General features: G+C 40.1%; 9 protein-coding genes across 17 annotated transcripts; 2 read left to right on the top strand and 7 right to left on the bottom strand.

The window, feature by feature from the left end:
• Window positions 1-25,234: 25,234 nt before the first annotated feature.
• On the top strand, window positions 25,235-29,482 carry LOC125014342 (relaxin-3 receptor 1-like). The gene has a single exon (XM_047595328.1). It carries the CDS (start codon window positions 26,510-26,512, stop codon window positions 27,674-27,676), a length of 1,167 nt encoding a protein of 388 aa, XP_047451284.1. The 5' UTR covers window positions 25,235-26,509; the 3' UTR covers window positions 27,677-29,482.
• Window positions 29,483-33,708: 4,226 nt separating this feature from the next.
• Window positions 33,709-42,574, bottom strand: calml4b (calmodulin-like 4b). Its single transcript, XM_047595329.1, has 5 exons — window positions 42,336-42,574; window positions 42,191-42,221; window positions 37,475-37,615; window positions 34,989-35,171; window positions 33,709-34,102 (listed from the first exon to the last, which is right to left on the bottom strand). The coding sequence occupies exons 1-5, from the start codon at window positions 42,336-42,338 to the stop codon at window positions 34,005-34,007; spliced, it is 456 nt and encodes a 151-aa protein (XP_047451285.1). The 5' UTR covers window positions 42,339-42,574; the 3' UTR covers window positions 33,709-34,004.
• A 4,895-nt stretch (window positions 42,575-47,469) lies between these two features.
• LOC125014650 (transmembrane emp24 domain-containing protein 6-like) lies at window positions 47,470-51,131 on the bottom strand. Its single transcript, XM_047595898.1, has 4 exons — window positions 50,931-51,131; window positions 49,095-49,221; window positions 48,846-48,997; window positions 47,470-47,854 (listed from the first exon to the last, which is right to left on the bottom strand). The coding sequence occupies exons 1-4, from the start codon at window positions 51,129-51,131 to the stop codon at window positions 47,633-47,635; spliced, it is 702 nt and encodes a 233-aa protein (XP_047451854.1). The 3' UTR covers window positions 47,470-47,632.
• Window positions 51,132-52,799: 1,668 nt separating this feature from the next.
• Window positions 52,800-56,756, bottom strand: LOC125014905 (transmembrane emp24 domain-containing protein 6-like). Its single transcript, XM_047596440.1, has 4 exons — window positions 55,828-56,756; window positions 55,118-55,244; window positions 53,851-54,029; window positions 52,800-53,632 (listed from the first exon to the last, which is right to left on the bottom strand). The coding sequence occupies exons 1-4, from the start codon at window positions 56,035-56,037 to the stop codon at window positions 53,399-53,401; spliced, it is 750 nt and encodes a 249-aa protein (XP_047452396.1). The 5' UTR covers window positions 56,038-56,756; the 3' UTR covers window positions 52,800-53,398.
• A 1,121-nt stretch (window positions 56,757-57,877) lies between these two features.
• LOC125015498 (palmitoyltransferase ZDHHC7-like) lies at window positions 57,878-64,047 on the bottom strand. Of its 3 annotated transcripts, none has more exons than XM_047597439.1 (8): window positions 63,927-64,047; window positions 63,069-63,161; window positions 62,177-62,485; window positions 61,659-61,783; window positions 61,457-61,553; window positions 60,258-60,339; window positions 60,026-60,156; window positions 57,878-58,354 (listed from the first exon to the last, which is right to left on the bottom strand). In XM_047597439.1, the coding sequence occupies exons 3-8, from the start codon at window positions 62,477-62,479 to the stop codon at window positions 58,175-58,177; spliced, it is 918 nt and encodes a 305-aa protein (XP_047453395.1). In that variant the 5' UTR covers window positions 62,480-62,485; window positions 63,069-63,161; window positions 63,927-64,047; the 3' UTR covers window positions 57,878-58,174. The 3 variants fall into 3 exon arrangements, with proteins under 3 accessions (XP_047453395.1, XP_047453393.1, XP_047453394.1); XM_047597437.1 differs by lacking the exon at window positions 63,927-64,047 and adding an exon at window positions 63,749-63,910; XM_047597438.1 differs by lacking the exon at window positions 63,927-64,047 and adding an exon at window positions 63,749-63,890 and having other exon boundaries at window positions 63,069-63,201.
• A 719-nt stretch (window positions 64,048-64,766) lies between these two features.
• Window positions 64,767-92,968, bottom strand: ankrd27 (ankyrin repeat domain 27 (VPS9 domain)). 4 transcript variants are annotated; one of them, XM_047596655.1, is made up of 28 exons: window positions 92,862-92,968; window positions 87,805-87,927; window positions 84,293-84,403; window positions 83,669-83,977; window positions 83,530-83,589; window positions 81,176-81,229; window positions 80,817-80,882; window positions 80,433-80,509; window positions 80,219-80,340; window positions 79,157-79,274; window positions 78,489-78,621; window positions 78,292-78,384; window positions 77,942-78,063; window positions 76,068-76,150; window positions 75,839-75,954; window positions 74,834-74,926; window positions 74,521-74,718; window positions 73,112-73,171; window positions 72,485-72,601; window positions 72,222-72,266; window positions 72,020-72,136; window positions 71,728-71,922; window positions 70,202-70,321; window positions 69,931-70,104; window positions 69,360-69,453; window positions 69,024-69,102; window positions 68,879-68,942; window positions 64,767-68,330 (listed from the first exon to the last, which is right to left on the bottom strand). In XM_047596655.1, exons 2-28 carry the CDS (start codon window positions 87,904-87,906, stop codon window positions 67,650-67,652), a joined length of 3,603 nt encoding a protein of 1,200 aa, XP_047452611.1. In that variant the 5' UTR covers window positions 87,907-87,927; window positions 92,862-92,968; the 3' UTR covers window positions 64,767-67,649. The 4 variants fall into 4 exon arrangements, with proteins under 4 accessions (XP_047452611.1, XP_047452608.1, XP_047452609.1 ...); XM_047596652.1 differs by lacking the exon at window positions 92,862-92,968 and adding an exon at window positions 90,792-90,895; XM_047596653.1 differs by lacking the exon at window positions 92,862-92,968 and adding an exon at window positions 90,792-90,895 and having other exon boundaries at window positions 79,157-79,235.
• A 7,561-nt stretch (window positions 92,969-100,529) lies between these two features.
• tdrd12 (tudor domain containing 12) lies at window positions 100,530-123,869 on the bottom strand. Of its 4 annotated transcripts, none has more exons than XM_047595430.1 (36): window positions 123,766-123,869; window positions 123,466-123,513; window positions 121,789-121,953; window positions 121,570-121,706; window positions 120,509-120,628; window positions 120,281-120,336; window positions 119,618-119,703; window positions 119,336-119,495; window positions 119,018-119,118; window positions 118,823-118,935; window positions 118,536-118,587; window positions 118,279-118,361; window positions 118,023-118,088; window positions 117,298-117,378; window positions 116,725-116,785; window positions 116,386-116,493; window positions 115,178-115,363; window positions 114,935-115,088; window positions 114,176-114,303; window positions 113,881-114,072; window positions 113,507-113,635; window positions 112,780-112,897; window positions 112,518-112,657; window positions 110,180-110,409; window positions 109,685-109,766; window positions 108,211-108,392; window positions 107,451-107,658; window positions 106,878-106,970; window positions 106,287-106,459; window positions 105,872-106,171; window positions 105,525-105,580; window positions 104,777-104,855; window positions 104,465-104,578; window positions 101,262-101,415; window positions 101,100-101,160; window positions 100,530-100,997 (listed from the first exon to the last, which is right to left on the bottom strand). In XM_047595430.1, the coding sequence occupies exons 2-36, from the start codon at window positions 123,487-123,489 to the stop codon at window positions 100,924-100,926; spliced, it is 4,266 nt and encodes a 1,421-aa protein (XP_047451386.1). In that variant the 5' UTR covers window positions 123,490-123,513; window positions 123,766-123,869; the 3' UTR covers window positions 100,530-100,923. The 4 variants fall into 4 exon arrangements, with proteins under 4 accessions (XP_047451386.1, XP_047451384.1, XP_047451383.1 ...); XM_047595428.1 differs by having other exon boundaries at window positions 123,466-123,549; window positions 123,766-123,839; XM_047595427.1 differs by lacking the exon at window positions 123,766-123,869 and having other exon boundaries at window positions 123,466-123,721.
• A 6,999-nt stretch (window positions 123,870-130,868) lies between these two features.
• Window positions 130,869-137,291, bottom strand: LOC125014302 (serine/threonine-protein kinase pim-3-like). Its single transcript, XM_047595266.1, has 6 exons — window positions 136,902-137,291; window positions 135,999-136,090; window positions 135,258-135,308; window positions 134,236-134,599; window positions 133,903-134,079; window positions 130,869-132,677 (listed from the first exon to the last, which is right to left on the bottom strand). Exons 1-6 carry the CDS (start codon window positions 136,972-136,974, stop codon window positions 132,484-132,486), a joined length of 951 nt encoding a protein of 316 aa, XP_047451222.1. The 5' UTR covers window positions 136,975-137,291; the 3' UTR covers window positions 130,869-132,483.
• Window positions 137,292-140,391: 3,100 nt separating this feature from the next.
• kbtbd13b (kelch repeat and BTB domain containing 13b) lies at window positions 140,392-142,531 on the top strand. Its single transcript, XM_047596839.1, has one exon. The coding sequence runs from the start codon at window positions 140,392-140,394 to the stop codon at window positions 141,832-141,834; it is 1,443 nt and encodes a 480-aa protein (XP_047452795.1). The 3' UTR covers window positions 141,835-142,531.
• Window positions 142,532-143,133: the final 602 nt, after the last annotated feature.

Genomic DNA, 143,133 nt, shown 5'->3' with positions numbered 1-143,133 from the left:
AACAATGAGTCAAACTAACTGTACTCACAGTGGGGTATGCTAGGTTTTCATATCCTGAAGAGTATTGCCAGTGCCATTTGGATAGCTTTCATTTACATTCTTGTGCAATAGCATATTTGTATTATAGTTTTATTTAATGACTCTCAATGATGCGGTAGCTTCAGTTATGATATTGGAGGTAAACATTGCACTGAAAAGGAAGGAAGAGATACTTTATTGCACCATCATTAATAACTAACCAAAAGGTGTAGCAGCAATTTTCCTGTTAAGGATAAGCCTTTTGTTTTAAGGAGCAGGTTGTTCACCTCACCATAGATATGTTCTCTCATTACTCTTGCCTAGGATTATTGTATCATCTACAAACTTTAATTGCGCTGTGGTCCAGGGCAGATTTGCGGTCATATGTGAATAATTACAACAATTCTGGGTTTAGATAGCTGCCTAGAGGACTTTCACAGTGTCTTAGCAGACATCCTGTTATCCAGCCTCACCACATGCTATCTATCAGTTTGAGAATCCACAGAAGACAGTTTGATTATACTGTCGCACATTCTTTTCCTTGCCCCATGCACTGATCACAGCTTCTGATCCTGAGCAATTCTAAAATTCAAAACAGGGCCATTTGCAGCCTTTCAAGTGTAAAAGCCTGTTTGTGTGCCAAGGCTCACGATTGGCTGCGGGGCTGATCTGCTGGAATCCTCTGGATTTAAAGCACAAAGTCGAGGAGCTCAACTTAGTAGTCACAAATGGAGGGCACGCACAGGAGCAAACACTGAAGGACTCCAAGCAAAATACTTGATTAAACGTGAAATTAAATTAAATTAAATTATAACCAAAAAAAATTAATTAAAAGCTGAGAGGTATGAAGTATACAGTCAGTCACCCTGATGACATTGACTATGAATCAGATTAAGGATATTTTCACGGCTGAATTCTTGCCCTAGGACACTCGAGCGTACATTTTTTCCCTTGATCTCGCAGGTTTCTAAAACTTAAACGAATAAATCGACAATACCACGGCATTAGCACAAAAAGCTTTATTATTGTACCTCTAACATTTTTATCCTTTTGCTAGTCTTAAAGTATGTGTTCTAAAAGACAAATAATCATCCAAAAAATATAAAAATGGTCAATTAACCTCTGCTCAGAAAACAGGAAAGTGGACCACTGCAGTAAATCAGAAGGTTTGCTCATGTACCTCCTACTATTGAGCTTCTCCCTGTTATCTCAATCACATTTTCATTTCATTATGACACTTAAGTAAACTACAAGTACCATTGTTTACTAAGGGCACACTTAAAGCCTCATATCACCAAGAGTAAACAGAAAACACTGCAAAACACAGCTGTAACCCGGGAGTTCCCCAGTAACCACTAGAACTGTTGTCATCTAATTGCCTGTAACAGGATGCAACAATTTATTAAACAATCTGCAAACTATTATTGGTGTGGTTTATTTCAACCCTAAAAAAATTATGTGTATACGGCACACAGTTCTTACCTGCGTTGTCAGTGAGGCAGTCAGAGTAGTGTTGTCAAAGTTAGGGTCTGCTGTGTGTGTATATATATATATATATATATACATATATATATATATATTAATATATATATATATATATATATATCATATATATATATAATATATATATATATATATATATACATATATATATAGATACTGTGATGATGATTGCAGCACTGGACTTGGCTTCCTGTCCCACTTTGCTAAAATGCTAGACTAAAATATATAAACAGTTAGGGTTAGATGGGTGCCCCTTCTGAATCTTTCTTCATCTAAAATTTATTTAAAAAAAAAAGACATACTGTATATATATATTGTATATACTTAACATATGTATGTAATTTTCCTGAAGTTGAGTACATTTGCAAGAAAATTAGAAATTAAGGGTTATATTGTTTTTTCTTTGTCTGTTGACAGGTGCTGACTTGGGTACTAATGGGACCCAAAATCTCTGACTGGTTCATGCCTCTCTTTGAATCACTACAGTCGTCGTGCAGTCTTGCTTCCCACAGATTAGACTGATGTGCAAGGTCAGACACTTTCTTTAACTCAGAAACAATTTCAGCATGCATTCATCAAATTCAGACTTGACACTTAAGATCTATGGGCTTCAGTTAATTGAATATGCTGCTGCTTGTCTTTTAGCTTGCTCCAGTGAAAGAGACCACAGTACTCTGACCTTCTCTGTTAGTTGTAAAACCAGTTAGCTTTAGAATTAGTTTTCAGACATAATTTCTTGTCTTTGAAGCTTTAAATGGCCTGGTGTGAGACTCTCATTTTATGCCATACCCTACCGTACCATACCAATGTATTTATACAGCACATTTAAAACAACAGAGTTGAGACCAATGTGCTTTAAAAGGAAGTACAATACAGATAACAACTCACAATCACAAGTTATAAAATTAAAAGCATATACAGTGTCACAGGAAAAACACCAATCATTCAGGCTGTGCCTCAACAAGAATGAAAATGTGATTTAAACACCTGCAGAGTCGGGGCTTGCCTAACATGCAGAGGGAGCAGTGAAAGCCCGGTTTCCCCTGTGCTTCAGCCTGGATTTAGAAACAGCTAGGAGGGTTCCAGCAGGTCGGAGAGATAGATGGGAAAGCAAACTTTTGTGATATTTCTTCTGTGAACCGGTTAGTAGATGAGCAGCTGCATTCTAGACTAAATGTAATCGAGAGATGGAGACTAATGGCTAACACCAGCATACAAGGTGTTACAGTAGTCAAAAAACACAACATGATAGAAAAGATTTAACTTTGGACAGCCTCCTGAGCTAATCGCTCTTCCCCAATCACTTCCCCATTCCCCATTTATCCGTCAATTTTCAGCCCTAGATTGGTAGAAGTTGGCTTCATAGAAGGCTCAAAGGGTCCTAGATCACCAGGAGGAAACACGTGTTGCTGGGACTAACTTCAGTTTTGCTGTTGTTAAAATTTTAGTTAAAATTTTCAAGTTTAAAGCGAGCCATGCTCTGACATCTTCCATGCATGTAAACAAGGGTCAGGATGGTTTGGTTTTAGAGGCAGGTAGATTTGTCTGTCAGCCAGGTAACAGTGGAAGGAAACACCATGTTTCCTAAAGAAAAAAAAAGAAAAAATTGTTTCTAACGCATGAACAAAACCAGCCCAAGGATTGAGCCCTGTGGCACTCCGTAGTGAATAATATTAATTGGTGCATTGTTTTAATGTGGTTACTGTGTACTTTATTATTTTAGTGTACTATAAGTCGGTCTATTTGATCTCTACATGACTGCCAACCTTTTAATGTATCATACTGTGTATGAGAATAAGTCTAAGGAGAATACCAAAAATAGTTAAAAATAACACATTTCTAGTTCAAAGGTTTGGTCAGATTACATGAAGGAGCTTAAAGACACATTATCTGCGTTACAGACTGTTTTAACTCATGTTATACTACTCGTTATATGATACACAAGTATAAAGGAAACCAAATGGAGTGCTTTCTCAGCTGTGAACTTAACTGAAACCACCTGGCTTTAACTGAGTGCACCTCAGAGACTGCTTGCATCCTCCAAAAATCTCTGGAAAATAACTTTCGAGCTGAGATCACCATCCTCTTGTTTTTCTGTCTCTCCCTGGGCCTTCAACACCGCCATCCTACACTCTTCAGAGCTCTTTCAGCTCCTTATTCTCCAGTTTTTGAGCTTTTATGTCCTGGTCTTTCAGAGGTGGATGGTTGGCATGCGGGTCCACTCTCTGTCACTAAAATGCTGAACCAGTCAAAATCTCAATACAAGTGAAATCTATATATCTATCAGTCTATTAGGGGTGGAGCCGAACCCGAATACAGTGGAAAGGCACAAATAACATGTTTTTTTTTACAAATCCTTCCAATAAATATATATGCAATATTTGTTCAATATTTGTTAATAATAATAACAGAGGAGACTGGACCAAACACGACTTTACTGCATCACTATCATGTCTGCAGTCAGGTTCTCTCATGTTAGCATTCGTCTTAGTTAGCATTCGTTAGCTCGGTAATTCAAACTATTTTCTATTGATAATGGTAAATGGTCGTGCTTTTATATAGCGCTTTTCTACTTATTGGTACTCATAGCCCTTTAGTCACAGAGGTTCAGTGTTTTGCGCAAGGACCCTTGAGTGGCACATTCTGGCGATCGGACCGCTAACTGCTTTACCTACTGAGCCACAGTCACCCATACTGTCTCCCACAAGTACCTCATTATCATCACAGTCATGTTGTGCCCCTTCAAGTAGAAGGGACAGAAGAGTATAGGGTTAGAAGGGTATGAAAGTGACTATTAGTCTAGAATAATAGACATAAGGTTGTTTTCTTTTCGTTTTATTTATTTATTTATTTACCAAATCATGTTGTTTCCTCATAGCAAATGCCTTATTTGTCTGTGTTCAGACAGTAAACTGAATTTCCTCTGAGGTTGACTGGAACAAATGACACAACATGACACACACATGACACATCACACATCACACACACTAAGGTATGTTGTGGTATATGTGTTGACAGCAGCGCTGCACAGACAAAAGCAAATCAGTTGGCAGTTTTTATACTTCTACTGTCTGTGTGTGCAATTAGTGCATCATGAACGATCATTAAAGATCATTAAAGTCTGTCTTAGTCTAATCAAAAGGTACAGCCTATTACTGTGGGGTGATTAACAGAATCACTTTAAGTAAATGTTAAAGGACAGGGAGTGCATTTTACAAGCTGAAGTTGTTATTTGAGGCTTTTCTTTAGATGATCCTCAACTGTTAATTGTGGAATTAAAGTTATGACGAAAACACAAGACAGGTCCAGTCACATTCACAATGTCACTCTGTCGTATTGTGCTTTTCCATGCATGCTATCCTCTGGAGTAGAGTGACAACAGTAAATGGAACTATATTCAGACACTTGCTTTGTCTGTCTGAGCTCCCTGCAGGATTTCCAAGGTCTGCTAAACCTGTTAGGTCACATCCATTTGAAATTCTTCAGGGAATAAAACCATCCATCTGCAACTTATGAAATCCCTCCCTAGTCAGTCTTGTTTGTCCTTACGACAGTATTGAGGGAGACAAGAAACAAGGGAGGAGATGCAGAAAAGAGATTAAACACAGAAAGTGAACCATCCTTTGGTCAATGTGGCCAATCTGGAAACGTTTGGAGTGTTTTTTTGGAGTTCAGAAACCCTGATCGGCTTTGCGTTGGTAACACATTAAGTAGTCATACAGAAACGTCCCAAAGCAAAAAGAATTTGCCTCTTATGTTCATTTTGGCCAAATACCTATTTGCCTGTGATTAAATACACAGAGTGACTTATTGGTGAGTATCTTAGCCTCATATTTCTTTTCCTGTCTGCAGCGTTTAGTTTGAGTTCCGGATTTTAATAATGCCAGCACAGTAAATCAGAAGATTATTTCTTCATCAAACATCTTTGATGCTGAGGCAGCACATAAAGGATACAGCTGTAGACTTAACATCTGCTTTGGCACACTTTTTCTGCCGATAAACACGAAGAAACTCAGCTGCTTTCTGAGTCTACAACCATCCTGGGTGTGATAACCAATGACATGTGAGGACTTCTTTGTAAATGTGACCAGTTTTAATGTGTTAATATGTGTATGTGTATGTGTTTCCACATCCAACGAAGGATAGGCGACCGCATAGGGATGCTGGGCTGAGTGAGCAAGTGTGAAATATAGAGAAGCAGCTATAGTGAATGTGGAGAGGAGAAACAGCTGGCTGCTGATGAACTGGGTCAAATTGACAAGTCAGTGGGTGTGGTGCCAGGAATGGACCAGTCTCTGTCCATAAAAGTTAGACTTCGACTTAGACAGACTTTAATGATCCACGAGGGAAATTACTTTGTCATAGTAGTTTAATTGCACTTAAAAGTAAACACTATTAAAAACCACAAGAAAGATAAAATAGAATAAGATTAGATATAATACAAATAAGTATTATCTAGTAAAACAGAATAAACAGTGTAATAAAAATTTTACAGAATTAGCATTATGAACAAATATACAAAAGTAGTTGGCAAAACAGTGTCCATGGTGATGTGGTTGTTTGGCCAGTTGCATAACAACAGCAGGATGGATCATGTCGCATGGTGTTTCCTTGTCTGTGTGCCGACAGAGTGTGTTATCCCTCAGAGTCCCAAAGCCAGGCACAGACGTACTGTGGTCCTAAATGTCCATTAAAATGCAGATGTAGCTAGAATGATCTGTGAGGTTAGATTAAACAGTTAGTCAAAAGCATATCATACCTCCTGCTCTAGCTGGACAAGCAGCACTCAGGACTTTTGAGTTAGAGCTTTCTGATTGAAATGAAAGTGCCATCTGGTGAAATAGTCTACATATTCTTTATGAAAATCATTTGAACTTTGCCCCCATGAACATGTTAAAGGATTGAGAGAACCTTTTAGCTGATAATGATAATGATGATGCCGTCCATGTTCTCTTGTGGCATAGCTCTATATATTGTAAAACAGGCAATGTACATCTTTCAACAGATCTTTCTGTGAATGAATAAATGTAATCATGTTGAATGAACGACTGGCTTAAGATTCTAGTTTTGGAAATCATGGATAAGAATACAAGCAGTGTCACTTGCTGATTCATGTTCTTATTCATAATTTATCAGCATTATGTAGCCCACAACTACCTGCTGTTGCATAGTTTGTTACACTCTATAATAGCTCATCAAAAACTCAAAGTTGTAGAAAGTCCAGACACAGGTAAGGTAAAATAACACTCCCACTGCTACTTGGAAATTGCTTTAATTTCTCCTATTATCTCTAGAGGACACACTGAAGAAAAATGGGTCTCTCACCTCCTCTCTCTCCTCATTCCCTGTAATAGCATTCCCTCCCTGTAATAACCAAGCTGACAAAGCTAGTTTGAAATTAACACTTCTTCTAGGAAACAAAGATAACATGAATAAAAAAAAATGTGTGTACAATAGAATGGTTAGAATGTTTGTAAAGTTTGTTTGTATTGGATTATGTATGTAACTCTGTGGAGGATTTTCTTCAGATAAAGTGTATGTGTGCTGCCTGTGTGCATACAATAAGGAAACCAATCTCACAACAGCTCATACAGAAATACTTAGGTGATTTGCACAGATGAGAAAACAAGGCTAGAGAAACAGAATTAGGTGTATCTGGATGTCTAGCAAAGTGATGTAGTGTCATGTGATCAGTTGTGATGCAGTACATCCAAACTAGGATTACATCACATTGTAATGTCTGACTCCAGCACAAATTTTAAGTGTTTTAAACCTGCACCACCTATATGCAAATATCTGTTTAACATGTGAAGTATAAGTCTTTTTTATCTGTGCTTTGTATGTCACTCATTTAACATTCATATAATGCACTGGTAAAAATGATGTAGCAATTCAACAAAAAGAATAACATTTATATGGAATGAACATCTGTAATGGTATCTATTATTTACATGTGGTATTAAAATAGATTAGTTTTTATTTAATTATAATATTAAAATCTTTTATATTTTAATACAGAATGTTTTATTCCAAGAAAATTCCAACCTAGAAAGAAAATACACTGTAATATACTTTACAGTGCTGCTAGTGGGACAGTCAGGACAACACCAAGTGAGAATTTATTTCCTTGGAGAATAAATAAACAAGATAGAAGACAAATAACAATGGATGCCTGTACAAACTTTCACTTGCTCTCATGTCTTAATATATTACCACATAATGTTTCTATGTGTAGCGGAGAGAAATTTATATGAAGGTATATGATAAGATAATCCTTTAATTTATCCCACAGTGAACTTGATCACTAGATTGAATCATTGGAACTATGTTTTCTCAATTATTGCAGTTATACACAATTATGCTGCACTTATTAGAAACACAGATCGATGCTTGTCTTATCTCAGAAGATAAAAGGACAAAGTGAAGAGTTTAAATCTTTTATCACTGCTGTCACTCCTTAGAAACAACAAGTATTGTCTGTATTGTAGGTGAGCTGGTGCATCCCGTCTTTGTTATTTGTAGGACAGACTGCTTTCTTTAACCAGCATGTTAACATTTTATAACATTTCTTAGATTCACACTTTTGAAGACAGGATGAAAGTGTTTTTGAACAGACAAACTTCTGAATTACAAATTCTGCTACCAAGCACATTCTAACATCAAAGCTGCTCTACATGAATAAAAGAACGTTCCCTTATGACTTGCCTTTGACCACAATGATGCGATATTATCCATAAGATTAGATCTCTAAAGTAGCATTGAGTGGCCTATATTTAAAAAAAGCAAACTTTTGGCAAACTGCCAAATGAAATGTGACATTCCACAGTCATTTCTTAATTTGTTTTTTTTTTCCACAGTGTTTTTACTTGGAATTTCTTTCTTCGATAGTACCATTAAGTGAAAAAGTGGCACGATCTGTGTATCTGTGTATCATCATGCTAATTGCAAATTACTTGACATGTGCATCCTGAAGCTCAAATATTGCCCTCAACATGCTCAGTTTGGAATGAAAATATTTTGCTACCAGTTCATATTTCCCTTACTTGTGTGAGTCCCATATAGAATATTCTTATTTAATTCTTATTATTTTATGTATTTTACTGTGCAACAACAAAAGAAAGGGAATTTTGAAATTTGAAACCATTTTGGATGTTGCTCAATGTTCAGGGGAACCACAAGGTTAAAAATTTTTCTTATATGTTTTTTAATTGTGACATCTTTTAAGTGTGAAAAGGTGAGTAAAGCAAAAAGCCAAAAGTTCAGTACTCTCACTTCTTTTGGACTTTGAGTAATGCTCAGTTGTCGGCTTAGTCTTTTGTTCCGTCTACCTCACTTTGTAACACATTTACATAATGCCAACAAACAACAAAGTAGGAGACGAGAGCGCCAGATTCATTTCATCTGGGGGTTAGAGAGAAGGAGGAAGAAAGTTTAAAACATATCATAGTAGCATATCGGTGCATAGATGCTAAAAGAGGGAAGAGTAGAGGTTAGGATAGATGAGATAGGGATAGGATAGGGAGGTCTCCTATCAGCCTAAACTTTAGCAACCATTGCCCTGGCCACTGAAACCGGATCATAGTGGTTACAATTAAACAAAAGTCACAACATACATACTACAGACTAGGGGTCCTAAAGGCAGGCGACAGCTTATATATTGTACCCAGGAACTGCTTCAGAATCAGAATCAGAAAAGACTTTTTGCCAAATTTGTACGTACAAGGAATTTGCCATGATGTTTGTTGCATAAAAAATATAAAATAAGACAAAATAAAATAAATTGCAAACATTTACACACTAAAATAAACAAAATATACAAAAAACATATTCACTGTACAATACAACAAAAGGATAATTTACAGTGGATGGTGGGATGTGTTCATGACGGGGGCCCTGGTATGGTTCAACAGGGGCACTGTGGATGGATAAAAACTGTTAGCCATGTAAGTGTCCTGCACTCGATAGATCGCACCCATCTGTCAGAGGGGAGTCAGTTAAAGTCTGTTTCCAGAGTGAGAGGGATCAGCCACTCGTTGAGAGACTTCAGACTGCAGAGCGTATGACACACTGCAGTCTGCTCTTATCTTTAACAGAGGCTGCAGCTTACCAGGTGGTGATGGAGTTGGTGAGGATGGACTCATTGATGGCAGTGTAGAAGGGAACCATCATTGTCTTGATGACCTGATGAGGGTACTGATGTTCAGCTCCCTTTTGAGGAACCAAACCCAGAAGGACTCCACAGTGTTGACTGTAGAGTCACATAGGATGATGGAGTGGGGCTGTGTTTCTGTAGTCCATGATCATCTCCATTCAACTCCAGGTTGTTACAGCTACACCAAGTCACCAGCCAGTCTATCTCTGTCCTGTAGACGGTCTCATCCCCATCAGAGATGAGACGATAAGCGTGGTGTCATCTGGAAACTTCAGGAGCTTGACAGACTAGTGACTGGTGGTGCAGCAATCTGTGTGTAGAGAGAAGAGCAGAGGTAAAAGTACACAGCCTTGAGGGGAACCTGTACTGCTGGTACAGCAGTCTGACATGTGTTTTCCCAGCCTCACACGCTGCCTCCTGTCCGAGACGAAGTCTGTGACCCACCTGTAGGTGGAGTCAGGCCAGGCACGGTCAGCTGGGAGAGTTTGTCCTGTAGTAGTGACGGAACGACTGTGTTTAAGGCTGAGCTGAAGTTCACAAACAGGATCCTGGCATAAGTTCTGGAGTGGGAGGATGAGGTTGAGGCGTTATCCACAGATCAGTTTGACCTGAAGGCGAAGTGCATGGGTTTCAGAAGTGGGCCTGTTAAGTCCTTCAAGATCGTCCTTTAAAATTGCTTACAGGCTACTCCACAGTAGTCAAGAACCTGGATTCACAAGAGGCAGCCTTCTAGATTGAGCTGGAAACCCTAAACAGCCTCCTTCACATGGAGCCCTCTCTGAGACCTATCTCCTGTAAAGCGCACAAAGGCCAGTTGAAGTTGCCCTCAAGGACAGAGGCTCCTGGTCTACTTTTTGAGACAACAAAGAAATGCGCAAACTAGTTTCAGCATTCATTTATACAGGATGATCCTAATTTTTAATTTGATTTAATTTTTTTTTCATTATTGATCAAATATAAACCCAAGGTTCTGTACAGTTAGGGATGGGCTTTGATAACATTTTATAGATACCAATGCCATTATTAGTTCTGCTTATCAATCAGATTCTTTATTGACTACTTTATCAGTTACTAACAAAAGAATCTGAATTAGAATTACTTTATTGATCCCAGGGGGAAATTACTTTTCATTACAGCAGCTCCAACCCAAAGTGTACCAGTGTTAAGAACAAAGAGCAATCAGAGTAAGTAAGAGACAATAAAAATAAGTAAGAGAATGTAAAAAAATATATTGAAGGAAATATATAATCTGTGTTCCTAGTTATTGCTCTACAGTAAAAAAAATAATGCACATGGTGAGAATATATAAGGAAGAAAATAATGTTATGCATGTGTTATTGCACATGTCTCAGGGTCATCTCAGGGTCAGTATAGTTATAAACATGAATTATAGTCATAAACATTATTGCACATTGTAAGACCAGAGTCCATTAGTATACAGGGAATGTGAACTGGTATATGAGATGAGGTGAACATGGATTATTGCATTATCAGTATCAATATGTTTATAAATAATATGGGTTCTGCACCCTCAGAGTGAGGAATTGTACACGTTAATGACCACTGGCAGGAATGATTTCCTGTGACGCTCTGTGGTGCATTGTGGTGTGATAAGTCTGGTGCTGAAAGAACTCCTGTGTCTGGCCAGCATGTCATGGAGTGGCTTTGACTCATTGTCCAGGATAGCTTTCACCTTGTGAAGCATTGAAGTCTCTGACTGAAGTCAGAGGGTCCAGCTTCACTCCCACTGGTGTTGCCGCCCTTGCTTGAAATTACAGTGCTGCATAAATTTCACGTTGACCTTACCTTACACTACCTTGAAGCCACACTTTCAACCGTTTCAGTCTCTCTGCCATTGTGCCTTTCTTGTCATCACGTAAGTATGACGTGACGTGAGTGACATGCTTCGACATAAAGATTCAGCACGAAAGGAATCGATAGGGGGAATCGTTAAGCATGAAGGCTAATGATATTGATGAATTTAACCAGTTGGAACCAGTTGTTTTCAAGACCCAGTTCTTGATGCCCATCCCTACTTACATTGGTACTGGAAGTAAATGTATTGTCATCGAGAATAGCTATATTATTATAGAATGAATCACTTATTTTTTTGTTTGAGTTTGGAAGGTTTAAGTTCAGAAGACTTCAAGGCATGCTTTGACTTTGCTGGTTGGTTGCTTCATTTGGATTCATACATAAATAAAGATGGGGTTATCTGCATAGGTAATTATTACCTATATAGTGTCTAGCACGGTACCTTGTGGAACTCCATGACTAATGTTTGTATAAGTGGAAGAATCACAGTTGATGTGGGCAAATTGGAACCTGTATGACAATCAAAATTCCAACCAATTTAATGTGGTTCCTTTGATTTCATTGACGCTTTCCATGGGAGTAAGTAAACAGAGAAACAGTCCAAATATAAATTCTAAAGACAATGTACCCATTGAAAGGTCTTTGACAATTGTAGAAAGGATGTCCTGAATTCTCTCTCTAATAGCTGTAATTTATTTATTGAAGACACTAATGAAGTCATTCTGATAGGAGATAAAGGAGTAGATGACTCACCAAAGATGTAACTCAGCCTGGAAGCAGTGCTGAAATGTTAGTGATGAATAATATGCAACTCTGGCATTAATTCTTTTGTTTGTTTGTTTGTTTGTTTTTTTGTCATTTGTCATCTAACTATTTTTCTAGGCAATTTGGGCTTCTTCTAAGTTAGTGGAATGACTGTTTTGCTCCAGCACCAATGCTGTTTGCTTCAAAGAGCGCACTTGAGAAATGTATTCAGATGTCAGACATTTCTTCTGCTCTCCCAAAGCCTTTATGAAAAATTATTGTTATGATTATTATTTTAGTGTTGTTGGTATGTTTAGCATGCAAGCTACACTACACATTAGGTGTGAAGGCTCTCAGTCATCCAGGTCATGGTTCATCCAAAAAACAAATACAATTGGACTTGTGTTTCTTGAAGATAATTTACCACTCACCAATAAGCCGTAGAGTGCACTCTTTAAGAAACTAATCATGTCAACAGCTTTTCTTCTAGTGGAGGGCGTGGGAGGGCTGGGGCCTATCCCAGCTGTCATTGAGCAAGAGGCGGGGTACATCCTGGACAAGTTGCCAGTCTATTGCAGTCTAACAGAGAGACAGACAACCGTTCACACTCATAATTACAACCAATTTAGAATCACCAATTAACCTGATGCGCATGTCTTTGGATGGTGGCAGAAAACTGGAGTACCCGAAGAGAACCCACACAGATATAGGGAGAACATACAAACTCCACACAGAAAGTCAGATTCAAAACCAGACTTTATTGCTGTGAGGCATTAGTGCCATGGCAGTGTGCCGCCCTCTTTAATATCACTTTCACATCAAAAGTAATGGGTTGACACAGGATTTTCCATATTAGCTGGGTTCTGCTCAAGGTTTCTTCCTGTTAAAAGGAAGGAGATTTGGAAATGCAACAACAGTCTAACTTCAAAATGGAAAACAGTGAGATTGTTTTGGGATTTGGGTTTCCATAGCACAGAACCCTGAGCCTCACTCAGGAATATACTCATGACCCTTAGAGTGCTCGATAATTACAACCTCCATACCCATAATGTTGATGGGCTTGTTCAATTGATCAGTCACCATGAACCATCGTGGTCTTGTTAATATTTAGGTTTAGAGGCCTCCGTTTGCCCCCTCAATACTGTCACCCAACGTTGCCTTGCCCATCTGTAATACCCCTTTCACATTGGAAATACAGTGTTGGCATTGTGGGTTGACCTGTCTTTGGTGCACTTTCACATAGCCAGCAGTCCTCCTGACCTCCTGAGGTCTGACCTCCTGCTGTGAGAGCTCATCATTATGTTGACACATCTTCATTACACATTTAAGTGTGCCGAATCTCCTCTTCTCCATGAATGCAGGGCAGCTCACAGATCTCACGGTCTTTCTAGTGTGTTGCCATGATCAATAAAAAAGCCACGCATGTGCAGTTCACATCAAGATTCCCCGGTACGATTTCCTGAGCATGACATAGGGCTAATTCACCTACGCACTTCCATTAACGATCGTGTAACAACAACAACAACAACAATGATTTGTCTGATTGAAAAAATGGACAAAAATCTCTGCTCTTCAGAAATCGGTCTCTTACGGGAGTAGACCAAAACTTTGCTCTGTTTTTGAGCTGCTTATGTCCCTGGAGCTTCTACAATAACACAGTCTGTCAGGCCATCCACCAACAAAATTAGAATGTGACAGGCAGGTACATCAACGTAATCGCGTAAATTAGCAGGTCGACATGGCATTCCTGTCCACATCGAAGCCGAGCCGATAAAATCCTGGGGCAATTGCCAGGTTGTTTTTATATCCAATATGAAAGGGGCTTAAGAAATTTAAGAACAAAGGAACACCATATCCAGAGTAAAGCGTAGAGGTCACAGCATTTTGTTTTGAAGCTGCTTTTCTTCAGGGGGAATTGGGGCTTAAGTAAAAGTGGAGGGGTTGATTAGCAAGTTGAACTATCACACTGTTTGGGTACAAAACCTTCAAGTGTGTGCTAGAAAACTTTAAATGAGAGTCGAATAGAAAATGCATTCTCATGTCACTATCTGACAGATCTGAGATGTTGCCACAAAGCTGATTAACTGGTACTCAAACAGATGGAGGTTGGTAATACAATTAAAGACTGTCGGTTGTACAGTTCAGGCATGTGCACACTGATGCAGCTAAGCTGTTCTAACTTTCTCTCTGAACTGTGTCACATTGGTTTTCAGTGGCACTGCAGGGGTTGCAATTCTCTGAGATTAGTTACACCATTAAAAAGAAACGATATGGGGTAAAAAAGACTTTTTATTCTTCTATATAAGTAAGTATTTTTTGGTTTTGATGTGTTATGTCATGATTCTCTCCACCTTCACTCAAGCCCTAGTTCCAGCTGAACAAAGAGCTGAAAGATAAAAACAGCTTTTATCTGTGCCATGTTTCAGACTCAGTTTGAACACTGGATAAAAACAGTAGTATCCGATGCAATGTTAATAACTGTATTACAAAAGAATCAATTTCTGAGAGGGAGAGGGAAATAATTAAACATTTGATTGTGTCACTCAACTTATACATTCTTCTGTTCTCTTGTTCACTGTACTTCACTTCATTTAGAAGTAGAGTATTTGGAAGGGGGATATTGTAGCTTTTACTGTAGTATATTATTATTTACAGAGAGTTTGTTGTAAATTGCAAATTAAGGGCTGTGCACCCAGCAGAGAGCAGCTCCACGGTGTCTTAGCCTCACAGCTGGTATGCCCTCAGCACCAATTACAAACACCTTTTAATTAGGCACAGACAGCTCACACCCAGCAAGGAAGCTGTACATGAAAAAGCTCCCCTGAGTGTGCTGTTGAATAGGGAAATTATGATTGAATAAAATAACAGTCGTGGTTGTTAAAATAAAATGATGCTCCACGCTTCACTCACCTGCACTTGTGTGTGTGTGTGTGTGTGTGTGTGTGTGTGTGTTGATTTATGAAAAACTATTTAATGGGTAGTTAGAAGAGGTTTCAGTTACTGTTGTAAATCATTTTGTGATTGTTAGTGACGTCTGATTTCTTTAAAACATTCTGCTGGTGCATGTCCTCTGGTAATTTGTAATAAATGCAAACTTTCTCTGTTATCTTAACTCTGTGCCACTTTTTCATACATGTGTACATGTGTAAATGTTAACATACCTGCCTAATACTAGTCCCATTCGGATTTGCATCTCATCTGTTGTATACTACTCAAAACTCTGGAAAAGGACCCGGACGCAGGACCCAGGTGTTCAGACATTATAGCAAAAAGGAGGAGGCAGGCCGTGAGTAATTGTACATCCAAAGTAGCTACCACAGAGAATGGCTCAAGTGGGTGGATGAGTGGGAGAGCTGAAAGTCCTTAAATATTGTTCCAACCATGATGGGATGATGAGAAGCACGGGAGTTAGTAGTCTAGACTGAGCGTACGCCCAGCAGTAACACTAATCAGCACATCTGAAGCAGCAAGCAAAACACAAAAACACAGCAACTCAGACCCACAGAAGACCACAAGCCCCCTCCTAACACAGTGACATGAGTGTGTTTATATTTTTCCACTTTCTTCTGTCTCATTCAATAGTTATGGAGGCAGAGCAGAAAAGGAAAGTTCAGACAGCAGTTTGGGTACAAAATCAGGAGGGTGTCACTGCGCATGGGGACCCAGTCAGAGAAAAGTCAAACTCAAAGCAATCAGAAGAGGAGAATCTCAAAGGATGATAAGATGGATGACATGCACAGCAACACATTCGGATGTATTACAATTGATTCACCAACGGAATCAATAGTCTTTTCAAATGGTCACAAATGATATGGTAACGTCATATCCAAGGATAATGTATTTGAGTAAACCACAGTGCTAAAGGCTATCTAGCCTTTAGATAGTTGAACATTTAAACTAAATACAGTTAAAATAAAGATATTGTAAACTTGATTTTAACATCATAACTAATATGAAAACAAAAATAAATTAAATGAAACTAGTGACGTGGTTGAAAGGGAGGCTCTGGCTCCCCTTCGACTTTAAGAGCGACATGTGAGGAAAACATGGTATTATGAGGTCTTTAAGATCAGACGGCGCTGGATCATTAAGGGCCTTGAATAGGTGAAGGATTAAATTTAAATGTGGATCGCATAGAATGCTAATGAGCTAAAAATCAGAGTGTATATGATCTCTCTTGCTAATTGCTGTAAATAATCTTACTGCACCATTTTGGATGAGTTGGAGTCTAGCTCTAGGTCATAGTATATCCAAAAAAAAAAAAAAAAAGCTGAAACACAGGCAGTTAGACAATTACTTTGTTTATGTCTGAGTAAAATATTACGAGTCATACTTGCCTTGGATGTCATAAAAACATAACCAGAGTTTGTGTAACATATTTGATTTACCTGGCTTCAAAGATCAAACTAGATGTCAGGTTTCTGACATATGTGATCATATTAAGATATTATCATCTAACGTAAGCAGACTGCCATTTGGTGCAGTCAGGCCAGATTTTCCAAATGTCACTTGTATCCTTTACAAGTGAGTTAATGATTCTATATAACCTCACTCGTGGCACTGTTTTGCTTTTTTCGTTTTTCCAAAACTGTGAAGACAGCTTTCAAATGTCACCATGTCAGCTTATAGACCAAGGGTCCTTTTGCTGGTTGACAGTGATCCTTGTACTTTCATACTTGTACATGGAGTGTAAGCATCCTCATCTACTATATTTTTCACCAGTAACATTGTGTAAAGCACTCTGAAATGCAGTTGTAGTCTATAATTTTATGCTGCATTGGGCAGAATTAGATCCTGTAACTCAAAATTACAACAAATCCCAAAAAAGAAAGCAATCGGAAAATATATTTTTCTGCTTACTTTTAAACAGAACGTTCAACTCCAAAGCCCTGTTAGATGGTTCCCTCAATAAGAACCAAGTTGAGTTGCCTTTTGGATTACCATGACCTGGAAGACTGAGAACCTTCACAGGTTATTTGCATAAACTGTAGATGTGAACTGACTTATGAACTGAGCAGGTAGTGCCTAAGTTGTTGATAAGAGAAATAGAAATTTGAAAAGTCTCCCTTCCAGCTATATTTAAAATAGATATTAAGATTAAATATGTTAATCTATTGACAGCCCTAGTTTATGTGCTTCAGGCTATCAGCATCATCTTCCTTCTCCAAATCAGTATACACTCCTCACGCTCACTTCGGCTAAAGCTTGCCACAGATTATCAGCATTTCGTCAGTCCTGCTTTTAAACTGCCTCAAGACGGCTTATTAGATGTAGGCAACATTCAGATTCAGAATCAACTTGTGGTCAGTAACAGCTACAATATATTTACATTCTTTAATTCAGGAATCTGAAATCTTAGATATATGATTATAGCCAATACTTCATGCAGTCATTGTTTTTTTCATTCCTACAGCTACAATTAGACTGTGAACTTCTTCAGAACCAATACATATTTTGTACTGTCAAGGTAATCTAACTCATTACCACAACCTCCATTCCTCCATTTCTGCTTTCTGTCCTTTCAGTGAGATATGCTCCTAAGACCCGGTCAATGTCAGGGCTGGGTTGTACATTGTCAGCAGTACTATGTGTCTAGTTAGGCTGGAAAATGATAAAACCCCAACCACAGTATAACTACAAAGTCACTTGTCATACTAGGAAAGTTTTGCATTATGTCCTTACCAAGTTCTATTCATAGTAGCGAGTTACAAAATTTAGTTGTACCAGTTAACAATAACAGATGTTTCACATAGCCTTTATGGTACTGTGGGTTATTTGCACACACGACATTAAAGGCACTAAAATATTAGCTAAGCATACAACCACATAGATCTAGCTGTCTATAAATTGTTCTACATAGCCCTCAGTGACCTTGCCACACGACAATTTTGTTAAAGTGCAAAAATCGATAAGCATTTTCATCCATCAGGACCTACTAAGTACTGTCTTTATGTTCCTCCTGAACCTTTCAAGTCTTATTGCAAATTTGATCTTCAAACTTTGGCAACATTCACCTGAATACAGATGATGTATCATGATAAAGCATGTTTGTCTTAATGTCATAAACAAAAACATCTTTAACCATAAAGTTATCATTGCAACTCAATTTGTTTTACCCAGGGAGCACAGAGAGACAGCCTGAAGCCCTCAGCAGACAGAAATGAGAGTAAATCTCTCAACGGATGGCTTTAGTATTATCAAGGGAGCTCAGTGAGATGATTTCCCCCTGTACATGGGTAATTTCAGTCAGTCAACCGGAAGAAGAAGTAATTTCCAGAGGGATTGGGATAAACCACCAACCCGACACTTTCTGCCTCCCTCCATGCAGCACAGCTCCACATGCAAGACAACCAATTTGCTCAAAGGCTCAACGCCTGTCTTTCTTCAGTCTCTTCACCTTATTTCGTCACATCTCTATCCTTGTCTCTTTTTCCTTTGCTTTTTAATCTGTCTTTTCTTTTGTCTTTTTTTAATTTACATGCATTGGTTTTGAATATTACAACACCTCTGACCTCTGTTAAATTACAAACAACAAAGTTGCAGAAGAGTAAGACTCTTATAAAATATAACTTTGCACTGTGACTGCCAAAATAAATTATAATATGAATTTATAAGAAAAAATAAACAAAAATAATAATTTCTAAGCCTGCACATGGATATCCTATTGCTTCACTATAGCCAAGCATCAACAGAGCTGCCATACTGGTACAGACAACCAACAGCCCATCCTGTATGTAGCCTATAACTATTTTCTAGCAGTTTGACTTGCCAGAACTTAGCTTACTAACTTAGGACACAAACAAATTATCTGGATTTTCAGGACAAAATACCTTGGTAGATAGGGATAGTAATGCACTCTATGAGAATTGTGATAAAACACCATAGAAGTTCAAATTATAACATATGAGTATACAAATATTCAAATGATATCATCTGACTGTTGGGTCAAGTTTACCAGTTTGCGATATCATCGTCTTCCTTTAACAAAAAGAAGCAAACTGATTAAGCAATTCCTGTACATGTCAACATTGGAGGTTAGCCGCTCTCCATGTGCCAGCAAGAGGCCAGTCAGGGGAATTCAGCATTGTTTTTGGATTTGTACAGTGTGAGATTTCTCCTGAGTTTCCAAATATTTTAATGCTATGTTCAGTGGAGAGCACTGTTCCCTATCTTCATTTCTGATGTGAACGTTTCAGCCTCTTGTGACCTTTTTATACTCAAGCCTGTCACTGACCTGTAGCTAATAATCCTAATTAGCGAATTTAGCCCTCGTTGTTGTTTTCCTGAAAGTAGTTAATTAAATCCATAGCGAGAATAAAATATTCCGATCCTGTGGCCCCGTGTGTGCTTTCTAATAACTATGGAGAGAAGATGGAAATTAGTAACAATAATCACTGTATTGTATTCTATGTTACACAGGATGATGATCTGTCTGTCAGATGTCATAAATACCATCACGATCACGTCAAGGCCCAACAGTGGCAGTTCTAGCTTGAATGGAGCCCTGGGTGAAATTACCCTCTGGCCTTTATGGACGGGCGTTGCAGAGATCTACTGGGATATTTACACAAATTGTACAGATTACTATGTACTTTCAGTTTGTGTTAACATGTGTTTGATGATGTAAAACATTTAACTTTGACAAACTTCCCAAAAAAAAAATAAATAAATTCAGGAGGGGTGCAAACACTTTTTCACACCACCACATTACTCCAGTCAGAGGGTTTCTCCTTGAATATGGAAGGACGCTTTACAAATTTCTCTGTGAGGGATTAATAAGAGTGAAAAACATTTTTTTATTATTTATTCACACCATAAATCTTATTCTGACATCCGCATTGGCATTTGCTAGTATTGCCATAACACCATTTCTAAATAATCTTGAATTTACACATAGACTGCACGGCAAAGATAGTCATGGTGGTAAATACCAACCTGAATATGGAGGAACTAATTTAATGAGGTAATTTCTTTATCAGTTATTTAAGTGCCATGAGGCTGGAATAGAAAATGGCTGACAAAAAGTTTCTTGTATAAATGATTTTGAAACAGAATCTGAATCAGAAAAAACTTTATTTATCTCCAAAGGGCAATTAGGAGGGCGCAGAGCGGTACATAAAATAAGAGCAGGAGAATAAAATAACAAAAGAAAAGTGTTGATAACACTACAACATTGCAGACCACTCTCGATACAATTTGCCCCTGAAAAAGAATGCCCCGAATCAGAGACTAGCTTCTTGGCATAAATCACAAGTGTGCTCTCGAGAGCAGACGACATGAAAGCTGGCCATTAATTTAGATTAAGACGACGTAGCCTGGAAAAACAGCTTAACAACAAACAAAAAAGTCCAGCCTAGTGCTAGGACAGCATATTATTCATCATTAATAGAAGAAAGCAAGAACAACCGCAGATTCCTTTTCAGTACTGTAACCAGACTGACAAAGAGTAACATCTCTGTTGAGGCATTTTTACACCTCTCAGTACTGCTGCAAATAGATGAGTCTATGATTTTGATTCGGGAAGTTGTCTGAATAAAATACTTTTTTCTTTCTTTTTTTTAAATGTATTTTTATTTATATTTTCATATTTGTGTTTTTTTTTCAGCTGGAGATTTTGTGTTTTGAGATAGGTATCTTATTTTATACATCTTTGATTTTTTCTTTTTTTAACATAAAGATTGTATTTTTTTAGTTTCAATCTTTTGGCCTTTATTTGACTGTAGTAAGAACTCGGAGGCCAGTGGAATCATGAATGACAGCATGACAAAGACAGATGTGGTGTTACCTCAGTCAAAGGCCTAAGTGTTCTCAGATATTACAGATATGAATCTTTTCTAAACATATATTGTGTAGTGTTGCTAGTATTTGGGTAAACCTATCTTCAACACTGAATTTCAATATCACACTGTGATATGACTTTTGTGTTTTTATTACATGTATAGGTCACAAACTACAGCAGGTACAGTATTAAGGGTTATTGTCATTCGCTGTTAATGACAGAACTGGCTGCACTGCCATGGTCATCACACTCACATTAGGCCCCCCGGGGAATATCTGACTGTTTTCTATGGAAACACGTTTTATTTAATATTTATTCCTTCACTCTGACCTCCAAGGTCTAGAGACACGATGGGGTGTCAGTGCTATTTCTTTTTAAATGCAGCCACAGAAAGAGGAAATTACAATAATAGGATGGGTTATGCTTATAAATGGCCAATTAACTATATTTAAGGTGTGGTTACATATGGCAAAGGTTAAGACTAAAAATAATTGGAGATCTACTGTTCAGGTCCAAGTCTGGTTTTTGAGAATAATTATCTAGTGATGTCTCACTTACTGATAAAGAGTGAAAACCATGACAAAGAAAGACATCCAATGAGTCTAGGTCATGAAAAGCTAAACATAGTCCTTACTACTGGCTGTAGAAGCTAGCAGTTCTTGATAATAGCCTGGCAGCATGAATAAGTGTGCTCCTAAAGACAAGCACTCACTCACCTAGACTGGCTAATGCAAACAATACTAAACATAAAGATTGCCTACAAGAGCACTACATATTTGAACTCTGACCAGTTTATTTAACAAAAGGGAATCATTTATGTGAAATGTTTGATGCTCATATTGGACAGGATCAGGTAGAAGAAACCCCTAAGAGTAAAGTGCTCAGATGTCAGACTGCTCTGAAGATTTCCTACATTTTTGTCTAGTATGCTGAGATGATGTCCCTGGAAATAATAAAACATGATCTAAATCATTTAATATGTTAGTGCATTCAAAACTGACGTAAGTTCATGCATTCTTATATGCTAATTAAATACGGCAGTAACGCAAAATATTATTACGCAAATAGTCATTGCATGAACGATAATGGGTTGATGTTTCTTACACATACACTATTCCATGTTTTCTCAGTGAGCCAGCCAACAAATAAAGATATACCCCACAAAAAATAGATCAATCAACATTGTGAAAATATCTGTGCAATTGCCAGGGTTCCAGGGCGTCACAGAGATGTGAACATTAGCCTCACAGCAAGAGGCTTCAGGCTTTTCTGTGTAGTTTGTATGTTCTCTCTGTGTTTGCATGGGTTCCCTGGGTACCTCAGTTTCCTCCCACTGTCCAAACATATGCTCATTAAGTTAACTGGTGATTCTAAATTGGCCTTAGGTGCGAGTGTGAGTATGGTTGTCTGTCTCTCTGTGTTAGCCCTGTGACAGACCTCAAATAAAAGACCAGGTCTGTGAGTCCAGCTTTGCCAGGTTGTTCCGTCATGTTCAGTGGCGATTGTGTACCTTTGAGATTTGTTTGAGTTTTTCTAGTTCTTGCCTGCTGACCCTTGTCTTTTCTTTTCCACATTTTGATTGGGTGAGCTTTAATCTTCCTCTGCATTCAGTCCAGCTCTCTCCAGACTACAATTCCAAAACCACGTGGCCTCTGCTACCAGGGGATTACACCGTCTGCAGCTATTTTACGCCTCTTTTCTTTCTTTGTCGGTAATGGTAAATGGTCTTTCCACATTCCAGGATCAAACCTGTCCGTGGACAACCTGCTCTACTTCACAGAGCCTTCGAAGACTTCAACTCATTCCTCTTCAATATCATTGTAAGATACTATTTCTGTTCTGCCCATGATCACAAAAAAAGGGGGAAGAACCAAAGTCAGACACTGCTGGGTAAGCAGGTAAATCCAACAATTGTCCATATAAGACATTCAATAAAAGCCAACAATGAGGGAAGACCAAAAATACAAGGAATTGGGGAACTCATCAATAAACAGCCAAGCTTTATTGACTATGGACATAAGTGACAAAGAAAGGACTAGGAAGTCGTCCCCCCCCCCCCCCCCCCCCCCCCAGAGCAACTGGACATTTATACTTTTGAATGACACTGAATGACACTGAATGACACCCTGGACTAAGATGCATGTGACAAAAGAAAGAATACATAGGGTTTTAGCTGATTTCTTAATTAATTTATTAACAAGTAGTTTAAAACCAAAATATGCATGGCTTAAGGTAGAAAACCCCCACTGTAGGAGAAGGAGGAGACAGAGAGCTAGTTTATTTACTTAGGAGATTTGTGTTGGGCCGAGGCATTCAATTCAATTCCGTTTATAAAGTGACATTAACAATACAAATTGTCTCAAGATTCTTTTCAAATTCCGACCTGAACCTGCAGAGCAAGTCTCAAGGCGACAGTGACAAGGAAAACTCCCTTTTAACTGGAAGAAACATTGAGCAGAACCCAGCTCATATGGACGGACAAATCTGCCTAAGGCTGAAACAGAAAAGATAGAGAACAGCAGGAGAAATGAGATACAGTACATCTGTCATAGATATATACATCTGACTAAAGCAAACATGTAGAATTTGTTGATACGGATACAAGATACGTTACAATTTAGTTTGAGAATATAAGAGGCAGGCAGGTTGGAAAATTGTTTATTCACATAGGAGTGTATAACTGTAGGCTATGAAGACTGTGCAGATTGATGAGACAAGGTTTGTGCTGGTAGCTGGGAATCCCAGGCAGAGCAGGTGGTTGGGTTGAGCAGAGCAGGAGTAAAGAGCTGGGGAGAACCAGGCAGTTCCAAGGACAACTGACAAGGGTTGAGATCCATAAACACAGTACTAAGGCACAGAAAAATTACAAAAACTAAAAAGCTTTTTATGACTGCAGTACTGTGCAACTGGTGACATTCCTTAATGACATAATCAGGGAAGTTTTAACTAGAGCACGAATGGTGTGCTCTACTGGACCAACACGACCTGTTTACACATGAAAATCATAAATATATTGTATTAAGTTAAGTTTCTACCGCTCCGGAGATATTGCTTATTTTCTTTTTGGGACTTCCACTTAAATTTCTTGCTTCTTCTGTCTGAGTTTACTAGTACCTGTCACACAGTGACTTGGCAACATAAGTCCGCTGCCCTTTTATGAGTTTATCCAGGAGTTTCACAGAGCTTGTAAAGTGCTGGGCAACAATAAAAAACTACTCTCTATCCAAGCACGCGATGGTCTCTTCTGAACTATTTTACTTGCCTTGTGCTTCTGCAAAAGACCTGTAAAAACAGCACCGAGTTTTCTCCCCTCAATTTCTTTCCCATGCATGCAAGTAACTATTATGAAGACTGTCATGTCAAAGATTCATTCAGTCAATACCAGTATCATTGTCACGTATTGTATCATCACCATACAGAGTGGTGAGGGACGGGAGAATATAGAATATAATGAAAATAAAACTACAGGCCATAACCCATTCAGTTCAGCACCAGTTCACTGTTTGTGAGTTATTTGCTGATTATTTTAAATTTACAATGGAATGTGTTGGAAGTATTTTACAATAGAAAGCGTATACTTTTAATTTGTATTGGGGTGTTGTAATTGTCCAACACAGCTAGTTGTTTTACATGGATAATTTTACTTTGGATTTTTTAAGAATTTGAAGAAGCTTTTCTTTCTATGTATTAATTCATTTGAAAGTTAAATAAATATAAATGTACTTCCTTTTCAAGTTTGCATTGTAATTCTAGAAGAATGGTCAATCTCTCTCTCTCTCTCTCTCTCTTTCTATATATATATATGCCTCTTCTTCATGTGTTTACTCTTTATTGAAGGTCTTTTATGGTAACAATTCAGGAAAAGTATGTCAAATAACAGTGTTTTTCTGTTATCATTCTGCAGAAATCTGTTAGAGTAGGATAACTTCTCCCACAGAACTTTAAATGCCATCCATTTACCAAAAGGCTTTGTTTGTAATAATTGGGGGAAACAATGTAAAATTTGTTTTTCTCTGCATAACCTTTAATAACAATTTCCACAGATGTATTGATATTTTGTCTGCTTTCACTTTATGGTATTTGTATTCATCTGTATTTAATTTTGTTTTCATATATATACTGTATATATATATATATATATATATATATATATATATAATAATATATATATATATATATATATATATATATATATATATATATGTCTTTTTATAGTAAAAGAAACGGTTGAAGAGCCACCTGTGGTTGTCATCCAAACAGGAGTCTTGTCCTCCTGTTTCCCTCGGTAAGATTGTTTTCCCTCCAACTAGTTTTAAATGAAGTCACGCACTGTTTGTTGGGCCCTTGAGTCCCACCTTCGATATTTCTTAAACAGCATTAGAATATGTTGATGAAATTCAAATAAATGGACATTTTATTTTATGTATTTACTAGCAATGTGCTTATACAGACTGAAGTATGTAAAAATAAAGAAATAAATAAAAATGCCAGCACTTATGTTCTTAAATAGTTTCTATTTTCTCATCCTGGCGACTAATTGTTTGCCTAAACTTTAGATAAATTCAATTCACGTCCACTTTGTTCAAAAAAAAGTACAAAGGGACACAGCTGGGATGAGCTCCAGCAACCCCCGCGACCCTAGTGAGGATAAGCGATATGGAAGATGCGATGCGATGAGATGAGATGAGATGAGATGAGATGAGATGAGATGAGATGAGATGAGATGAGACATAAGGGAGGACATCTGATCGACCAAAAACGCGGTTTCTAAGATCCACCCATCCATTACGATTATGTGCCAATACTTAAGCTATTTTATTCTGATACAGTGTTTAATCCTCTCTTGAGGAGCCTTGTTTCAAAAGTATCGTTTTTTTTTTTAATAGCAGGCAATAGTTCTGTGTCATTATAAAATGTTTATATGGCGTCAGCCTCTATACAAGACATGACTTAAATGAGCATTGGCCACACAGACAAAACTCACAAGAAGAGCTTAAGCTTGGAAAACTCATACAATTTAGTTAAATATCAAAAACTTTGACTATAGGACTATGGGACTTAAAAAGAAGAAAATGTTCAGATTACTTAATGGGGCTGTAATATTTTACAGCGTGAAGGGTTGCTGGGATGAAGGTGAGGCGTGAGAGTGTCTAAAATGCTCCCCGGACCCTTCCAGCTCTGGGACTTGACTTGCTCTCTGTCGCTGAGTTGTCGCCTGTCTTCGGGTTTCGTCTGTAGGGCACGCGCCTCCTCGGGCACCAGCAGACCATAAAGTGAGCCGCGTGCGCCCGGGACTCAGCAGTCGACCAGTGAGCAGTGGTGAGAGCACCTCCGGTTCCAGATCTCACGCTGAAAGCAGAAGAGCAACACACACATTAACAGTATCAACATGAGCAGCGGGAGCTCCGTGCGCCTGACCGAGCTGGAAGACTCCTCTCTAAAAGAGCGCAGGAGGTGATGCGCCCAGCGAGACACGGGTCGGCTCTGTTACCGGAGAGATGACGGAGCTGTGGAACCACAACACCACTTCGTCCTCGTGGAACCGGTCCGCTACGGATTTGAACCGATTCAGTAGCCTGGATGACATTGACATACCGGCGGACGGCTCACCAACCCTGCGCATCCTCATCTCCATCGTGTACTCAGTTGTGTGCGCAGCTGGGCTGGTGGGGAACTTGTTGGTATTCTTCCTGATGAAAGCACGCCGAGGCAGGAAAAAGCGCTCCAGCATTAACCTGTTCATCCTTAACTTGGCCGTGACGGACTTCCAGTTCGTGCTGACCCTGCCGTTCTGGGCAGTGGACACAGCTCTGGACTTTAGCTGGCCGTTTGGAAACGCCATGTGCAAAATCGTCCTCTCTGTGACAGTGATGAACATGTACGCCAGTGTGTTTTTCCTCACTGCTATGAGCGTCACCCGGTACTGGTCGGTGGCCTCGGCGCTTAAAGACCGCACCCGGCGGCGGGTGTGCCCGGTGCGCTGGGTGATCGCCGGGCTCTGGGTCTCTGCCATAGTGGTTTCTTTGCCAACCGCAATCTTCTCCACTGTGAAGGACGTGGCCGGAGAGAGGCTTTGCTTGCTGGGCTTCCCAGACAGTCAATCATGGCTAGCCCTGCACCACCTTCAGAAGATTCTGGTTGCCTTCGTTTTCCCAATGTTGATCGTCACCATGTGCTACCTGCTCTTGCTCCGCTTCGTCCGCCTGCGCAGCATGAACAACAACCAGGTAAAACGCAGGTCCAGGGTGACCCGCTCGGTCACCATCGTTGTCCTCTCTTTCTTCATCTGTTGGATGCCCAACCACGCCATAACATTCTGGGGGGTTCTGGTCAAGTTCAACGTAGTCAACTGGGATAAGACATATTACATGGTGCACACGTACGTCCACCCTGTGACCGTGTGTCTAGCGCACACCAACAGCTGCCTGAACCCGGTGTTGTACTGCCTCATGCGCCGAGAGTTCAGGAAGAAGATGAAGGATCTGTTCTGGAGAATTTCCTCACCTACCGGAGCGAACAGCTGCCACCTGCGTCCGTTCTCCGGGACTGTCAGAGCGGAGCCGGACGACACGCAGGTAGCCATCCCGCTGAACAACGTGGAGACGGAAAACTACAGACTGTCTGTTCTGACGGACCAATGCGACACGGACGGGCTGCAAACGTAAACTGAGATTTACACAGAAAAATCATTGTCACAGAAAATAGTGAATAATGACATTTTTTTTCAGTTTAGCCATGAACCACAAAGAAATCATGACTAATAATTGCTTGGTAAATATTGGTTACTTTTAACCACTCTTTTTCACAACAATATTTTAGACATATTGCGTTTAACGACACAACACTATGATTACATGTGGAATTATTGTGTTTGGAGCGCACCATGCAGACTGTGCCAAATTCAGCGCCCGAGTAAAATATAGGACGGTTGCAATTACAGGTAGAATTGTATTAGAATTATTTGTCTTTGCCTCAGAGGGATTCATAAAATGTATCTCTACTGAGCGAGCGAAACATACTGTGAACAACAGCTCTGGGTAAATTACACGCAAATACTCAACGCCTCTCCCCTTCATCAGTGTTAATGCGATCTCACAACACTGCTTTTGATTGTGGAAAACTAATTTTATTCTTTTGACTTACGCAAATGAGGCTCAGTGTCTCTCAGTGCTGCTTTGTTCTCTAAGGGCTCTCTGTGTGCAGACAATATGATAGGAGCAGAGAGCTCCCACGGGGAGGATTTCTGCTGCTGCTGCTGCTGCTGCTGCTTGAAACATAATTCTGTGATGTGTGGAGTGGTTAACGTAGAAATAAGTGCATGTAAAGAAAAAAAAATAAAACGCACCCTTAACTATTCTTGTATAACTATAAGTATTTATTTCAATTTCAGTGTCAGTGCTATCAGAGGGTTTGGGGCTATGTAATCAACCGACTCTGATGCTTCCAAGGGTTCAGTCTGGCTGTTCGGTTGTGGACTAACTTTTAATGGATTTTTATTTAATCTTATACCCAACTGTTGCTGCACAGTCTATTTTGGACAGCCACTATAAAAAACCCTAACATGGCTGGCTTTTATTTGGAAAGTTGAAGGCAATTGTTTATTTTAAATGTTATAGACAAACTTCTTAGTGCAGAGCACTTAAGGGGAGCTATTTGGGGACCATAAAAGTCATCTTTGTGTTCAAGATCACAGCTGTTTTAGAGGTCAAAGGAAGTGAGCGTTTCAGAAATTCAAAAAAAGATACATTTTAAGAAACTCAGAAACATCTACTCTCCTTCAGAAATAGTTTAAAGAAATTTACCTCAGCTGAGCTCCAATCCAACACTGTCCAAACCATCCAGCAAGGCCAGTGTGAAGCATACCTCATTAAATCTGCAGGCAAACAAGTTGCAACCAATTATAACTCAGCACTATAATTATACTTCACTAATAATTAATTTCATTAAATGTCAGAATAATAATGAAAAAATCATGTTATATTATTCTTAAGCTCAACTTTATGTCTTCATGCAGCTCGTTTGGTCTGAGCAACAGCACAAAACCTAAAGACATGTGCTCAATATCAAATAGCATCGGCTCAAAATCAAACAAGGGAATGTCTCTTTGCATTTTTGGCTGTTTGTGAGTTTGAAAAATAGCTTACATGCTGAACCAACTATCTGAAATGTTGATTATTATTTTGTGAAGAGGTCAAAAGCAATGAAAACTCAGAAACAAGCTAATGAACCGTTGCATCTATTTTTGTGGTTTTCTATATTCGTAAAATAAAATAGTGTGAAACTCCGAACTTGTAAACATTCTTTCCTTACATGTTGTATTCTGTTTATAGAACTGGTTTAGGGGTTTAAGGAACAAATAAGTGCAATTTATCTTTCAAGTCCATGCTAAATGCAGGAATGTATAAGAAATGTATGTAAAAAGGTCATTTTCTCTAGGTTTGTTGAAAATAAAGAAAAATTAACTATCGTGACTGTTACATTCAGGACTTTCCTGTTAATTTAGAACACCAATTATCATCTGTTGCCCAAAATGAGTGCTCTAACTGCTACTAATTGTGTCCTAAATGGCTATCATACTGCTTTAAGCTTGACGTCATTGACATAGAAAGAGGTCATTATTTTGTTTTTTTTTATTCAAAAAGTGCTAAAATACATGTTAAAGTATTTTTTAAGTGAGTGATCTGTTGAATCACTCACTACTCATATTACTGTGCTGCACAGTGTAAAGAATTGTGAGTGGATATATTGATGTACTTGTATCTTGCCACATTCAGGTGAAAACCTGAATGAGCATTTGGAAAAACTCTCAGATACATATCATTAGGATGCAGTGGTGTAAGGGACACATACAAATGACAAACCAGAAAGAGACGTATAAAACCAAGGCAGAACAAAGTACGTACGGCACTCCATGTAACGACAGTCCAGCCTATAAATACTAAGTTGGACTTTGCTCCTCCTCATGCCAGCTTGCAGAGGGAGCTCAGTGAATCTTTCATCACATAAAGCTGCAAACAGCCTAGAAACAAGGAAACTAGTGGTGTGTGAAAATACAATTGCCCATTAAAATGGAGGGTGAAGAAGATGAGCACACACACTCACACACGAACACACACACAAAGTACATTACTGTGAGTTTATTGAGGTCAACAGTGCTTCCCTAGCAGCCTGTCTTGGTTCTAAAGTAAATGTATTTAGACTCGAATCGCTAGTCAGGACGTGTCAGATACAGAAGTTACAGAAGCACACTATTTAGTTTGTTTTTAAAACCACTACTATCACAAGAAAATGAAGAAAATGACTAAAATAGACTAATTAAATTTTACTTTTTAAAATAAATGACTTGTGCTGGTCCTTGTCAAACTGAAGGTCTGAACACTGCAGCTAGAAAACTAGGACATGGGAAGGCTGACATTCCCAAAAGAAAAAAATAACAAGCAAAAAAATGCTACTCTTCTGCTCTAATCGAGTGACACTGGAAAAACCATGTCACATGGCTTAACTTTGCCAAAAAGCTTGATTCCATTTATACTACAAATAAAATGGAAATACAAGCCGTGCATTTCTGCCCTGCATCATGGACTGCACAAGAGACATCAACACTTAACATTGTAATGGTACCAGGGTAACACGTCAGTCAGTGTTTATATCCCCTGCTGGTGCAGTTGAGGCGGTCATTCCCTGTTGTCTGTCAGATCAGACTAAAAGTGAAAAATAAAGCCTACAGCAGGTCAGATTCTAAAGGCATCATCACAGAATTTCCCTCCTCTAACAAGTTTTCTTACAGCGAGGAATGACTTTATTTGTCATGCTGGGTGGCTTTGATTACTACTGCCCAGACTGGTTGTGTTGATTTAATAACTGTTTGACATGAAGCGCTGCGGGCAAAGTAGCAGTCTTGTTAACACTATTCGTAAACATATCCAACCTCCTAACTGGACACTCATAATGCAGTTTTACATTCCCGACTTAGAAAGCGCCTGGAGTGGCTCATCCATCACTTACTCACAAACACTATCGCGCAGCCGCACTAAAGCCGTGATGTATGTGACTCTTGCACTTGAGCTTGTTTTTCGTTCTCAGATGTTTTCAGTCAAGCTTCAGATATAAGTAATAAAATAGGATGGATTGAAATTCCACTGACCTGTTTTCATGCACATTTCCATGCTGTAACAAATTCTGTTATCGCTATAAACTGATCAATGCGGAATGCTAAACCGTTGTCAGGTCGCTGCCAATCTTAACCAAATATTTCTTATTGCTGCAACTGCAAATTAGATATGAGATTCAGGGTTCTTTGATGAGAGTTGGATCTTGCGGATCTGTTACTTTTCAAGAGCCGTTCAAAAGACTGTCTCTTTTTGATATTTATTAGTTTTTAAGAAGCCAGCTTCCGAAATAATCACTGAGAGGAATGATTTGGATCACAATAAATCAAACTTAGACATCCCACCAACAGATATTCTATTGGGGGGGGGGGGGGGTCTAGCAATAGATATTCTATGGGTGGGATGTCTGAGTTTAAATTATTGACTCTAGGTAGAGACTTTATTCATCCTTTGGGAAATTCGGTCAAAACCTTCCCCTCCAAGAGGCCGATGTGTACTGAGAATATCTCACAAGTGTGATGTAGTTTGTTCATTTTAAAGAGACAATACACAAATTCTACTTTAAATTGTACTGAACTGGCACAAAAAATAAATGGACTTCATCTTTTCATCAAGACTAGTCTGCAAACTAGTCTCCAGATCTAGACAGTCACTGTTGACATTTTCTGACAGTGGATCAGTTTGAAAGCTGCAACTGAACAAGTCGCAGTGGGCTGTTAGACGAGGGCTGCAGGTGACAGGGTTAGGGTTACATAAGGAAACATCACTGCAGATCCATCACACCCTGGACATTCAACTCTTCCCCTCTGGTAGGTGCTGCAGAGTACTGTATGCCAAAATAAGGAGGCACAGAAACAGTTTCTTCTCTCAGGCCATCACTCTGATGAACGGCTTACTGTCGGACACAGACAATCCCCCTCCAACAAAAAGTCACCTACTTCTTATTATTTACATTCCGGTGTAAGTGCACTGTCTGGCTCTTCTTAACTTAAGATAAAAGCAATGTTTAACCAGAGTCAAATTCCTCAGTGTGCGTTGGCTAACTGGCTTATGTCAGTTGCTCACTGGAAGATGGGTAAAGGCCAAAGGCTTGACAATGGTTTGTTTCAATATCCTCAGAATTCTAAATGATTAAATGATGTATATATATTGAAATATTGGTCCCTTGGCTGTCAAAGTTTACATTACCAGATGACTTCAATAGGCAACTCCATCTCAACATATAACCTATTTCAACATCTGGGCTAATGTCATCTCTTGAACCATGAGGCAGTGTGACCATAAAGCCCCTTTGACAGTTCAGTGTGGAAGGGTCTGACCGGGCAATCGACTTTTATTGGCTTGGCTCGGCTTAATACGGAATCGTAGCTGCACACAAGCCTGCTTGAACCAAGCTTGCCATTAACATTTCTTTGCTCACATGGCAAAAGAAGTGACGTTAAGAAAACACGTTAGCTAAATTAAGTGATGGATTTATATTTTTCAAACTTACACTTAAAAATTTCCAAAAGGGACCAAAACCACAAACACAACGTAAAGGTCCTGATTAGTGCAGGTGGAGACTGGCTAACAGGCGGCGTGTGACCTTTGCCCATGCGTCACCTGTCACTCAAGGCCCTTAATTAAAGGTTGCCACTTACGAGAGGTGGAGTGAATAAGCAGTGCTTCCCTCTTGGCATCAGTGGCTTCAGTGCCCTTGAAGAAGGCGCCTAACCCCCTGAGCTGAGCTGAGGCTTTAGATGTGGCTGACGTGGCTGCCCACTGCTCCAAGCATGTACAAACAGATGGGTGGGGATGATACATTTCATTTCCATATATAGGACAATAAAGTACTGTATTATTTTCCTTTGTTCTATTCTTATCAGTGCTCCATGTATTTATGATCAGTCAGCGACCCAGTCCAAGGAAAACCTGTCTGTCTTGTCTCCTGGTTCGCAGACCTCCGTTTGTTTAAAGTCTAGTCTGTCTCCTGCCACAGTTTCTCATTTTTTTATTTTATTGCCTTTTTTGTGTGGGATTCTTCCTTTGTGAGTTACTTCAAGTGCGGGAAGTGTCCTATCAGTTTATATTTGCAACATCTGCAGTCTTGTAGCTACAGGCTTAGATATGCACTCTAATCTGAGCAAGACATTAACTTTGGTCCTCTTATTATCAGTTCATGTATAGTTTATGCTCTCTATGCCTATTGCTGCTGGTCCAGGTTTCCCCTTGTTGCACTTAATATAGACATAATACATCAACTAGCTGTCTCTGCAAACCCTACATGTCTATCTTAGATCGTAGAAACCAAGCACATGAAGAAAAAATGCTGAACTGTGTAACATAAATAGCTGACGGGAGTATGGTGATGGATGATCTCAGCATCCTTTCCATGGTTAAAAAATAAAGATTTTACAATTGAACAGAACAACTTCTCCAGGAGGAAGACCAAACATTAGCATGAGAGAAGTAAAAAAATAAATAAATAAATTACAAAGTCATTGACATGAAAGAAGACACATAACACAACATTACATGCATATACTGTCTGGTTAAATGTTGTTTTTGCACAAACAAAACCAAACAAAGAAAGTCTTTAGGAATCAGGTTATTTTATCACAGTTCAGTCAAGTACAGTTGCATTGTGTCATGATCGGAGACCAGATGAGTCAGCAAAGGAACGACTCCAGATTTAACAATTGCTCAATATATAGGGAATTGCCGTGCTCTGTGCTGAAAAGTGCCGCTGCTTTTGCTGCTCAGGCCATTTAAGCCAAGTGCACACAATTTCAGCACGCACAGAAATGCAAACAAGCCTGTTGAGCACATAGACATTTTTACAAAGCTCTAACTTTACAGTCGTGTTCCAAAGAAGGGTGTTACTGATCAGACAAGTCAGGAACTGTTAGTGTTGCGCAGTGGAACGTGTCACCGCTTTAGCAAACTGCTCACAGTACACCCTCCCATCAGCTCCAACACCCGCCACCTTCAGCAAATCATCCACTGTAAAAAGAAGGACACTGTCAAACAGACTTAGCTTTAAGGGAACGGAAAACTCTTTCAATTATACACTTTTTTTTCATGACTCATGGAGTGGCAGGGGGCATTCATTTTAGGGAAATATGTTACAATGACAATCCTTGAGACTTTCATTTAAATCTTTCAACAAATGAGGTAACACACTGAATCTATAGCCCGCTGGTGAAAGTATTGTAGTAATTTTATATTTTCATTATTTTAAACTTTATTTTATATTTTCATGAAAACTACTGCTAATGTAATCACTATAAACACATTCAGGGATTTTAGGAGGTAACCAGAAGACGTGGCCACTCCTTTCATGAAAAAACATTTATGAGTTTGAATGTTCAGATGAGAGGAAGACAAAAATTGAGGAGAACAGTTTGTGTGTCCTCTCTTAAATTCATTATTTGCTTTGTGTCACATCTGTTTCTTTTCTCAGGGAACAGGTTTGTTAAGTTGAACAGCCAATCAAAGTGATCTCTGCCTATTCAACATGCTGAATGGCCGAAAAAGCTGGCGTCAGAAGTCCAGCTGGTGGCAACAGTGAAGGACACGCTGCCTACTGGTGCATATCGACGGACTGACACTGGTAAAAAGCTTCTCAGCAAGGAACCGTTCTGTTCACAGGCTCATGCTGTGTGCAGCATAAAATCTGATTGTAGTTGGGAAAAGGTCAATGTGGTTTGTTTTACTGATATCACTTCAGAGATTAACTTTAACTTTCAATAGCAAATAAAACTTTCATGAAATAAATATTTTTTGTTCTCTATCATGTGTGTAGACTGAAACTAGACTGCTCCCCAATTAGTAATTGCTACATTTAACATTTCAGGGAAGCTAATATAAACCAGTGTTCTTCTCTCACCCTCCTTGTCGGTCAGTTTCTCCCCCAGCCCTGTCAGTTTGGCTCTCAGCTCAGAGGCCAGGATAAAGCCTTTCTGCTCCTTGTCAGCCATCCTCATGGCCTCCAGGATCTCCACCTCTGGTGCCTCTTGCTGGAGTTGCCAGTGCATGATGCTCAGGAAGGTGGAGAAGTCCAGGTCTCCACCTTGATCCGAGCAAAATACTTTATTTTAATATAAACTCTTAGTGGCAGAATCCGAATATTGGCCGAAGGAATCATGTCATGTAATGTGTCAGAAGTTTTACTTTCTCTTGATTGGCTCCTTTTATAATCTAGAATAGAATTTAAAATCCTTCTCCTTCGCACAAGGTCCTCAAAGGCTTAGCTTGTAAAGTGTCTTGAGATCCTTTGTATTGTTATTGAAGCTATATAAATAAAACTGAATTGAATTGAATTGAATTTAGCAGTTAATTCGGGTTGGTATTAAACATGGGGTTGTTTCTTTTAATGATTAAAATGACTCTAATACAGTAGAAAAGATCCAGGGCAACGAGGCTTGGTAAAATGTTTGCAAAATTTAAGAGATTACAATACAAATGACATGAAAGTGTCTATGAAAAAATCTGAGAGTCTATACATTGCTTGACATTGACTGGACTATACTGTAAAAAAAAAAATTCATCATTCATCATGCACTTTGAGAAAAAAGTCAAATTTTGGGAAAAAAGTTGAAATACAAGCTTGAGAAAAAAGTCAAAAATTAGTGATCTGTGGTCTGGGAAGTCACAACAAGCCCACACAGTTTATACAAACCACCTGTACTCATGGTGAACGTGAGGTCTTTGGCAGGATGGATAAACTGTGTGCGCTTATTGGGACCCACAGGGAGTGTGCCATGAGCAGTGTTTGTGTTTTGCGGAGACCTGGCTGCATGCGACTTCCTGGACTACAGTGTGTCTGTGCCCGGCGTCGGGACTCTATGGGCAGATAGAGACACACTGCTGAGCCTTGGAGTTTATGTCCCTCCCTCAGCAAACAAGGCAACAGTGTGTGACAATATCCAGGCCACTGATGACATGCAACAGTCCAATATAATATATCAGCAATCTACCGCTTATCCTCACTAGGGTCGCAGGGGTTGCTGGAGCCTATCCCAGCTGTCAGTAGGCGGGGTACTCTGGACAGGTCGCCACTCTGTCGCAGGACTAACACATAGACAAACAACCATTCGCACTCACACTCACATTTAGGGTCACCAATCAGCCTAACGAGCATGTCTCTGGAGGTGGGAGGAAACCCAGGCAGACACAGAGAGAACATGAAAACTCCTCCAGGAAATAATCACAATACAAATTTTTATTCTTAATATTAATTATTAATTAAGCCCCAGTACTCTTCTGTGGAGTATCAGCTGTGACAGACACATACGGTACTGCTGGATTTGAAGGTTTACTTTATGACAATGTATTTTGACTTTTGTCTGAAAATTTCAACTTTCTTTTCAAAAAAATATTAGGTGGCCCTAATATTCTTCTGTAATGTTAAGAGACACACTGACATTCTATGCTACAAACAGGCAGCTGAATGACTAGGGGTGCTGTACTTTGAGATCACATCGTGGTTGTGCTGGGTTTTATGGGTGGGTTCCAGGACCACAAACCAAACTGGGGCTGACAATGCTCAGAGCTCTGTTTTTTTTTATATAACAGTAACTTTTTGGACACCCTGTATACCCGTAGTAGAGCCACTGATGCTTTTAATGCTAACCCCTCCATTTTGTTTAAATCAATCTTGTATTACTATTATTACTATACCAGTATCATGTAGTTGTGCTGGTATCATGAACAATGTATATGTTGTGCACTATTTTAGAGTCTCTCATTCTGATCTCCTGGCTTTAAGCACATGGGCCTCCTCTTGTGTGAGTTGAACTGAACTGATTATCACAATTTCCTGAAATTATGAGTGGAAAACTCTGGATTCCTCATAGTGATGAAATGTAAAACTTTGCACCTGATACTGCTTAAAATCTAAGAAATACTCAGTGCTTGATGTAATTAAACCTGATATATTTATTTGCTATTGCAAAATTATATATAATTGTGTTTTTAGCCTAATAACCATCTGGAAATAAACACCTACCTTGCTGATATGGACATCGGCCCTATTTCTATCATCTGTCCCATATTTATGTGAATGTTGCACAGAGTCTATTCAATTAGCAGCCCATCTAGGTAATTTGGACTGATGTGATAACCATGGTAACATGTCTTATTCATACTCCATGTCTGTTCTTCGGGGCAACCTGGCCATAAAAATGATTCCTCACAAACAGTTTTGGCATCATTCATACGATAAATGAACAGTATGCCTATATGTCCGGCAAAGTCCAAAGAGTTTGTTTAGCAATACACTGAACTGAATTGAACTGAACTGAGTTTACCCATGTAAACATATGTGCTGCAGGTGAGACAGGTGAGACAGGTGAGACAGTCAGACTAGAGTACCTATGCTGTGGCTCAGTAGGTGCCGCTGTACCTCCGATGGGGTGGGGTTTGACCCAAGGCATCGCATCACTGTTATCAGGTCCTGGGCTTCAATTTTGCCGTTTCTCTTGCGGTCGTACAGAGAGAAGCATTCCTTAAATTCTGTAATGACATGAGCACATGACACCCAGTCAGATTTGTTCAGTCATACAGTATAAATATATTTATAAAAATAATAACCGGTGTGCACATTTATGCAGTTAGGTAAAGGGATGTATTGATGAACCCATTTTATTATGAATCATTACCTTGAATCTGTTCATCAGATTATCAGTACTGTTGTATTTCAGAGGCAAAGACTTGATGAACCTCTCTCTCCAGCACTAGTGATACCTGAAGCTTCAGTCATGTGGTTCTGGCGTTTTGAACGAACTTCATGACAAACTAGCCTCAGTGTCATATGTTCTTATGGTAAACGTTCCAACCAAAAAACCACTCCTGATATTTAATTATCTGTAATCAGAGATCAACTCATTGTTGCATAGATTTTAGTGTTGATAACAAATGTAATGTTTTTAGTTGTTTTAATTAATAGTATACTGTTGGAGTACAGATAAAACTTTTATTAAATTTACTGAAATGTAACAAGGTACTGTTCTAACACTAGGGTACTGTATTATAGAAAAGAAATAATCTAAATTGTTTAACTGCAGTGACTGTCATAGATTAAGAGGGAGACCTGAGGTTTGACTTTTAATAAATTAAGTCTGATTAGACCACATTAGCGTGCTACAATTAATAAGATACAGAAAATATCTCAGATATCCTAAAAATAGTAAAAGGCTACAGGAAACATCCTGACCTTGAACTGCTTGACGTATTCAGAAACTGTTACAATAGTGCAACCATGTGGCCATTAACAAAAGTACAACGCTGTAAAACTTTTTACACTCTCCTCCTCTATAACATGCTTTCAGACACAGCGAGTGAGTGAAGTGAATGTTGTAAAAGAGGATTTTGAAGTCTCTCAAAAGAGCAAAACTTTCAAGATCAGGTGTTGATGACTTTGCTTCAGCTGCAGCAGCTCTAGCTGTCACAGTATGAAGCCAGCTTTCCCTGATAAACACACAACTTCATTAAAACAACAACAACAACAACAACAACAACCATGAATGGAGGATTTTAACTGTCCATCCAGGCATTTTGGTGTTGATGGTGGAAATGGCTTCTTTATTAACATACTGCAGAGGAGTTTGTTGAGTGGGGCTACATGTTTCGTTGTTTTAAGCCTGGCTCTCATTTGCTGCAGGACTCTAACCTGGCTGGTTTATCGTGGGACGGTGGCTGCTGTCTGTCAGTAAAGGATCTTAATTCTTACGAAGTCCTAAAAGACCAATAAGAATAATTAACTATGGGTACAGACGGTTGTTAACTGTTCTGCCAGGGTCTGATGTTAGCCTCATCTATCTGGGGGCAGGCCTGACTACTGCAGAGTACCAGCTCCTCATCCTGAGAGTAGTCTTGTTTGGCAAGGCTCTCCTCATTTTTTTTTCTTTCACCGCCACCAACACTAAATCCTTTCTCTCATTTATAATATATTTCCCTACTTCACAAACTGAAGGACTGAGCTGCCAAGTCAGATCATGTCCAGCTGAATAGACGCTGTTTACTTTGGTTAAGTTATTGAATTGTTTGGCCTTGGAAAAAAAACACACACCTTTATATTCACACCTTGGTCAAACTGGGTTGTTTAAGCCAGTTAAAACAGATATCCTAGGACACCCACACAGCACATCCTGTCTCTTTCAGCCATCACCTCCTGTCTCTCCACTACCACCTACCAATAAATAACAGTAAATAATAATAAACGAACAGGATCCTGGGTAGGGGTGGGTACTGATACTTGGTAGCATAATGGCACAGGTGCTGATGCAAACGGTAGTAACCAGACCGAAAAGCAATGTTTACTTACTGCCCCTCAGCTCCCTTTTCCTCAAACAACTTTAATGAAAATTTATGAAGTACAAATAACAAATAATAAAAAAAAAGCTTGAGGGTATGCATGTGACGTCACAGCAAGCGGACATCTCCCTGGTTACAGCCACTGAGTGGCAAAAAGTGACAGCTGAACATGGAGATTAGCATTAGTTTGAATCGTAGGCTTTAATACTGTCTAAATTAAATCTAATAAAATTAATCTAAAAATGGGGAAGAGCTGTTGTGCGATTGACTGTACCAACAGATCTGAAAAGCAGTCAGATATATTTTTTATAGATATCTGTGATAGCCGAAGAGAAGTAAATGGATTGCTGCACTATGAAAAAACAACAGGAACCAGGCACAGAAACCTGGTGTTGACACATTTAGTGTCAGGTAATATTAATTCTTATTAGAAGTAACGTATACGTTCTAGAGGGCTGTCAGATAAGTTTGTGGATCTTGTTGTCTTGGTGTAGTTACGGCTAACAGTAACTATTTCAGTTCCAACAATAAATAACAATAAAACAATAAACTGGGTATCTGCAATCACTCCTGGTCATCCTTTTAACGCTTCAGTATTGTATGGCTAACGTTACTTCTCAGTAAAACTCTTAGCGTTAGCATTTTCTATTAAGCTACATTCACTGAAATGACCTAAAACTACTTTAAACTAACTGAAACTGAGGCTAATCCACTTTTCCAAATGCATACTTGAATCATTGTTGAGTTCAGTTGTCCTTAATTTGATCTGACAATCCATATTTTCCTAGTCTCTCTGTATTAACTGCTACATGTCATAGACAAATATACACTCCTGATCAAAATCTTAAGACTGGGTACAAAATAGCAAGAATTCACTTTTTGCATCGTTGGATCATAAGTAGGTTCTAAGTCGATCTTCAAAATGCATAAAGAAGAAATGCAAGCAAGAGACCAAAAATTTTGAGCGGGCAATTTATTAAAAACAACTATTTAAGTGAAATAGGCTGTTCATCAGCTGATCAAAAGTTTAAGACCACAGCCTATAAAAGCCCAAATCTGCGCAAGAATTTGGATTCCATCTCATTTTCTGTCGAGCAATCACATTGTCAAGACCTCCTGATGGCAAAAGCAAAAAAGCTCACTGTCTTTGAATGTGGCAGGATTGTTGAGCTGCATAAGCAAGGCCTCTCACAACATGCCATTGTTACTGAAGTTGGACACAGTAAGACAGTAATATAGAATTTCTTAAAAGATCCTGACGGTTATGGAACAAAAAAGTCAAGTGGTAGACCCAAGAAAAATCTCACTAACAGTGAGCCAGAGGATCTGATTGGCTGTTTATCAAGACACAGGACTATCCTCAACTCATTAAGTTCATTACTGGTGCTGACTGCAGCCCAATAAGCATCAGATGGCATCGGCGAGGGGCTTCAAAAACATAAATGTCTTCAAAGGCCACGCCTCATTCAGAGCCACAAAACTGCCTGTTTGGACTTTGCGAGGGAGCATCAAACATGGCATATTCAGAGGTGGAAGAAAGTTTTATTCTCTGATGAGTAAAAATTTAACCTTGACACTCCTGATGGCTTCCAACCTTACTGGCATGACAAGGAGATGCCACCTGAGATGTTTTCCACACAGCACAGTGGAGGGGGCACCATCATTATCTGGGGTGGCTTTTCCTTCAGTGGAACAATGGAGCTTCGGGTTGTGCAGGGGCGTCAAACAGCAGCTGGATATGTAGAGATGTTGCAGCAGGCATCCTTGATGACTGAGGGCCTTCGTCTGTGTGGTAAGGACTAGGTTTTTCAACAGGACAATGCTGCAGTTCACAATGCCCGCCAGACAAAAGACTTCTTCCAGGAGAATAACATCAATCTTTTGGTTCATCCTGCATGTTCCCTTGATTTAAATTCAATTGAGAACATTAGGGGATGGATGGCAAGGGAAGTTTGCAAATATGGCCATCAGTTCCAAACAGTGGATGCCCTTCATAAATTATTTTCAATAAATCGCATGCTCAAAATATTTGGTCTCTTCCTCCCATTTCTTCATTTTTGCATTTTGAAGCTTCACTTATAACCTTTTTAAGATCCAACAGTGCAAAATGCAAATTCTTGCAGTTGTGTATCTGGAGTTTGATCAGGAGTGTATGTATATATATGTGTATATGTCTATGCTGCGTGTCACCATGTTTTTGCCACTCAGGGGGGCGTGGCCCCAGGCCATGGAAGTGACCCTTCAAAATGGCCAAACGGTTAAATGTACTTCACCTCATAAGATGCAGACTAGGCAACCACAACAAGAAATATGATTAAACATCTGACAACTTAAAAAAAAAAAAAAAAAAAAAAAACTGAGAATTTAGTGTAATTAGACGGCCGGTCAGATGTAGACTTATTCATGAGAAGCTGCCCTGTCTCCTCAGTCTGTATTCTTGATTTGCTTTTGGGTCTGAAGAGACAGGACATGTCATATCATAATATCTTGATTTAAACATATGAATATATTTAATTTAAAATAAATTCAAATTCAAATTTAAATCTTCTCTTCAATGCATCCAAATTAAGTTTAAAATTCACACGTAAGTAATGCTATCCCTACCTTTACTACTTACTTACTTCAGTGTAAAAATACAGCATGACCATACACATGTATTATTGTTCGATTATTTACTACTATCCACTACAGTCCAACATAAGCTGTTTTTCACTATAAGAGTAGTGTCATGGCTAATTTCTCTGTGTCTCAGGTGTAAGGTGAGTGGAGTCTTACCATTGATCTGATCCTGTGTCAGGAACTTCGCCTGGAATGAAGGCAGAAGACAGTGTGAGTGAACAATAAAAAAGCAGAGAGAAGTTTGCATATAAAATCTGGATAGCAGCGTGAAGCTGCAGACAGGCCTTTGTTATTATCTCACCATTGTGACGGTCTGAGAGAGTGTCAGGAATGAAGCAGCTGGTTGTTACCCATCTCAGGAAAACTGATCCAGGTCGGTGTAAGATGAGGAACGTAATGGAAGTGGATGCAGGATCCTTGCTAGGAGTTGGATGACCCACCCCTCCACCATCAAAGCTCAATGGTGTGTGACATTGGAACGCTATTGCAAGATATTACATTTAAAAAAGGATGCAGTCAGGCCATCCTTTACCTATGCATCTCTGGCCCTAATGGCTCTGCTGGACCTCCCAGCAGATGTAATTATTAACTTGTCCCAGAGATAAGATCCCATGTGTGACCACCTATGAAACATGTAACTCTATATTAAAAAATGTGGTTCTATTGTAACTGGTAGCATGTCAATATGGAAACTATTATTACCTTTTCCAGGTTAATAACTGAAGATAAAACAATGGCAAAGTGAGAGGAAAACTGGTCCAGGAGACCAGCTGAATTAAGATACAATATGAACATATGCTGAGGTGGTCTTGACTGAATGGATTTAATTGATTGTGTTCCCTTCCATGTGAGCCTACACCTGTGAGGAATCCCACACAGAGTACAACATTTGAGCGTCTTTCTTTATTAATCCCACGGTGTTTTGTCAGTATAATCTTTGCAAGTTTGTAGTCAGTTTGTCCCTGATAAAACTTGAGAACTTTATCATCTGGTATCACATGCATCACTGTGAACTTTCAGTTGTTGCTGTTGTTCCATAGGCAGGCCACCCGGATTGTTACCAGGAACAGAGCTGCAGAGAAATTACAAAACATGCAAATTCAACAAATCTGGACAAAAATTAAAGTCGTTGTAATCAGGTTTCCGTATCTATGACAGATGGATCTCCTGCAGTTCTTTTCTCTCTTTTCTGTCTCCTTAGTCAGATGGGTTCCTCCATATAAGCTGGGTTCTGCTCAAGATTTCTTCCTGTTAAAAGGAAGATTGTTTTCGCCACTGTTGCCTTCAGGCTGGGTTCTGCCTTCTGGAGGGTTCAGGTCAGATTTTGTAAAGGGTCTTGAGACAATTTGTATTGTTATTGATGCACAGATACAAATAAAATTGAATTGAACATTACAATTAAAATATTTTGTACATTTCTTCACACTTTCCATACAGCAGATGATGCTATGGGTTTCAAATCAACCTAAAAACTTTGCTACAAAAGTTGGTCAAAACATCCTGTCGTGTCCTCTTCTCCAATCATGTCTTTCAACAACAGTTGATAATATAATGGGCAATAAATAAATAAACAATAATTAACTTGTGTGGACACTATTAAGCATGCAAGGGAATTCTGGTAAAATCTGGTAGTTCAGAAATGTCTTCTACGATGTTCTATTGCTCCAGAAATGTTTAAGGCAAAGACTCAGTTTTCAAATGTAATAATACAAGGTTAAGTTTATGGTTCATTATTGGCCTGAAACACACAAACACTCTTGATGTGGTTCTTGAATTGTGCTTTAAGTGCAGTCTTCTCTCAGTAAAGTGATAAGTCAGCAACACCTGAGAACCATCTAATCAATTATTACTAACACTTGGAGGCACACACAGCCTCAGGTGATGGCAGGCTGTTCTTCAGAAAGCCTTGAAAGCTGAACTCAGAATTTATGTTATATTACTTATCTTATCTTCGGAAACTGGTCTGTAATTAATAAGTCATAGGGTATTCAGAGTTTATCTGTAACAGTTTTGACAGCATGTTTAAACAAGTGGGTAAAATGCCAGACACTGCTAATGCTAATGGTTTAAAGAATACATGACTAACAGACAAGAGTGTCCCTTTAAAAGTTGGGATTTTACCCCCTTTTATACCTGAGAGCTTGTTTGAAACTGAAATAAAGGAAAGTTATGTTTGAAGGTGTGAAGATTTAAATAAATAATAAATCAATGACGCAGACAATAAACAATCAAATAATCAGCAGATTGTTGGGTTAACATCTGTACTGGATATAGAACTGAGAAAAGAATGTATTACACTGATTAACCTTTGGCATATAATTTAACTTTGGTTATTATATTATATGTATACTTATAAGTGCATAAGCAGCTATCATGGAGCTTCAGTAAATAAATAAATAAATATATATAATTGACATTCCCGTGGGGAAATAATGTCCCTGCAGTTTGACCCATCCTTTCAAATATTTTTTGTATTTTTGAAATTAATTAAACCGTTTTTCTTTTATATTTTACAGGTTTTAGTGCTTCATGTTTTATAGAGTATGTACTGTATACACTGTTTTAAATATTTATTGTCTTTTATTTTGTTGAATCCAGAGTATGGAGTTTTATTTACCTAGTTTGTTTTTTTTGTTTTGCTAATAGGTAGCAGATGAAGAGACGTCCACAGCAGCAGCACAGATAATGCAGGGAATCGATCCCTCACCCTCTAGATGTCAGGTGGTGCTGGTGTCCATCGAGATGATGAAATGAGCTCATGAACTCAAATCCTGACCTGTTTGTAGGCATGCTCCTGCTCCACTGGTCTCCACCTAATGGATTCCAGCAGAGGAAAAGTTGAACCAACAGTAGGACTGTAGGTTGACTGTAGACTTGTGGAAAGCTCTGCCTATTGTTGCAAAGAACTTTCTCATGTTCCTGTGGTTCCTCTGATTGTCTCTGCAGGTGCTTCTTAAAAGAAGACACGATGATATCTTCAGTTGGTGGATACCCTGAGACCATACAAATCCACGAGATGATTTGGAGCAGAGCAACGTTTCGCAGGTGTCCTTGAAAATGGCCTTGTTCACCTTCTTCATTTTATCTGGGTTCATGTTAAGACCGATGCTCTCGACTTCATCCTAGACTTTGGCGAACAGCCACTGGTGCATCCATCAGGATGTAAATCTAGGATGTAGGGAATCTGTAGTGCAGGAGGTCGTCTTGGACTTTTGAAGGGCCCATGAAAATATCTTCTCTGCAACACTGCTTGCAAATATGTTTTCCTTCGCTCTCGGATCCTGTTTGTCATGAAAGGCAAAGGCGGACACCGAAGCTGTGTCTGGAGGCACAGAGACGTCCACAGGGGTTACGTCTGTAACGTCGGGTGTCTGGCTCAGGTCTGACTCAGGTCTCACTTCCAAACTCACTGGGACGTCACTTTGAAGAAAAAATTTGAAGTTCTTTTCAAATATGAAGACTAAAAATGTATAATATAAGACAAAACATTTAGGCATAAAATATACTGTATAATACATATTTGAAAAGGAGTGGGAAGAAGTATAACTTATAAACTCCCATGCCTTCTCCCAGTGTAAAAATGTCTACACCCAATGCCTGATACTTACAGATAAATAGAATTTGTTTTATACGATGAATTGAATAAAGATACATCTAATTCACATATTCATATAATACATATTATAATTATTATAATAATATAATATAGTATAATATTATTATATTATTGTAATATATAATATTAAATATATATTTGTATACACACACATTTAACAACACAAATATAAATAATGTATATACATACACACATATACTCATAATATAATCGTGATATAAACATACACCTTCACATCCGTACAGTACCTTCACCCATACACATACACATACAAAAAACTTACGAAAAACAAAAAAAGAAGAAGAGCCATTAGAAATAAAAACTAATGCAATATCCTCATAACACCTACCTGCTACCCAACACTCCCTCATCCCTGTAACTCAAAATAATTTCTTTGTACCTCATTTTAAACTGTTTCAGGTTTGGACATTGCTTTAACTCTGAACCTGCTCCATATTCTCACACTGCTGACTGAAACACAAAAACTTGTCCTGGTTGTACAAATTTATTGAATGTTAAAGTTTTTTTTTTCATCTTTAATTACAACTTCCCTTATAAATACTGAATAATAAGTTATTTTTAACTTTGAACATTAATTGAGCTATTTGATATTCCACAATGTCTGTAAATTTAAGTCAATTTGACTGTAGAAATGATCAGTTTGTGTGCTCCTGATAGGCAACATTGTGAATTATCCCTATCGCTCTTTTTTGAACGGTGATTGAGGAAATGTTTGAAGTAGTGCCTCCCCCAAACTGGACGACAGGTGCTCTCAAAGCTTAACTCCTCTCCTCCTCTGCCAGCGTTTGTTGGGTATCAAGTCCATCAAGTTCATTAGCAGCTCCTCCAGATTGTACCTAAATAAATAGATAGATACTTTATACTTTATAGATACTTTATTAATCCCAAATTGAGAAAGTTGCAGTAGCAATGTAACAGTTACAGGCACTCAACACCATACATATTACATAACAGGAAAACACAATATGCTATATACACAATATTTAGAAGAATCATAAAAATAAGTGAAGTACCTGGTCTTGTTGTTAGGGTTTCCTGTGAGCAAAAAGGCCCACTGCTTGGGTTCAATCATCCTACAGTAAGAATTCACAACACAGTGGATCACGTCCACTGTAGTTGGAGGAGTCTCCTCTTCCTGTGGACTGCTTGTTTGGTCCATAGCGGTGGTTGTTTTCATTGCCATCACTCAAATGTGGATTGTGGTTTAAAAATATATCTTCAGAACAAGGTTTATTAATCACAAACTGTCTTCTCTGTGTGATGAATACGAACTGAATGTAAAAGGATCATCATCAGGGACTCACTAATGGAATGTGACATCATCAGTCACTCAATTCTATCCTGAGACCTACCTATCTACAGTGTCACACCTAGGATCAATTTAGAGTCACCAATCAGCCTAAAGAGCATGTCTTTGGAGGTGGGAGGAAGCCGGGGTACCTGGAGAGAACCCATGCGAACACAGGGAGAACATGCAAACTCCACCCAGAAAGGCAGCTGCACCCTAAAGGAAGAATCTTGATTTGGACTTTGCATTTTGGACTGTTGGATCTTAACTAGATTCTAAGTAGAACTTCAAAATGCAAAAAGGAGAAATGGTAGCAAGAGACCAAAAAATTGAGCAGGCAATTTATTGAAAACAAAAACAGATAGGTTGTTCATTCATTAGCTGATGAAAAGGTTATATTATTCGCACGGACTACTTTTACCTGGGGACATCCGGTAATTTGTAAAACAAAAAAAAAATCACAGTCTATGATCATTTTTGAGACTTTTATTTGATTTGCTCCTGTTTTTTAAATTTAATTTAATTATAAAGGATGTGCTATAATTCAAAGTTGTACAGATGTTAGAGCGCAAAGTCCAGATGTCGCTGAACTATTAACTTTAGTCAGATGAAATCATTAAATCAACTTTCTGTAAATCCTGCCAGGACAAAGCAGAATTCTGACGAACTGAAGTCAGCATCTCGGCCGGGCGTGGTCTGTGCAGAAGAACCTTTTGAGGACAAGCAGCTGCAGGTATCCACACAAGAGGATAACAAGGCTTTGGGTCGCTGACCACCAGTTGACGTAGTCGAGGTTGGACTGGAGGAGATAGTGATCCTTCCCTTTCCTCATGCGGGCAATGTTGTAGTATCTCCAGATGTGGAAGATCTGATTCTGGAGCTTCTGTACACTGTCCTAAAGCAGACATGATACATTTATTAGTTAGTTTATTATTATTAGTTTATTGTATGGGCATGTCACTTGGGAAGTATTTGTTTCTCTGGCTTTACACAAATACTAGATACAACACTAAAATCCCAAGTTAACATTATTGCAAAGGATTAAAATAAAAAGACTGCAATTTCCAGTTCTTCTGTGTGTTGTTTCAAAAGTTAGTTTGGAAGAACAGGTTACCAAGACCAAGTGAAGTACCCTCTGATAGCCTACTAGAGAGGTGAATGCAGAATTACATTATCCCTATATGAAGACCAACAAGCTGATAAATATCACAGAGACCTTGATTCTTGAGATGACTGGCTACACACCACTCATGAAGAGCAGTATCCTCCATTCAGAGAGAGGTTGGAGGCCAAGACAAAGGGAAGATAGAAATTAGCCAAATATCAGAAATGCAGGAGGGTAAGCTATCCTGAGGCCAGACTCAGAGACCTGAAGAGTTACAGCAGACTGGTAGAATCCTGGAGAATAAACAGGATGTTCTCCACTGAATCATCTAAAGTCTACTCTAGATGGGAGAGTAATAACATGAGAACAGACCCACCGAGGCTGGAGTTATACAATACTGGAAAAACCTATGGGAGAAGGAAGCCAGCTGCTGTGAGCTGGATCCAGTAACCATCACAATGGCAGACAAGTGTATCAGGTAAGAAGAATTGGATAGCACCAGACCCTGATATGATCCACACCTAAAGGCTAAAGAAGCTAAGTGCACTCCATGAGCCCTGTTAGCATAAATGAACCAGACCACCCACTCTGAATGGTTAACTGAAGACAATCAAATGCAAACATTTCATTGCTTCTATAGTAATCAAAAAGCACAACTACAGAAGTGATCCTGGTTCCACTATATTCTCAAAAACACCTTTAATTCACCTCATATTCATTAAATGTAGAAGGGTAAATTCCTAAATTCCATATCGTCTGAGACTCAAAGTGAAACAAATACCTCAATATCAGCCACAGTTCTGTTGAGGACGTTCTCTTTCTCCTCCATTTCTCCCTTTGACTCCAAACCTTCATAGATGACGCCAAAGTTCAGAAAGACCCTGATGCCTCCAAACTGGTTGTTGTGGTTCCCAAAACACATCCTGTAAAAACCTATGAGAGGAGAGTGATACTGTAGTTATCTGACTCAGATTTTATTTTAATTTTTTTTACCTTTCCCTTGACTCAGTAGTGTTTTTGATGATCCTACCTGTCACCTCGGTCTGGAAATTCATTTGACCAGTAACTTCGTTTTTTGAAGCTAGAAGGACGCCTTGTGGCGAATTAATGGTTACAAACAGCCGGTGGTCGCTGGCCATCCCTTTTATCCACTGCACCTGTGTTCATGTACACAACACTTTAATGACCAAATGTTAAAAATAAACTGAAGTCCTGCTAAAAAGAGCTCATGTTTGGGATTAAGGCTAAAACCAGCATCAATTTATTCAATGAACAGGTTTTTGTGTCAAACCCTGACTTGCCTTAATCTTCTCATTACACATAAAACTACCAGTCAAAAGTTTGAACACATCTTCTCATTCTCATTTTTAAGAGAATCCTTTATTTATCCAACAGTGACGGAAATATGCATTACATTTAAATGCAATGCAAATAGTACAGATCACAGACTGTACATAAATATGGACAAGGCATTACCACTTGCTGCATTGGCCAAACTGATGCTATTTTCCTGGGGATATGGGAGGCACCGTTCTCTAAGTTTGGAACCAGAGTCTGTGCGGTACGGTCTGAGTGGAGCCATGCACAGCCACGTCATATGATCCACCCACACTTCCAACAGACTCACTTGAAACTGTGCTCTGCCCTACCTCCACCAGTTTACAAAGATTGTAACATCATATCATGATGTCACATCTTTTTCTATAGCATCAAATGGACACTTGAACATGCATCATCATTATATTACTCTAACCAAAATCACAGAAACCACCCTTGAAAAAAAATCTTTGATGTGCTTTTAATGTTTTAGTTTGGCCCAAATCTATTTCACTTACATGGAGGGGGTGGAGCTTATGACCTACACTGCAGCCACCAGGGGGAGCTCTACTTGCTTTGGCTTTACTTTTGAGGAGCTGTTCCATTGTCCATCTTTATTTACAGTCTTTGGTGCAGACATCAGGCTGTGCTTAAAACATAACTATTCAGCTGTTAATTTAAAACTACTTATACAGTTCCAATCAAAGTTGAACTCAGTGGTTATTCTTTATTTCTAATAGGAAAAACAAAACCGAAGACAACAAACTAGGATATACAACACACAGAATGATCTGGTGAGAGGAATCAGCAATCAGAAATCATCAGATTACAGCAGAGTGATTATGCTGTGTATGGACAGGGTTCATTTCTAAGCAGAGCTTTGGCCAGGTTTCTAAAATAAAGGGAAAGGGTAAATAAATAAAAATAGATTCAATGAGTGAGATGGACTGCACAGCTAGTTCCAAAATATGGAACAACACATCCTCTGTTCCACTCCTACTTCTCGCTCAGGGCTTTGCACATTATTTCTTATTTTGATGAAAACACAAAACACATGAGCAGAGGATTCATTTTGCACTCATTTACCTCAAACCCACTGTAGTTAATTAAGACATTACAAGTACAACTGTGTGACAAATTACTACTTAAACATCGACAAAACAAACAAACACAATTATACACCAAAATCTTACACTGTCTGTCTGGCACCTTCATCCTTGCTACTGACATCTCAAACAACATTTGGACTGGAATTTTATTTTACTGTATATCATTTCTGAACAACAAACAGAACATATTAACATATTGGTATTCTGGACATATTAATAAAGTAAGCACATATTATACATGATAGGGCACAGGTAACAGTCACATGTTTAGAAGTCAGACTGGATCACCTTGAAGGTCAGTGTGATAAGCCCCAGGACGGGAAGGGACAGACAGACATTTCCTAAGGTTCATTTCATAACCGCACACTAATTTATGAGCATATCTATTAAAGCAGACAGGATGAAACCCAACCAGACAAAATTATATGAAGACTTCTCACCATGTACGTCAAGTAGAAGCTTCCACCCTGGTGGGCAAAGTGCCAGAAACACTCCATATATGCAGCAGGAATCTCAATGGCAAAGTCATATTTGTCTGATCCCCTGAACAAACCTGCTTCCCCCTCACTGAGGAAAGGCTCAGACTTTCTGGACCAGACCATCTGAGAGCTCAGCAGTATGAGCAGGGTGCTCAGCAGCATGGTTACAGGGGAAGCCTTCTGCTTCTTTCTGTTGATTCATAGATATCATGCTGAAGAGAATTATTAACCACAGGGGAGTACAATTCATAGTAATGCAAACAGAAATTCTCAGCGGGTTTCATTACAGCACACACAACCCCTATTTAGCATTTAAAAGCTGTAAAGGAACTATTATATCACAGTCTGTAATTTTACAGGGGGTTATAAACCATGCATTTACTTTAGGTGCACATGTGCAGCAGGTTCTAAAGAGCTGATAGATTTTCATTGACTGTTTATACTGTAGTTATGTAGGCGTCAGGAGGAGGTTTTCATTCTCGTTAGCTTTCGTTTGGACTGAGATTCTTCTCGGTCACTCTCCTCACTCTTGGATGAACAATGAAATGTTTATCCATCATTACTGTCGTTATGTTTTGATGGTTTCTTCAATGATTAGAAGTAGCAGTCTGTCTCTATGGGAAGCACTCATGTGCATAATAAGCATATGATTTATATAATTTGAGTGTCTGGGATGGAGAAAAGTCCACATTAATTTAGCATTAACTGATGTGAGAACTGAACAGTAGAGTGAACAGCTGTAGGTTGGGAGCTAGTCTCCGGTAATTCATTCAATGAATCTGCACCATATCAAAGACTGCAAGGAGATGATGTCAACTCACTTGTCTGGAACACTGGAAGTGGATCTTTCAGCACGATTATGATCCTCAGCAAACTAGGAAATCCACCACAGAGCGGAAAAGAAATAATGGAATAGAGTAGCTCAGCTTGCAATCATGGGAGTTTGGAGATTTCTAGCAGCACTGTTAGAGTTAGGCCTTTATTTGCAGGTACAGTTCCAAAGAGGATTTTAGAAAGCAGGAATAAATGCCAAAAAGCTTGTTTTTGGTAGATCAAGTTGAATCTGTGTGACTTGCCATCAGTCACCAAGATGAGAAATCTCAGGAGATTATTTATAAACAATAATGTTCCCTACATCAAACGGTATGTTAGTTACAATGATCTTAACTTGGAAATGTGAGTTGAACTAGTGAGGAATTGTTCATTTGTCAAGAAAAAAAATAAATTATTAGCACTATTCACTGGATAATGTAACCTAGTTGTTTTAACTCATAGAATCAGGTTGAAATAAGAATTGATCATTAGATACAACTTCGCTTTTTGAGTCTTCAAGTTGACTTTACACACATTTTTAAGTCAGAACTTTTATTTCGAGTTTTGCAGATCTGGAATGTTTTACAGTGTAGTGAATCTTCAAGCGACTCCTACAAGCCACACTCACACACATCTATCATTTGGCAGTGACATAAACAGTGTCGGTGATGATTTGGTTCAAAACGAAGGCGTTTTTCAACAGCTGATGAATGTACTGATCATACAACTCAGTTTCTAAAACTGCAAAGATACATATCAGATTGTGACATCCATTGTTCTCTGATAAATATTTTATCATTTTGCATTTATACCAGCAAGATATTTCACCTTCGCTTATGAGAACAGAGACAAAGTAAAGCGTTCTCCCAGTTTTTCTTTATAGCGTATTCCTTTTTGGTGTGTTTTTTTCTTCTTTATAGGCCAAATGTATTTAGTCGGTGAATCAACTACTGGACTTTTATTAATGACCCATGCTGTTGTAATACACGCAGAATGGACTTTGGCATTGTCTTGCTGAAAAAAAACAAAAAAACACATTGCTCCAACGATGTAATGACAAATGTGTTCGTGGGCAATGTTTTTTAGAATCATGTTTGTTTTTATTGCAGTAGCATGAAGACTACAACCATTCTGTCTCGGTTTTCTGCCTGACCCGTGCTCCTAGACATGTCTGCGGGTTCTCGTCTCATATTTCAATCTTGTGACGTACCATAACTAATGAAATACACACATTGTGAACTTTCTTCTGGAAGACTCGGCCTCTCCTCCATTGTACAGTTCACTCTAAATTAGCATATAGTGTATATAAAAAACAATAAAAGTACAATGACAACAATATGTTATAATTGGAATATTTTCGATTAATTACATGGTTTAATTAACTTACAACACACTGTATTCTGATTTGTTTGAGGTGTTGAGCAAAGGAACAGTACATATTCTTTGTAAATGTGTACTGACTACGTGTATCTTCGTGTTAATATGATAGCTGGTGATGTGGTTGAGGAGCTGTGTGTTGTTGAATAAAATTTTGGAAAGGATAGTAAAGATCTGGATGTGTAAACTGTTTTTCTGTTGGTTTCAGCTTTGATTCTGGCCTGTTTCTAAGAGTCCCATCAGCATCGGGGCTTCTCATCCTCGGTGCAGGTCTTGCTGACAAAAAGGCTTTTGAGGAAGCGGAGCTGCAGGTACCCAGAGGTGACAATGAGGAGGCTGAGGGCTGTCGACCACCAGGTGATGTACTGTGAGTTGGATGCCAGGAGGTAGAAGTCGGCGCTCTTGCTCATCCGGCTGAAGCTGTAGTAGCGGAACATGTGGAAGACGTATTTCTCCACTGTAAGGGTAGAGTCCTGCCATAGCAGACCACACAGACAATTTAAATACAATCACATCTTCAACAACGACTACTAATAACCACTACAGCAAGCAGTACTTCCTTTACTAGATGAACTGCTGTTATTAAAGGTGGAACCACTCTAATGATGAACTTTAACAACAGCTGCAGCCTCAACTAGTAGCACTGCCACCTCCTTCAACTGCCACAACATTAGCAGGAAACCATGTGTACCTCTATGATGCTCAGTGTGTTGTTCAGTTCTTTGCTGACTTCCTCCTTCTTCTTCTTCTCCTCCTCCTCCTTGCTCTTAGACGGGTCCCGGTTATCGTCATAGTAGACCCCAAAGCTGAGGAAGACCTGCATGTTGCTGAAGCGGTTGTGGAAGTTGTTGAAACACATCTGATAGAAGCCTGGAAGGGTGTAACACAGAAAATCAGGACACACCGCACCAGTCAAGTTTGGACACACCTACTCGTCCAAGCTTTTGTCCTCGTTATGTAGAAGAAAACTGAAAGCTATAGAATAATGTGTGATTTATGCAGTAAGAATACCAAAGCTTTGAAGGAACTTCCTTCTGCTTTGTGCGTCTACATGAAGACATCAGTGAAGCCTTTGCAACACGCTTAAAGAGTTCCCACATATGTTGAGGACTTGTGGGCTGCTTTTTCTTCAGTCTGCAGTCCAGCTCCTCCCAAATCATCTCGGCAGGGTTTAGGTTGGTGGTGGTGGAGGTCCAGCCTTCTGCTGCAGCTATTTGTTAAATGATGGGGTTGAGCTGTTAATTACTGATTTCTGATGCTTCAGCTGTGTTCAGTTAAAGTATTCATAGCAGCAGAAACCAACTTGTGTTTGGTTTTCAGTTCACGATCGACCTCCAACAGTTCACAAATTATTACTGGTGTGAAAGGCCCCTGGTCAGACCTTGCATTAACATCCATTTTGGGGAGCCCAGTCACAAGTTCATTCATTTATTTCCACAGAGTGGTGGTGGCAACAAGTAAGGAACTCCAGCAGTCCCCTCTCCCAGCAACACATTCCAAGTGAGCAGCGTACTGGACAGGCATGAGCACCGCTCTATACAGCAGCAGACATCCATAAGAGACAGACGCTGTTAAAACGCATCCAGAGCTCAAAACGGAGATCGGATCTGGAGAGCTGGCTGTGTCGATGTATTTTAATGTCAGGTATGAACATAGGCACTGAAAACTGGCCACTTTGTTTTTTTTTTTTATTAATTATATAGTGGTCAAACAGTTGATTAAAAAAGACCCTTCCAGATTTAAATTAAATTAGAGCTAAAGACATCTTAAGAAAGAAGGCTTTTCAAAAACACCATTGTCCAGTCTGGATCTTATTTATATTTTTAAACAGTAGCAATGTATTCTTCTTTCTGTAAGCACAGTTTTAATAAGTGGTAGATTTAAGCAAAAAAAGAAAAAAAAAAGAAAACAAAAAATGGTATCAGCTGATGATGGTAGAACGCACATTAGACAGCTACCTGTTTCCGTGGCCTCAAAGTTGATCTGTCCCTTCACATCATCGACACTGGACAGCAGCAGACCACTGGGAGCGTTGATGGTGACACTCAGGTGTCTGTCTTGGCCCACTCCGGTCACCCACTGGACCTATAAACCATGTTTAGAACTTTTTTAGACAAGACGACAGATTGTCATTACAAACCTGAGCTCTCTCACAGCTCAGTGCCCAAGATACAAAACCTCCACTACCACAGGATATATGCTCACAAATCAGTCTAAATAATGAATCTTCTCTGCTCGGTTTTGTGAGATTTCAGTTTCATCTTTACTGTTTAAAGTATTCACTTAACTGATGGAATTGTGTTGCTATTTATTTATTTATTTTTTTCTGGAAACTTGGTTCAAATTTGCATAGTTTTAATGGAACCTTGGCAACTGATCACTGTGATCCTGGCTGTTGATCTACTAATTTTGGATAAAATTTCTATACCAAAATAAATAAATAAGTAAAATAAATTAATTAAAAAAAAAAAAAACAGTCCTGAAATATAGACAGAACACTCACATTTGTAAGAAAATATTTGATAGATTTGACATTAAGTGAACACCTCTGTGCCACACTGAATGCTTTCTTAGAATTTTTATTTATTTAGTTTTGTACAGACAATGTGTTGAACTTTGAAAGAAGAGTCAAAGGAAGGAGAAAAAAAGAGTCTTTCTTTCTTCTTACCATGAAGTTCAGGTAAAATGTCTCTCCACGGTGAGCGAAGTGCCAGAAACATTCCATTGCAGAAGAAGTAAGAACCACGGCGAAGTCGTACTGGTCGGCGCCCCAGAACAGCTCCTGGTCTGTTACGTCAGGGTGGGGCTTTGTCTGGGGTCCACCATGAACTGAGCCCCAAAACACAAAAGCAAAAAACAAGCAGGGAAACCTGTACATGATGTAAAGAAAGTAGAAAAAGGGTCTCTCTAAATGAAATGTGAAGATAGAGTCTGTGTGGCAGCTTGGGTGGATCAGAAATGATTAACGTGTCCATCAGTGGGAAAACTAGCACCTGTGGAGTCAGCACTGATAGAGAGAAAGAGAACTGTCCACCTTGCAAAAGGACCGAATGAAGGAATACCAGAAAAGTCCCATCAGTCTGAGGAACAAGAGAAGCTCTGTGTCAGCAAACGTAACCAGTAATCAGAACTAAAAGAACCTGGATTTATTCTGATGACAGTCTGTGGTTGTTTTAGTTAAATAAAGATATTGGATTCTGTCTGAGATGTGTTGTGTCTTACTGGTAGCAGACCGAAAAAAGACAGTTTGTTACTGGGGTGGTATAGTCCATGAAACAGAAGCTGAGACATTTCTCAGGAGGTAGAGATAAACCTGATTTATTAAATGTCTGAAGCATAGGAAAAAAAATACATATATGAAAATTCACTGAAACTGAAATACATTCACTGACAAGTCTGTTCCTCAGAACTCTTTCTAGTGTCAAAAGCTTTTTAGTGTACAAGGTGACACAACCCTACTTCACTCATTTCAGTTATGATAGAAAAACAAGATCCCACAAATAAATATAAACCGATCAGGCATAACATTATGACCTCTGACGGGAGAAGTGAATAACACTGATCATCATTCGTGTAGATGTTACTTAGACATGTAGCACCCACCTAGACCAGACCAGACACCCCCACCCCATAGCAATGACACTCCTTGATGACAGCAGACATCCCCAGCAGAATGCAGCCTGACACAGGCACACACACAAAAACTGTTTAGGAACAACTCATAACATGAAGAACAGCACTAGGTGTTGACCTGGCCTCCAAATTCACTATATCCCAAACTAATCAAGTATCTGTGGGATGATTCATGGAGCCCCCTCCCCTCAACCCAAAGGACCCAAAGACCCCCACTAACAACATCCTGTTGACAGACACCACAGGACACCCTCAGAAGACCCATGTCCATTCTCTGATGACACAACTGTTTTGGAGGCACAAGGGAGACCTACACAATATTAGGAAGGTGGTCATAATGTTATGGCTGATTGGTGTATATAGCATGCTAACATCTCAGTGAAGCATGTGCAGTGGTGCTTTGAAGTCAGTGCTAATGCAGGATGCAAATAGTCACAATGCCAGTATAGCTACTATAGAGTCTACTTTAGTAGCACTTCAGTACTTCAGCCATAGTAGGCACTCAAACATTTGCACAGAGCTCAAAGTACATTAGATCTGCATGGATTTGGTCATGGAGGTCCGGGTACATTAAAATTGAACGAATCAGCAAAGTTATTATTGTGCATCCTGATTTTTTGGCAATCCACCCAAAGCTGGTAGAGCCATGTCAGTCCAGAACAAAGTAGTGGACAAGATGCAGGAATGTTGAATTCTAGACTATTTTGCATGACACCATACAGAGTCCTCCAACTGCTAATGTGAATACACAGCTTCACACAGTTTTTATGTGATTGTGGCACTGAGTTAAAACACTAAAACAACACAGAAACACTCTCCACAGGAACACATAAGCGTGAAGAACTTAGATAAACGTCCCAATGTGTTTCGTGTTGTGAGCACAACAGAGAAGAAGGGAAAAAGGTCTGATTTCAAGGAACATGTGAAATAGTGGAACGGTGCTGTATATGAGGAAGGTGTACACTTTCTTACACAGACAGTGGTTATGGCATTTACACTCCACAGAATCTATTTTTATAAAGCACCACTTTGCCATTCAAAATGATCTCCCTTGCAGAGTAGTTTCCAACAATTTGACACGTTTATTTGTCAAATAAGAATCTCATTTATTAGTAACTGCTCTAAGAAGATCCAGCATCTTAATGAGCAATTTACAACACATTCAGACTTCAAGTCTGACCGTCAAATCACTATGGACGAAATACCTCCACCCACTACACAAGCATCAGCGGAGTTGTTTTCCTCCCAGTATAGGCAGCGCTCTCCTGTGGAAGATCAGGATTTGACTGACTCCAGCTAAAAACAAACAGTAGAAGAGACGATGGCTCCAATAACTCAGCGTGGTTTGGTTTCCATCCGACAGCAGGGCTTTGTGGACAGTGTCAGACTGAGAACTCCGCCCCGCCCTTCCAATTGCGTTTGGGGAACAAGGTTGGTAGCTTGAGTCCAGCAAAGGGGCTGATCCACAGCAGTGAGGGCTGACCTCCAAACACGGCCCTCAGCCCCACCCAGCGAGTCCGACGCTCCCACGTCGGCTTCTCGTTTTTCAGGCGCTCGATCTCCTAACAGACACACACACAACCTCTTTAGAATTTTTGCATCTCAGAGGCAGACAACCTTACTGCACTAAAGGTCTATAGATGTTTGCTGAGGTGCTTCTGCCTTGTTTTGGCTCAGTGGTTTTGGTCCAGTTACAGAACTGAGACATGCAGCTATGAAGGCCACGCTGGCTACAAGGGAAGAGTGAGGCGGAAAAACTAGTTCACGCATTTGTGTCTTCCAGGCTGGATTATTGTAACTCATTACTGTCTGGCTCCAAATAGCTCTTTAAAAAGACTCCAAGTGATTCAAAACACTGCAGTAACAGCACTGACAGGAATTAGCAAGAGAGATCATATTACTCCAGTATTAGCTTCTCTTCATTGGCTCCCTATAAAATCTAGAATTGAATTTAAAATCCTCCTCCTTACACACAAGGCCCTGAAAGGCCTAGCTCCATCATATCTGAAAGACCTCATAGAACCATATTGTCCCAACAGATCACTACGATCTCAAAATGCAGGTCTGCTTGTGGTTCCTACAGTTTCTAAAAGTAGAATGGGAGGTAGAGCCTTCAGCTATCAGGCTCCTCTCCTGTGGAACCAGCTCTCAGTTTGGGTTCGGGAGGCAGACACAGTCTCTACGTTTAAGGTCAGGCTTAAGACTTTCCTTTTTGACAAAGCTTATAGTTAGAGCTGGACTTAACCATCCCTTAGTTATGCTGCTATAGGCCTAGGCTGCAGGGGGACGATGCACTGAGGACATGTCCTCTCCTCTTTCTTCTCTGGCTCCTGTCCTCTAATATCTTATCATTTTATTTTCCATCTCTTATAATTTACTAACCACTGTGGCTTACTCTCTCCCCTCCCCTCCCCCCTCCATCTTCTTGTGAGGGTCTCTGGTCTGGAGTGCTGAATATCTGACCTGTGGAGTTCTAAGCTACATCTGCTGCCGTGGCCTCATCAACCAGCCCATTCTTCATGGTCTGGAGTGCTGTGTATCAGACCTGTGGAGCTCCATAAACTACATCTGCCCCAGTCCACTCCTACCTGGATGAACAATTCACCAACCTGCCCATGATTCCTGTCATACTCACAAACTGTCACAGATCATCAGATATGTGTTATATTACTAGACCCTACATGTTTCCTTCAGTTCAATATATGTATCTATGACAGAAGTTTGTTTATCTTGTTTCTCTTGCTCTTCCTTTCTCTCTATCTTCTCTGTTTCTAACCAGCTGGCCTTCGGCAGATGGGTCCCTCCATATGAGCTGGGTTCTGCTCAAGGTTTCTTCCTGTTAAAAGGGAGTTTTTCTTGCCACCTTCGCCCTCAGGCTGCTCTGGAGGTTTCAGGCCAGTTTTTGTAAAGCGTCTTGAGACAATTTGTATTGTTATTGGCGCTAAAATAAATAAAACTGAATTGAACTGAATTGAAGTATGAGTTATTTGTATTTTTGAGGTTGTGCTGAAAAGCTGAAAAAAAGCCATCACCTTCACTGTAAATCCTCTGCTCACTGAGAAGTCACTCTCTACGTTGACTATAATGAAAAAGGGAAAATCTGATGCTGAACAATAAAAGACGTCTGTTTGTAGCATTAGATGCTTTCACTCCAACCTCTAGACAAAACACATCTCTGTGTATACATATTCATAATCCAAAAGGACACACAGAGCACAGGCCTCTGTCCTCACCGTCTCATCGCTGCAGATGGAGTGAAGCTGAGTGCTGAACATAACAGCTGTGAACGTGAGGAAGAGGAGACTTTCCATGCAGAGGAAGATCATCAGCATCATTGTCACTGGAGGAGAGAAATCACTGCACTCTGGACAAAGACAAACATTTACCGTCAGGAAACACGAGCATTATCAGAGAAGAACAAGAGCAGATCAGTGGAAAAACAGAGTAGAATACTGAAACTCTCACCTCTCCACTGGACTCTGATGCAGGTGACAAACTGGTAACCACAGAGAGCCAGAGCATGACCAGAGATTATAGCGATATACATCTGTGGAAAGAAGAAAATGTACTGGAGCTAATTACTGCTGGTATTTTAGCATGTCAGGGTCTAACAGGATTTTCAAATAAACTACTGGTCCATATGAGACAGGATTTACTGAAAATTAGCTCTTAACTGTCTGAGGTTACTGTCATTAATAAATGTGCCAATGTGCTAATGTTGTGTAGCTAAAACAATCAACAGCTAGAGGATTACTACACTGACACTCACTAGATGAAGCAACACTAGGATCCTCCTGGAGGGCTAGCCATCTAACCAAGCATTTCTAACGGAAAGGGAAAAGCTGTGAATCAAATCACCACAATTAGTGGATTCTCTCACAGCGTTAAATAAAATTCATGCCTGTTGAGTGTAACTTAGCCAAAAGCAAATCGTATAATATACTCCTGTACTTCCTCTGAGGAACCAATGCCACACTATTCAAATTACTTTCATACTTCACTTCTCCTCTGTTTCTCAGCCCAAAGATCATTTTAGAGGAGGGCTTATTTTTAAAGAGCAGCTTGGAAAGGAAGGAGACAGAAGATAATGTAGGATCACTTCATTGATGCTGAGGATATTTATAGATTTTAAAACAATTCTTCGTATTACTCATCCACTGATTGGGGCATTGGTATGCATAAAAGGATATCTCTTTGGCAAACATTGTGAATCTGTCAAAAGTAGATCATGTTGCAACATCTAAGCTCTTAGCGCCACAACAGTCTATTCTGTACACACACACATTTGTCACCTCTTGTTGCTTCCTCAATCAGCAGACTGGTTGGCTCCCAGAGGTCAGGGGAGAACAATAAATCAAATGAAAATGGCACAAAGAATTACTTGATTCAAATGAAGATGTTCACAGTCTCTCCAAACTCTCCACATTTACTTTCATTTTAATTCACATCCTTCACGTCTTAGTGTCCGTTCTTAGTTCAGAATTTCTCTGTTGTTTGACCTTTAGTACAAATACATCAACCTTCAATCAAGTCCACTTGCCCTGACCTGCACGACTGTCTCCCCAGCTGAGAGAGACCCCTAGTCCCTAATTTTCTAAAATATGTAATATCTAATATTTGTTACACTGTTTAAGATTGACAGTGGACTCTGTAAACAGACTTACTGTGAAGAGGACAAAGAAGCGCTGGTTTTTCTCCCCGACACAGTTGTTGACCCATGGACAGTGGTGGTCCATCTTACGGATGCAGCGCTTACAGATACTGTAGCAGCAGAGGATTAAGAAAATGGCAGAATGACTTACTCTATGAACCCCTGAGGGAATGGTGACGTCACATTACAATCCAGGTAGCGTGTACTCTTCTGACCTGCAGTGATGAGCCCTCTCAGGTTTGATGCTGCAGCATTTTGGACATTTGTAGACGACCTCGCCCGGTTTCAGCTGCAGACTCTGCACATGCTTTTTAGTGGCGTTTCCTTTAGGGACGGCTCCCTGAGCAGAGGAGCAAAGAAGCCCAGAGTATAGAGAGAGAATGCATGCCATCAGATGGCTTAAGGAGAAGCTAAACCAGTTAAACCAAAATGAACTGAGTCCTTGGACATTATTCTGTGATACTCATGGACAATTTGAATCCATCTACATTAACTACATTGCTATTTCAGTACTATCAAATACAAATTTAACCCACATTTAGGAAAAAAAGTCAGATGAGAGACACCAAATGTAATCAAAACACCTCACCTTCATCTTGCAAAGCTGATTATTATGTCTCCAGATTAATCTGAACTACAAAACTGTCTGGTTCAGTTAACATAACAACACCTTTGTGAAACTATCTTTGCACAAATCCTACAGTTCTCCCACGCATACTCTCAGCCCCCTCACCGGATCAGTCAGCATGGTGCGCACGTGGGAGGTCAGTGCCAGCACAGCCAGGCTGTTGAAGACCACCCCGTTGACCACAGCGTACCAGAAGCTCCTGGAAGGCAGCAACATGACGAAGGTGACCACAAAGTCAGCGTAGAATACAAGGAACCAGGTGATGAAGGCACACACTATTCCACAGCAGTCCTGAATGAACCAGAGCTGCTCGGCCTCGCCGCGGGATCTGTCCTCCACCGCCTCCTCCGTCCCGTCCAGCAGGGGACGTTGCTGCTCCACATCCCTCAGACGGTGGCTTGAGGACATTCTGCCCTAATGAAGGGACAGAGGAGGAGGGGCAGGTTAAAGTGAGGATTCACTAACAGGCCTTTGAAAAACCGAAGGTTTTGGTTTGAATGACAACGTCCTATAACGAGTAGATTTTTAGTGAGAAGCTGGTTGTCTTAGATATTTAATGAATGATTATTAACTAATGTGATGATGAATGGTTATTAACGAATGTAACATTGTCTTCAAGATCTTTAAAACTCAAGATTCTTTTGCGACAGGACTAACAGAGAGTTTTTTGAGTTGTTCCTAAAGTGTTTTTGTGTGTGTGTCTGTGTCAGGCTGCATCCTGGTGGGTACGACTGCTGCCATCAAGGAGTGTCATTGCTATGCACATATGTTGTTAATAACATTACTCACCTTTGCATGACAGGACAATAATACTGTACACAGATTCTGGAGCTACATGCAGGGAACAAGTATAGACATAAACATAAACATAATAAAAAACACTTAATGTAATACCAGATGCATCTTGGCATTGTGTCATAGCACGTCAGTAGAGATAGATCTCAGACACATCCAGTTTGAATGGAGTTAGTCAGGATAATGCATGCTGCATACTTACTTGAAAGAGACTCTATTTCACAACATTAGCTCCTCTCTTCCAGCTGCTCCATGAACAGTCACAAAGATCCTCTTTCTTCCCTTGGTCACATTGCTGCAGACAGCACAGATGAAGGACCAACTCACTAACAGCCCTATAGTCGAGCCATTATTAGATCAGGATGAGGAATATATATTTTATCATATAGTTATTATATATACGCAAATAAACAAGCAAAGTGTGTTTGTGCTTAAGTAACTCCACCTGCTGCAGTGTATACAGATGGAGTCTATACAATAAAGATTTCCTGACGTACTGTGGACTAAAACGCCGTGTCAAATATGGCAGTTTTACACAATGAAATACGGTTGGGGTTCAGCGGGGTTCAAAACAACAACAAAAAAGCCCCTTTCCTGAACTTCCCTCAGACCCTCGGCAGCTAAATGAGAGGGAGCTAACGTTAGCCAACAGCTAACTCGTTTAGCTGGTACATCTTTAGCTTTTGTACTCATTTATTTTCTCGTTGTTCTAAACATCCACGGCTTGGTAGACAAACCGAGACAAGCCCGTTAATTAATGCTAAGAGACGACTCGGTCCGTGCTTTAATTATTCGAACCGGCACAATAAAATAAGAAATAATAAAAATAGTAACAACCGTTATTATTGCTATAGCAGCTTCTCAGTAAATAAAACGACTCACCGTTAGAAAACAGCTGTAAATCAGTTGTTTGGTGAGATGCTGTCATGTCAAATCATGTGCTACAATCAGCTAGCTGGTCAGATAACTTCCTTGTTCCTTGTTTTGGAAGGAAGTCCCCCCGGGTTCAGCCCACCATCAACCCCATGAGAAGCTGTTAGTATTTGGATTTATTTATTACCGTCAGACAGGGTTTGTGTCCACGTAAAAAGACACCGACAGCCTGAGGTCTGTATATTCGAATGTACCACAAAATCTCAACAGTTCATTTTAAAATGTATACATTCATGTCAACGATGCGTCCGAGACGCCCCCGATTTCTGGAGACAGTCCCGTCTTGAATGACCCTTCCCCGGCTAAAGCTGTCCCCGAAAATGTCCCGTAATTTAGGGTTATATGAATGAGAAAAAAAAAAAAAAAAAAAAAAAAACAATGTTGCGTGCAGACTACAAGAATTACGGTAGCCGGTCGCGCTGCCATTGGCATTACAGATAACGCAGTTTAAATAATGTGAATAATGTGTCAAAATAAATTAAACCATAGTTGTCCTTGTTGAATGATTTTATCTTGATAATATTTAAGTCTTCATTTTAATCTGTCTGCTCCGATGTGACTTTATTATATACTTTACAGAGTCCAACTGTTCTGTTGACCAATTAGTATATACTGTCATTTAAAAAGTTTTTACCACTGTATAAAAATTTACTCCAAAACATCAGCAGATGTGTTTGTTAAACAAATGCAACAGAAATATTATACCTGGTATTGGTTTATCCACAAAAATTAGACAATATTGTGAGTTGCAGAAGATAATTTCAAGGGAAAATTAGACTTGGGTATGGGACACATTTTTTTGTAAAAAAACAAAACAAAACAAATTCCGGGCTGTTATATAGTCGGATGTTCATATGATGGAATGGACAAAAGAGCTTTCTGAATACTTGAGTAGTGACTCTGTGATCTGAATGCTTAATGTCAATTAAAATTAATACCTGTGACAAAAAACAAACAAAAAAAAACATAATTTGTCAGAATCAAATGTTTATTATTGGTTACGTGGGTGTAATTTAAATAAGGCACATTCGCATCGTTTTTAAACACTCAAACATGAAAATAAAAACAGTGGTAAAAAAAAAAAAAAAAAAAAAAAAATCATCGATACGTGGCTTCTGGTATAGATTGACATCGATGCAGCTTAAATTAGACACAATGAAACAGAAAGAGGCTGATTCTGCGTTATGTACCAAAGACAGCAGAGTACAGAGGACACAAAAACGGTAAACGGTATTAAGATCAGTTTCAGCTTCACCCTCACTAAAGCCGACTGTCATCTAATACACATACACACGCATACATACACTAACAAGTGAACTAGGTGAAACTACCATGTGGCGACACTGGGAACAGTAACACTGATTGTGAGGGTTATACAGTACAGCAGCTGTTATTTTGTTGGCATGTAGCTCTGTCAGCATCTCATAATGTTGAAAGTCAAATCTACTAGTTCCGCATGTTTAACACATACCATTGTATGTTTACATTACATCTATGCGGTTTTCAAATCATATCACCAGTTTGTAGATTGGTATACTCACAAGCAGCCATCTGCTTTATACATTTTCAGTACACTGCAAAAAAGAAAATCCTGTTACAGAGACTTGACACAGGGATAAAGTTGGTCAAACCATTAATATCAAATGATTTTAATAATTCCCAACCTTTATTGAGTAATCTAAATCAGGATATGACACATTTGTGCAAAAACATGTGGAATAATCATACTTTTATACAACTGTCTAATGTCCTCATGGTGTGTCCTGGAACAAACTCATTTTCTAACACTTTTTATCTCACGCTGTAACCAAACAAACACGAATGGTTTGCTTTCTTGCTTTATCAGTTCATTATTCAGTTCATAAAATGTCCCAAAAAATAAAATAAATAAAACAGTAAAGCCCATTCTATCCACACTCTGCCAACTGTGAAATTTTCCAATGACTAAAAGCCACATATGAATAATAGTAAAAAAAGAAAAGCATTCCTAGTACAAAAACCTCTGTAGCTGGTGATCAGTGGTTGCATTTGGGCTAATTCATCTCTGTTTGGTGGAATCAGTTACATGGACAATAGAAATTTATAAAAACCTGATATGGCTATGTCAATAACATCATACTGTATAGGAATACATACAACTGAACCAGATGGCTCAGTCCAGCCACATGCATGTTTCTATGGAATTATTGGTCTTCTAGGTTTCATTTCTGATATACAGTATTTTTTATTTTTTTTTCCTGGCATGTTCCTTTCTGTGTTATTGAATGCACCACAAATTACTTTTTGGGGGACTGTATTTTGATTTTATGTTCCCTAACCTGTGAGCTGCTGCATACAGTCCCAAATAAAGGTGATGTAACATGTTGCAAGTGAGTCTCTACGATCTGTGGCTGAATGGAAGGAAATCCATCTGATATCCTTTGGTATGATTTGAGAAACTGTCAAGTAAAACACAAAACTAACTGACAAACCTAAGCATGCAGAGCCATCTGTGTAATTCTTTAAACTGCTCTGTGTGTGTGTGCAGAACATGCACTAACATCCAGGAGAAGCTGAACCTCTCTGAACTCACAGCACACTGCCATCATAAATAAAATCCCATTTTTCTAATAAAACAATAACAGGAAGTGACATGGTGTTAAACAGGAGATAAGAGAAAACCAACCAAAGCGTGAATCAATTTTAACAAATAAGCCAAGGTAATATTGAGTATTCAAGTAAAACAAACAAACAGAAAAATGTGTTTTCAAATGAAGTTTGGTGCTCTAGTCAGACCTACAGTCTAGAGGCAGAATACGAGACTAAAGCAATGAAATCAACGCATAACAAAGTCCATTTGCATCCCTTTTCTTTAAGTGAAGGCTAGAAGAAGAAAGTGCTTCAAAGTCAGATGAGAGGAGATGATGACTGAGCGGCTGAGACCAAAGTCATCCTCAGAGGTCAGAATCTATTTTTCCCACATATTTGCTTGAGGAACCCCCGGAGCTGAGACAGGACATATTAACTCAACCTAGTGACTCAACCATATTCACTTGTTTGTATAAGATAGACAGGGAACTACCATGTGTGAGTGTTCTCTCACATTACATTAATAACGGTGTTGCCATCAGATTCCTGCCTCCACTGAAGTGACATTCAGCAAATCTTTTGAGAAACTAGGTTTTGGTTGTTTCATGCCAGTACCCACTGACCAGTGTTTTTTTTTTTTTTAAACTACTTTCTACAAAAGAACAAGTGAAGAGACACACTTGAAAAAAGTATCGTCGGTGACGTTTGTGAAAAAAATGCAACTTCTGATTTATGTCAGTGATTAAGCAGGGCTGCAAAGTAAGTCGCCAATTAGACCTATTTTGTAAAATGAACCATGTAATTCTACTGTTTACATACTAGTTATCACCATTATCACCGTCTGTGAGTTGAATTATCCTGTCACCCTCTCTGTAGTGTTTTGGTGCCTCACAGATCTTGAAACTGCTCGATCTGCCACTCAAACTGAATTTCATTGCTCACTGACAACACAAACACAAAAAGTCCCTTCACCTCTACTGTACTGGAATGAAGGCAGAAATCTAGGAGACTTTATCCCAAAACCTGGTCTAATAAAACCAGCACAGCCCCGAGTGAGAAAACATTATTTTGTAAGTTGGGTGAATCAACCCCACAAATTACACTTTATTATTACAGTATGAATTAGCTGATGGTTAGAGCCAGTAACATATAATCACAAATCTCAACCTCCCTTTTTTTTCCTTTGGGCAAACATTTAGTTTCTGTTTCATGTTCGAATGAGTCTGCATTATCCTTTTTCCTAATAATTCTTAATCGTTCTAGGACTCACCACGTCTTCATTTCAGTCACAGCCTCCCTGATTAAACTCTGTGCTCATTTCTGGTATTTGCTTGTTTTTTCCTGGACTGCCTCCATCAGTCTGGATCAGTGGGTGTGGGCCAGACTGACAGGTGGTGCAGGAGTCTTCGTCCCTACCCTCAGACTGCTCGGATTCCGCTTCAGTCTGAGTCCGGCTTTCAGATGATTCGTCTAAATTTAGGTTTACAGGCAGGACAATCTGGCTGTGGGTGTCAGACTGTTCGTTTTCATGATCCAGAGCAGAGATACTGTCCGGGGAGGGTGTGGGAGGGTAGACAGCTGAGGTGTCAGCTTGTGACAACACATTAGAAGGTGGAGACGGTGAGGTCTCGCTACCTGTGCTGCAGTAGGAAACATCAGTGGAATGTGGTTCACTGGTGTCAGGTTGTGTATCATCAGCTTCGCCGCACATCTGCAGGCCTGCAGGCAGAGTGTCGACAGTTGCTGTGGGAGCGGGTGTGTCATCCACCGGATCACACTCTTTCGAAATGTATTTAGACGTGTTGGAAGTGTGTGAAGACTCTGGCGTGGGAACTCCACAGTCCAGGGTGTGACAGCGAACGAGGGGCCGCTCCTTTAGCCTAGACACGGCATCGAGGCTTCCTGAGGGGCTGCTGACCTCCAGCGTCTCCACACGCCTCAACCTACGCCTTTCTGGATTCACCTGCAGAGAAAAATCAGTATTAAGTCAGAGGACTAAAATTAAGTTTGGAAAGTGAGGTTGACATGTTACTCAATAAGCTAGCTTCACCTAGTCAGGTTAAAAAAATTAAATAAAATAGGAGTGTGTGTGATGCCAGAGAAAGGATTATGTTGTATATTGAGATACTAACAAAGGCTATACATTGATCGCCCCCTGGTGGCTGTTTGTAATACAGGATATAAACCCTGATCCAAACCAAACAAGTTTAGCTAAATATTTCCACATAATATATTACTGTCACAATACACCCCTCTTACTGTTTGTCTTTATGTCCATATTTATTTTTTTGTCCCTGCTTCACGTAATAATACATAATACAATACATTATTATTAACAAATAAAAATAGTGTGTTTAACAAGTCCATAATTGAAAATTAATCAATTAATACAATTTACAGAAATAACAGTAATAGAAGTTAGATCAGAGTCAAATGTTTTCCTCTAGGGACTGTCAGTCTACAACTAAATAAGTGATCTGATTTACCAGAGTGAAGTAAGGATGTATGTACCTGGTTGAGGGTTGGTGAACTCCTGGGAGGAGGACCAGAGGAACCTTTCTTCCTCTGCTGCATCCTGAATCAATGCACATCCAGATTACATCACCTTTTTTCATGAACTGTTTATCTAAGGGGGGAGATATTATTCACAGTCTACCTGCTGATGGACTGGGCCGCCTTCTGTCTCCTGCCGTTGGAATGGTCCTGTAGTCTCAAACGCTGCACAAACGAATGAGCTGCAGTGGCCACAAGACACAGGCAATCCCAGTTACAGACGGGCAGAAGATTGCTGATGTCATACATGATCTTAATTTAATCGGCTTTACTAACAAGTCAAGTGGCCGTCACAGGGCTCTCACAAAACATCTCATAATTCACATATTCAAATAGTTTGGTTCCAAAGCTTGAAATAAATGACACTTTATCTTAGAGATTGAACATTAACAGACCAATTTGTGGTGTGGAAATGAATTCATAATAATGTATTACATACCCAGGGCTCCTTTGGGGACAGAGAGGAGTTTGATTGGTTCAGCATCAGGAGAAAGTCCAGATGCTTTCTGTAGAGCTCTCAGGATTTCAGTGTTCTGTAGAAGAAAAAATAAATAACAAATGGAAAAGTCCATTATTGTTCAAATTCTTTCTAAGATTTTATCTGTGCTTTCTTCTACATTGCCCGATAGCTTATTTAATTTAGTGTGGGGCTTACCCTTGACATACAGCATTGTACAAAGATTTTAAGCATATATTAAGATGTTTTTTTCAGATCAGATTTGCAGCAAGACAATGAGACCCAGCATGCAGCCACAGTCTATCTTTAGTGATCCGACCTCCATAGAGCACCAGTCTCAACATGATGGAGCCACATGGAGACCAGGTGAATCCACCTGAATCTAAAATCCACCAAGAAATCTCATCAACCTACCTGCAAGTGGACTGAGGAGCAAGTGTATTTTTACATAAGTTGACTAATTCTGTACACAAATAACATTCACAATCTAAATAACTGCATCAATCCAACGTCACACCCAGCATCTGTCCCTGTGGTGTGTGTATAGTATCACCTTGCCACCCAGTTCATAGGCACAGTCCAGCGGCGTCCTCTGCCTCTTGTTCCTGAGGCCGACCGAGGCCCCGCCCCTAAGCAGCAGCTCCACCAGTCCCTGGTGTCCACTCCGCACTGCCTCATGGAGAGCCGTGTTTCCCTGAAGGTTCGCCGTGTTCACCAACGCATGGCTCTGCGCACAGACATTCATGTTTTCAGGAATAATGTCGGCGACCTGATCACAGGTGCACAGGTATCTGCTTCCCCTGAGAGAGAGAGTGTGTGCGTACCTGTAATAGGATGGTCGCTGTTTCCAGGTTTCCACAGAGACAGGCATGGATCAGTGGTGTGTTGCCATAGTGATCCTTCTTATTCAGTTTGGCGTTGCATTCCAGCAGAAACCTTACCACCTAAACATGCAGGACCACACACACAGAGTCAGCTCATCATGTAATAGTAAATAGTCTTGTATTATATAGCACTTTTCTATCCGTACCTAGTACTCAAAGCACTGGTGTCACTGTGATACAACCATAGCTCACACAACTTTCAAACACCACTACTCCATGTCCCAGTGATCAAACCACCAATAATTATTATTTTCAGGATTAATTCAGGATGTACAGTAGCTCAGGTAGTAGAAAAAATATAATAAAACATATCAGTCTTGAAACACAGTGATTCTTATTGAAGGTGTTGGTTTTAATAAAAAAAAAAAAAGTTGACAAAAAGAAATGTGGTGAGGATATATAACGTATGATCCTTTAAGTCCTTGTACTGCAGAGCTGATTTCTGACCACAGGGTGGTGCAAACAAACCTAACAAAAGCAGCATGCAGACTTCCTCTCTGCAGAGGTATCAGGATTGTGGTTGACCCACTTCTGCTTAAGGCATCACTGTGAGCAGTTTGTTGTTGGCACTAGTGTGACACAGCACTGTGACACAGCACTGTCACTTTAACCAAGAACTGAGCTGGCAGGGAGGGAGGGGTAGTCCAAAAATAAACAGGATAAGCCTGTTTTGGTCGTTTCAAATATAATTTTATTGTAGTCAGGTAAACAGTATGGTGATGTCTAAACATCTGTAACAATGATTAACAGAACAGCTTTACTAATCAGAACAAAGCTAACAAGTATTTAACAAGGTCTGCATCTAAAATCTCCCCGTGTGCTGCCCAGCATACGACATTTACCGTCCTTCGTTCTTATGTGACTGTGTGTAAAGCAGATACACTCTTAAGATCCTTCAAAAAGAAAAACCATAACGTTTGTCTATTTATGATGTGTGTAATTAACAGTAATTAACAGTTAAATAAAACTACCATTGTCAGTAGTTGCACAAAAACCAAAGTCTGAATTTACCGAAAGTAATAAATGAAGAGGATCTTTTTATTCTTGTGTAAAAGTCATTTTGGGCACAGACCAGTCAACGATCATCTCCAACTATACCTCTAAAGTTATATAGTTACCTGTATATACGTAGGCTTTTAACTTCAGGCAGACGCTTTTAAAGTAGGATAGTGTAAAAATTTATTGTGGTTTATGTATTCATACACCTTTTACTTTCATTGTATGAATTTTAAAGATTTTACAAGTTACATCTTATTTACACATTTCAATTCATTAATTGTGATGGTTTGTATTTTTTTTTTTACTGTATACCTGGAACTGGTTCTGGAACGGGGTGTATACACTACCAGTCTAAAGTGTGAACACAGCTGCTCATTCAATTGGATGAGAAGGTGTCCCAACGGTTGACCGTTAGTGTTGAGCTTACACACTAGTGTGCATCACTTCCTGGATCAACTTGGTCCTACCTGGACGTGGCTGTTCTGGCTGGCCAGGTGAAGGGGTGTGGCGCTTTGGTTGGTGCGGGCATTGACGTTGGCCCCGTGGCGGATCAGAAGGGCGACCAGCGCCGAGTGGCCATGCAGGGCGGCCACATGGAGGGGTGTGAAACCATCAGCGTTACAGCTGTTAACACCGAGAGTCCCGGGCTGCAGCCCCGACAGCTACAGGAAGACACATCGGATAGATCATTAAACGTGGTCTCCCATTTCTGGAGTGAGAACAGTTTAAACGTAGTTGTCGTCTGAGTGGCTGTCACACCTTCTGAGTGGGAGCGCAGTTTGGACACTGACACAGAGGATGGCATAGCACAACATCAGAGCGAATTTCTGCTTCATCCTCCTCTTCCTCATCCATCCACTCTAACAGGTAGCGCACCTGAGTTACAGAAAGACACAAGTGACTCCTGTGCAGACACACGATTCAACAAACAAGGCGTTCATGTGCTGCTTATTGAACCAACCATCTCTACGTCACCATCTGCCACAGCTCGCAGCAGCTTCTCCACCTGTCAATCAAACAGACAGATGCATCAGGACATGGAACAACTGCTTCTTCTGTGGTACAAGCAACTACTTGTGCTTTGGTTAAATACTCAACAAAAACCTACTACTAATGCAGTGTTGATGTTGTGATTTTTGAGTTGTGATTTAGAACTGATTCTGATCGTTTAGAAGTGTTTTTCTGCACTGTGGTCAGCTCCCAGTGAGTCTTGCCATGGTTTACCTCTCTGTGTCTGACTCGTTCTCCCTCTGGTTTGGCCTCTGACCCCAGGGATGATGTGCTAGAGAGGGAGGAGCGGCGGCTGCTGCTGTCTGAGGCCAGAGGGGAGTGACTGGGAGACTGAGAGGAGGAGGAGGGAGAGAGAGAAATAAGAAATGAAGGCTGTAATGTAAATGTAAATCCCTCCAAACTAAACACAAACATAAAAAATGCTTTCTTTTACAAATAACACTTTAGAGGAATCTATATAAAAATTATGGCACCTTCTTTACTGAAGAATAAAGATAAAGGCTGACCAGAAGAGGAAGAATGATGTTGCATATTATTGTCATAATTAGACTGCAGTGTACCTGCCTCTATAGAAATAGCCTGGCATAGTCTTTTCTGAAATATGAGTCTGGTAACACTATTTGCATTACAATGCATGTTAGACTACGTGGTTGTTACTCTTTGTCCATTATCACATAAACCTACCAAAACTATTTGAAATTTGGGAGCTTTTGGAAACAATGTATCCAGTTTTCAATAGAACTACTTTCAACTAGTCCCTAAAATCCCAAAACGAAACTCATGTTAAAGGGTCACATCTGTCACATCTTCTGATAAACACATGTGGTAGACAAGACTCACATCAACTCCGCTGCCGCTGCGCTGGCGGCCATTCTGATTGGCCTGCAACAGCATGAGGATCTGCAGACAAATGGGAAAAAAATAATACATGTTTATGAACATTATATTTTTGACATTTTCTGCTTTTGCTTTTGCTCAGGTGCTTAACAGAAGAAGAGTTTTTGAGGAGGTCAGTGAAACATCTGTTTGGATTATTTCAGCTAATAATTGTTTTATACTTGTGTGTCACACACTTCAGAGTCTCATGATATTTAAAGTGACTGACTCAGCCAAGCTCCTTTTCTTGGGCAAGTCGTGTCAGAGCCTCAGGGCATCAATGCACATGCTCTGGCTCCAGTTTCTTGCTTTGCATACGCACAAGCATTTCAAACTACGCAAGATAGGGATGGTAACAGTGAGGGCAGAAAAACACCTGTGAGAGAGGCAATGAAGGACCTTAAATCAATAAAATCAATTGTAAAAGGTAATGGGAGGTAGCTTAAAGAGGCAAAAGCTGGAATGATGTGGATCTGAGGTCAGAATCAGACCATACAGCCTGAAGTCAGTTCTCTGCCTAAGAGGATCAGTCAGCTCTGTTCCCACGACCAGGCCAGTCAAACACACCCAGGAACAGTCAGTTCCTGGAACCAATGGCAGCTGAGCAGATTAGCTGGACTCCAGAACTATGACACCGAAAATAACGGCAGCTTGGATGGAGTGTGGACACCGAGTTGATTTGTTTTCATTAATAGTATTAAAAGGTTCAGTATGGAAGAGTAAAGACAATCTTATCAGATACTGAATATAATTTTCTTATCTCACATTTTGAGGGGTGCATTCTTTATTTATTTTTTTTACATTATTCAGTGCACAGAGTGGGATTATGAATACTTAGAACATTTTGCAAAGACCATTTTGTTTTGACAATGAATAAAGCAGAGGAATGAATTTTTAACAGCACAAGGTGGAAGTAATGAAACCAGTTCCATGTCAACATCCAGATGGTCAGAAAAGTGTGACACAGAACTACAGATTTTCAAACAGGCCTTTTGTGCTGATTAGTTAATACTAGTGATTAATCAGTCAACGCTTTAGTGTTAGACAGCTGCCTCATATTATGCTGCTTCCACTAACTCTTTTAGCATCCTGTCTCTTTACTTTCACTTTTTTTATTTTGCACTGAAGTGCTGGTACAGTCCAGACGCATGTAAACATACCTTTTAAGTCTTAGAGGAACTCACTCAGTGTAAATGCAGAGCACTGTGCTGAGATTGTAGGAAGGCACCGTCCTATAAAGTGAAAACTTGCACCTGGCTTCCTTTTTTAGACACCACACTGAACATACTCTTTACAAACTTTCTGTTCAGACACACCAGGGAACATTTTGCTGCAGTTCCTCTTCATCTCTCAGCTGTGTGTGTGTTGCTAACCTTGGAGTTGAGCGCACACTGCAGCGCTGACTCTTTGTTCTTGTTGAGGATGTAAGTGCTCGCTCCGTTCTCCAGCAGCACCTGCAGGATCGTCTCGTAACCCCAGCGCGCCGCCATGTGCAGCGCTGTGTCGCCTTTGTCGTTCTGCAGGTCCAGGCGGCACGTCTGGAGATCGTAGTACACCAACGCCTTGACGCACTGACACACACACGTCACACAGCGTGAACACTCGAGGAAGGTAATCAGGGAATGTTAGAATGCATACAGTTTGTGATCTGAGCTGAAAAAAGCTTGTAATAACGTAATGACGTACGTCCTCGTGTCCGTACATGCAGGCGAGGTGGAGTGGTGTGTTGCCGCTGATGTCTTGAGCGTCTGTGTTGGCCTTGTAGTGCAGCAGAAGCAGCTAATAACAGAGAGAAGGGAGCAATTTGAAATTGCTTTCTAATATTGTTATACAGTTTTACGACCTTTATATCCCCTTCATCTCCAAAACAATGTGTCTGCAGAGACCACTCAGCTAACATCAAGACTTCGTAAGACTGTTTTAATCCTACACATGATACTTCTGTAACGACCATACAGTACATACATACTGTGCTTGAGGTTAAATGACTATGAACTGGCTGGGGCAGTGAATGTGAGTAGGGGTGATCAGCTCACCTTTCACCTAATGCCAGCTGGGACAGGCTCCAGCCCCCTGCCACTTTGTACCGGGTCAGTGGTTACAGACGATAGGTGGGACATTAATGTGCCATTCTTAATTCCAGTTTTATTTGATACATTATTTTTCAGCATTGCATATTGTAGTATCTAACAGATACCACTGTTCAAGGCCAAAAGAGGTGGAATCACATGTACTCTACTACAATAGCTCAAACTATAAATTCAGTAAAATGTTTGTATTTACAGAATTGCTTTGACTCATGTCAGTCTCATCCATCTGTTTGTTATATTCCACCCTCGGTTTGTTTCAGTTTCATTGTCATCAAGGTGATGTCAAATCTTTCACAATAAAAGCTCCATACTGTATGCATGTAGGGATAACGTGACTTAATGTGAAAGTACTGGAGGAAGTGTTGAGTTTCATTTATGATAATTATCACTGTTGTCACTGAAAAAGAAAGTTGATCTCTGGATGTGACTCTTAAGTGATGGACATCATGCTGTGTTAAGGGACAATGCATTCAATTTACCAAGACAGCTTTAAACGTGGAGTAAATTCTACGATTCAGAAATGAGACAAAAACAAAAAAAGACCTGAATTTAAAGTATACACACAAACAAAAGCGAGCTGCTGTGAGATGTGTGTGCTCACCGTGACCCCTTGGTATCCACGCTGACAGGCCAGGTGCAGTGGTGTGAGGGCGTGGTAGTCTGTGGCATTTACTGGAGCTCCTTTACGAACGAGCACATCAATCAGCTGGGCTTGGCCTGACACACAAAACGCATGCATAGGTCTGTTTACCATTCTTAAATATAAATTATGGCTCGCAGAATGAAACAAAAACCCTGCTTTAATCCTGTGTGTGACTGTAGCTGCTCACCACAGATAGCAGCAGCGTGCAGCGGAGTGTAGCCTCTGTCGTCTCTGGAGAACGGTGTGACGATAGATGGATCATTCAACCGCCTGAAACATGAAGCAATCACACCAGAGTTTTAATTTAATAAATGAAGTCTAAACTGTGTGCTGGAGGAACTTCTCAGGTATGTTAGGATTCTCTGCAGCATTACCAACAAACCCCCACCTTATACCTTATGAGAACCATATTTTGTTTGCATTTTGTGGTCAGTGACAAAGGGCTTTGTTGTCCAAATTTACAAAGGATGATGGATCTCCTGTTCAGCCATAACACGAATTGAAGGAAGATTTTGCCCCTAAAATTCATGGACATTAGTTCTTGGCTGTCATTGTAAAAGTTGAGGACAGCATGAACAGACCTTGGTGTCCAATGTTGCTCAAGGTCCAAAAAAAAACTCAAACTTCCTTTAGTTTACGCCCTCTAGACTGTAGATTGTGAATTATTAATGATGGTTGCACTGTACACATAAACACCCTTTGAGTGTGTGCAGGTGGTGACTGGGGGCCCCAGAGGCGAGTATCCATGTGGGAAGTGAAAGCCCAAAGTGCTTTTTGTTCCTGATTTAGCGCTTTCCTGTAAAAGAAAGCGAAGAATAGGGGAAATGATGTAGAGTAAGAAAAGAAGTAGCAGACAGGGAGTTTCCTGGGTAAGAAACATGGCAGCTTTGTTTCTTTTTCAGCTTAACTTTTACACATCACAAGATGATTTTCCCCACAGGACAACTCTGCTGTTTGCTCTTTAGCAGTCACATTTCTAACATGGTCCAGATTTATGTTAGAGCATACTTACTACAAATTATCAAAATCTCCAACATGGTAGACTGTGTGTTTGGGAATATTGTTTTGTCTCGCGTGGTGTATAAATACAGTAACATTACTGTGTAATGTGAACATTTGGGAAAGCAGATTTGATACCTGCCACATCTTCTGTTAACAGCACAGACACAGTAGTAGACAGAGGAAATGTTCCGGTACGCTTGTGTCTCTTTGCGTTCAAATAGCAACACACTAGAGTTCAACAACTTCCTAAAACAAAGACTTTTCTTCATTTTCTGTTTAGTGCTTCACAGAAACTTGGCTGAGGACTGATTGCACACACTGAGTTACAGCTTATAAATATTTAGAGCAGAAACACAACTTTCAGACAAGACAAGAGAAACATGTTTCCACATCAACAATGCTTGTGCAATGATGTGATGTAATTCAGCAACACTGCCCTGCTAATCAGGGTTACTTCATAACCTGCTAAAAATATTACATTGACATTTAGTTTGGCCTTCAGGGAAAAGGTTCGTCCACCAGACTGTCAGGATGCTGCATTCTGTCCACAACCTCGTCCCTCTGCCCCTCGACTGGACCACATCCATACTTTACTACACTCTGCAACTCTGCACCTTATTGTACATTTGCACTACTGTCCATTTCATTACTATGTTGTTCTACCACCACTGTGTTCATAGGTTGAGTTAATATATTTTATTATATTAGAGTGTTTATTTTATATCTTATGGTGTCCTGCCAATAAAATGTTTTTTTTGTATATATTTATATATCCTCTGTATATTTTCTATAGATTTTATACATTCCTCTCTAGACTTGAGTCAGAACAACACTGTGCATAGTAAGTTCATTAATAGTTCTCACCCGTTACTAAATACTGAAAAGCAAGCGAGTCCAGCAAAAGACCTTGACCTGCCTGGTTACAGACTGTAAATGAAGTAGAATGAATGTGGAATGTGTTTGCTGTGGACAGTTCATGTAAGGGTGACTCTTAAATCTGCTTTATTGAACCTTTCATTTCCTCTCTGTGAGTGTTTGTATCCGTGTCTGGACACTGACCCGGACAGCTGGAGGTCACAGAGGTCACAGGAGCAGAGGGGGTGACACATCCTGACGTCCTCATCGGCCTCTCCCTCACTCAGCAGACGTTCCACCTCAGCTTCGTTTCCATTTGCTATGTGCTAATACAAACACAAAAAACAGAGTTTAGAAATCCTACAGTCAAGGGAATTCATTTTCATAGCAACTTCCATACAGGTTAGTGTGGTTCAAAAATGATTTGCAGATTACTTAAAAAAAACAGTAACAAACAGAGTTAATGTAGAGTGAAATGTCAATCTACAGATAGAGTCCTTCAATTGATCCCACACTGGGGAAAGAGACGTAGTTGTCTGAGTGTTGCAGCTCACCTCAAACAGACAGTGGATGGGCATGGCAGAGCTCTGAGCCAGCAGACTCATCCTCTCCTTGAACAGAGCCTTGTCATTCAGCTCACCTGAACCCTGAGAGGTCAAGAAAAACAGAAGATGTAGGTGAAACAGCTGCTTACATACAACACTGACAAAGCTCAATCCAATGTTTCCATTGGCATGTGATCGTGTCTCACAGAGTTCGTGTCCAGCAGCTTCCCCAGGTTGATGTACTCCACCGCCGCTTCGAATGTGCTCAGACAGTAGCTGAGCTCATCTTTGCTGGAGTGGCTGAAGCAGAAGTTCCTGATGTAGCTCAGGTTGGCCATCCTGACCGCAAACAACAAGAAACAAGCGCATATGCAACATGCATTTTGCAAATCCAGATTATGATGCCCCCAGCAGATTAAGATCAACTCATAATAATAAATGAACTAAAATAACCTGTGTGGAATGACATTTTGTCACAAACTTCAACACACATTGTTTAGGTGCTGCTGTAGATATATAGGTCATGTGCTGCTTAGTATTCTTGAGTTTGCTAAAAGGAGGGAAAGATGGTCACCAGTAGATAAGACGTATAAAACAGATCTACAGTGTGCATTTCTTTTTTCTCATTAGCCACTCTCAGAGCTTGGTGCTTTATCCGTGCTGTGAGCCCGTCTGTAGATGCTGAATTAAACACATAAAGACCAGATTGTCCTGATTTCTTATCTTCTAACAGACACCACCACAGTCTCCACAGCAAACCAGGACTAAGTGGCAAGAGAATGGATTTAGTTTTTTTTTTGTTTTGTTTTAAATTGTGTCTTGCTTAAATAAACATTTTTAAAAAAATAATTTCGTTTCAAAGGGTCTTTCTCACCAGTTGGGGATTTCGGTCTTCACCAGCAGGTAGAGGATGACAGAGAGGAGATCATCGGCGCTCACAGCATCTATACTGACTGCGACGGAAGACATGCATTCAGTCACTGACACTACGACTGGAGATACAAAAATAACATGCGGTCATTTTTCACCACGCTTTCCTGATCTCAAGTTGTCTAGATGCTACTGGACAGTCGCCCTCTGTCTAAACCAAATGAGTAAATTGGCCTCTTGACAAACATAAATTAGGTGTGCATCGTACCACTCTGCAGAGCGGTTGTGCGCCAGTAAGCTTGGATTTCCAAAGCAAACTTGACAAACACATTAGAGGTCAACAGAGTAGGTACTGTCCTATGAGCTGATCTAATTACACACAGGGAGAGGACGCTTGAGATCGTGCAGAGTTCAGTGTGCCTGTACAGAGATGTGACTGACGGACAATTTCAGACCGTAAAAAAATGTCACCGACACTTTATGAAATCTTATTTTGTCCTGTTTACACATTTAACAAGGTAGTTTCCCTGCTACCAATAATGAGTCACAGCGCAGTTCTCTCTCCTGGTGGTTCTGAAATGTTTATGACATGTCTTGCCTCTATCTTATTGGCTTCTCTTACAGGCCAGAGAAGTCAGGGATCCTGAGTCACAACTCAAGAAGGATTCATTTGACTTCATCATATGCACTGCTAAATTACGTTACATTACATTTAGCAAAAGTTTTAAGCAAAAAGTCAAAAATCAAATTAGTAATTGGGAGCAAACTGCAATATATCTTTAAAACAGCGCCTCTCCAGTGTACTTGGACAGAGTTTTTCAGGGTACTTGGCATGTTTATTCATGATGTTGCCAGAAGAAGACACTGTCAACATACCGCATATGTACGTACTGAAACTGTCGTTTTGCCAACTAATGAGCAATATGCACATTTTTAAGTACTGACTGACTAATACAAGTGCTTAGTATCATTGTTCTGATCCTGGGATAGAACTCAGAAAGTTGGAAAATAAGGAGATTTAACTGACTTATGACTGAATTGACATTCACACACACACAGTATGTACCAGTGCGTCTGGGCGTCTGGGTGGCTGTCAGGGCAACTCGCCGCAGGCAGAGGAGTTTGAGGAGGGGGGACGTTTGCTGGTTGAGCTGACTCAGCTCCCTCTTCGCCCGAGACAAATTTATGCTAAACAAGTGTGAAAAAAGTAGTATGTCAGCAGTCAGGAGACACATTGAAAAAGACTTGAGGAAAGAATCGCAGTTGGATTGTGATCGGACCTAAACTCAGGTTTGACTCCCAGGTCTTTCTGCTGCAGCTCCTGCAGGCTCCGGGTGGTTTTGTTGAAGGCGGCGTCCTGTTGACATGAGAGAACAACACTGCCATTACTGAATCACATCCATGATAATTTCATCACTGCCACAGCAAGGAATAATAATATATAAATCAAATGACTGTCAAGAAACTCTTCTGTTCTCCTTTAATTCACCCCAGGAGTTATTTTCTGTCTTCCCTGGGACTGAAGACAGCTTTAATCACTGAAACACTGATTACTGAATGTTCTAAAAAAATGTTCTCATTAGAAATTGTGGCATGGTGTCATTTGCAGAGATAGTTTCTCTGTGTGTTTGACGACTTGATGAGCAGTAACAGCTCAGACCTACCTGGCTGGCTTCAAGTGTCCCCACAAAGTTAAAGATTAAGTCATGGATACCATGATGAATGTACATCTGGGAAGAGAAAAAGAAAAACTAGTGTGATTTGGTGGCTTTCCATCAGGTCATACTAGCCATTTATTGATTGTTCATCTAAAATGCTGCAAACCTTCTTTTACAGAGATCGAGACTAATTAATGATCACTGGATCTTATTCCATGGACAGACAATGTAATCAACTGTGTTTACCACAAACGTGCATGCACTTTCATTTGTAGGTCAATTCTTTTATAGAATGAGCTTTTAGAACAAAAAACAGTAATACATAAAAACAAATGCTTCTTTGCACAAACTAGATCAAAGGTTACCTCCACTGCCTGTTTGAGAAGGGTCATCTGAAGCTCCTGCTTTGCCAGAAGTTTCTGTAGAAAAAAAAAAGCCTCAGTTTAAGTACAACAATAATCAGACAATGTAAAGTACGTGCTGTGTGTTCTTCTTTTACTGTGATTAGGCAGGTAATTGATCAGAGACACTGGCAGTGCTGGCTAGAAACAACTGTGACAGACACAATACATCATACTAATCTGATTAGGCTCCAGAGAACCTAATAAAACAGCCTGGTGTCTGGGCGTCTCACGATTGACGCACATTCTTGGTGTCCCATCTCATACAAAGATGCACCACTTGAAGGACATGTGCTTCAAGAGTATGTTGGAACAGATTTTGCTCAAAGAATGTGTGCCCCTTTCTGATTTCTTATTTTTTTTGCATGTTTGTCACACTTAAAAGTTTCAGATCATTAAACAAAATTAAATATAAGACAAAGATAACACAAGTCAACACAAAATTCAGTTTTTAAACAAAGGTTTTCATTATTATAAGCCAAACCTGCATGGCCCTGTGCAAACAAGTGTTAAGCCCCTGTTAAAACATTATTGTGGTCTATCACACCTGAGTTCAGTTTCTGTAGCCACACCAAGGCCTGATTACTGCCACACCTGTTCTCAATCAATAAATCACTTCAAGACATTCGGGAACAAATGAGATAGGAAGTAACTGACATCCATCAGTCTGGAAAAGGTTATAAAGCCATTTCTAAAGTTTTGGGACTCCAGTGAACAGAGAGCAGTTATCCACCAATGGTGAAGACATGGAACAGTGGTGAACCTTCCCAGGAGTGGTCGGCTGAACAAAATTATCCCAATAGAAGAGCAATGACTCATCCAAGAGATCAAAAAGTCCCCACAACAACATCCAAAGAACTGCAGGCCTCACTAGCCTCAGTTAAGGTCAGTGTTCATGACTCCACCATAACAAAGAAACTGGGCTAAAATGGCCTCATGGCAGCGTTCAAGACCAAAACCACTGCTGAGCAAAAAGAACATAAAGCCTCATCTCAGTTTTGACAGAAAACATCTTGATGATCCCCAAGAATATTAAGTGGCTATGCTCTCTGGGGCATTTTGCCCCTTGTAGCGTCTCCAAAGGCAGATTGGTCCAAGGTAAAGGGCCAGACAAAGAACGGTTCTGAAGACTCTGAATAAAGACTAAGAAGAAGGGAACCTGTACCCAGCCCGGTGGGCGAGCGCCTAGTGGCTAGGCTGAGCCCAGCCCGAACCGGATACATGAGCTTGCCTCCTCCTTGTTTGTGCTCATGTGCCATACAGCAGATTAGAGAGCCCACCCTTTTTGAATGCTCTAGGTCGGACACTGGACTGCGACCTGGCTGGGAACTCCATTTATTCTGCTGGGGGACTTCAACACTCACATGGGCAAAGACAGTGTAACCTGGGAGGAATGGTCTGCCTGATCTGAACCTAAGCTGTGTTCAGTTATTGGATTCTGTCCATAACCAAATATAAGGTTAAAAGGTTTTGTTTTAAGTTGGATTTACTGTGAAGGTCTGACATTGTTCAGGATAAATTACACTAGTCACACACACACATAAAAAAAATCAGCAGCGGCAGTCATCAGAAGTCTAAAATGTTTAGCTTGTAATCTCAATCACAGTCACAGAGTCTGTATTAAACATAAAAACTGAGATAATGCATATTAGATTAGAAGTTCTGTGTTTGGAAAAGGGAAACACAGTTACTGATATGAAATATGTTCTTGCTTCATCTCCTTTGTACATCTGAACCTATTAGGAAAGAATGTTGACTTTCATCTTTAGTGCATCTTGAATATATGATTAAATAGCGGCTTGACCACATGACATCATGTGAATTCCACCAAACTCAGAGGCCTCAGAGACTGGAGTGGCTCATAGCCAGGCTGCTGAGCTCGTAGTTAGCTTGGCATTTAGCTTGTTTATCTGGTGTCTCTTCATTTGTCTTCTGCAAAAAGTAGATGGACTGCTAAATATATCGACTGATATTTGATTATACACCAGTTAACCAGGATCACCTGAACTTCGTTAAATGACAACAGCTTTGAGATCTCCTTGGGTTTAACAGCTGACATTCTTCAGAGGTTTTAATCAATACATGAACAAAAACAATCTAGCCCTCCTACTTAATATACTGTTGGTCCTACATGTGCCATCAAAACAGATCTCAAATCTTTTTTAGCGTCCTCTATGTATTCACAACAACTACTGAGTGCACTGTGGATTGTGGGTCAAGTAACCACCTTTGGATCTCACACCTTACACCCTGTTATCTTATCAGTCTCTACACTCTACCAGACTAAAAAGGTGTCCTGCTGGTTGGTTCCTACTCACCAGGCGAGAGTCTCTTAGCAGACACTGAAGACATTTAGTGTAAAGACCGTTTACTGAGTCCTGAGGGAGGAGAAGACAGGAGAGCTGTTAGTACTGCAGGAAGTCATTAAAGATTTAAGAGTATAAGAGTTGACCCTACTATGTGGTGACGAAGTCCCTTCCTCTCCTGCTCTTTGAAAGCCTGACAGAAACAGTGGATGAACTTGTCCAGTTTCTGGGCATGGCGACCCAGGAACTCCCTGACATCCTCCAGGCTCTTCAGGCAGTAAGGGGGTGGTGGGCTGACCTCGGTCTGTCTTGGATCCACCTCCACAGGCCTGGAGATGCACAGGATGCTGTAGCTTTGCTCCTGGTCATTGTAGAAGGTTTCCTCGAACAGGATGGGGACCGATGTTGGAGATGGTGTGCCAGATCCCAGCAGGACCTGTCTGTCCTGGATCTTGACCTCCTGCAAAATTCACAAAGCCAAAGACCACTTTAAAAGTTAGCAAGGCAAAGACAAATGACCTCTAACATATGAGCTCTATCCACACTATTTAGAGCAGCAGAACGGTCTTTGAGAGCCTGAGTCAATGAAGGAACATTTCACTCAGTGCAACATACTCATGTGTTTTTAATGTTTTTGATTTCATAATAAAGCAAAGCATCTTGAGACCATATGTACTGTTATTGATGTCATATAATTAAAGTTTCTACATTTGAAGAACATATTGACTCTGATGTAGATGATATTTAGTGAGTAAAACGGAGACAGAAGACAAACCTTTCCATCAGCTGTCTTGTATCCCTCCTCGACAGGCTGTAGGACATAGCTGTCAAAGTGAGAGTCTGAGAAGCTGCTGGCCGTCAAACTTCCACAGCAAGGCACCAGAACCTGCAGGGTTTAAGGAAAGTGAGAGTGGACATTTAATGGAAGATTTTTATAACCACAAGATTCAGACTGGTTGACACAAACCATCTGACATAAACTCCACGTCAATGAATTAACAGAAACAACAGATAGTGACCGATCCTGGTGTAAGGAAGTAGAAAAGAAGTTTTATCCTGCCACTGAACTACTGTGGTTAGGTAGAAATACTGAAACTGAAAATGAGTAGTGGAGCAAATGAGTCTTAAAAACCTAAAAACAGATCTTAAGAACATTGGCAGGAGGGTGGTACTTTATCATTCTCTGACAGTCACTTTGTTTGTAATAATATAGTATGTTGTCTGTGTAGTTAGTAGCAATCTCTCTTCAATCTATTTAAATAATTACACACTCTACGTAGCAACAAAAGCAAAACAGTAAACACATTGAAAAGAGAGATCACATTTAAAAATGAAGACATTAAATCTCAATATTTATTCAGTATGGCCCTCCAGAAGTTTTCATATTGTCACTAGTGTCTGGGGCTGTCAGCTGCCAGCTCATTGTATGTACTTAGCCAAACTATTGTCAATGTCACAATCTGTGTCCATGAACAGAAACATGATTTATTATTCTACAAAGTGACTGGGTCAATATTGCAGCTGCTCTGGAGCTTCCAATTATGTCATATTAATTCCTAAAGAGATCTTGTGAGAATAACTTCTAAAAGGTGGCGCCTCGTCATTCATATCACTTTTGGAAAGTATTACCATTATGTGAAATAGATGTAAAGCCATTAGGATTTGCAGACAGGGAAGTCAAATTTAAAACCAGCTGTCATTTGAGAGAGTGCAACTGAAGATAAAGAATTTAAGTTTCCAAATCTGTGCAGTTTGGAAGAAGTGAACGTAGCACATGTCTCCTCAGCTCTACTGTAGAAATACCCTCAGACTACTGCTGACTGAGCTGCATTGTGGTCTAATGTTGGTAACAGGTTTTGAAAGAGAGTTACAATTTGCCTGGTTCTGCAACAAATTTGTTGTTAAAGAAAATAAATCTGTGCATTACTCTGTAAAATATAAGAAACGAAAAATAGTGCTCCTGAACTCCATGAGATCAGGGTACGTTGTCTACTTGTAGATGAGCACTGTGTGGAATAATCTTGAGCTCCAGCATTTCAGTGAAGTTGTACTAAATTTATCCCCAATAAATATTCAGTGCAAACACAACATTGTGTATAATACACTGCACACTTTACAGGTTTTGGTTTAGGGGCGAGACTGCTTGTTTTAGTTGTTCAGTTTTCTGCTGTTTTGATGCCATATAGATCATTTGAGTTTCCAGACGAGTCCTGGTGAGTCAGCCTGGGCTCAGATGTCTGATTCTTGTCTGAAGTTGCAGGCTTCTTGAGTCATTATGTGGTCGTTTGATATTAATCAACTTCACTGTAGTTGCACTTTGTGCTAGGCTGTTTCACCAGCCTGAGCACTGACAAAATTAATATGTCACTCCCTCTACAATAACGGCAAATCTCCAACATTAATTCTGTTTTCAAACAGTCGTGAGAGTGGGGGGTGATACAAAGGAAGGAGTGAAGACACTAAACCTCTCAAAAAATATATTGGGACGGTTGAGGCAGGAAGCAGTCTGAGGGTTAAACATGTAGCAGCTGAACTTTTTCCCTTGTCTCCTGATTTAAAATCTTCCAACTCTGGTCATCTGATCCAGCACACAGTGGGGAGGACTCCTGTTAAATTCCCTGCAGTTCTTTTAACTCGTTGAGCGGCGGACGTCTGCAGTGTGTAGTCATTCAGCAGTCTGAGATCCTGTTTTTTTTTTCTTTCTTTCTTTTTTGAGCAATGTAAGGAGCAGGTTTAATCATTAACATGCTTTCAATCAGACAAGAGGAAGTGATCAGTGAAATAAGTAGAAGGGAAACTGTCAGAAAGTCAGAAAGGTATTTGGTCTTTGGAGTTTTCTCATTTATTTCAGGACATTTCTACAATATCTTTCAGTTTCTGTTTTACACACACAGTGATATTGTGGTTTGGTTTTATTGTGGTGGCTTGTGCCAATAGTTTCCAGATGCATACAAGTCATCCTTCTGCTTTTCAGGCTTTTGAAGGTAGCAGTTGTTTTTGAAATGGGACTTTTTTGAAGTGGTGCAGTCTACCATGTTCTTAGTATCTGGAGTGTGAACGGTCTGAAATGTGTTTAAATGAGTTCTTAAAATAATGTTAAAATGTTACGATTGACACAAAGATCAGTTTTACTTTGGTTCATTCACGCATCACATCCCATATGTCCACTACACTAGCACCTACAAAGGTTTTTGCACCTCAAAATTTCTTTCAAACTTTTCTGCATAAAAATTACTCAAAACATCCATCCACAAATCCTGGAATTAGACCAAAAGAACACAGTAAAACAACCTTATCAGAAATCTTACACTTACACACAAGAATGTTAATTATTCGTACATGTCTATGACGCGCTACAAGAAGTGAACCCTTGTTTCCAGTGTCCAGTGTTCCAGCCCCTTGTGCAGCAATAACAGCGAATAAACATTTCCATTAACTTCTAATCAGTCGTCTACAGCAGCGTGGAGGATTTTTAGCCAATTTAGAACCTCATGACAGAACCATTTCAGTTCTGAGATGTTGGTGGGTTCTCATTGTCTTGCTGCATGACCCAGTTTCTCTTCACATTCAACACATGGACAGATGTCCTTGCATTCTCTTTTAGAATACAGTGGTAAAATTCAGAATTCACTGGTCCATCAATGATGACAAGCTGTCTTGGCCCAGCTGCAGCAAAACAGACCCAAACAAGGACATGACCACCCACATGATTCACAGACAGGATGAGGATCTCGTGCTGGAACGAAGTGTTTCATCTCAAAACATGATGCCTCTCATTTGAAACCAAATCAAACTACATATTCTACTTTCGACTTTTGTACTTGCCAAAACCAATTTCCTGAATAAACAAATACTGATATTATTTCTGTTCCATTTGTAGAATATTCTGAAGGGCATAACATCCCAAAAAGAAAATTAATATTTATAGTTACCCTTTTGTTCCGTGTGACATACAGTAAGAGTCAAAAGACTGATTTATTTTTATTATTTTGTACATTTTAGATTAATGCTAAAGACATCAACACTATGAAAGGACACATATGGAATTGTGTAGTGTGGCAGTGGCAAGTGTTAAACAAACCATATGTTTTCTATTTTAGATTCTTTAGAGTATTCACATTGTTGGCTGTCTCTCAGCCAGCTTCAGGAGATTATGAGGTTACTTATTCACAATATAACTTCAGTCCAAACTACTGTCCAGAGTTTTGACTGGTACTGCACATGCAGAACATGGTGACAAGTTGTGAACTATAGCCAACTGAAAAGGAGACAACTGCTTTTACTTACAATACCGTGGAGCTCTGCCACGTGTTTGCAGAGGTCCGGCCTCTGCTTCTCCAGTGCCAAGTAGAAAGGATTCTTCAGGATGTTCTCATCATATACAGCCATAAGGAGCTGGAGGTCTGGATTCTGCAGAGGAAAAAAAACACAATGTACAAAGATCAGCATGGCAGAATAAAACTTCAACGGGACATCGATTGTGTGACTGCATGCTACAAGGTATGCCATGTAGACGGGTTATTCCCCCTCACAATGAACACAGATATTCTGGTTTGTGATTGATTCCAAAAGGTACATTTGAGTGTGTAGCAGCACCAATCACTATGTAATAATAGTGATAACATTATGGAATTTACTGCTGTCCAAAGAACAGAGAGCGGACAGGGGCTTTGTAGAATATGGAGTGACCGCTTGTCATGAGGTAAGATGTCTAGTAAACGAGTAAAATGTGTTTTTATTGCATGTTTTTACAGGCAACACTTACACAGTACATAAGACACACAACCTTAAAAATTAAAGTGAAAAAAAAGAAAAGCAGGACTGATACAGAGCTTTTATTCTATCTAAACTTTAAAACGAATTCACATAAATGATAAACCACGGGTTAAAGTTAGACCATTAGACAGTTCTGGAGCCAAAGCCTCAAAATCAGCTCAGTTCTTGAGATGGGAAAGGAGGTAGATTTGCAAATTTGTCCTGACTGTTGTACAGAAGTGTGGCTCAGGGGTGAATACATGTGAATATCCCTGCAACGCACACAGTCTGTACATAAGAAATTTCATCCTGGGCTTGGATGTGGACCTCTGCAGACACACAGACCCTTGTAGACTCCTACAGGAGTGTGCAGGTAAGGAGTGTTTAAACGACGGCACCTGCACTGACTTCCACAAAGAAATCACATTAGCCAGCTGTAACCACTCTGCCTTTCTCTCTACTAGGATCCACATCTACCTTTACCTCCGGCATAATAATACTTGTTTTTTTAATACTGGTTTCCATGCAACACAACAAAATTTCCCTTTTTTCCTCCAGTTATGAACCAACTTTTACAGGTTAATCCCTATCCTTCAGAGTGCTGAACACATTTTCTATCATAAAATGAATCCGTTTTTTGTTTGTTTTTAAATGGAAATAACATTTTTCACATCCTTTCTTTCCAGTAATTTGCTTTGCTCATCTTGCTTTGATTTAATACTTGCTCTGAAGAACCTATTTCACCTCACTTCATGATCAAGCAAATTTTATGAAATTTGGAGAAGTTAGAAAAAGTGAGATTTCTCTCCTTAAGAATGAAACTGTACATCTGTGAATGGTCTGAACCTGATCTCTAAAACTTCACATCTGGATAGAATCTGGAAAACTAGATGGAGAGAAAATAGAGAACTACGGATGTGAATTCATAAATGACAAATGCAATCATAAAAAATATTTAAACTACACCGTTATGCACTTGTTGTGGTGATCTTAAGTTAAGACAAATGTCCCATCAGGCAGACAATGAAGTTCTATTCTAATCATAATAACAAAAGTCATGTTGTTAGCTAAAAAAAATCTCCTTTCATTCCACAGATACTTGATCAGTTTGGATCTTGTGAATATGGAGGTCAGGTCAACACCTTGAGCTGTTCTTCATGTTTTTAAGAGTTGTTCCTAAACCATTTTTGTGTGTGTGCCTGAATGTTTGGTCTTGGTGGGTGCTACATGTTGAACTAACATCCACATGAATGCCAGGTCCAAAAGATTCCCAGCAGAACATTGAATTGTCACAAGATTTCTAATTTTACTTGTCTATCTGTGGGACAGAAACTGTCTGAGCTATTAAAATTCCATTGATTCAATTTGTTTATGAACTTTCCTTCATTTGAAGTTAGGGACCCAATGTTTAATAAGCAGGTCATGCTATGACCAACTTGATTTTTGTTACTTACAGAAATAAGCCTTTCTTAAGGTTTACTCTTCTTAAGTAACTAAGTGTTCCTCTTTTAGACTTTCTGTCAGTGACTACAATACGGAAGGATTCAACAATCATTTCGGGGAAAAATAAATTCCAGTAGAAGTGACCACTACATATTTTTAAACGTGTCCGCAAAAAACAAGGTTTGACTGATTTGACAAAAGGTGGACAGGATGAGATGATTTTATTGGCTAGTACATTCATTGTTGGCTATGTGTGCAGGTTAAGATCACTCCTGAAACATTCTGTCATTTCCAAGTTAAACTTTAATTTTCCTGTAAAAGACAAATAAAAAAAATGTATTTAAAATGCAGTGTGTGTGTGTGTGTGTGTGTATGTGTGTGTGTGTGTGTGTGTGTGTGTCCAAATGAACGCTGGGTGATTATATACAATGTATGGTTCGGATACAGAGAAAAAATACCTCGGCCTCAACCAACCAATCAAAGATATTTAGTTGGAAACTCCACAGCGCTAAGATGATGTGTATGACTACGCCGCTCACTGTTAGTCTTCTATCCATCACCACATGAAGCCAGCCTGAACTATCCCACTGGCCTGATCTTTGTTTCACCATAACCAGTTCCCAGTGGTGAGACTCTAGACTAATTTTCCCTTCCAAATATTTTGAGGTCAGGGGCAGTCGGATTGACTTCCAGGCTACCTCACGGTGGCGCTACAGGAAACGTCAGAGAACTACAAATGTTCATGGATTCATCGGTCAGTCACTCATGAACTACTCCCCTTAGAACAACGCTGAACACATTAACCAGTGCTTCTAATGCTATCATCAGCCAACAAACTTGGTCAAGACACACCACATAAATACATTTTAAAAAACTACAACGCTTTATTCAACTATCAAGCAGATATCAAGCAAACTAGTCTGCTAACACTTCACCAAACCATGCTAAAAAATAAAACCAACATTAAAAAAAAGATTTGTTTTCTTGTTTGTTGTTATGATCTCAATGCTCTCGGAGCCTAAACAGAAACTAAATCCTAGTCCAAACCAAGATGACATCCAGAAGTTTAATCTCACCTCATCACCGCGTTCAGAGATAAACTTCATCCTCCCTCAGATTCAGAACACACAAGCTGGGAACCAGCTGAGCAGAGTCACTCGTATCCTCACTGAGCAGTCCCATATCAGGAGGCTCAGCAGGGATGAAACTCAGCAATGAGTCACGTGATCATCCTGCTCCTCGTGACCTCACAGGCTTGAAGCAAACAGCGTATTCAGTGGCGCAGAGGAATGTCCATCCCCTCCAGCCCTGACACACAGAGCTACATTACACACTTGAACTTACAGTCATTCAGCTGACGATTTTTCCTGAGGCCGAAAGGAAATTACCTCAGCAGCAGAACAGCCACAAATAAGGAGATTAAAGTTCAGCTACCCTGATATTATATCCAGATTAGAGTAGAGCTGAAACCAAAGCACTCTACTGCTACAGTTACAGATCAAAAACTTTTCTGGATTTCCTTAATTTGTAACTGGCATATTCCCTTGATTACACCATAAATGATTTGGTTTATATATTGTTACAAGATTGTGAAAATCCCAATAAGAAATTCCCACGGCAAAGCAGATGTCTTCAAACATCTGTTTAATGTTTAATGTGACCAACGTTTCAAAATTTAAAATATAATCACTAGAATATCATAGCAGACAAATGAAAAAGAAACTGGAAAAGCTGGGACTCTTATCTCTTAACTGAACAGCACAAATTACCACTGACTGTCTATTAAATGTGCATCTAATCACTTTATCTGAATAGCAAACCAGTGATACTCTCGTGTTCTTACTCGGTCAAGACATATTAAAACATGATGGTCTGGCGTGTGAATACATTGTGTAAGTAGTAGGTCATACTCCACTCTTAGCTACATATACCTTTTAGGTCCACTTTCACCAATGAACACTTTAAATGGGACAGAGAAATGTGCAATAAAAGTTGTTCTGATGGTTCACTTATTGCTGAAGCAAACGCTTAAATCCTAGAAATCCTGTGTCATTTTTAGATTTAATTTCCAGTTTTACATGTAGAATGTCACGAAATTAAGATGCTGGGTTGTAAATGGTTTTCAGAATCGATTTCAGTCAGCTGTTAAAGCCACAGGCTGCATATTGAATGATATAAGGAAGTAATCAGGAAAAAAAAACAGGAAAAACCAGTATACCGATCAGACCACATGGAATAGATAGATAGATAGATAGATAGATAGATAGATAGATAGATAGATTTTTCAAGAGGCAGACAATGAAAGTCATTGGGCACAGGTTCAGCAACATTATATGATATGATCCTTTTATTGTCACTAGTACAAGTACCAGCGAAATTATGTCCAAAGAATGAGGTCAGCTGACTACCTGAATATATCGAATGACCAGGTTATTCCATCGATGGATTTTTTTGACAAAAACCTCTTTGTGCAGTGGTCAGACTCTCCTATCATCAATACAAGAACTTGGTGAAAAAGGATCGGATGGAAATAAATTTTGCGACATTGCACAAGCTTATCGACAACAATACCACAGCGAATGCTGCTGTGATCAAAGCTAAAGGCGGCACAACGAAATAGTGGAGTGTGTGTATCAACAGTCAACGTGAATCTAATGTATACAAGAGAAAAAGAACCGCTTCTCTGTGGTGACCACCTTATGTGAAACTGAAATGCCTGCTAGCACATGTCAACTCGAAACGACTGAGGTAAATTTCATTTAGAACGTGCAATTTTCCATTCGTTGACAGGTTTCCATTACCTCTGGATGCTGGTGTTTACAGCCCACCATGTGGAACATGACAGGTGCCAGTTAGGGGGAGATTTCCAGCTATATGGTTAAATGACTAGCTAGCGTTAGCTCACATTTGTAAGTTTAAATGTTAGGGATTCTAACATGACTCGGCCTGTTACAAATAAGAGGAGGACCCGGGCGTTTTTCAAGTAGCCAGCTATCTGAAACCAACAACTAGAAGTAGTAGCCTTAACAATTAGCATTAGCTCCGCTGCTGGAAACAATGCACGATAATAGGACACCCACTGTTAGCTTCGGCTTATTAACGTGTAAAGCAGCCAGCAAACGCGACAACTCGTAAGAGTGTTTCACCTGTTTTCAGTGAGTGCCCGGTTCATCCAGGTTTTGGCATGGCAATGCCAGACCCCTCCAGTATCCGGTCAGGAGCCGTTCTCTAGCATCATCTGGCTAAGCTAGTGGTGGTGGGCGGATCGATCCAAATACGACAATATCGATACCAGCGTTCGTATCAACATTGTCGATCGATACTAATGCGACGCGATCGATACTTGTTTCAGTTTCTCTTTTGTACAACCGAAGCGATAATTTTGTAAAATGAAATGAGGGGGGAGATTTCGTTTTATAGCTTTATTGTAGTTTCTGAACACACCACTCGAGAAACGCTTTCCTTTGTTCTCAAGTGATCATCTTGTGTTGTTTCTGGACAAAACTTTTATCGTGACAATTAAATTTTCTATTTACTTAAAACTTTGCCCAAATTCTGTACTGGATTCTAGATTAATAATAAAAAACGCGAATCACAAAAACATTTATAGATCATGAAAAGTTTTTTAAGATTCAGATTGATGATTCATTCACCTTAAAAATATATATCGATATCGGTGATACTGGCCTTGTATTTACTTGGCTTCGGATCGATACTACCAAATCTAGCGGTGTCGGTATCGGTATATACAGACAATGGGTATCGCACACCACAAGCCTTAGGTCCGGGTTTCCAGTCTTCCAGCCTTCAGAGGGGAAACGTTCTATGTAAGCAGCCAGAGAGACCCACTCAGATCCTCGCGTGTTCTGTTCATCTGCAATTCTTGCAAACCGGCAATCGTCAGTAGTAGAGACCAGTAGAAACCGCTAGTGGTTTGATTCACCAGACTGTTTTGACTAGGGGAGACTTCTTCAATATACGGCTCAACAACACACTGGCTCATACTGACCTCTACTGGACAGGTCGGTGCAGTGCATAGGAGGGCGGTTAAAAAAAGGCAAATCAAAAAGGTCACAATGAGGTTGAGCTCAAACGGTTGGTACAAAAGAGGAATTTGACAGGTGTGGGCATGTAGGGGGTAGAAAAACTTACACAAATATGAGGAAATTGTTATTGCTAATGTAGGATTCAGAAGTTTCTGCACTCGGCCACCAGTATACAATGGCACAAGAAGTCTATGAATGTATGAATCTAAATCTCAAGTAAATACAGGTGCTGGCCAGTAAATTAGAATATCATCAAAAAGTTGAATTATTTCAGTAATTCAATTCAAAAGGTGAAACTTGTATACTGTATACTTTCCTTCCACACATAGTGATATATTTCAAGTGTTTATTCATTTTCATTTTTATTATTACAACTGACAGCTAATGAAAACACCAAATTCAGTATCTCAGAAAATTAGAATATTCTGAAAAGGCTCAATATAGAAGACACCTGGTGCCACACTAATCAGCTGATTAACTCAAAACACCTGCAAAGGCCTTTAAAAGGTTCCTCAGTCTTGTTCTGAAGGCTCCACAATCATGGGGAAGACTTCTGACTTAACAGTTGTCCAAAAGACGACCATTGACACCTTGTACAAGGAGGGCAAGACACAAAAGTTGATTGCTAAAGAAGCTGGCTGTTCGCAGAGCTCTGTGTCCAAGCACATTAACAGACAGGCGAAGGGACGGAAAAAATGTGGTAGAAAAAAGTGTACAAGCTCTAGGGATAACCGCACCCTGCAGAGAATTGTGACGACAAACCCATTCAAAAATGTGGGGGAGATCCACAAAGAGTGGACTGCAGCTGGAGTCAGCGCTTCAAGAACCACCACGAAGAGACGCATGAAAGACATGGGATTCAGCTGTCGCATTCCGTGTGTCAAGCCACTCTTGGACAAGAAACAGCGTAAGAAGCGTCTCGCCTGGGCCAAGGATAAAAAGGACTGGACTGCTGCTGAATGGTCCAAAGTTATGTTTTCTGATGAAAGCAAATTTTGCATTTCCTTTGGAAATCAAGGACCCAGAGTCTGGAGGAAGAGCGGAGAAGCACAGAATCCACGTTGCATGAGGTCCAGTGTAAAGTTTCCACCGTCAGTGATGGTGTGGGGTGCCATGTCATCTGCCGGTGTTGGCCCACTCTGTTTCCTGAGGTCCAAGGTCAATGCAGCTGTCTACCAGGAAGTTTTAGAGCACTTCATGCTTCCTGCTGCTGACCAACTTTATGGAGATGCAGATTTCACTTTTCAACAGGACTTGGCACCTGCACACAGTGCCAAAACCACCAGTACCTGGTTCAAGGACCATGGTATCCCTGTCCTTGATTGGCCAGCAAACTCGCCTGACCTTATTGTGAAGCGGAAGATGCAATGCGCTAGACCCAACAATGCAGAGGAGCTGAAGACGACTATCAGAGCAACCTGGGCTCTCATAACACCTGAGCAGTGCCACAGACTGATCGAGTCCATGCCACGCTGCATTAATGCAGTGATTGAGGCAAAAGGAGCCCCGACTAAGTATTGAGTGCTATACATGCGCATGCTTTTCATGTTCATTCTTTTCAGTTGGCCAACATTTCTAAAAAACATTTTTTTCATTGGCCTTTTCAATATTCTAATTTTTTGAGATGCCAAATTTGGAGTTTTCATTAGTTGTCACTTATAAATATCAAAATTAAAAGAAATAAACATTGGAAATACATCGGTCTGTGTGCATTGCATGAATATAATGTACATATTTCACCTTTTGAATGGAATTACTGAAATAATTCAACTTTTTGATGATATTCTAATTTACTGGCCAGCACCTGTAGTTTGAATCATTAATGATAATATTTGCATTAGATTGTGCCATCTTCCTGATCTACTCCTGGATCTCTGTTTCATCCAGGACAGTAGCTCTGACACTCACTAGTCCTCGGCCTCCTTTCTTCTGCTTCATGTACAACCTCAGGATGCTGAATTTGGGTGAAACCTCCAATGCACTGCGAGGAGCTTCCTAGTCTTGACATCAGTGGCCTCTGTCTCGTCTGCTGCTGCCTTGTGGTAGTTGAGTCCCTTCAGTTCTAATATCCCTCTTGCTGCCATCCATCCATTTACCCAGTCTGAACAACACTATGTACAGTATATAATGTATGTATATATATCAGAGTATGGAAACACAAAGGATTAGAATGTGAAAAGAGTACAAAGTCATATTTAAGTAACTTACTTGATGGAATTTGTTACTTTCCACTATTGCATTCCAGAGGCAAGTTTAAAAGTAATTAAAGTAATGTTAAACAAGTGACAACAGAACAAGAAAATTAAAACAGATTCACTCTGTTTCGTTAGAGGTAGTTCCAGACCACGATCACACATGACCCACTCAAAAAGAAATGTCAGCCTCTAAAATGTTCCTAAAGTCAGCTACAATATATAAAGGAATCCTAACGTTTATCAGTGTCTTAACCAATAGAATTGACAGGCAACTGGCTGCTACTGTTGTTTTATTAAGGCCTTACAGTCACTTAAATGTTGTTAGTTCATTTGAGCTTATTTGAGAGTTGACTCAAAAGCTGCTTGGGCCTTAACTTAATCAGAAAATTATCTCAACATCCCTGGTAAAATAAAAGCCCATTCACAACCTCCAGCCAAGTGAGGAGTATTTTCTAGAGGGCAGGCATATCATTTCCCAGCCCACAATAAAGGCTTCAATAGAACAAACACAGAGGGTTTACTATAAGGTGCAAACTCAAACCTCAAGAATAGAAAGATCAGAATACAAATAGATAGGTGTGAACACAACATAAATGCATTTCACTTACTGAAGACAAACGGCAGTGCTTTCTTTGATCACAAGATTAAGTTCAATTGTCCAGTTACATTCAAGAGCAAGAAAATAAGGGACTGTGTTGTCCTCCAGTCTGGAAATGAATCCCTTCAATTAGTTGTGATTGAAACTTAAAGCTCATATTCATTATATAAGTATCTTCAATATGTATTAGTAAACATGATGGATTCTAACACTGTATAACAATGGAGGGGTGTTCTGAAGCTCAGTGTGGCAGCTATTGCTGCTGGCAAATTTGTGTTCCTGCGTCAGACCGTTGTTGTATGTGAAGTGAATACCATTTGCACCTCCCTAGTGTCTCAACTGGACAGTCGCAGAAAAACTCCAGCTCACCTCGTTAGATAAATTGGTGATTCTAAATTGACCCTCGGTGTGAGTGTGAATGGTTATTTATCTCTGCGTTAGCCCTGTGTGGAGATCTGTCCAGGGTGTACCCCACCTCTCGCCCTCTAGAGGACAAGTGGTGCAACTAAGAAGAGGAGTGATGGTCTGCTGTAGCTTCAGATATCTCAGCCTCCACAACCACCAGCCTCAACCTGATATACTTCGGAATGCCTTGGACCAGAGACTGGAGGAAAACAGCAGTGTGTAATTAGTTTTTTTGGTTCCATGTGTTACTTGAGTTTTGGGTTGTCAGTACACAGTGACTGAAAAACAAATTAATAAAGAACCCCTCCAGCTTAGTGTGAGTTTTTACTGGGAAACATCCTAATTGTGTAACTTCAAAATATCCAAGTGGGCACAAGAACAAATTTCAAAAGCCATGAGTGTAAACATTTTCAAAACCAATTGTACTATGGCTATAAATGCAAAAGAAAAACATTGTCTCTTTAGTGACACTGGAAACAAAAGTATTCTCATTTTTAAAAAAAAAACAAAAAACAAAACACAAGTAAATAACAAGTGCCTCGGCAAGAATCTAGTTCCTGAAACAAAATCCAAACTATTTTACTGTGTATCAGAGCTTCACAGATAGAACTGGGGGAGGGTGGGGGTTTCAAACAAACCACATGTAATCTACAATATGTGTAATGCTTAGAAACAAAAAACAATGACACACTTAGCTTTTTATAGTCAGCACATAAACTCTACTACACATCCAAACATTAACTTTTAACTAAATATATACAAAATAAAAAGAAGGTCACATCATGTCATCTGATCAGACGTTTCACAACAACTATTGAACTAACTTTAGGCGATGAATGTGTCGTAAATAGTTGGGAAAAGACATCCTTCAAAATCTTGGCTGCCGTTTCTGATTAACAGTAAATTGAGCAGTAAAGGTATGAGCAGACTGATGTACCATTTGCAGCCACATTTACAAGCAAACTTACAAGCAGAACACAGAAAATGATTTAGAGAGCACCCATATGTCACTTTGGTTTTCAGTGGAATCGTTGAAGTCCCTCATCTTCACTCAAAAATGTAATCGTCTTTGCTACATCCCATGGACGTCAAAAATTTGTCCAAGCCAGTTTGGAAGTACACCAATCGGCCACAACATTAGGACCACTGACAGTAGAAGTAAGTAACATTGACCATCTTGCAATTATTCAGCTTCCTGCTGGGAAACCTTTGGTCCTGGCATTCATTGGTGTGGATGTTACTTTAGACACGTAGCACCCACCTAGACCAGACCAGACACCTCAACCCAAAGGTCCCCCACTAACAACATCCTGTTACCAGACACCTCAACCCATAGGACCCAAAGGTCCCCCACTAACAACATCCTGTTACCAGACACCTCAACCCATAGGACCCAAAGGTCCCCCACTAACAACATCCTGTTACCAGACACCACAGGACACCTTCACAAGACCCATGTCCATTCCATATGCCTGTGTAGTGTCACCTAAAACTTTATGCACGCTTAAGAATTTTCAATATTTCTGATAATGACTCAAAACATCAGATGTTCACAAGTACTGAAAGCAGACAGAGAACCCAGTCAAACAAATGATGCAGAAATATGTTTGTATTATATGTCACAATATTAGTTTATTCAGGAAATTAGCCAATTTTACATATCTGAGGTGCAAAAGTAAGCTAACCTCTAGGATTACAGGTTAAATTCAAGACCAAATTAGAGTTCATGTGTTCAGAAGTGTTCCAATCAATGTAATGAGACCCAGGTGTTCAGTGTAAAAAAACAATCATGGATTTGTCACAGCAGCATGTGTGTGAAAGCGTATGATGGCATGAACAAAGGAGCTTTCTGGGGACCTCAGTAGAAGACTTTGGAAACCACAAATACACAGTAGAGACTGTTAACGAATGGATCACACATCACTCCAAAAGCAGGTTGCTGCATAATATTCTGAATAGGAACCCTGGGTAATGTCTAAGCAAGTAAAGGCCTCTCTCACGTTGGTTGATGTTAATGTTCATGAATCCACCATCAGGAGAACACTGGTCCACATGAAGTTTAGCTCTCCAAAAAAAAGAGCCGAATATATGTGGACAGAACACTGCTGAGAGAATGTTTTGACAGATGACATCTACTCAGAGGTTCATGTCTGGAGATGAAACTTCACTTGATTCCAGCATCAGATCCTCATCCTGTCTGTGAATCATGTGGGTGGTCACGTTTGACTTCTTTGGGTCTGTTTTTCTGCATCTGGGCCAGGACAGTTTGTCATCATAGACGGACCAATGAATTCTGAATTAAACCAGAGAATTCTAAAAGAAAATGTCAGGACATCTGTCCATGAGCTGAATGTGAAGAGGAACTGGGTCATGCAGCAAGACAACGAAACATGCACAGAACTAGTGCTACAAAATGGTTGATGAATGGTTAAAATTGTGTAAGGAAACCCATTAAACATTTTTGAATTGAAGCCAATCTGAACTGTGGAAAAACTCCTCCAAGCTGATGTAGATGAATAATCAGAAGTCATCAGAGATGTTTAGTTCCTGATACAAGGGGGTCACACCAGACACTAAAACTTATGGCTCACATACTTTTACAACTCAGATATGTACAAATGATTTATTTTCCTTTAGTGAATAAATGTACAATATTTCTTTTTCATTTCTTTTATTGGATTTTTATTGTCTGTTTTAAGTTTGTGGGAAATCCATGGTACCATTACTTAACAGCCCAGATCATTCAGTTATTTGCAAAGGAATCTGTGAATGTCCTAGTGACACACGTCAGTACAGGAGGAACAACACATTTTAAATGTGAAAAGAATGTTTGGCGACGTATTTCTCCCAGTTTACTGAATCAAAATAAAGGCTGAAACCACAAAAGCACCATAATCTTTTCTATTTCCAACATTGATAATTTAATCATTTTGGTAAGTATGGTTTTCCATAATAACAAAAATGTATCCAATTATGATGCTGGTCATGGAACATCACGCATATACACCATGTCAGGATAATATTATGACCACTGACAGGATAAGTAAATAACACTGACCAACTTGTGCCAATTCAGTGTTCTGCTGGGAAACTTTTGGGCCTAGTATTCACATGGACGTTACTGCCCCAAAACAAAAATGGTAAAGAAATTGTTTTAGGAACACAAAGAGCTGGTGTTTACTTGGCCTCTAGATTCCCCTGATTTCAACCCAAGGTCTGATGTAGGGAGGCCAGTGAGGCAAACATACACAATATTAAGTATGTGGTCATAATATTATGGTTGATCTATATATATATAGACACACACTCAATATCATACCAGAACATGCAGTTAATGTAACACTTTCAAGCTATGCACGGCCACTGAAAACCAAAGTGACACATTTTAGAGAGAATATGAAACTAAAAACTCTTAACTAGTTCTTACTTTACGCACCCATTCATTTTATCTGTTTGCTTAGATGCAGTAAGTGACTTAACAGCTTGGCACACCTTGGTAATATTTTCCCCTGTTTGAGATTTTATTGTTAGTACACAACTTTGTTATGTTAAAGATTACAGTTCAACGCCTGCAATACGTGAATTTATTCAACCTTATTCAAGAGGTCATTTTAGAGGCAGTAGTTTGTATTGGGGTACAGCATGAAGGTGTTTCAGTTATTTTGAGAGTTGTTGCTGACATAACTGTGAATGGTAATAACTCATAACTAACTAGGTCTGAGAAAGACAAAAATGAATAACTGTTCTGTCTTTTCATGGACAAATCCTAATGAACATTGTATATTCATGACATGAAATAGTATCAAAGACTTTGAACTGGAATGTTTAAATCACAATGTCCAGCTCACTATATTTGATTGCTTAAGGCAATATCCCCAACAGTGCACACTTCACCATCAAGCTGTCTGCCACTTCAGATAACAACCACCTCATCACCATCACAGAAATGTGATGCAATATCTCTTCAGTCACTCTCACTGCCACTCTCTGAATTCACAAACCAGTTATCATGTCCCATGTCCTCCACAAAGCACAGACCTGAAATCAAACCACAAAATGCACACACATCAAATAAATGTAGCTGGACAGACACAACAATACCTCACAGTATATTCAAATATCAGATTTCTGCAACATTACCATTTGGTGTTTTGTCTTCATCCTCCTCAAAGTGCTCCATATCATATTTGACAAAAATACTCTATGAAAAGAAATCATTTTTAAAATTCACTTATTTTACAATTGATATGAAGAGCATCGGTCTTTCCTGTTGTTTATTTAAAACAAAAAATACTTCAGTACCTTATTGTTGAGGAGTCTCTCCCAGTGTCCCTGCTGCTGTTTGACCAGTTTTAGAACTGGTTCATTAGACTTCATTGCCCAGCTGCAACAGTCAGCAGCGATATTCTGGTGTAGCTCCAGGTCGGCTCTGTAGTACTTACCATTCACTGTGCCACTAAATCCAACAAAGAGACTGTATTAATACACTGAATATGGAGTTTTCTGCTTTCTCCCCACAACAATGCAAGCAGACGTTTAATTTCCATGTTAAGTGTCATATCCTCAGATAATGTCAGGTCATTCAGCTACGAAGCTTGTCTGTCAGAAGATGACAGATCTGAGGCCATCACCACACTCTAATGTGGCATCCATTATTTGCTTTTGGTTTTAGCTCACTTCTTTTAAAATATATTAGTTGGTGCGTTTTATCTGTTAAAAGCACTTTACAGATTTACATCTTGATTTACACACAGAAAAGTGTAATTTATAACAATGTCATGACATATTAATGATAAAGAATTTTACTTAGAAGGTAAAATAACTGTTGAATCTATGCAAAGATTCAACTGTTTAAAATTAATGGTGGTGTAACAGAACATGAGCAGAAAAACAAATCAGCACACATTTGTTTCTACATGACCTGAACTGTACTTCAGCTTATGTCTTTTTAATGTATACTAGGTGGTCCTAAGCGAAGGGTCAGACAAAGCGTGGTTCATAAGATCCTGAATGATAAATACAAACGAGAGTCAGTGTACCCGGCCCAGAGGGCTACCGGGGCCCCACCCTGGAGCCAGGCCTGGGGTTGGGGCTCGTGGGCGAGCGCCTGGTTGCCGGGCCTTTGCCCAGGAGGCCGAGCCCGAACTGGTTACATGGACTCGCCTCCCCCTGTCCAAGAAGGGTCTGGCGCAGTGTGGAATGGGCACCAGCCCAAGGTGGGGGCCTTGGCGGTCTGATCCTCGGTTATGGAAACTGGCTTTTGGAACATGGAATGTCACTTGGGGCTGTTGTCTGGAGGTGGAAGGAATACTTTGAGGAGATCCTCAATCCCACTAATATGTATTCCTTAGGGTAAACAGAGCCAGAGGGCCTGGGGTTGGGCTGTCCAATCTCTTGGGCAGAAGTCGCTTAGGGGGTAAATGGTAAATGGTCTCAAAGGTACTCAAAGCGCTTTAACAGTCAGAGACACATCCACCCATTCGCTCACACAAGCACACACACATTCACACACCAGTGCCAGTTGCACTGGGAGCAACTGGGTTCAGTGTCTTGCTCAAGGACACTTCGGCATATGGCACATATGCAACCGTTAACCCTTCAGTTCATGGACAACCCGCTCTACCTACTGAGCCATAGCTTAACTAGTTCCAGAGAGAACCAGGAGAGGATGAGATCCGCTCTAGGTATCTCAAGGCTCTGGATGTTGTAGGGCTGTCTTGGTTGACATACCTCTGCAACATGGCACAGACATCGGGGGCAGTGCCTCTGGAGTGACAGACCAGGGTGGTGGTTCCCATCTTTAAAAAGGGGACCAGAGGGTGTGTTGCAACTATAGGGGGATCACACTCCTCAGCCTCCCCTGGAAAGACTACACCGGTGCTGGAAAAGAGGGTCCAATCAATAGACCTCAGATCGAGAAGGAACAATGCGGTTTTCACCCCGGGTGTGGAACCATGGACCAACTCTTTACCTTTGCTAGGGTGCTGGAGGGGAAATGGGAGTTTTCCCAACCAGTCCACGTATGTTTTGTGGATTTGGAGAAGGTCTACGACAGTGTCCCCGGGGGCATCCTGTGGGGGGTAGTCCGGGAGTATGGGGTGGATGGCCCCTTGCTAAGGGCCATTCAGTCCCTGTACCAAAGGAGCGCGAGTTCGGTCCATGTAGTCGGGTGTAAGTTGGACTTGTTTCCAGAGAGGGTTGGACTCCACCAGGTCTTTGTCAGGGTTAGGGTCAGCGGTTCTGTTCATAACTTTTATGGACAGAATTTCTAGGCGCAGCCAGGGGTGGAGGGTGTCAAGTTTGGTGATCAGAGGATCTTGTCCCTGCTTTTTGCGGATGATGTGGTCCTCTTAGCTTCATTGAACTGCGACCTCCAGCTCTTGCTGGGGCGGTTCACAGCTGAGTGTGAAGCGGCTGGGATGAAGATCAGCATGCTTACTCTGGGTTGGGGAGGAAGTCCTGCCTCAAGTGGAGGAGGTCAAGTTCCTCGGGCTCTTGTTCACGAGTAAGGGTAGAATGGAGCGGGAGATCGACAGATGGATCGGAGCGCCGTCTGCAGTGCTGCGGGTGCTTAACCGGTCTGTCGTGGTTAAGAAAGAGCTAAGCAGAAAGACGAAGCTCTCAATTTACCGGTTGGCCTATGTTCCAACCCTCAGCTATGATCAAAATGAGTGGAGGAAATGAGTTTCCTCCATATGGTTGGGGTGCTCAGCCTTAGAGGTAGGGTAAGAAGCTCGGACACTCGGGAGGAGCTCAGAGTAGAACGGCTGCTCCTCCACGTCGAGAGGAGCCAGTTGAGGTGGTTCGGGCATCTGGCCAGGACACGTCCCGGACGCCTCCCTTTAGTGTTCCAGGCATGTCCCACCAGTAGGAGGCCTCGGGGTCGCCCCAGGACACGATGGACGGATTACATCCCCTGTCTGGCCTGGGAGCACCTGGGGATTCCTTCAGAGGAGCTGGTGGAAGTGGCTGGCGAGAGGGCCATCCGGACCTCCCTCCTGAAGCTGTTGCCACTGCGACCCGGACTCGGATGAGCGGACGAGACTGTAATACATTATTACCCCTCACCTCACCCTCCTTCTCCAAGCATATAAGAGCCTCCAAGTATGTGAAAGAAGCCTGTTTGTTCTGGACTACTGTAGAAACACAGTGGATTCTCTATGTAGATATGAAGGGCTCATTCCAAGGTAATGAAATACAATAGTATAAAATTGATAATACAGCAATGAAGACTAAATTTTATTAAATACCTGCTGAAACACTGTATAAAACCCTAAATGGCACACACTGGTCCATTAAGATGTCAACAACAGAAGGGACAAAAAAGAAAGTTGTATTCCAAAAATTCTGCTTATGTACAGTACATGTAATTCACACACAGGCTGGCCTTGCTAAACATGTACCCACTACCTCCAGTGTAAAGTGCACTGGACAAGAAGCTCCACTGAATGTTAGATGAAGTGTGAACCAAGTGAGTGACCATTGGTGGTCGGGTTCTGACAGACCTGTAAACAACTCTGTCAGGGTAGAAATCACAGCGCTGACTCTCCGGGTTTATAAGCTTCACTGTTAATATTGCAGAGTCAGGGGTCTGATACCATCGGATTTCAGGGTGGAACCTGAAAGACAACCAGTAATAAAACACATCAATGCGAAGACGACAACATAAAGTGAAATTTCACTTTTACATGCTTGAACATCCCTATGGATTGCAGAGGGTGAGAGTACTTACAAACTTCCCTAAAATGTTTAAACAAATAAGTTTCAAATCTTACAGAATTATTTGTAGGACTGAAATCTTTTAAGTCATCTTCTACCTTTTTGGCCAATCCCTGGAGTCTGTTTCATTTGTGCTGATGACTTGCTGGCTGTTGCTTTCACCATCTTCAGGTAAGCCTGTGTACACAAACGCACACAATTTACCACATTAATACCACCACCAGTTTCAGAAAAGAACATCCTATTTTTTTCACTAGCATTTTCCAAAACTAACTGCAAGGCTTTTTTAAGTAAATTACCAAATGTAATCCTGAACACCATTCTTGCAGCTCTTATTTCGTGTGTATTGACAACCATCTATAAGGACGTCTAAAACCATATACATAACATACACAAACACTAATTTCACAGTTGTTCATATGTAATAATCTACATGCAGGGCAGGGCATTAACTTTTTGGGGTCCTTCCCCGACTTATCCAAGTGGGAGGACGGTGCTTTTTTCATTTTCCTGCAAATGCTGAATACAGAAAACTGAAAGCTTCCAAAATGAGAAGCTGTTTTAATAATAATAAATCCATTTTAAATAATTTATTATGAATTTTATCATTTTTATTCACATTTGAGCTATTACTTCACTGTTTCTTTTTCTTTGGTTCTGAAGTATATAGCTCCTAATGCTAGTTAGTGTCACTGGTACGCTGCAAGTCAGTACGCTGTATAACATTAACTCTTCCTAGAGCACACCCAGTCAAATGACTCCCTGTAGTGTTGGTCTATAATCCTTACTGAAGTTCGGATAGTACAATGTTAAAACTTGAAGATGCTGCAAAGACATTTATTTTACCATTTTTGCAGGCAGCCAAGCTGGTTGTTGGGTAAACCTCTTCTCCATCTCTATCCCTGTATATGTAAAAAGCATAATTTTTCTGTTTAGATCAGCAACTCAGGGACTTAAAGACTTATGTGTGAGAAGATTTTTTTCCCAATAACTTTACTGTCTTACTGTGGAGTTGTACTGTCCATACATTATCAGGTTTATTTTGTAAAAGACACCTTGTTCTCATTTTGCTCTACATAAGTTAAACTATCTTTTCTTTCTGTTACTGACTCCATTGTAATAAGACACACAATGTTACATTTTTTGATTTCAATGTCACAAAGTAAAAGTGTGTTTTCATTAATGACATCAACCTGTCCATAGGTTCATCCGACTTCATATCAGCAGGTTGAGGAGTTCTCTGTCCATTGTCTGTCTGGTTATCCAGCTGGGAATTTGGATCACAAACTGGGACATGGTAGAGTTCAGGCTCTGGTGATGCTTGTACCACAGAGTGGCTTGTTGAAGATATTTTACTGAGAGGATCACATGACCCAAGGTGAAGAAGGTCCGTAGCAGCAGGCTCCTTACACTCAGCATCTCTGAAGGCTTCAGCCAGGACTCCTTCCTCAGCTTTGATCTTGACCTCCAGAGACAACAAACCATCCTCCAGCCTGCAAATGGCAACAAAAATGTGGCAATTCAATCTTATTTCAGTAGTGGCAGGTATATAAGGGCATATTCTCTCCACTTATATTACAGGGATCATTTTGTCAGTTGTGTCCTTACTCAGATCTGAGACCTGTCTCCTTGTTGCTGTCAGCCAGACTCTCTTGGCACATAGTCCTCAGCAGGTTCAGATGCTCTGGGTTGCCAACTCCCATCCCTGTTTTCAGGATCTCAGACTGGACACTGTACTCATTGATTTGAGTTTTCATACCAGGCACCTTGGTGATCCGGATCTTGGGTGAAAAAGACAAAAGCATGCTTTCATCAACCTGTTCCTAAGTCATAGTGTTGAATTATGGCAAGGTGTTTTTGGACATTATGTCTCTGTAAAGCTGACCTTTGATCATTTGAATATAAAATGTCATAATTTATCATCCTATTACACATTTGCATCAAGCTTTGTCATAATTATTGCCCTTTGGCCACAGAGTGCTCTGGGAGCTGCGGTGACCTTGACATTATTGAGTTCAATAAAGTTTTTGCCACATAGAACAACACCGGGATCAAAAAATGGACCAAAAGAACCCAAAATAGTTAAAGAGTTCAGAGAGGAGACACTCATTATATAATGTTCCTTTTGACTTGAAGTAAAAAGTTGAGTATCTATCCATAAATCGTTACCCATTAGTTATATACATTATTTGAACATACCATAGGATCAAGAAAAACTGTGTTTCCTAGACTGAGAACTGCTCTGGCATGATGCTGCAGACCTTGGATCTTCTGGCAGATTGCTCTGGTGACCTGAAACACCAAAAGTGTGTAATTACATGGCGACCACAACTTGCTGTTTTATGAATAGTGAATACAATGGCCACAGGTTCTCAATTTTTGTAACTAAATTTTGGTTTTCCTGCTGAAACGGCCATTCTGCCCAAATACACAACTACTTTTGAACTGTCACAATAGTATATTTGAAATACATTTAACAGTTGATGAAGACGCAACTTTTTTTATTTTGAGTGCCAGGTCCAGATGTTTCTCAATAGAAGACTGTATTTTAACAAGATGGTCAATGATATTTACTTCTCATGGCAGTGGTCATAATGCTGTGACTGATGTGTGTATACACTCTGACAAAGTCATTTTTTTTAAAAAGGTATATCATTTTTAGCAAATCATATGAGCAAATGGAATGACAACACCTATAGTGACTGTAATAACTCAAATATGTGGCGTGTGTGGACAGTATGTGATTGCAAAGTGTCAAGAAAGAGAGAAAACCTTGGGGTGCCAGTTGGTCTCAGCATCAACTGGCTTGACGTGACAGACAATGAACTCCACAGCCTGGGCGGGCAGAGAGTGAAACTGCTCTGGCAGATGAAGGATCTGGTGGGATTTGACTTCAACCTCCTTTCCCACATCAATGAACCGCACAAGGACGCCAAAAAACAGATGGTCACCTGCATTCAGTACAGACAGGATCCTCACCCTGCCAAGGAAAACACGGTTACATTACATACAGGGGTAACTTAGATGTCACAAAGCTCTCATTTGGTTTTGTTGTTGTACAAGACTCCACTTGCAGGAGCAGTGAATTTCTCATTGAGATAAATAAGGTATCTATCTAGTTATTTTTTATTAGGGTTTTCCAACATTAACTCTTTATGGGGCATCCCTGTGCCTCTCAATGAGGTTTAGAAGCATGTGATTTTCGTTCAGTCAATCAGAGAACAGCAAGGAAATATTCTATGGTCAAATCAGGGGTAATGTGGACTGCTAGGTCCACCTGTATCCACCTAGCATCCTAATGTTGTCTAATGTGATAATGATTACAAGTGCCTGAATCAGCACTTAAGTTTTAATGGTCTAAATTTGTTTAGCACTTAAGGGCAAGGAACCACATATGATAAATTCATTAATCTTTATTTTCTCCATTAAAAAAAAAAACTGATATTGCACTTCTTTTCATATTTATTTACAGTACATGTAGGATAGCATGGACTAATGAGGGCCTTCCAAGGCTGTAAGGTTAATGTCAAACCTGTGATAAACTTCATCTTCCTGCACGGCATATAAGCCCCCTTCCAACAGCTCCTTGGCTCCCTTTTTCACGTCAGCATAGTAAGAAGCCATTTTAGAAGCCATCGTGTTAAAATCATCATTCTCCTTTCTGCTGATTCGACCGTAGAAAACTGAAGCAGTCTTAATGTAGAGAGGTAAAGCCTGGGAGACAAGATACAACAAGATACAGAATTACCAGAGTGCTCATGTATGTAAGGACGCAAAGATACAAGGCGCCCTGTTGTTCAGTGTTATGTATGAAGCTGTGTTAGAGAAATCTAGAGGGAATATTTAATATTCAATTTTACAACATATTAAACAGTTTCACAAGTATGATGTTGTAGAAATAACCTTATTTGGACAAATGAACATCCATCAGCATTGGATGTGGTGAAATTTGGCCTGGTACTTTCAGGAGCTTTGAAATGAGGTGGCATTGCACCATTAATATTGGTTCTTCTCTATATCAAGCTTGAATAAATACCACTGTGTGAGGATCTGGGTTAGAGATCGACCAATATATCGGACAGCCAATAAATTGGGTCGATATTTGCATTTTTTACTGGTATCAGCATCGGTAAAAAAAAAAATCCATATCGCTAAATCTCTAATCTGGGATTCCTGATTGAGAAAATTATTTTTTTTATACATTTCTGCACAATGCAGGGCAAAGGATGGGCTGTCTCTAGATCTGTGTCACCTACTTCATTGTGTTATATTATTATTAGTTATTGTGGACCCACATAAGTGCATGTAAGTCCTTTGAATGAACAACTGTCACATTTTCGCTGAAAGTGTCACAACGGTCAAGCAGGCAGGTTACTGCTCTTGGCCATTATTTAACCAGCATTGAATGTGTCTCCCTACATGTACAATACGCAGAGCACCATGCACCATGCCAGATCTCTGGCATGTGGTCTTGGAAAGCTTGGTTGAGATCCAGCTGCAGCTGATGCTGCATTCAAGACAAAAATGAGCTGCGTTGTCAAATTCAGAAATTCCTGTTTCCAAAACAAAAAAAATTGCTGCTGCACATATTTTATTGTTCAGCAAACACTGACCATATAGCAAACTTGTTTTTTCTCCTCCGAGTTAACCTGTAACATGAACGCTATGATGTTGGAAGTCTGAAATTTCAGAGTTGGAATTTAGAATTGCTGAGTTTTCATGAAGGTATCATCTAAGCTTGTGTTTTTTTTTTTTCATCAAAGTCACTGTTGTCTGAAAGATTAAAGATTACAGTAAATTTATGAGGCTAGGAGAATGTATAAAAAGAATGTAAAATAGTAAAAATAACTAATAAATGTTCGGATCAATTTTGCAATTTAGAGTTAAAATATGATCTATAGTTGTTTTTGTATAAATTGAAACTGAACTGGTTAAATTGCTAAACTAAACTTTGACTAGTTTAGAATGAAAAGCTCGCACAGAGAGACATGTCCCAATATGCTCACTTCTATGACTCCAGATGCAGGTAGCTCAGACTGATCCAGCTGGGAGTTGAACCTGTGACGGTCAGGACACACAGCACTGTCTCTGTAAAAGGGAACAACACACCATCATGTTAGGTTGCTCATTTTCACACACAAAGTTTACCTCAACCTTTTACACAGAGGGGCTCCTCCTCTCAGTAAAAAAGTGTTCATGGGAGTAATGAGCAGCTAATGTAAAGTTCATTCTCTTCTAGCTCTCTTATTTTCATTAAGTATGTTCAGTCTCCTGTCAGAAAAGCTGCTACTGTTTGGCATTTCAGCTGTTCAGATTTCAGTTAGAAATTCATATGGGTATTTCCAAATATTAACATGTGCCTACCATATAACAAGTAATTTACACATAAAAGCCCAGATACTGAATAGATGAACAGGTATCCAGATCACATCACATAACAGAAAAATAAAAACAAAACACAAGGCATGTTATATATTATTTGAAGAAGAGGTAAAATAGACCTGCACACTCCAAAACTCTTCAGGTAGCTGCAGAGATTGCGGTCTGTCTTTTGGTCTTCCCGTGCAATGTGCACACCCTGGGCGAAGGACAGTAGCTCCGATGGAAGCGGGGCGTTGGTTCGTCCCAGGTAGCGCAGAACCCCAACTACATGGCGGGCATTCTTCTCCGAGATCAGCAGCACTGACCTGGTGACATGAGGGCTGCTCTCTGCTTCCTCCTTGAGCCAAACCTCAGAGACCAAATCACAAAGAAACTCATCCAGAGAACCTTGTAGCTGCAAACAAGAAGCTGGACCAATGTCTATGCATAAACTCACGCAGGTGTTTATAAGAACACAATTATAATGAAGCAAAGGTGTCCCTTAGCACTCTTTTAAAAAAAAAAAAATAAAATGAAATAATATAATAAGACATATAGTGGTGTGTAAAAGTATCTGCCCCTCTTCCTGATTTTTTGCATGTTTGCCACTGTTGTCACGATGTTTCAGAACAAACTAATTAGTGAAAGATAACACAAGTAAACACAGAATGCAGTTTTGAAATAAAGATTTTTATTATCGAGAGAAAATAAAATCCAACCCTACATGAGCCTGTGTGGAAAAGTGATTGTCCCTTAAACCTAATAACTGGTTGGGCCAGCCTGAGCAGCAAAAACTGCAATAACTTGCAAGAAGTCTTTTACGGAGCTGTGGAAGAATGGTATGTGGGAGAATTTTGGCCCACTCATCTTTGAAGAATTGTTGTAACTCAACCACACTGGAGGGTTTTTGAGCCATTATTTCCCTTTATCACAGCAAGTCTTCCAGGTCCTAAAGCAGCAAAACAGCCCCAGACCGTCACACTACCACCACGGGATTTTACTGTTGTATGATGATTGTAAAAGGTGGTATTATTTTTTACACCAGATGTAATGGGACACACACCTTCCAAAAAGTTCAACTTCTGTCTCATCAGTCCACAGAGTATTTTCAAGTCTCAAGGATCATCAAGATGTTTCTTGAAAGTTAGCTCAGCAGTGGTTTTGGTCTTGAACTTTTTAGCCCAGTTTCTTTGTTATGGTGGAGTCATGAACACTGACCTTAACTGAGGCTAGTGAGGCCTGCAGTTCTTTGGATGTTGTTGTGAGGTCTTTTGTTGCCTCTTGGATGAGTCGTCGCTGAGCTCTTGGGGTAATTTTGGTCGGTCGGTCACTCCTGGGAAGGGTCGCCACTGTTCCATGTTTTCACAATTTGTGGATAACCACTCTCACTGGGGTTCATTGGAGTCCCGAAGCTTCAGAAATGACTTTATAACCTTTTTCAGACTGGTAGAACTCACTCTCTTTCTCATTTTGTCCTGAATTTCTTTGGATCTCAGCAAAAACCTTTTGGTCTACTTCACTTTGTCAGGCAGGTCCTATTGAAGTGATTTGTTGATTGAGAACAGGTGTGGCAGTAATCAGGCCTGGGTGTGGCTACAGAAACTGAACTCAGGTGTGATAGACCACCGCTAAGTTATGTTTTAAGGGCCATGTACGTTTGGATTTTCTTCGCTTAATAATGAAAACCTTCATTTAAAAACTGCATTGTGTGTTTACTTTTGTTTTTCTTGTCTTATATTTAAATTTCTTTGATGATCTAAAACATTTTGGCATGACAAACATGCAAAATAAGAAATGAGAAAGGGGACAAACACATTTCACACCACTGTACGTACGTCTTGGTGGCAAGAATTGAAAAGGATGTTGAAAACATCTGTTTGAGATTCTGCTACATGTTGACATAACAGACACTGATGCTGCTATTCCCTGTTCTAAAACATCCCAAAGAAGTTCTACTGGACACAGATCTGGTGACTGTGGAGGCCAAACTCATTGTCATGTGACAATTGCTTTGCTACATTGCCTTGGTAAACTATGCACCTGCAAGTTACTGTTATCGGCTGAGAAGAGAGGAACTTAATTTATCGTCTGTCTTGTTTCCCATAGAATTAACAACATATCAACATGTATAGCTTTTGAGAAGTTCAGTTTTTCATAGTGGCACAGCATTGTCTTTCAGTCAGCTTCAACCTATCTGGCCTTTCTGCTGCTAATCTCTCTCATTACCAAAACTATTCCATTTTTTTATGTGAAGATATCAGAAGTTTGATTCTTCCCTGACTGAGACAAAAGCAAAGTCACTGAGATCACCTTTTTCCACATTCAGGTGTTTGACATAGTCAACAAGCGTAATTTTTTCTGCTACATTGGTGGCCATTTAAATTATTGCATGCATAAAGAGGTGTTATTAATAAAATACTTCATGAGAGTATCCAGGACAAGACAAGTAATTTCTCCCATCTGTGTCGTTGTTCTTACTCGTTTTGAGAGATTTCTGAAGTTTTCAGCCATGCAGAAGAGACGGCTGCCAAACAGTTTGGGTGAAGAGGGAAAACTGTAGTGGACAACACACGTTGCATCTCTGATGTCCAGTCCCTTCAGACACTTGTTGGTGGTCACTAGAGTTCAAAGATCAAGCTATGAGAACGATAGATCGAAGCATGTGTTCCAGTGAATGGCTGTAAATGCCGTCACTCTTGATAATGTTTTACAAACAGAAGTAACTTGTAGAGAAATTTACCCAGAATAACGTGAGTGCCAGGGCCGATGTTTTTCCTCCACTGCTGGATGACAAAGTCAAACTGGTGTGTTATCCCCTCGTGGGTCTTGAGGCAGAATGCTGATTTGTTGCTCACAGCCTAATGGACCGACAAAGTTAGGGTGGAAGACTAAGATGTCAACTACAAACCTGTAAATTATGTCTCTGCATGTCTCTGCACTGTGTGCTGACACACTGGCCTTTTTTCAGTACTCACACCCTGAAAACACACAAACAAAGTTGTGTGCTACCGACTGCACCTACATAAGATCAGGTAAAGGAAACCGGCACATGCTTCACGGGAAAAAAGGTTCCTTCGATATATAGCCAATAACCTAACACACCTCCACATGTCTGACTAATGTTTTGACAAGTAACTTTGTGAATCCTGCTCACTTCACACTTCATGGACTAAGAGTCCACTTCTACCGAACAGTGAAACTTCATCTGGCCCTTGACCATCATTTAAGCAGCCCATCGTTATGGAGATATGACAGTTCTCAGCAAAAGGATATGGAGGATAAATTATTATTAGGATGACACAGTATTTACCATTACTGTAATGACTTGAGAGAACCACTTCTCAACATTTGTGTGTTGGTAATTTTTGACAGAAGAGTTACATTGTCAATTTTGTGATTTAGGCATCTCACATTCAAATTACAGTTATTAAAATAATGCGATTTGTATGTATAAATGAAGAAGTCACCTTGAACACGTCTTCAACTTCCTGAACAGAGTCTACCACAACCAGAGTCTTTTGGCCAACGTCAGGGTTGAAATCCAACGTACCCAACAACACTGAGATCTTACTGCTTTCAAAAGTCATGAGGATGATCTGCAGGGAAAGAAAAATTACTGAAAAACCAGGCTAGAATGTATCACAGTTACAGTCTGTTTTACGAAAAGATATACAATTATATATTTTATATATAAAAAAAGTATATTTGGATATCACATATAGTAACTTATTATACTTGTTATACTTGTTTAATAATAATTATTAAATTAGCAAATATTTAATCTAATTTAATTTTATAACTGTTTTCAAGATAATATTTTAATACATAGGAAAAGACTGACCTGCTGAACATTGCCATAGAGAGCAGCTTCCTCAGGGATAGTAATGACAATGCAGGAGTACGGCATGTGATTGGCTAGCAAACCCTCCATGTGATTGGTCCATTTTTTCGCCATAACAACTAACTGCTGAGGACAAGAAGCTTTGTCCTCACTGGAGGTCACTTTCTTAAAATGCTGCAAGATGGTTTCCATCTGAAAAGAGAACATTCACCAGGAAACAATTGAACAGTCTGTATTTTCTGTCAGAGGGAAGGTGCTAGCCAGTATTAAAAGAGTTTAAAAAATGAGCCGTCACCTGGTCTGGAGCGAGAGTAAAAAGCTTGTCAGCCTCATCTAGTAACAGGTGGTACAGTCGCAGGAACAAGAAGCAGTGGCATGACAGCAGTCGGACCAGAGTGAAAGGAGTGGTCAGCAGCAGGAGGCCTGGTGGAAACATTTGGAAATAAAAAACACAAAACTACTGAATATTATTAATACAGGGTTGTTGAGTATGTATCCATTGAAACAGCTACAGTTACATTAATATTCTTAGATCCTTGTATCCCTAAGATGCAATTTCTTTAATCTTTCTTTAAAATGTTAATGCAGTTAACTGAGTGTAAAAGGGAATATTTACTAAGAGTTACTAAAAGAGAGATAAGAGCTTGTGTAAGAAAACAAATAGGAAATTAGGCACTGGATCCTCACTAGCACTGCTCTGCTGAGACTTAGTGATAGCTGCCCTCGTTGACCAGAGACTGACGAACACATGCTAGTCTCTGTATTTAATGCAGTGAGTCATCCACAAATGCTTCAGCATGTTGGTGTTGGTCCACCGTCTGGACTGGGATGTAAAGATTCGGCACAAAAAGTATCGATAAGGGGAATCAATAAGCATGAGGGCTTAAAGAACTTTTATCGATGCCCATCCCTAATTGAGAGGTTGAAAATTTTCCTCAGTTTGGGTCGTGTCTCGTCATTAAGAGGTGGTAGTGGATCCTGAAGCCAGACCAGTTGAGAAAGTTTGCAGTAGTAGTAGATATGACATAGACATGATAGAATGTACTTTGCTCACAGTTTTTTGGGATCTTGACACTTTTGGCCTCGTCTTTGCCAGTGCCCAGTAGCACAACAACAGGGTGCAGAATATGGGCAACTTTGCTCTCCTCCAGGAGCTCATAGACCACCTGGACCTTCTCCCAGCCTGGACAGAGCACCACCGCTATTGGCTGGACACAAACACATTGTCATGAAGTGTCAGTTCCAAAAGTGGTCATGTTTAACATTAGATTTGGAGGTGCATGGAGCCTGTACTGACCCCTGAGCTGGAGGTGAGGGAGGAGAAGATGGAGTTGAGCAGAATGTGAGTGAGAAATGGGGTGAGATAAGTGAGCGGCTGGTCGGCGTTGTGGGAGACTGTGATAGTGTTGCATCCTCGAGCCACTGCTGGCCAGCTGTACTGGTCAGCTGGAGACAACGTGCTGTATTGCTTCCTCCGCAACCCCTGGAGACAAATTGGTCAGTATGTTAAACTCAGATGAATTGTTATTTTGTGAATAAAAACAGTCCCAGTATTGTTGCCTTGCTTCTGCCCTAGTTAATGCCAACCTTTTGCTAGTTTTTGTGTAACTGTTGATTGTGGTAGAAGCTCTAGATCCTTTCTACAATCATCATGTTTGTCTGTAGTCACTACAGCTTTCCTTTGGCTAACTGGTTTTAAATTCCCTATGTCACTATTTGAAGTAGCTTCTCAGTTCTTCTGCTGCAATATCATAAAATACATTAAATACACAGCTACATGCACAACCATTTTTTATTCTGATACAGGTTTGATTCTTTGCAAGGCAAACAAAGTGTTTCAGCAAAGATGAGTGTCGCTGAAATAGTTTATCTGGAACTTAAATATTCCAAAACACAGTTGCATCTTTTATTCAAAGTCAAGTCTTTTAAATATTTTGAAAGGGTTATGTATGTTTTTTTTCCTCATCTCATCTCAACTATAATACTTCCCATATGTTGCTGCTAGGCAGGCCTCTCTGAGGCTTCCAGTTGGTGCAGAAAGCTGTAATTCCTCTTTAACTTCTAGGCCTGAGCCCTAAGGCCCATATTCACACAAGATTCTGTGGGAATAAACTTGCAGTTCTGTTCTGTCAGAAAACTTGGATGAGAACTATTGTGAGATTACCAGGTATATGATCTATATGTTTTACAACATCATCATCAATGTTTGAAAAAAACAAAAAACAACAGTGACCATATAACTACGGAGATTTAATTAAATCCTTTGTGACTCACACTGTGACAGAGCCTAAGTACACTTTCATTTAGTTAAGGACTTACAAATTATTTGCACAGCCTAACCCAAGCCACAGAATCATTTAAGTTCAGGTCTTTTACTCTTCAGAACTATGAAACTGCAACTGATACACTGAAACCATTTTCACAACATATTTTTTGTATTAATTATTCTGTCCTCTTTTCATTTCACAGTGACAAAAAACTTAGAGCACTTTTTTTTTTTATTACCAAACGTAAAGTATCTGTGATGGGGGCATCATCCAGGTTGTTACAGGGTTCAACTGGGAGTGCAGAGTGAACCAGAATCCCATTCCTCCTTTCATTACTGGGAATAACCTGGAAACAATCCAAAGACATGCTGAGACTGAGATAATGTTTTCCTTGTACTTCTGTTTGGTTGAAATGATTGATACATCAGCTTGGTAAATTCAAATATAGCCCCTATATTCCTCCTACTAGTGTTTGATTTACTGTTGAGTCATTGCAACAAGAACCATAAACCTTCAGGTAACAACTCAGAGCAATACATTTTGTTTTTAAAGTTTAGTATTAACTGAGGAAACTTACCCAATCATCTGCGGTGTCAGGATCATGGTGAGGAGGCTCTGGGTTCAACCACTCCAAAAGGCTGGAAACAGTCAAGAATATAACATTATAACTTAAATCTGGATATCAGACTACTGTGAATTTTTTTTTTAATTTTATGTGCTTTTCCCAATGTGAGAAAATACAATTAAGGGATGCCACTGGCCTCATGCATCCAAGAAAAAGCACAGCTGTGTTTGTACATTAATATGTATTTAACATAGGGCTGGGTATACTAATATTTTTTCCATATTGATGTTAATTTTTAATATACTGGCATACCGGTGTATTTGATTACAAAGCCACAAGATACTGTTTCAGATCGGACCATTTTCAATGTAGCGCTTCTTAACATGCATGGTACGACTACATCACAGCACAGCAAGTGGTGGTGAAGGTGGAAATGCCAAAAAAGGTGCCGTTGTTTTGTTTTGTTTTTTTTAGGGTGACCACACATCCCAGATTTCTGGGGACAATCCCTATTTTGGATGACCTGGATGGATACACTCATACATGTTTGCCTGTTAAAGAATTTCCCTCTGAGCTGCAGCTCACCGTGAACAGGCCCATTCCTCTTCAGTCCTCCTCTTCCCATCTACTTCTGCTGGTCCTGACTGTTGTGATCTACTTAAATGGCTGGAAAAAAAAAAAAAAAAAAAAAAAGGCAACATTTACTTTACACCCGGTATGCAGGAAAAAAGTTTTCTCCAGCGGAATTTATATTGCTTCATTGTCAACAGATGTTCTCAGTTAGATGGAAGGACATGGCTCATGTGTCTCTGGTCTCTCTTAGGTCCACACTGGATGAGCCTAACTTGTTTCTGGGTTTCTTACCTTTCAATAACTATTACTATTGCAACCTGTATTCATCTACACTGTACTTTTGTAGAGTGACATTTTTAGTGAGTGAAATGTTTAGTGACGCATTGGACTAACTGTTCCTTATTTTATTTTGTATTTAATTTGCCAACCACCAAAATCAATGTAGTTAAAACTGTTACTGAAAAATATGTAGCCTGTATTAATCCATCTGTTTCTGTAGGTTTTTGTCTGTTATTCCTGCATTCATCCAATCTACCGAATAAAAACTAAATTCAGTCCTTGGTCATAACCGTACTGCACTTCAAACACAAAACTACTGTGAAAAACTGATAAATCAACCTCTTTATCCACTAGGAAATACTACACATTACAGCACCTTTTCATGTTATTCAGCTGGATTGGTTGTAGACTGCCTCTTTACTTTACCAATAAACTGCTATTAATGCAGAGCACTGTACCTTGATTCTTCATCTGCCAGACAGTTAACACTCACAAGCAGATCTTCAGCGCCACTTTTTTGAGTGCTGCAAAGAAAAGAATAGTAAAATGTACATTAACAAGATGTATGTACATTTACACTGAGAAGTGTGGAGTCTACTAACTTCAGTGGAATAATGGTGACATTTTTCCAAACAATATTTTAGCACAGTATAAGAACAATCATAAGTGAAAACCATATTGTACTATGTTTCTGAAGACATTTTGGTGACATACAGTTCTTGTTCTGGACAAGGAACATTGGCAGTAACAGGCATCTCTTCAGATGGACAGTCATTCTGCTCTTCATTCTGATCAACCTGGAAGAAAAACAAACTAAGCAACCTTTTGGTTCAGGACTTCACACACCACGTTGAGTAGATCAGTATGAACCTAGCATTTAGAATCATGAGGATATAAGGCAGCTGTAAAGTGTACCAAAGAGTTGCAAAGAATGCTGCTGCTCTACTAGAGAATCATTGAAATGTACTCACATGGGGAGCTCCAGGTTGGTAGATGCGGTCAGGATTCAGAAACTTCAGGAACCTGTTGAAAAGGCAGATGCTATGTCAATAACAACCTGTCACATACGTTGGTGTGAAATCGTATACGTTTTTAGACACTGTATTTTGTAGGCTTCGTAGGCTCTCACTTTAACAGATTAAGGCTTTTGGTGAGAGCTGCAGCCAGAGACGTGTCAGTGTCCTCTGATGTGTCACCGCAATATCAGAGCAGGTCAGTCAAATACTCTATACTCTGAACTAAGTAAGTAAGTACTTACCTCTCTGCAGCAGTGTCCAAACCATTCATCGATTGGCTGCTTGGAAACAATTGTGCTTCTGGGACCTTTGACCTACAGTCACCCTCAGAGGTCACAAGCTCAGGTTGTTGGCTCTAGAACGGCAGAGAAGTCAGTGATCAACACGTGTGGATATTTACTGGGGTACTAAGAATAAAAATAAGTAAAGATGCAAACCTTTGGATGAGTGTCACCTTTCAGCCAATCAACTCCTTCTGATGCAGTGGGAAACTGTGACGTCACTGAGGGTAAAGCCAGATCGGAATCAGTGGGCACCACTGTAAAATGAACAAATCTGTCTCACTTCATGTTAAAGCCCTGGGACATTATAAAATATACGTCTGCTCAGAGTTAATTAGGGATTAACTGTTGAATCATAAACTTGAAATTATCTTTAAAGGCTTATATTCAAGTAAATTGTTTTAATGTACTGGGCAAGTAGTAGAGTCTTAAATCAAACAATTAAATACACAGGACTCTAAGAAGCCAGCTCACCAGGTGGTGCTTTCAGCATGTTAGGGGACAGGGACCCAATCTGGTTTAAGATGTTGAACATGATAGGACATCGGTCTCCCTCATCCATGCCAGCACTCTCAGTAGAGCCTCTATCATAATATGCAAACTTCTTAGCCACCATGTCATCGTTCACGCAGATCTGGGAATAAAAATAGTCAAATCCAGGTCATTAGTTTTTCTGACCATAAACTCAAATGACATTTCACTTATATCTGTAAAAACCTTTTTAATAATAATAAATGTTTAAGATTCAAAGTTCACCTTGATGTTGCCTATGGTCACATAGAGCTCAATGGAGGTGGAGTCTGACTCAGATTCAAGCAGCACAGCCTCTGTCTGAGTCGAAGCTTTGAGATGTAAAGATAGAAACTTTCATCAAGTGATTTCAATGGGGTTTATAAGTTCATTGAATCAAACACTGCTTTTAACATGTAAAATCATTTAACATTGAAACCTAGAATGTAAGAAAGGAATTTAATACATAATGATGTCACAGAGACACTCACTTTTGACATTTTCAATGTAAAATGTCACCACTTGATCATTTAATCCCATTTGACCAGAGGTCTTCAACGTTTTTCAGGCCAGGGACCCCAAACTGATGGAGAGATTAAGTAGGGCCCCCCTACCTACTATATGTGTTCTATACTAAACTCAGCCTAGTGGTATTTATAAATATACATTACCTTTATCATTTCACATTCAATAATAAGCTATTCAAATATGTGCAACAGTAGTAGTAGTAAATATTGTGTCTGGGATTTCACTTGGGGACTAAATAGGCTCTAGGCCAATTGCGGAGGACCTGGCAGAGTTGCAGCCTCGTGATTGGCTCAGCAGCGATAGGTGCAGGTCCTACTGTATACAGGAGGCTTAGATTGACAGGTCTCGGCTAGTGAGCTGTGAGTCAATCAAATCGCTCACCTTGCAGAAGTTTGTGCAGGTAGAGTGTGGCAGAGCTGTCCCACTGACTGGATGGACTGAAGAAAAAAGAAAAACACACTGAGCTGAAGCTGAATCTAAGGTCACAAATCAGACATAAACTTACTTCACCACACAGAGGAAATGTGAGCAAAGAAGGACAGAAAAGCAGAAGGTGCTACCCACACAACACAGACTCTACTCCATATTTTATATTTTGAGTTCTCTTACATGAGCTCTGCCTTCTCCATGCATACAGACACTCGCAGAGTTGTTGGTTTGATCCCTGCTAATCGGAATTTCCTCACCCAAAAAGGGAGCTGCAGAAATTCAGGCATTGCCATTTGGATTCTTGTTAGAGAAAGACCAGAAAAGGGAAGTTAAACATCAATGACAAATGATACAGGCCTGACACAAACCAAACAACCTCGCCACTAGATGGCACAAAATCTTACACACTGCTTTACTCTGCATATTTCCCAAGCTTTTGAGAGGCTTAAATAGATAAGGGATGAAACGGCCGAAAACTTATGTACGAGTTCTGAGTTCAGCTTTAGATGCTGCATCTATGCCTTTTTATGGAAGGAGTAAACATTCTGTATATTTGTATACCGTATTTCCTCAAATAATAACTGGTAATCAATTAAACGGTGGGTGCTCAATAATGACCGGCAGCATGGTAGGCAAACGCTAAGGCCCAAAATACAGGCTGGGGAAAAATGTGGTCCTCGTCATATGGTGGCCCGCTATAGTCCATTTAGCCCCAGCATATTCTTGTAATGAACTGGAAATAGTTTTACATGTCTCAGTTAACTATAAATAACATTGTGTGTGCTATGGTCAAAGTAAAACTTATCTCTGATGATATTTAGTTGTGTCTCAGTCAGGCATGTGTACATCACTGCTGTTATCACATATCATGCTCACACCCCTCATAGTCACACAAAATACTGTGGCATCCATGTCAGTTAACCATAATGTAAATGTCAGCCTCTTTCAATTCAATTTAATTATTGAAGAAGACACTGTGGTTGTTGTTGGATAAGTTATTCCTAAAATTTTGACAAATTAAGTCCTGAACTGAAGGTTTTTTGTTTAATGTTAGGTGAATACGTTTGAGTTTTTAATTTATATGTTAAAGGAGAAATGGTCAATTATAAATACACCTCTAATACAAGACTGCTTTGAAAGCTTTGGTCACATGAAATAGTTTTTTTTTTTTTTTTTGCCATCATGTTAATATGGAAGTGGTCTCGTGTTGCAGACAACTGATGCGGATGCTGAGGACTTACTGGTCTGAGAGTATGAGGACTCTTTCTCCGTGGTCAACCAGGAGACACCGGACTTTACAGGACACAGAGTCTGTGATGATGGACTCCACCACAGCCCGGCACCATGTCTTCATCACCGACCAGTACACCATACACACCTCAGAGCAAACACAGAAATACGTACATTCAATCCAGGTGTCACAAGAACAAATCTATTTGAACAGATGAGGAGAACGTTACCTGTCCTTCCTTTAATGACTTGGGCTTCAGCTTGTCCAAGTTAAGAGTGACATCTTGGTAGAAGAGGTTGATTTGAGTCTGCAGATTGTTGTAATGTTCTGCACTCTCAGTGTTACCACTGGGGCTGCGAATGACCCGACCCCAGAGGCAAGAAGGGTGCTCAACCTGAGAAACCAGAAGAAATGTACGAAGTCCAGTTTCAAGCAAACCACCATCTGCTCTCATTACTCCCTCTCCAACATTGCAGCTTACTTACAAGTAGGTAAATGTGTATTTAAGAAACTACACAATGCTGCAATTACCTAACATATATCTAAATCATTTGAGTTCTCAAAAAACATTAGTAAATATGTTGAGGGAGAGCGAGAAGACACTTCAATCTGATACACAATTAACAGCGCTTCTGATATAATTTGCCTAGATAGATGTACATGTTACACTGCTGGCAGAAATGTGAATGAAGTCAACTCTAAGCCCATGCATGATGATAAAAAAATAACACAATATAAAAAATATCACAACCCACTGATGGGGGAAAAAAAAAAAGTTTCCTTTAATTTACACAGCTGAAACGGATTCAGTTTCTTAGAGAAACTTTCCACAGAAAGAAAAACTGCTTTCCCCCAATGAGAGGGAAAAGGTGTAATGGGTATGCTTAAAAATACAAAAACTGCTCTGAACAATATTGTAAATATGGCTGCTACTAAAACACTGAACCTGTTTAAGACTTTATCGGGGCAACATTTAAAATAATAAAACCAAAAACCATTCATTTCCCGCTTCAAATCAATTTTAGATTGAGATTTCAGACTATACACTCGTGATCAAGCTGAAGGAAATTAATTTTATCAACATTAATTTGTTCAATATTCTGTTATGTAATTTTTTAATTTTCTTCAAATACTTTTTCCGCTCAATTTCTGACAGAAAATATTTTAAAATCGCAATATTGTCAAAGTAGTGTTACAATAACAAGTCATCATACACATTCCAAATAACTTTTATTGTGGGGCAGCTGTTACACTTAATTTCATCTGAATTCTAAATGAGAATATTAAATAAAAACATGAACCAAAAATGATCACTGCATTATAAATGAACTAGCCTAATCATTTAAGCAAGTCTGGCCAATCTTCATGTAAATTCACAGACAAACCGCTTAACCCTTTACGGGGAAAGGAACCATATTTGGTAACTTCAGCACATTTTAAATTGCATCTCTGTGCCTCTCAGTGAGGTCCACCTCTGCATGGAGCATAACTGATTTATTAGGTACCATGAATTAGTGTCCTGAAGTATTTCAATGACTTCAAGGGTTAAGTAATAATTCACCAAAGATGCTAAAGTTTGGTTTATCAGTTGAAATTATCTCAACGTCTGATTAACCTGGAAACACATTCGAGTGATATGGCGGTGCTTAACGTTAAAACGAACCGTTTAGGGATACGTTTTGACAATTATTGCACTTATTTGAATTTTTTAAAAACTTTTTAGTTAGGTTGTATTGCCTTCTTGCGGATGTAGGTGTCTGAAAAGGCAGGTCTTTGAGGAACTTGAATAACTCGGGAAAGAAAATTAGCTCCTAAAAAATGGGTTTTGATGGCGACGCTCGTGGTCAATTAAGCTAATCTATCTAATCTTCCAGCACTGACAATTTAACAAACCGTGGTCTCTTACCTTCAAAACCGATATTTTCAGCATTTTTTGGGTTCCTCGGTTCGCGGTCTTAAAACACAAAGCAGACATAGCAAAAAACAGACACTGCACGGCTGTTATTACCGATTTGGGTCCAAATCGACTCAAATCTATCTTTCGTACTTGAAACGGAGCCGCGTATGCTAGCTAGCTGCTCGGCTCATTGCCAGTTCACTCAAAACTAACACTAAACAAATGCCTACACAAAGAGAACTTTGACAGGGTTTATTTCATGCAACTTCTACCACGGTTTTACCGCGAACTTTAAAACGTAAAACATACCTGTTTAAGAGCTTCAAGGGTCACAGTCGACCACCTCGCTGTTTGACAAAAAAGGGAGGGCTGGTGTAATTCTGGTTGTAACCGCTAGAAGCCACTGTGGAGACAACGGTCAACTTCCAGTGAAAGGGCAGAGACGGAAAAACGAAATAACTGTTTAAAAAGACTCCATTTGATTCAAAACGCTGCAGCAAGAGCACTGACAGGAATTAGCAAGAGAGATCATATTACTCCAGTTTTAGCTTCTCTTCATTGGCTCCCTATAAAATCTAGAATTGAATTTAAAATCCTCCTTCTTACTACAAGGCCCTGAAAGGCCTAGCTCCATCATATCTGAAAGACCTCATGGTACCATACTGTCCCAACAGATCACTACGATCTCTAAATGCAGGTCTGCTTGTGGTTCCTAGAGTTTCTAAAAGTAGAATGGGAGGTAGAGCCTTCAGGTATCAGGCTCCTCTCCTGTGGAACCAGCTCCCAGTTTGGGTTTGGGAGGCAGACACCGTCTCTACATTTAAGGTCAGGCTTAAGACTTTCCTTTTTGACAAAGCTTATAGTTAGAGCTGGACTTAACCATCCCTTAATTATGCTGCTATAGGATAGGCCTAGGATGCTGGGGGACGATGCACCGAGGACATGTCCTCTCCTCTCTCTTCTCTGGCTCCTGTCCTCTAATATCTTATCATTTGTTTTCTATTACTAACCGCTGTCTCCCTCTCTACCCTCCCCTCCCTTCCAACTTCTTGTGAGGATCTCTGGCCACGAGTGCTGCTTATCTGACCTGTGGAGCTCCATAAACTACATTTGCCCCAGTCTTCATGGCCTCCTCCAGTTGTCCACTCCTACCTAGATGAACAATTCACCAACCTGCCAACTCCTATACTCTCAAACTGTTACATAAGATCATCAGCTCTCTGTCTTCTCTGTTTCTAACCGGCTGACCTTCAGCAGATGGGTCCCTCTATATGAGCTGGGTTCTGCTCAAGGTTTCTTCCTGATAAAAGGGAGTTGTTTCTTGCCAACGTTGCCCTCATTCTTGCTCTGGAGGTTGCAGGCCGGTTTTTGTAAACTGTCTTGAGACAATTTGTATTGTTATTGGCTCTGTATAAATAAACTGAATTGAATGTTTTGCTGGAAAACTTTTGGACCTGACATTCATGTGGATGAATGTGGCACAATCAGTGCCGATTGCACTGTCGTCCATCTCCACACAAGGCACTTTAGCTAGAAAAGATACTGTAAGGTGAAACACCAGATTGCTATGCAGTCAGAGAATCCTTGGTTATATTTATCTCATCTCATCTTCTACTACCACTTAATCGTCACTAGGGTCGCAGGGGTTGCTGGCGCCCATACCAGCTCTTAACAAACAACCATTCACACCCGGAGTACCCGAAGAAAACCCACGCAGACACAGGGAGAACATGTAAACTCCACCCCAACCTTCTCACTGGGAGGCATCAGTGCTAACCACCGAGCCACTGTGCTGCCCTTTATTCAACAGATTCAATTAAATGTTATCAATTTTTCATTGATAGTAATCCATATGTAATCAATATTCAATGTCAAAAACAATCAACCTTAATAATGACTTGCTGTTTAATAATGCTTCAAGTAATTATGTTTTATAGACACAGAAATTGTCCAAATTTAAGAAGTAGAATCTAAACTTTCAAAGAAACAGTAAAAATCTACAGTAGCTGACCATAGTTTCTTTACAAGTACATCTTTTAAACAAATATATTGTTCTAAAAAAGTTTAGTGCGAGTTAAACTCTCATTGCGATGTTGAGGGAGTAGTGTGTTCTGTCTTTGACCATTAGAGATCAAAGGAAGAGGACCAAAGCCAAGTAAAATCAGAGGCAGCTGTTTATTTAGATGGCTGCTGTGGCTGCAGGTGTTTAAGCTTAGGAACATTGCTGGCTGACATACAGGTGCTGGCCAGTAAATTAGAATATCATCAAAAACTTGATTTATCTCAGTAATTCCATTCAAAAAGTGAAATTTGTACATTATATTCATGCAATGCACACATACCGATGTATTTCCAATGTTTATTTCTTTTAATTTTGATATTTATAAGTGACAACTAATGAAAACTCCAAATTTGGCTTCTCAAAAAATTAGAATATTGAAAAGGCCAATGAAAAAAATGTTTTTAGAAATGTTGGCCAACTGAAAAGAATGAACATGAAAAGCATGCGCATGTATAGCACTCAATACTTAGTCGGGGCTCCTTTTGCCTCAATCACTGCATTAATGCGGCGTGGCATGGACTCGATCAGTCTGTGGCACTGCTCAGGTGTTATGAGAGCCCAGGTTGCTCTGATGGTCGTCTTCAGCTCCTCTGCATTGTTGGGTCTAGCGCATTGCATCTTCCGCTTCACAATACCCCATAGATTTTCTATGGGGTTAAGGTCAGGCGAGTTTGCTGGCCAATCAAGGACAGGGATACCATGGTCCTTGAACCAGGTACTGGTGGTTTTGGCACTGTGTGCAGGTGCCAAGTCCTGTTGAAAAGTGAAATCTGCATCTCCATAAAGTTGGTCAGCAGCAGGAAGCATGAAGTGCTCTAAAACTTCCTGGTAGACAGCTGCATTGACCTTGGACCTCAGGAAACAGAGTGGGCCAACACCAGCAGATGACATGGCACCCCACACCATCACTGACGGTGGAAACTTTACACTGGACCTCATGCAACGTGGATTCTGTGCTTCTCCGCTCTTCCTCCAGACTCTGGGTCCTTGATTTCCAAAGGAAATGCAAAATTTGCTTTCATCAGAAAACATAACTTTGGACCACTCAGCAGCAGTCCAGTCCTTTTTATCCTTGGCCCAGGCGAGACGCTTCTTACGCTGTTTCTTGTTCAAGAGTGGCTTGACACACGGAATGCGACAGCTGAATCCCATGTCTTTCATGCGTCTCTTCGTGGTGGTTCTTGAAGCGCTGACTCCAGCTGCAGTCCACTCTTTGTGGATCTCCCCCACATTTTTGAATGGGTTTGTCATCACAATTCTCTGCAGGGTGCGGTTATCCCTAGAGCTTGTACACTTTTTTCTACCACATTTTTTCCGTCCCTTCACCTGTCTGTTAATGTGCTTGGACACAGAGCTCTGCGAACAGCCAGCTTCTTTAGCAATCAACTTTTGTGTCTTGCCCTCCTTGTACAAGGTGTCAATGGTCGTCTTTTGGACAACTGTTAAGTCAGAAGTCTTCCCCATGATTGTGGAGCCTTCAGAACAAGACTGAGGAACCTTTTAAAGGCCTTTGCAGGTGTTTTGAGTTAATCAGTTGATTAGTGTGGCACCAGGTGTCTTCTATATTGAGCCTTTTCAGAATATTCTAATTTTCTGAGATACTGAATTTGGTGTTTTCATTAGCTGTCAGTTGTAATAATAAAAATGAAAATGAATAAACACTTGAAATATATCACTATGTGTGGAAGGAAAGTATACAGTATACAAGTTTCACCTTTTGAATGGAATTACTGAAATAATTCAACTTTTTGATGATATTCTAATTTACTGGCCAGCACCTGTAGGCTGTAGGAGGCTGTGGATGACGGCAGAGGCTGGAAGGAACAGGTGGAAACTGGAGGTGATAAAGACTGCAGAAGACTTTAGCTGGAGGCTGCTGTAAAAGTTGATGGACAGCTGGACATTGCAGATCGGTCTTGGAGCTTGTTTTTTGAATGTGGAGAATGCACATGGAACATGATGGCGAAGGCTGTAGGAGCAGGTGAATGTCAGCTGCAGGGAGGCTGTGGGTGTAGGCTGGTGCTGTATCTGGTCATAAACAGCAGCATGTTTAGACAGATGTTGATGTCTTGAGGGGGCGAGTTGAGACAGGAAACTCAGGCTTTGACTGGGACTTGAAGGTGTCTTTTATCATTTGAAGGCTAGATGCTGGAGCACAGACTGGTTAGTAGTATAAGCTTTGGGTGGACAAGGGAGACAGGTGAGAACGGCATGATGACAAAGACTCTCTGTGAGTGGTTTTCTGAAGCAGGCTGCAGATGGAGAGCTGTGCTGGAGATGATTTGTGAAGGCTGAAGACGGATGCTACTGGCTGTCAGAAGCTGTATTACGGAGGCTAGAGTGACTTTTGACTTCTGTTGCTGACGTTGAAGTTTTGATGAGTACTTGGATTGGAAGAAGTGATTTAAACTAAAAGTCAGCACAAACTGTGGTCTGTATTTACAATAATTGGAGACTTTTTCAGTTTATCTTCTTCATCTTCTTTATCTTCAGTTTATCTTCTGTTTTGCTCTCTTCCTGAATAGTACCTGAGGTTTTTGTTCTTTAAAGATATCTTCATCTATAAGTGGATAGATGTCCTCACTCCGAGACTATTCAGTCACCAAGAGCCTATCTGGCTTTTTCTGTTGTGGCTGTCTTTGGACAACCCAGTGTTTCCCACAGGCGCCACTTAATCACTCTACCGTGCTGCAGGGTGTAGAGACGAGGCCTGTCAGTTTTATATCTGTGAGGACAAAAGGACACAAAAATGAAATTTTAAAGTAAAATACGATTCGGAACTAAATTATCAGTCATCACCATTTAAAACATGGTGTTAAGTTTAATTTGGCGACCGCAGTGAAGTTAGTTTTAAGTTGGATATTCGACAGACATTCCCTCCGACTTTATAGTAAACACATGGAGGTAGAAGACGCCTGCTAATATTTACATATAAAAATGAATAAAAAATATTGAGAGATTTAAAATGCAAAAACAAGAGGTGTGGTATGATCCCACACAGATTTTCATCAATTGATCTCATGACCTGGAAGTTATTGAGCTAAAATGCTAATATTTACATATACAAATTAATAAAAAAATATTTAGAGATTTAAAATATAAAAACAAGAGATGCATCTCATGCAGCCAGTGGAGTACTATGATCCCACACTGATTTTTCCTCTGTTTTCCCTACAACTCGGGTGATTGCTGGGAGGTCAACGAAGAGGGTGAGGACACAGCACCTCCAGGATGGACATCCACAAATGGACAGGTTTCCTGGTCAGCCTCTCATTCCGAAACACTCCCTTACTTCAAGGCCAACTGTCAGCCTCCCGGACCAACAAAGTATGCCATTACCCAGATCACCAATCAGGTGGAATCCTGCTGGGATCTGTTCATCACTGATGATATTATCCAGCTCATCTTGAGACACACCATACAAGCCTGTAGAGACACTGACCAGATGGAGCTGGAGGCGTTCCTCTGCCTGCTCATTTTGGCCAGGGTTTATCGCTAATGGGATGGGAGCATCCGCAGCCCGTGGAGAAACCAGTCTGGACATGCCATCTTTCCGGCCACCATGTCCCGAATCAAATTTGAAATGATGGCCTCCAAGCTGTGGTTCAATGATCACTTGGCAAGGCCCCAGCATCAGAGAGGCAACAAGCTTGCTGCTATGTGGGAGCTGTGGGGAAAATGGGAATGCCAGCTCTCTCTTCTCTTCAACTCTGCCAGAGATATCTCCATAGATGATCAGCTGGTTCCATTCCAGGGTCACCGCAGATTCAAGCAATACATTCTCAGCAAACCAGCCCAATATGGGCTCAAACTGTGGATGGCCTGTGATGTCCACACCTCATATGCATTCAAAATGCAAGTCTACACAGGGAAGCAAGGTGGCAGTGTTATGGAGGTCAACCATGGAAGAGAATGATTCTGGAGCTGACTTAAGGACTGACGGGGCATACACTGACATGGCAAAGCACGAGGATCACGACATCAGGAGGACAGTGCCGGTGGCTAATCAAGTGCCGCCAAAAGGGAACTGTGAATGCAGTGCACTACACAATGAAGGAATGACACCAACAACTGCTCCAAGTGTGGAAAACACATTTGCAAAGTCCACACTTCCCTTTGCTGCAGGTCCTCATGCTATTGATGTAAGTTTCAGTGTATGCTGAAAATAAACATTATCTTATGTTGTGTTTATGTTTTATTCCTAGAGCGATCTGATTTGTGGGACACTGCACTCCTAATTAGCATTGTGATGCCATCTCAAACCCTGGTATATGAAGGGTTAAAATGATGTAATGAATTAAACTTTTTTCAAGAGGACAGTCTTGTCAGAGTGTCTGCCACTAAAACAACAAAAATCCATCAAAAATTAAATAATAAAGCCTATGAAGAGACCCCCGCTCCCCTCCTTATGTAGTCCCCTCCTCCTCCTACTTGTGCACTAATCACACTCATGGGGTCAGCAGGCCAAGGGAGGAGTGACCAGTAGGAGACAGGAAGCAGACGCATGTAACACTGGTCCACTCCTCAACCCTTTATAAATAAATTGTATTCTGGTATTAAATTTGAGGTGGGATATTCTTGAATGGCACATCAAATATATTAAAATTTTGTGTGCCAGTTCTGCCTTTTAGAACTTACATTATTCATTTGCTACAATAAATACACCCGATTGAAAAGCCGTAGTCGTGCATGAATGAAAGTAGTGGGTGCAAGCCATAGTAACACTTGGATGCAGAGAGGGAGAGTGGAGAATAAGTGCTCATTTGTTGTTGACTGCCTTCACTGTTGTCCATGGTTTGCTGTGTCTAAAGCTTGTGCCTATTATTCATTTGTTCTTTCAACAATGAGCTCCTCTTGTCGTAGCATGCAACCATTTCTTACAAGAAAAGCTGAGATTTAGTCACTTCAGACCAAGACAGACATGTACTACTTCACAATTTTAAAGATTTGAAGATTCTGAACATAGACAAATACCAAAATATGCAAGTTTGTGCACTGTTATGCTATTACATTATACACCCACAAGGCATAACATTACGACCACCTTCCTAACATTGTGTATTTCTCCCTTGTGCCTCCAAACCAGTTGTAACTCATAAGGGAATGGACATGGGTCTTCTGAGGGTGTCCTGTGGTGAGGGGCTTTGGGTCCTATGGGTTGATGGGAGGGGCCTGACTTGTTCCAGTGAATTCCACAGATACTACACCATTAGACACATGATTACAAAATAATCATTTCATGATACTTAATTGACCAGTTTTACTATTATTTGAGGAGAAACTGATGCAAATCTGAGAGTGGTAAAGAGAGAAAGAGTTAGACAAAAGAAGCAAATCAGAGTAGAAATGGTAGAATTGTATGTACAAAAAAAGTTTATTTTGAAAAACTTCAATGAAAATATACTTTGTCTCCATTCACTTTTATACTTAAAACTATAACAAATGAAGTTTATACAGAATTCTTGCTAAGGATTTGTACTTGAAGTGAAAAAAAACTTAAATCATATTTTATTCTTGTTTTTAGTTCACAAGAACAGTAAATAAATAGTTAGGCATGGAATGTCAAATAGATAAAAACAAATGTACAAAGATGAATGTTTGCATTGACTGTGCATTTTACCCTGACAAGTGGACGAGGACAGAGCTGACTTCAGGTATCTCCTGACAAAAAAACACAAGGGTTGTGGAACGTCAGAACTCTTTGAAAAATTGTTGAGTCAGTTCTCAATGTGTGCACCTTAAATCTTCAACACTGATGTCCATGAACCAACTATATTTTCAAACAAAAACCAGCTCTGCTTGAAAAATCTAAGAAATCAAACTGCAGAAACTAATGTAAACAATGAAGCATTAGTAACATTTGTTACACGATGAAAAACACACACAACATACAAAGCCAGCTCCCTAACGGGGCTGTGTGTGTTTGGGTCAGGTATTTCTCAATGTTATTATTTCAATGCCGACATAACAGGGTGGATGGCTCCTGAGAAGACAGAAAAAACTAAGTTTTCCTGCAAAAGCTAGCCAATTTTCAGTTCCCCCTTGCCGTTGTTACAAGAGACATCTGGAGCAGTCTCCTTGGATTCAATTTTACATAGGTCCATGTTCTACATTGTATTAAAAACAATGGTGTAACTCTTTGAATACTATGAACCTACCAATGAAAACTGGTTTACCTTACTGATGTGGCCCTGTATTAAAATGAATAAATAATATGTAAAATAATATGGCTGAACCTGACAAATCATCCACCTCTCAAGACTGACCCCTCGACAGACTGGTTTCTGCTGGACACTTATTACCATGGCAACACTGCTGCTCACAGCAGCTATCAGGGTGCACTCACACTAAGGCCTGTTGTTCTGTACTGAAGCATGAATGCACCCCATCCTCCGGTGGCCCGCACTCACATTACCCTGAACCAAGTGTGCTGAAGCACGACTGCCTCCGACACATACGTGATCGTGTTGCTACACGACATATGCATGGTGTGACCTCATCGTAAAGTGACTGTTGCTGAATGCCATCCTCTGGCCAAATCTGTACCAAACACACTACCTTTTCCTCTGACCAACATGAACCCTGTGCCGCTGCCACGGTCGCTTGCTTTATACGTCATGGTTACGTTTCGCACTAATCAGCATTTGCGCGCATGGTTGACCAAGCGTATCGTGCCAAACTACACCTCTTCCAACCATACCATGCCAGGGAAGCGTGCCATACTCAAGCACTCACACTAGTCATAGAATCTGGATTTTAGAGAGCAAACGTGCTTGGGCACAGCACGATTGCCTAGTGTGAGTGGGCCCTCAAACTCAAGGCACTCTGAAAGATGCACACAGTTGCAGAAGGATCCAACTTCACTCCTGAACCGAGACCATGATTTTACAAATCTATGATCAAGGTAAAGTCACTGGGAGGTGGGGGAGCAGCTTTCAATGAAGTCCATGCTACACCCCAACCAATCAGAGGGTCCCCTGGTTGGAGGAGGAGGAAGGCGAGGAGGAGGAGTCGGCAGTGAGAGGATGAAGTGTGACGCTGCCAATGTCCGTCTGTTGACCATTGCTGCACGTCACCCAGGGGTGGAGAAGGATCTGCTCCAGGGTCGGCCTGTCAGATGGCTGCTGGCTCAGACACCAGCCAATTAGCTGCTGGCACTCTGTGACAAAGACACAAGAAGGTGAAGAATTGCAATCATTGTTAATAATGATGATTAAATTGCTGATTTTCTATCACCATCAATTTTACAATTATTTTTCAGGTTGCTTTACATGACGAGTTGTATTCTTTTTACCTGATAAATGTTATTATTGAAAATTCTGTGCAAATACTGTTCTCACAAATAACCTCCTGCCTCTGACAGTGATAGGGGGTTGGTCTTAATGTGGACCAGAACCTTACATCTGATGACATGAATTCAGATAATGGCAATTTATGTGGGTTTACAGTATGTGCAACTTGATAAGAAGGAGTGCCTTGAAGGGTCAAAGAGGCCAAAAAACTCAAACAAGGCCTGGCTCGTATTTAGAGCTCCATTTCAGCTTAGTGGGGATAAAGTCATGGCTCAGTGAAAGCTCTTTCACTTAAGACAAACCCAATTTTATGCACGGGAACAGCATCATGTTGAAACTGTAACATGTTGAAAGTCTTTCTCAAGCTATTCACACAGAGAGGGAAGTATTGTATAAAGATCACACACATTTAGGACGTATTCACACCAGGAAAGTCTGATAGTTCACTTGCTTTGGTCCAGACTTTAAAAAAAAAAAGGTTTAGTTTGTATTCACATAGCATTTTTTGACAAGCGGACCAACCTTATAAACAAACCCACATGTGTCCCATAGCTGCTCAATCACTGAATAAAAGTTATTGGCGGTATCTTTAGTGAAGTTTTTTCACTTTAAGCCGACACTGTGTCAGAGTCCGAGTAAAGCCTTCCTCACACATTCTGTCGGCGATTTGGCCATAGACGTCAGCATTTTTGTGCGTCAAGCAGCTGATATATGCTCTCCTCCAACCATATATCAAGGAGGCAGTGCGTCTCTTCTGTGCCCCACGGCTCATTCTTGGTATAAAATAGATACGAATAAATAAGAAAGAAAAGTTTAAGTCAAGTCTGATGTTGCCTTGCACAAAAGAATGATCCCAGTCTTTTCCACACAATGAAACTTACCGTTGTTACCATAATTTTCTGTATCGATATCGGCCGATACTAAACCTCAGATATCGATATCGGTATCAGTGGTGAAAAAGGCAGTTCGGTGCATCCCTATTTATGAGCACATGTACTCCTTGTGTAAAAAGTAACCGTGAAGCCCTGCCATATAAAGGTGTCAACATGCTTCTGTCTGTGTTTGGTCTAAGCCGTGTCACATAAGACTGACCTGTGGAGATTTTGAGTCTGAAGTAGAGCTTTCCTCTCAGGATCTCGTCATCCTCTTCAAAGGGGATGTCCCCGCACACCATGTCATACAGCAGCACACCAAGAGACCAGATGGTGGCCGAGTGCCCGTGGTACTGACGGAAACGGATCCACTCTGGAGGACTGTACACCCGCGTCCCTGCAGGGTGGAGGGAGGGCACATTAAGGACTTTATACATCTGACAGAATTAAACTGAGCTAACCAACAACGAAACTCTCTTTACTGCCACAAACATAAAAGAGGAGTTGGACTGACAAAGCAGCTCTCATCGTTTTGTGACGTGGTCAGACTCACCATCGAACTCTGTGTAGACGGTGTCTTTGAGGAGGGCCCCTGAACCAAAGTCAATCAGTTTGATTTGTCCCGTCCTCAGGTCCACCAGCAGGTTCTCATCCTTGATGTCACGATGGACTACACCACAAGTGTAGCAGTGACGCACCGCCTCCAGCACCTGCAGGAAGAAACTGCGCGCTGCCGCCTCGTCTAAAGCTCCCCGCTCTGTGATGTAGTCAAACAAGTCCTGCCCCAGCTCTGGACGCTCCATCACAAGTAGCCAGCCGTCGGCACGCTCCCACCAATCCAGGAGCCGCACCACTCCGCCAAATGCCCCGCCCACCTTCTTCAACAACACAATCTCTAGAGGAACCACAGAGCCGCACTGGAAGAAAAGTTAGAATGAATAAACTGCTTGTTTTAAATTATAGCCTCGAATAAATACACAAGATATACAGTACACTACAATCATGAAGTGTGAAAGATTAAAAATAAAGATCTCTCTGTAATGTACTACTTAAGTACATCTGTTATTTTGTTTACTGTTCACCAGTGATGCTGGTAACACATTACTTAGTAAAGTGTTACTATAATCTAACCACTTTTTTTTCCAGTAACGCGTTAGCATTTCCAAACCAGTAATTAGATCAGAGTTACTTATTCAAGTCAAGTGCATTACTATTCTTCCCATTTTATATTTTTGTTTTTTATTGCGTCTCAGAGAGTTACTAAAAGTCTCTGGAGCAAAACCAGTAAGTTGGGGAGAGTTGTTAGTTATTTTTTAAACCAAGTAATCAGTGCAGCAACTAAGTTACGTTTTAAAGGACTAATCCGCAATGAGATTACTTTTTCATGGTAACTGTGGCAATTTTGCTCTTCACTGCGACTGCGATAATTGATTCTAAACTGTTTCAACCTCCTTAACTCCTGCACTCTCACACCTAAGTTTCAATACCTTCACATTCTTCCTTATTTAGCTGACCTATGGCCATAATGCAGTCGTACTGCTATTCGGTCAGTATACAGAAGCACCGTTCTCTTACCAGAGAGCCCCACTCAGTCACTCTGTCCCTGCTCACATGTTTTACCGCCACCTGCATGTAAACAAATACAACATTAATATATACAACTTCCGCAGAGTACAGAATAAATATGGTTTCTTTATCAAAAGTGTCCAACAACTATAATAATGCAAAACATTATATCACACGTTATATCACAGGTCTGTGATGCAACAACATGAAGCTTGTTTACTGTCTCCGACTTTGGAGGTTGTTGTTTATTTGCGATTACACCTATCTTTACAGTTTTGGATAATGCTACAAAAATTATTATGTAACAGTCAACTTCTTCCTGTTTCTCATAGGTTAAAGGCAAACTAATAGTTTAGCTTAACATACAACCAGCCTCCTTTTTGAAAACAAAGACACATGCCAGGCAGGCAGGAGTAAAATCTGTCAAGCTGCCGAGCGGCAAGACTAAACAAAAGGAAGTAACAGAAAGACAATAGGTCTGGCCTTCAAAATAAAATCAGATTTGTTCGAGCTGTATCAGATAATCTGAAAATGCTTCAGATATGTTACGTGAGATATATACTGGTAGCAAAACAAAGAGATAGACTCCTTAATAGATAAAACTGTTCGTAAACGTTCTAATACAATTATTTTTGGTAGGTTGCTTTACTTCAAGAACTGAAACAGGAAATTCATATGCAGAGTAGTAACTTGACGCCGCGAGTCGCGGCCATGTGCCGGGACCAAAACAAAGCAGTATCCCGCTCTTACCGGCAGTCCGTCGGCCAGGCGAACAGCAGAATACACGGTCCCGAAACCTCCGCTGCCGAGCACCGAACCCAGTCGGTACTGCTTCTCTTTGGCTACAGAGCATATGGGAGATAGATATTAGACAGGTAGAGACCCTTTCCAGAGTTGCGCCAAAATCTGACACCCCCCACCCCCCATCTCAAAAACACTGGCAACTCTGAGGATGCCTCCTCGCTTTAACCTTATGTTCAGCCACTTCGGCGTTGTAAACAACACTTACCGTAACAGGTTTAACGAATATTTTCGCCCACACTTTACACAATATAATAGAAATCACTCATTACAGACAAGAAAATGCTTTGAGCGGCTCGTGTTGTTCTTGAGTCGACCGTTTAAAAATGGCTGTCAACAGCGTCATCACCACATAACAAGAAAATAATGTTTTAAAAACCTCACCATTTAAACTGGATAATGCATTTTATCATGTAACTATTAAGATGTAGCCATTTAACCTCCATCAAACCCCAAACACCTAAAGATTGATTTGTTTAAAATATTATAAACAACAACCCACTTTACGACTAGTGGGCTGAAAATGTCTTAATTTAAAAGTGACTGTCGACTGTTCGGTAGAAATGTTTAGATCAAGCTGGTGGGTTGAAACACATTAGGTTTCTAATGTTAAGCATTATTAAATAACCCTAGCAAACATATAGTAACCGCGTCCGTTTCCGCCGGTTAAATCGCCGGTACACGGGGTTACACCGTATTTGACCCAGATTTCCTGACCTGATTTCACCTTTGGAAGATTTGTTTGCGGCCAAGTTTGGTGTGTGTTACCAATAGCAGGTTAGGTAGTGCATGGGGAACTAATCTGGGCCATCGAACAACGAGAAGACGGCGCCACAACAAGCAGTAGCCTACCTTGCTGCAGTTTAGCCGGCAGATCCACGCTGGACGACATGTGAGAGAATGAGCCCAGTCTGGAGAGCAGCATACTGCCCCTGATTTCTCCCAAAAACGACACCAGCAAAATATTCGGGCAGAAGAACACAACTCCTCGGTCCTTCTTATTGACACTTTGGTTCCCAAACACGATTAAAATCCTTCGTCGTTAGTCCGGTCATTTTTTAGTACACTCAACGCAAGACCGAGTATCCAGACAGAGCAGCGTCCCATGCCGCTGCCAATATTTACAAAGAGCGAATAGATCGCTCCGCCTGACTCCCGGTGAACATCAAACGGTACCACTAGACCCACCGCATCTCAACCACGCCTACACAACACGATTAACAATGGAGTACCGAATCGCATCGATTCGTTGTGAATCCTAAATCTGGGACGTGAGCACGGAACCGCAGAGAAATGAGGAATCAATGAGGAACTAGTTAGTCCGTCGCAGGACAGGCGCAGGGATTCAGAGCGTCACTGAGCAGTGCTACGTCACATCAGACAGAGTAGAGGAGTAGGAGAGAGAGTTATTATTAATAATAATAATAAGAAGAAGAAGAAAATATAGTTAATACTACACAACACAAAGTGTAATCCAAGCATTGATGTGGATTAAGTTGTTGAAATTAACTCGAAATGTGGAAATAATAACAAAGCAAACCTGGGAATAACTTAAAAAATGTTTAAACATAAAATACAAGTGTGTGTATTTGTGTACAGTGACTGCACAATGAGTCTAGGAGATGACAGAAAAACAAATAATGAAATGTGCAGGCACTTCAGTGTGGACAGAGATCTTGCAGGTATTCATTTATAATTTCATTTGTAATCATTTTCTGTTTTACCTCATGGACTGAGACTACAACTGGAATCAGTCTGAAATGATGAAAATAAAAAATTGTGGACAAAAACACCAAGGGATATATGGGAGCCTGGTAACCTGAAAAGCCCTGTGCCCCTCTTTAAAAAATAAATAAATACGATTGCTGTTGACTCATTATTTCTACAAATCATGCCAATATATTGACACAGACATACAAATACATACAGTAGTATGTGGCTAGTACTGTAAGTTGCAAGTTACAATCATTGAGTTCACACTCAGGTCGTATTTTAAAAACAGTTGCGTATCTTCGTGAGATATTTATAGCTACAAAAAGTGATTTTGCCAAACATTACATCAGCAAACATCATTAGCAAACAGATGCATCATTTATCAGAGCAAGATCAGCTTTCATTTGGTGTTACATTGTGCTTACTGTATGTTCAGCTGTGTGTATTAAAACGTTTATTTTATTTTGTCATTTTAAGTGTCAAACAATCACCTTAAATTAAAAGCTAAGAATAGCCTAATATGTCAGACTACTTCTACATGTAACTGGATGGTCAGACAAACAGTCAGAGTAAACAACACATTAAACACATTCAACTCTACGGCGCTCAGGTCACATTTATGACTATGTCATTGTCACCACATAAAGCCTACCCAAATAATTTGATCTGTTCGGCAAACATCTGCTAGGACATAGTCATCTTTCCAGTGGAATGGCTCCAGACCAAGTTCATCCCTCATACACTTCCTAATGTTTAAATTTGACTGGAATATCCATGCAGTTTACATATTTTCTCAAACCCCAGCAGAGATATTACAAGATTACTTACTGCAGACAACCAAGGGATGTGCGTCTCAGTGCATATTTTCCCCATACTGTCCCCTCACTCAGTGTTGAAGATTTGTATATAGTTATCCTATACTTGTCTACTCAATACTGTTTCACATGACTCAAGATTGGTACTTTCTAATCTATCCACACATAAGGTAATTTTCCTCTATTTTCCTCCAAGACTTTACAGTTAGTTTACCAGGAGTGGGGGCCACAGGCAGCAGGCACATATTTTGAAAAAAAAGATTTTTTTTTTTTTTTTTTAATTATATTTATGTCACAGAATCGCATTGAATCCCAAGGTAAGAGTAGCCTAGTGTAGCCAGATTCAATTCTTGTTAGATTATAAGTCTGGCAATAACAGAGACTTCGTTATAGGTTGTGCTTCAATTAGTAGCACACAGGAAAAAAACACCTCATGTTGATGTAAACAAATTCAACTCAATGGCACTCAGATGATGAGATGAAGTGAAGGAAAGAGTAAAGTGTTTACATGGCTATTAGCCATGAATGGATTTAGCTGTTGAAAAAGCTGAGACTGGACCACACAGTAAACAGACAAATGACTTGATATTTCTGTTTTGTCTACTTGACATCCTGTCTGTGTATACATGTAACCATGTGAAACCAAGCAGCAGCCATAGTCCTTTTGACAGTTCAAAGCAGCCACATGCCATTGCTACGATCCTCTGTATCTGCTTGCAAACGTCTGTTAGTGGGAATGTTTTGACTGAGCAGCAACCAGGTCACATGACCTGCTGTGTTACATGCGCCCCAGCGAGCTTAGATCTGGGTCAGCCACTTCTCCCTCCATGCAAGTGAATGTAAAGAGAGAGATATATATAGGACATAGCTTTAAAAACGCACGAGTGCTGCGGTTATTGTCAGGACAGGAATAATCTGAGCTCACCTGCTTGATGATTAGGAGGTTTGACATTTTGTTACACTTTTCAGCTGGGAGTGTTCACATGCAACAACCTGTGGCTTCACATTATGAGCTAAATGGGTAGTTTATGTGCATGTTAACATAGACTTGAATCACTAGATAATTATTTAGTCTTATGTATAAGACATATGTTTGTAATCTAGTGTATCAAAAAATGTGGGCCTGGATGACTGAGAACCACAATCACCAAATTCTGGTGATTATTGTTCTCAGTCATCACCAAAGGAAGGAAAAAAAAGGAAACATTAAACTGGAAACAGTATAACCCAAAGGTAGAAAAACTGTGTTCCTGTCATGAACCACTAAACCTGAGATATTAGTCTCTAATTTACATAAAATGTTTTTTTAGTTTCTTCTTGGCTAGATACGGCACTGACTTTTGCTAGTCCTCTTTACTGGATTTGACAACTTATGTCACCCATATTATTACACAGAGAAACACAACACAAGTTTGTTTTCAACATGTTTGAGGCTCTAGTAGAACAAAATCCCTGACAAGTTTGAAATTCTGCCTGGACACATTTTTAGGTCTCAAAAAGAGGACATCCAGGAAAAGGAGGATGTCTGGTCACCCTATTTTTGTGGGGACAGCTGAAATGAACTTCTGAGATTACAGCAGAGATCTCTGAATCTGTGCTCATATGTCCTTGTCCCGTCCATGACATGAATGTGACTCGCGATCATTTGTTCAATGCTATGTTTAGCTGTTTCTATTTTGAATGCTGTGAAAGAACTGATCCTCCCCAACTGGAGTCACTGCTCTCCAGCTCCAGTGCAAGTCATTTGGAAATGCTTCAACCTTTCGTTTCATTGTGGGGGATATTTTCTTGAGTGTCGCAGTCAGAGAAGAGTAATGTCAGAGCCCAGAGTTGGATCAGAGGAGGACAGCAGCAGCTGTGGCGGTGCAGATGTTGAAAAGCATCTGTCATGTCCTAGCTCTGGCCTTGTCGCAGCTAGATTAACTATTGTAGTTGGAGATACACACTTCTCTGAGGAGAAAATGTTACTTGTTCAGAGCTGTGACTATTTCCAAGCTCTGTATCGATCTGGAATGAAGGAATGTCAGCAGGATGAAATCCACCTGAAGTATCTGCATGCTCGAGGCTTCCTTATTGCCTTGGCTGTTTTACGCGGAGAGATGCCAATTTTGGATGGAGACGACATTGTTGAAGCCATTGAATGCGCTGCGTTCTTGCAAGTGATACCACTCGCCAAGCATCTTATCAACCTCATTGACCCTGACAACTGTTTACTGATGTATCACACAGCTGCCACCTTCGGTCTCATGGATCTTTACCACGCTGCTGCACTGTTCATTCGAGACATGTATGGTGACCTGGAAGCAGAGGTCAGGAAAACTTTACCATCAGAGCTTACCTCTTACATTGAGTCTTTGACCCCAAGTGTTTTTGTGGCTGTGGGGGCTCATGTGACCTGTGGTGCAGCTGAAACTGTCCACGCAGCCTCCAGGACGGTCTGCTATTTGGATGAAACTGCCAATACCTGGAAAGTGTTAACAGATCTTCCACTAGAAGCCAGCACCTCCATGGCAGGAGTAACAGTTTTAGACAACAAACTGTACATCATTGGAGGTGTCCATGGACTTCACAAACAAGTTGCAGGATCTTTTTGTTACAACCCTGAAAACAACAGCTGGAGCAGGATTGCCAGTCCGGCTCAGCTGCGCTATAATCTCAGCCTTGTAGGCGTAGACGGTTGTCTTTATGCCATTGGAGGAGAATATGAGCGGACAACAATGTCCTCTGTGGAAATATACAATGTGAAGACCAGAGGTTGGACATTTGCTGCTCACTTACCGCGACCAGCAGCAGGAGCTGCTTGTACCAAAACCATGGGTAGAATATTTGTTTGTTTATGGAGGCCTATGGAGACCACAGAGATCTACGAGTATGTCCCAGGGAAGGACGAGTGGAGGCCTGTTACCACGATGATCAGGCACCAGAGCTACGGACACTGCATGGTCGGCCACAGGGACAACCTATACATCATGAGAAATGGCCCATCTGATGACTTCCTAAGATGTTTGATGGACTGTTACAACCTAAGCTCCGGCCAGTGGTCCTCCCTGCCGGGACACTTTGCCAACAGCAAAGGCTCCTTGTTCACATCTGTAGTGAGAGGTAACTCCGTGTTCACGCTCAACAGAAGCATGACACTTGAATACATAGTTGACGGTAAAAGTTGGAAGCCCAGGAGACAGTTGAAGGGCTTCCCCAGAAGTGGATCTGTGTGGACATTTCTGCTCCGACTACCAGAAACTCTCATGCTGAAATAGTGACTTTGCTTGCGGTCATATTTTTTGGTTTGCCAACATATTTTTACCCTAAAACAAGTATGTATTTTCTACTGCCCAGTGAATTCATGCATTGAACTTCCTACATTGTTTGCAGATCCTGTAATTGAATACAGGGCACAAGTTGGATTATAATGATAATTCTCATGGCTCCTTTTTTGAAGTATGAAAATTGGAGCTTCATACATTATATTTATCATGATGGATCCATTGTGCATGGGTGTTTTAACCTATAGTATTTCTTAACTAATGTTACTTCTCAACTGCTCCCAACATATCTTTAAATTCCTTTTAGCTTGGCTATGTTGGTGAGGACATTCCTTGACATAACACCCTAACCTAAGCCATCATAAACCGAATTTAAATGGAAGTTTGTGAAAGAAAATTCCCCAAGATCCTCCTGAAATTTTGCATTCACAAGCTATGGGCTGTAACATGTTCGTTTGACTACCAAATATTAGTTGATTTGCCCGCGAGTCCAAATAAATGCTTGTGCCAAATTTAAATAAATTCTCTCAAGGCATGATAATGTCTTCCATTTACAAGAAAATTTTTAACCGATTTTGACATTGTTGCATAGTTTATACTGACTGACATTTAAGGACCCCATATGAGGACCCCGTGTCACATCATTTACATAGAGTATATTGTAGAGTAAAAAAAAAAAAAAAAAAAAAAAGTCAGTTTTAAGAGGGCACAATGGATGCATGCAATGGAAGATGAAATCATCTTTCATTTTATACAGTCTGTTTTACAAATAATTCAGTGTTGTGTTTTGAAGGTACAGTTTAAATTGCTGAAGTCATGCTCCTTTTGTCAAATAATCATTGCTCATGATTATTCAAACTGATACAAAAGAGAGAAAAGACGGGACCACAACAGAACCGTAAGAACTGTCCAACACATTATTATAAACTGGAAGGATAGTGGGGGACCATCGTCTTCCAGGAAGAAATGTGGTTAGAAAAAAATCCTGCTTGATCATGATCAAAGATCATTTAAAGTTGGGTGAAATCGTAGAAAAACAACAGTAAAACTCAGGGCTGTGTTTAATAGTGAAAGTAAGAGTATTTCCACACGTATAACGTGAAGGGAATTCAAGGGATTGGGACTGAACAGCTGTGTAGCCGTAAGAAAACCACTAATCAGTGATGCTAACTGGAAAAAAGGCTTTAAATTGCTAGGGAGCATAAGGATTGAACTCTGGAGCAATGAAAGAAAGTCACCGGAGGAAAGAGAGGAAAAAAAGATCATTTTGGTACGTGTGAACATGGCGAAGGG

Source organism: Mugil cephalus, chromosome 10, assembly GCF_022458985.1.
Source record: "Mugil cephalus isolate CIBA_MC_2020 chromosome 10, CIBA_Mcephalus_1.1, whole genome shotgun sequence".
In the NCBI taxonomy this organism is placed as follows: domain Eukaryota; kingdom Metazoa; phylum Chordata; class Actinopteri; order Mugiliformes; family Mugilidae; genus Mugil; species Mugil cephalus.
The sequence above is the reverse complement of the archived record's forward strand: the minus strand, read 5'-3'. Positions and strand labels throughout refer to the sequence as shown.

Coding starts and splice junctions, on each gene's coding strand:
- LOC125014342 (XM_047595328.1), top strand. CDS start 26,510: ATGACGGAGCTGTGGAACCACAACACCACTTCGTCCTCGTGGAACCGG.
- calml4b (XM_047595329.1), bottom strand. Junction 37,616..42,190: donor GACACAGGATCAGATCAATG/GTAAGACTCCAC, acceptor ATGTCATTACAG/AATTTAAGGAATGCTTCTCT. Junction 34,103..34,988: donor GAAACTGACCGACAAGGAGG/GTGAGAGAAGAA, acceptor TTCTTTTTACAG/TGGATGATTTGCTGAAGGTG.
- LOC125014650 (XM_047595898.1), bottom strand. CDS start 51,131: ATGCTGCTGAGCACCCTGCTCATACTGCTGAGCTCTCAGATGGTCTGG. Junction 49,222..50,930: donor GCTTCTACTTGACGTACATG/GTGAGAAGTCTT, acceptor ACATGAACACAG/GTGCAGTGGATAAAAGGGAT. Junction 48,998..49,094: donor TTTCCAGACCGAGGTGACAG/GTAGGATCATCA, acceptor CTCCTCTCATAG/GTTTTTACAGGATGTGTTTT.
- LOC125014905 (XM_047596440.1), bottom strand. CDS start 56,037: ATGTACAGGTTTCCCTGCTTGTTTTTTGCTTTTGTGTTTTGGGGCTCA. Junction 54,030..55,117: donor CTTTGAGGCCACGGAAACAG/GTAGCTGTCTAA, acceptor ACACCCTTCCAG/GCTTCTATCAGATGTGTTTC. Junction 53,633..53,850: donor ACACACTGAGCATCATAGAG/GTACACATGGTT, acceptor CTGCTATGGCAG/GACTCTACCCTTACAGTGGA.
- LOC125015498 (XM_047597439.1), bottom strand. CDS start 62,479: ATGTCCTCAAGCCACCGTCTGAGGGATGTGGAGCAGCAACGTCCCCTG. Junction 61,554..61,658: donor GAGAGGGCTCATCACTGCAG/GTCAGAAGAGTA, acceptor CTGCTGCTACAG/TATCTGTAAGCGCTGCATCC. Junction 60,340..61,456: donor GCTTCTTTGTCCTCTTCACA/GTAAGTCTGTTT, acceptor TTCTTTCCACAG/ATGTATATCGCTATAATCTC.
- ankrd27 (XM_047596652.1), bottom strand. CDS start 90,821: ATGAAGTTTATCTCTGAACGCGGTGATGAG. Junction 84,404..87,804: donor TGGCAGAGCTCCACGGTATT/GTAAGTAAAAGC, acceptor TAAACCCTGCAG/GTTCTGGTGCCTTGCTGTGG. Junction 81,230..83,529: donor TGCTAAGAGACTCTCGCCTG/GTGAGTAGGAAC, acceptor TTTTTTCTACAG/AAACTTCTGGCAAAGCAGGA.
- tdrd12 (XM_047595428.1), bottom strand. CDS start 123,534: ATGTCTGCTTTGTGTTTTAAGACCGCGAACCGAGGAACCCAAAAAATG. Junction 116,786..117,297: donor GAGGAATGGGCCTGTTCACG/GTGAGCTGCAGC, acceptor GACTGTTTCCAG/CCTTTTGGAGTGGTTGAACC. Junction 100,998..101,099: donor TGAAGACAAAACACCAAATG/GTAATGTTGCAG, acceptor GTTTGATTTCAG/GTCTGTGCTTTGTGGAGGAC.
- LOC125014302 (XM_047595266.1), bottom strand. CDS start 136,974: ATGCTGCTCTCCAGACTGGGCTCATTCTCTCACATGTCGTCCAGCGTG. Junction 135,309..135,998: donor GCCTGGCCGACGGACTGCCG/GTAAGAGCGGGA, acceptor GTTTACATGCAG/GTGGCGGTAAAACATGTGAG. Junction 134,600..135,257: donor TGACTGAGTGGGGCTCTCTG/GTAAGAGAACGG, acceptor CTTTTCTTCCAG/TGCGGCTCTGTGGTTCCTCT.
- kbtbd13b (XM_047596839.1), top strand. CDS start 140,392: ATGTCAGAGCCCAGAGTTGGATCAGAGGAGGACAGCAGCAGCTGTGGC.